The sequence below is a fragment of the Saccopteryx leptura genome, chromosome 3 (genome assembly GCF_036850995.1).
Source record: "Saccopteryx leptura isolate mSacLep1 chromosome 3, mSacLep1_pri_phased_curated, whole genome shotgun sequence".
Classification (NCBI taxonomy): Eukaryota; Metazoa; Chordata; class Mammalia; order Chiroptera; family Emballonuridae; genus Saccopteryx; species Saccopteryx leptura.
Window position 1 is genome coordinate 64,431,082 of NC_089505.1, and position 144,179 is coordinate 64,575,260.

At 43.3% G+C, this 144,179-nt stretch overlaps 3 protein-coding genes, 1 long non-coding RNA gene and 1 pseudogene across 4 annotated transcripts; all 5 read left to right on the top strand.

Annotated features, from left to right (window-relative positions):
• Nucleotides 1-46,009: 46,009 nt before the first annotated feature.
• Nucleotides 46,010-47,339, top strand: LOC136397351 (insulin growth factor-like family member 1). Its single transcript, XM_066371865.1, has 4 exons — nucleotides 46,010-46,034; nucleotides 46,586-46,639; nucleotides 46,751-47,012; nucleotides 47,295-47,339. Exons 1-4 carry the CDS (start codon nucleotides 46,010-46,012, stop codon nucleotides 47,302-47,304), a joined length of 351 nt encoding a protein of 116 aa, XP_066227962.1. The 3' UTR covers nucleotides 47,305-47,339.
• Nucleotides 47,340-54,133: 6,794 nt separating this feature from the next.
• LOC136397352 (thioredoxin pseudogene) lies at nucleotides 54,134-54,549 on the top strand (annotated as a pseudogene).
• A 5,275-nt stretch (nucleotides 54,550-59,824) lies between these two features.
• Nucleotides 59,825-117,828, top strand: LOC136397353 (uncharacterized). The gene is made up of 6 exons (XR_010749873.1): nucleotides 59,825-59,888; nucleotides 109,342-109,463; nucleotides 110,928-111,012; nucleotides 111,888-111,992; nucleotides 116,651-116,774; nucleotides 116,879-117,828. It is a non-coding gene; the product is annotated as an uncharacterized lncRNA (long non-coding RNA).
• LOC136397095 (uncharacterized) lies at nucleotides 79,263-101,381 on the top strand. The gene is made up of 6 exons (XM_066371696.1): nucleotides 79,263-79,287; nucleotides 79,844-79,897; nucleotides 80,009-80,270; nucleotides 93,753-93,921; nucleotides 98,896-98,986; nucleotides 101,308-101,381. Exons 1-6 carry the CDS (start codon nucleotides 79,263-79,265, stop codon nucleotides 101,379-101,381), a joined length of 675 nt encoding a protein of 224 aa, XP_066227793.1.
• Nucleotides 117,829-141,587: 23,759 nt separating the features above from the next.
• On the top strand, nucleotides 141,588-143,495 carry LOC136397354 (insulin growth factor-like family member 1). The gene is made up of 4 exons (XM_066371867.1): nucleotides 141,588-141,612; nucleotides 142,169-142,222; nucleotides 142,335-142,596; nucleotides 143,370-143,495. Exons 1-4 carry the CDS (start codon nucleotides 141,588-141,590, stop codon nucleotides 143,377-143,379), a joined length of 351 nt encoding a protein of 116 aa, XP_066227964.1. The 3' UTR covers nucleotides 143,380-143,495.
• Nucleotides 143,496-144,179: the final 684 nt, after the last annotated feature.

A 144,179-nucleotide genomic window follows, 5' to 3' on the forward strand; every position in this document is an offset into this window, starting at 1 on the left:
CTAAGAACTCTTTTAATCAGACTTTGGGAAAGGGAAACTAAGGGTGGCTCTTTCCTCCACCCTGACCATCTGGAGCTCAGAAACAGAGAAACAAAACCAACCCCTTGTCCTTCTATTTTCTATTCACCTCTCAACCTGCCTTACCCAATCAGGGGCTTTCTACTCGTGTGGGACCAAGACCTATATGTGTCCCCCTACTAATTAGACAGAAACTTGTACCCTAATCTATCTCACCCCAAATATCAACCTAATCCCACCCCATGAGCCTCTTTCAATTCTTACCACACTACCCATCAATCTAAGGACCAAATGAGTTATACAGGTAATTCCTCTCCTTGTTGCTTTAAAAATTTCTATAAAAATAGGTCTAGGGGAAGGGGGACTGGCCACTGCCCTGTCTTACTCTCTCTTTCTCTCTCTCTTTCTCTCTCTCTCTCTCTCTCTCTCTGAAGCCCAGAGAATTCATAAACATGGAATCAGTAGTTTCACAGAAACTGGGTGTCTTGATTATTGCCTTTCATTGGTCCACACACTCTCCTATTTATTTTTCTAACTTTTGAACCCTGCCTCTTACGTTTGTACACTAGTTTCTTACAGAACCGCATACAGACCTTCGCCAATCAGAAAATTGGAAAAATCTACCTAACCCTACATACCAACCCTGAAACCTGCCCTCGCAAAACAGAAAAATCTGGAACCCTATAAAAACACCCCTACTCTGAACAATGGTGGAAAAACCCTTTATTCTCGATGCTAGCACCAATTTTAGGACCAATCCTAATTTTGTGCCTAATTTTAATGATTGCCCCTTTCTTTATCAAGTTCCTGCAGGCTCAAATGACAGAAATCTCCAGGATTACCTACAATCAAATGCTTTTACAACCCCTACTCCAACTACCCCAGGGAGGGGTTCACAAAGGAGGCCCCCCCTAGGGATAACAGCAGGAAGTAGCTACAGAAGATAGTCGGTTCGAGACAAACCTCCTTCCTGAACCCCATACCCTCTCCTTCCCCCCCACCTCTTTTCCTTTTTATCATACCACAGAGTTGAGAAATGATAGAGATATGAAATTCCAACTGCCCTTTTGTTGTCCCACCTGGCTGCCTGACCTCACCCTTACTTACTGGACAATCGCTCCAGAGGCAGAAAAGTTCCAGAAAGCTGATCAACCACCCAAGTAGGAGCATTCCAGAAAGCTGAAACCATAAAACCGTAAAAGGGAACATACCAGAACTTTTAACTCAGTACCCCCCCAGGTTCTCTCAAACTGTATAAAATTCACCTCATAGTCTGTAACCGGTGCCCTTCTCCCATGGAGAAGTGCTTGGCAGGGTTCCTTTCTCCCTTTCAATAAAGCCTGTTACTCTGGTCTTTTCAGACTCCCATGGATTCCAACAGAGACTGACAGAGAGAGAGTTATTGATCTGTTGTTCCACTCATTTCACGCCATCATTGGTTGAATGTACCTGGTTTTGTATGTGCCAAGTCTTATGTGTTCTCTGATCCAGGATCAAACCCACAACTTTGGCATGTTGGCCCAATGCTCTAACCAACTGAGACACATGACCAAGACTGTTATTTTTTTTTGTTGATATTGTAAATGGGCTTTTCTCTATCATTATATTCTCTGACTGGGTATTATTTGTCAATAGGTAATCTAATAATTTCCATTTGTTCATCTCATGTCTTCATACCTTAGTGAATTTCAAAATTCTTTATTGAGATATAATTGACACTCATTATTGTATTAATTTTGGGTACACAGCATAAGGATTTGATACTTGTACATATTGTGAAATAATCACTACAATAAGTCCCATTAATATTCATGACCACACAGCCACAATGGGATGAGAACTTTTAAGATCAACTCTCTGAGCACCTCCAGAAATTTTTCATGTCACAAATTTCATTTTTGAATTTCTGGGGTTTTCCAGGTAGATGCCTATGTCCTCTGCAGATATCATTTTACATCTTTTCTCAGCATTGGTGTTTCTTATCTAATTGCTTCCTACTACAGCCGGTACACAATGTGGACAGGTAGTAGAGGTTATGTAGATCCCTCCTGTCTCACCTGTTCCCAATCTTAGCAGAAATCCCCTAGTACTTTCTCACCTTTTTATTAATTATTTTAAGTTGAATTAATTTCAGATACATTGGTTAATAAAATTATAAGATTTCAGCTGTACAATTCTATGAGATGTCTATATATTGCATTGTGTGCTCACCACACAAGTTAGGTCTCCATCTGTCACCATTTGTCCCCCCCCTTTATCCTCTTCTACCTGCACTAACCCCCATTCCTCCTGGTAATCACCACACTGCTGCCCGTGTCTATGACTGTTTCTTCTTTGCTTAATCCCTTCTCCCTTATCGCCCACTGTCCAACCCCTTTCCACACTGACCGCTGGCAGTCTGTCCTCTGAATCTGTGAGTCTGTTTCAATTTTGTTTGTTAGTTAATTCTGTTCATTAGATTTCTTTGCAGCATTATTTACAATAGCCAAGATTTGGGAGCAGTCCATGTGCTCATCAGTAGATAGATGGATAAAAACCTATGGTAACATCACACAGTGAAATATTATTCATCCATAAAAAACAAGATAATATTACCTTTAGTTTGTTCCTTTATTTAGAAACCTTGGCCACTGACCTCACTGTCACCCAACTCCTTCAGGCTTATGCCACCTGCAACACTCACCCTGAAACAGCTCCAGCTCAGCCTGGGTACCCAGTCGTGGGGACACCACTGACATACATCTCTCCCTGGGTGGGGGCCCTGGCCTGCCCTCATAATTTTCCATCACCCCACAACACCCAACACTAACCTTTTCTTCCTATATGCCAGGACAGGAGAGGCTTAACCTGGCCTAGATCCCATCTGCTTCTTGGGACACCGGAGTTGTGAGCTCATGTGAAGCTGTCCCCACACCCTCCCTTCTTGTTCACTCACACAACACCTCTTCCCACCTCCCCCACAACCGTCCCTTTAGAAACTAAATCTGGGGGATAAGGAAGGTGCTAGCCAGATGAGGACCCCTTTCCATGGCATTAGAAAAGGAGAGGCAGCTGCGTTCCCATTCCATGTCTCCAGCCATGGTCACACATCCACCTGCAGAAGGGACACTTCTGTCTTCCACCCTCACTCATACCATTGCCCTTCCCCCATTACTACAAATAGTCACACGCTTGCAAATGGCACACTTTCAATGGCCAACTTCACCACCCTGGCCGTCATCACCCCTTAGCTATGATGCAGCATGATCTGCTTACCAAGAAATGACCCTGTTGCCGGCCACCAGGCCAGCAAAACCCCCATGCTTGTTTGCATCCTTCTGGTCAACATTACAGATGACAGTGACCATATGTCTCTCCAGTTTACCTTCATCACTGCTGGAGAGATCCCTTAGCTCAGTGTTTTTCAACCAGCAGTCCGTGGACCAGTGCCAGTCTGCCACCTTTAGTACCAGTCCATGAAAGTTAAACGCTCAGATGTTGTATGGAGAGTATAGACCCAATGATGTTAGTTGATTTAGGTTATGTTTTGAGCCTGTGTCATTAATAAAAATACTGTTACAGGAAATGACACTCAGAAAGCTTAATAGAGAATGGAGAATTTATTAGTAGCTGGCGGGACACGTGAGATAGTAGCACCAAAGCACGAACTCCTTGAAGTTAGATTTCTTATATCTCATATACCTTTTACAGAGTCCATGCAAGGGGCACATGATTCCTTTGTCTGAGGTCCTAGTGCACCTCATGACTCAATGTGGGGGGGGTTTCAGCAGGGCAGCAAGGGGGGAAGGGGTTTCTGGACCCCTGGTTCTGTCTATTTACAGATCCTGTTTTTCTTGTGAGTATTGTAAGAGTCTCCAGGAGATCAGTTAGAGATCTATGGGGTCTGGATTATCTTTAACTGGCAGGTTCAGTCATTCCTGCGGGCTCCTTCTCCTGCATTCTTCTGGTTTCTCCCCTCTCAGTACTATTGAGGTTTTCTTAGACATCTTTGAAGCTTTAATTAAATACTGCTCTCTAGAAAGTTTTGCTGTATTTTATTATGTCTTTTTTTTCCCACTGTTCATCTGGTTATTTTAAAGAATTTTTATTTTACAATATTATAATTAAAAGATAATGCACAAATACTAAAATGATATGTATTTTTGCCTTAGCAGTCCATGAAATAATTCTATTTTCACCAACCTCCAAGTGTAAAAAGATAAAAACCACATCCCTAAATTATATATGACATTCTAGGAGAAAACAAGGTGACTACTTACATCACCCTGTACCTCCTTCACACGACCTCTTGGCCTCCCAGCATCTCTCCACTTCAAATTATCTTTCCCTCCTCATTGGTTTTCTACTGGCTAAGCACTGGCCCTTCTGTGCTCTGCCCTCCCCCTGCCGTGTCCTCTCTCCCATGTCATCCATCACTGCCTCTGACCCTCTGCCTGAGCCCAGGCTTTCTTCTCAATTCTAAAGAAGAAGCTAAATGCACAAGCTCTTTTGCACCCCACCCTGCCCTCCCGGTTTCTGCCACTTTCCCTGTGTGTCTGCCTCTCCTCTCTCAGCCTCTTTTTTCTTCCCACTCTCTCACTGAACACAAGCTTTCTATTGGTCTCTCTGAACTCCTGTTCTAAGTTTGACATCTCTTCTATTTTCTAACTTTCTACCATCTCTCATCATTTTGCTTTTCTCTTCCCACCCTGCCATCAACTTTTCAAGGTCACTTTTTTCTTTTCCGTTTTCGCTCCCTCCATCTTTAATCTGTGTCCTTATTTATCAAACATGCACTCCATGCCCAGGTCTGAGTCCCTCCCCTTTTCTTAGTCACATTATCTGAGTCTTAGCCCTGTTCCTTTCATTAGAGCCATTATCTTATCCTTCCTTCCACCCCATGACTTTGATCCTTCCTCTACCCATAGATAGCTTTGTGCCCTTTACTTTTCTAATGTATATTTACCCTGGAATTAGAATCAGTCTATTCTGGTGTTTATTGTCATGTTAAGTTTAGAAACATTTGCTTCATCAAAAGTATTAGGGTCACCCTGGCCGGTTGGCTTAGTGGTGGAGTGTCTGCGGAGCATGTGCATGTCCCGGGTTCAATTCCTGGTCAGAACACACAGGAGAAGTGCCCATCTGCCTCTCCACCCCTCCTCCTCTCACTTCTCTCTTTCTCCCTCTCTTCCCCTCCAGCAGCCATGGCTCAATTGGAGCAAGTTGGCCCCGGGCACTGAGGATGGCTTCATGGCCTCCACCTCAGGTGATAAAAGATGGTTCTTGTTGCAACCGACTGGAGCAAGGGCTGCAAATGGGCAGAGCATTGCTCCTTCGTGGGCTGCTGAGTGGATCCCTGTTGGGGTGTATTGGGAGTCTGTCTCTGCTTCCCTTCCTTTCACTAAATAATTTTTTTAAGTATAAGGGTCATAATGAATTCAGCATGTTTTTATGAGCAATTTGAACCCCAGCTTGTAAATCCACTTTAGGAGTCTTTTTCTCCTCGGGATAGCTGGGCACAGACAAGTATGTCCCCCAAAATGTCAGCCTATGGTCATGCCTGGAGTCTGGATCTGGGTAGCAGCAGGATGAACAGTGACTCTGTAAATTTGTGAAGTCCTGTGCCTCAGCTCCCACTTTTATTAGGGGCAGTGATCATCTCGGGTCACTCAGAGCTGAACCACATTAGGATTCAGGAACATAGGTAACAACCAGATCACCTCAGCAAGTGTCCCTCATCCTCACAGGTGTTCAGACAGACTCTCCTGTTGACCTCCACCAGACAACAAGTTTGAACATTTTATTTGACTTGGCTGACTCTCAGAATTCTTTCATCCTTTTCCAGTAGATTTTATAGTAAATCAAACAAAACTAGGGATTCAATAAAGGGCGGAGTTCATGTCACTGTCTGGATACCGGGGCCCTGTGTGCACATGCGCCCATTTTTAAGCGGAAAGCCCGCATTCAGATGCTGGGGATGAATGAATTACAGGGGCAGGTGTGGGGCGGCCCCAGGTTGGAAGAAGTCCTGAGGGTCTCCCGATGCTTGTCGCAGATGAAGTCATCCTCACATTTTGGTAGTGTTTGTGGGGTACGGAGGCAAAATGGACCCTTGGTCCAAGGACTCCTATCCTTTCAGGACAAAGTGCTGCTGAGATGGACGGAAACTTGCCCGCAATGACAGACCGCACACCAGCTGGGGACAGGGTGATGATGGGTGTACTCTTCCCGCCTTCCCCTGATGATACTATTCTGGTCTGGAAATGGAATGGGAACTTCTTCCCACCCTGCTGTGCACCTGCGCAATAGCTGGAAGCCCAAAGTTTGTGAGATTCATCTGCGTGGTGAAGATGTTAGGGCCCTGAGAGCCTCTGGGGTCCTGCACCTACTTCCAGTCCACGGCCCAACACTCCACCCAAGATGGTGGTTCTGGCCCCTCCTGGCTGTGAGGCATCTATTTCTCCTGGTTCCTGGGATCCGCGCAGCGTATCCTGGATGCCCTTTTCCCAGGTCCCCGGTCCATCTTTCGAATTTGGGTCTCTGACGTCACAGAGCCTGTCTCCTCTGACTTCAGTTTCTACCCTGTGTGTTGCGTTGGGAAAGTACAGGTCTTTGGGATTGAGTTTCCACCTACTGTTGAGGTAAAGACAGACAACTGAAGATGGTAAAGTGTCCTAGAGTAGACGAAATGCATCGGGGAGACAGGGCTGTGGCGGGACGGGACAGAAACATGAATTTGCTGATGCAGAGGGTGGGCACAGACCATGTCTTCAGCTAAGTCGGGTTTTCATAAGCACTGAGGTATCATCAGACTGAGGCTTTAGTTTTTATTTTTAAACCAGATCATATCTAAAGTTGTAAGTGTGCACTCAGGAAATACTTAGACCTCAAAAATATCCAAGCACTGTGCCTGACCTGTGGTAGTGCAGTGAACAAACTGTTGACCTGGGATGCTGAGGTCACCAGTTTGAAACTCTGAGCTTGCTTAGTCAAAGTACATATGGGAGTTGATGCTTCCTGCTCCTCCCCCTGTTCTACCTCTTTTCTCTAAAAAAATTTAAAATATCCAAGTACTTTTCAGTTTGGGAAACGTAGAGTTTTGCCCCAATTCACTTTCCTTCATGTGTGTAATTTTATGCAGTAAAATTTTTTTTCGTGAAAACACTTCAAAATTATTATTTTTTAAAGTGAGAGGTGGAAAGGCAGAAACAGACTCTTGCATATACCCTGATCAGTATCCATCTGGCAAACCTCAAACCAGCCGATGCTCTGACCATCTGGGGCTGCAGTTCCATTGTTCAGCAAGCAAGCTATTTTAGTACCTGAGGTGAGTCCATGGAGCCATTCTTAGCACACAAGGCCAACTTTCTCCAATAACTCGAGCCATGGCTGTGGGAGGGATAAAGAGAGAGAGAAAAAAAGAGAAGGCGGTGGGGTGGAGAGGTAGATGGTTGTTTCTCCTGTGTGCCCTGACCGGGAATCAAACTGAGAACTTCCACACTCCAGGCTGCTGCTCTACCACTGAGACAATAGGCTTAGTCCTCAAAATTATTGTAAAACCTTCTTACAAAATATTTGGCAAAAGTATTGAACCATAGAAATTTAAATTCACTTACTATCTGGACACTCTGTGAACAGAGTAACTCCCTCTCTATAGGTTTTTCTCCAACTGTCATTTCATTTTTTTCCCATTTCTTCATTGGTGATGGAAAAGACAATTATTTGATTTCAAGACCTGTTGACTTTTCTTTCTAATCTTATCTAATATTTGATTTGTAATCATTAAATATTTACATTTGTTCCATATTAGCATAGCTGATTTTTGTTATTTAATTTCTGATTGATATTGCCATTATTTATGCAAAATGCACATTGTAAATTTAAGAAGCACAGGAATAAATAAAATGTAAACCAAAATTTCTTTTCATCCTCAGCCTTCGTGTTCCACTCCTCAAAATACACACTATCATTTGTTCCAAAAGTGACCTTCCAGGAGGCTCTGTGCCTAGAAAAGCGTGTCCGCACGAACATGACAGACGCAGCCGGTGCTGGGGAAGCAGGAACTCTGCAGCTGGAGCTCGCAGGTCGGACCTGCCCCTGGTGTTCATGGTGTGATTCTGGGAATGACCACTGCCCCCTGTATCTCGATTTCATCCACTGGAAAATGGTGATGAAAATCAAATAAAATAAATCCGTAATTATAAAGTATTTTAATCTGTGCCTGGGATATATTAAATATTGTGCAATTCTTATTGAAATATAAACAGTTTTTGTTTTAAATTTACAGACATATAGGCCCTGGGTGGATGGGTCAGTTGGTTAGAGTGTTGTCCTGACCTGCTGAGATTTTGGGTTTGATCCCCAGTTGGGGCACATAGAAGAATCAACCAAATACGGCATGAGTGTGTGGAATGACAAATATCTCAACCCCCTTCCCTCTCTCTAAAAATTAATAAATAAAAAATTTACACTTATATTATCTTTCACCCTTTGGCCTTATAAACACTCCATTGGTTCTGTCCCCATAGGGACCCAATTTGTTCATCTGTCTCAACCCAATAAGGTCTTTCCCGTGCTCTGTGCTGTTTCTCCCAGTCCTCCCTGCTCAGACCCCATACTGACTCCACATCTGTACCACCACCCTTAGTGCTCCTTTTCCCTGCTTGTTTTCCACACGAAATACTTACCCTTCACCTCTCCTTTCTATTCATGCACCATTTTCTACCTGCCCAACTGAGCATGATCCTTGGGTCTTATCTGCCTCTCTCAGGGCATTGATGTCTCATGTATCTTTCTGCCCTGCCCTCTTTATTATTTCAATCTGTCTGTAATTTCTGCTATGCTTTTCCCACCCCCAAAACCACACAGAAATTTTGTGTCAGTACTAAAATTCCTGAGGATTAGAATTTCTATTTTCGACTCACTGAAGCAGACTGTCAATACCATGGAATAAACTTATGACAGAGGTTGTATATAAAATTCTATCAAATAATTTAATATTGATACACTATGGTGATGATGATTAGAAGTCAATTTTAACATTTGAGCTCATTAGGCAATTCTTTCCTATGCTGTCAGCTGCCAGAGGACTCCTTTCCCTGGGTCACCACACTGCCTGGAAGCTGGATCCCCTCAACAGATCACTCATTCTGGGTCCTGGGCAGTGAAATCCAGGACATAACAATAGTAATATATTCTCAAAAAGGAACTTTGACCCAGGATTTGTGATTTGGGTAAATTTTAAATATAGTTACTTTTGAAATACTAAAGTGCTTGCATTAATAGGAATAATTACAGCAGAATAAGTGTTGCTTGTATAAATTGTAATGTGAAGACACTATGCTGTACAGGAAGTATGAACCTAAAGCTTTCTCGTGACTCCTACTGTTCTCAAGTTCAGTATGTGACAATGAAGGACATTATGGATTTCTTGTTTTCTCTACACCTTCTTTTATATTCTAAATATTCCCTAATATTACTTTCCCTAATAGACTAGTGGCCAAATTGAAATTAAATAACATGAAAAAATAAAATTTTAAAGATCTATCCTTCGTTACCAATTTTATTTTTGTTATAAAAACTAGGTAAATGACCAAGGGTTCCACTGATTCCCAGACTCCACCCCATGCACAAAGGGAGGCACTAGTTTACTCAGTCTCCTTCTCAGACTTCCCTTTTCACTCTGTGATAGACCCTCCAAGCTGGGCCCAGCCATCTTCTAGGTCCTCTGATCCTCCTGGGTCTGGGTGACTACACAGCGTGTTCTCGACGCCATGACTGTTCTCTCCGAACCTGGATGTTGGTCAAATAAGTTTGTAAATATGATATGTATGTTTGCTCGCTTATAGTTTGCATTGGGTGTGGGGGACAGGCTGTAAGCAGGCAGGATTCTTATAGCCCAAGGCTTAGTTTTAAGACTAAGCTTTTCCCCACACCCTTGACTGTTGCATGATAGGGGGTGGTGCACTCTTATGAAGAATCCCATTATGCCTCAGATAAGTGACTTTGTATCAGAGATGTCCTTGTTTGTATATTAGATTAAAGGTTTTGATTTCTAGACTATAAAATGGGGCAGAGGAGCCCATGCTGGAGGAGAGCAGAGAAAGGCCACGTAGAGGAGAGGAGAAGCAGCCAAAATGGCGGAGTGCTGAAGGAGAAGCCAGTTTGTATAGAGTTTCGTGCAGAGAGAAGGAGATGGGGAACATAAGTAAATAAGGCTGGTGAGGTACAAACCTTTGATTCTAGGAAACTTGGATAAGTCAGTGGCTTTGGGAGCCCTGAATGGAAAGGGAAGTGTTTTTCCACTGTGCGTATTTCTTGCCCGCAGGGTGCAAGCTAAGATTAAAGCTAAATGGCCCACTAGTTCTTGGTTCCATTGTTTCATTACTGTCTGTCCGAATCAAATGCAAACCGGTACGGGCTAGGCGGCTGTGATGGTGGCCGCGGCCGGTCACCTGGAGTTCAGAAGCGGAACGTGCTGTGGGTGACAAGGGATACTTGGGAACTGTTAGGTCACAGGAGGGACGCACAAGGCCTGATGAGTTCTTAAGAAACTTTCTTCTGTCCGTGCACAGACGGGCTGAGAGCCCAGTGGTGACCGTCCGCAAAGAGGGAATGAAGAGCCTCGGCCTGCACAGGATTGAGTTGCGCTGTACTTTCCGCCGCAGAGGGAGAGCTGTGTTAGCTGTGGTGGCTGAACAATGGAAGGTTAAACAATGGAGGGGGTGGTGATTGAGGACCAAGCAGCAGGACGGTCTGTAAGTGACAGGGGTGACTGGCTGGCAGGATGTCCGAGGGTCAGGCAGAGGTGAGACATCAACCAGGACTGCTCAGGTGGAGAGCTCCGGGAACTGCCTGGCGCCGGGTCACCTGAAGTTCGACCCGGCTGGTTGAGGCTTTTGGTAAGGGGCCCTGGAGGTGGACAGAGCAGGCACGCGGCTGTGGTGGGAGCTGGGGGGGGGGGGAGGCGGCGGGACGTGGAGCGCAGATCTGAGGGTGCTAAAGTCATATGGGACGTGATAGTAGGTAACGCAGGGGACAAGGAGCATTCAGGAAACCAGAGTGGTTTCATTGCTGTTTCTTTTCAGTGTGGATGAAAAAAAAAATTAGTTTTTAATAAATCAAGATGTGGCCAGTAACAACCTGTCAAGCTCAGGGAAGGAAAACTTACTCAATGGCCTTGTCAACTCAGGGAATTGAGGTAAACACAGGATGGTCTAAATCAAACCTTTCTAACTAAAAGCAGTTCATGGGGGGTAGTCATGTCCTAAGGAAGAACTTTCTCTAAAAAAAGGTCAATGTTTGTTTTCACTCAAGCCTGTCTGCTGTCATTTGCATCTATGATAACGTACCTGATAACATGCCTTTGGAATGTAAGGGGGTTAGAACATCCCACCCGAGCAGAAGCCAATAGACCCCTCATTGCTATTGTTATGTGACCCAATAACTGTTACCTCTTGATTCCGCCTATGTAAAAACATTTCAGCATATACACTTTTACTTTTTATTCAATCCCAGAGATTTTCCCGCTTTCCTTTCTCCTGCCTCCTAAACTATCACCAATCAATTTCATGTAACCTCCTTACATCTTCCCCTTTGATTCCGGTGTATAGAATACATGGTGAAGCTGCCATTATTCCCGAGCACTTTCTCAGTTCATTGAAACTTTGCTTCCGATAATTGTCAACAATTTGGCTCAAATAAACAAAAAAAATTCTTACAGGTTTGAAAGTATTTTTACATTGACATTAGGAATATATGTATAGCTGTGTCTGCAAGTGTAGCAAATAATTTTGAACTATAGATCTCAAAAAGTTGAAGTACTTTGAGTTGAGGAACATGATTTCTTTCACATTTATTTATGTTCATATATATACTTTTGTATATTAGGTGAGTTTTACATTAAAACTTTATTTCAATAAACTTAAAATATTTTCCACAAAATATTTATTTAAAACATTTAGCATTAGAAATGTTATATTAAGTAGTGATTAGAGATTTCATCATCAGTGCAATTTTTTTTTCCTGTAATTTTCTGAAGCTGGAAACGGGGAGAGACAGTCAGACAGACTCCCGCATGGGCCCGACCGGGATCCACCCGGCACGCCCACCAGGGGGCGACGCTCTGCCCACCAGGGGGCGATGCTCTGCCCCTCCAGGGCGTCACTCTGTTGTGACCAGAGCCACTCTAGCGCCTGGGGCAGAGGCGGAGGAGCCATCCCCAGCGCCCGGGCCATCTTTGCTCCAATGGAGCCAGTGCAATTTTAAATATATGTTTTTGTTGGCTGTCATTTGATTACTCCCTTTTTTCATAAAATATAAGATCTATACACATTTTGTTATTGGGAAGATAAAATATATTATGCTCACTTTGTTAAAGATGGCACTGCCCATGTGGAAGCCTGTTACCCAGGTGATTGTTTGAAATGGGCGTGATTATGTTAATATGTGTTAGGGAAGGGCTTTCGTGCCAAAAGGTTTTAAAAGGAAGAGAGATCACGTTGTTCCAAGAGAAGAGGGATTACGTTCTAGGAGGAGAAAGCAGAGAAAGGAGAACAGAGAAAGGCCACATAGAGGAGAGGAGAGGCAGCCATGATTGTGGAGTGCTAAAAGAGAAGCCGGGTTGTGCAGAGTTTGTGCAGAGAGAAGGAGATAGGAAACAGGTGAATAAGGCTAGTGAGCTAGAAACCTTTGATTCTAGGAAACTTGGATAAGTCAGTAGCTTTGTGAGCACTGAATGTGAGTAGGTTTTGGAGCCCAGTGTGTGTTTTTACTTGCCCTCCGGGTGCAAGCTAGGATTAAAGGTGATGGCCAACCAGTTCTTGGCTCTGTTGTTTCATTACTGTCTATCCGAATCTAATGCAAACCTGCATGGGCCAGGCAGTTGTGATGGTGGCCTTGGTTACTGGCTTTACATTTGTTTAAAAGAATCTTTTTCTTTTCTAATTTTATTTAATATTTTATATTTAATGTTTGCATTTTAGAAAGCAAATTACATAATTTGAAGGAATGGTAGAAATGAAAGAACATAAGTGCATGATTTTGTACTGATAATTGTGTTTTTATATTCTTCCTTTTTTATCATGGCATAACTAGGAGTTTCATTATTTTACATACGTAAAAAGTGATCTTTATAAATCTTAGTAGCATGAAATAAAATGAAAAGCAACATTTCTTATTCTTAGACATTCTCATTCTACCCTCTGCAAACACATTGTAATTTCTTCTGTCACCTTCCAGAATTTTCTGTTTATAAGAGCTAAGGTGACCAATTGTCTTCCTTAAAGGAGGACAGTTCTTCTTTGTAAATTCCGTCCTCCCTTGAAAAGTGTCTTTCTACATGTCCTCCTTTTTGATATTAGACGACTAAACTGTAAATGTCCGTATTCGATAGATGCAGAGTTGATCCATTGCATGTGATGTGACCTATTTGTATTAAGGATCAGTACAGGACTGCGAGATGTGATTATGAGACGAATGTGCTCCGCACGGGAGACCTTGAGAGAGAGCACAATATACCAGGCATGCAAATTGCTTTGTGTACTTCTTACTGAAACACGACATGGCACATACGACATTGTAGACTCACGATTATTTCTTTCTCAGTGAATATTCAATCATAGACAGGTAAACACAATTCATGTTTTATTAATTCATTATCAATTTAATAATTTCCAAATACATATAATTTTATTTACAAGTATTTTCCCAAAATTTGAGTTTTAAAATGGAAATCTAACCTCAAATCATATCTATTAATAACACATTTTGATTAAATAGTTGCATAAAACAGACATTTTTTAATTAGAAAATGATAAATACACTCAAATATCACTCCAAATTAGTGGTTTTGTTTGATATTTAGTTTTGTTAATTTAGCTTCCAGAAAATTTGCCTACCATTATGTAACATTTTCAGTTCCTAATGTGTTTGCATCGTTCATGTATTTTATTTTTAATTTTAAATTTCATTTAAGGGATGAAAATATCAAAAAAGAGAAAATGCCATTTCAACAATAAATTGAAAAAGGAATTTCCATCCCTCATATCAAAATAAAATACCATTGTTTTCTGCAATATCTGCAGTGGAGAATTTTGTTTTGCAGTTCGAGGGGTCGAGGCAGAGCAGTGATAACAAAACGCCTGACCACCAACAAACATAAGCAATCATTAGATGCATCAGCTTCCAGTTGTAAAGTAACAAGTTTTTTTAAAACTTCAAATTATTCTGAAGATGAAAAACAGTTGGTTGCAATGAAGGGAACATTTGCATTTCATACTATAATTCACAATAAAAGTTTTCATAGTATGGATTGTACAACTAAATTATTGAAAAAGTTTCACAATGCAAAATTTTCATGTGCTAGGACAAAATTGCGAGGCTATTTGGAAATCAGTACTTAAAAATTACTGTGACAAAATATTTACAGAGGACTTGGAAACTGCAGCATTTGTAACAATTTTATCTGATGCATCAAATCATAATGAAATTAAATTTTATCCAAGAATAGTAAGATATTTTAATGTTACCAAAGGCATTCAGTAAAAATTTAAAATTTAGAATCCATTGAAGGTGAAACTTCTGAAATTTTGTCACACCATCTATACAGAGTAATAAATGAAAACAATTTGAAATCCAAAGTTGTTGCACTAACAGCTGATAATACAAATACAAATTTTGGTGGGCAAATATGCAAAGGGGTGAATAATGTGTATGTAAAATTACAAGAGATACTCCAAAAGAAAATACTAGGAATAGGTTGTAATGCACATATTTTGTCAAATGCCATCAACACAGCATCATGTGCCATGCCAATTGATATAGAAGTAATAATAACTACAATTTATTTGCAGTTTAGTCATTTTACTGTTTGTGTGGCTACTTTAAAACAATTTTGTGAAGAAGCAAATGTTGAATAGAAAAAACTTTTAGGATATTCAAAAATTAGATGGCTTGCTCTAACACCTGCTATGGAGCATGTTCTACAATTATTTGAGCCTCTTCATTCCTTTTTTTTTCTTTTTTTAAAATTAATTTTAATGGGGTGACATTGATAAATCAGGGTACATATGGTCAGAGAAAAGATCTCTAGGTTATTTTGACATTTGATTATGCTGCATTCCCGTCACCCAAAGTCCAATTGTCTTCCGTTACCTTCTAACTGGTTTTCTTTATGCCCCTCCCCACCCCAACCCCCTCCCTCTCCTCCCCCCCACCCCGTAACCCCCACACTCTTGTCCATATCTCTGATTCTCATTTTTATGTCTCACCTATGTATGAAATCATGTAGTTCTTAGTTTTTTCTGATTTGCTTATTTCGCTCAGTATAATGTTGTCAAGGTCCATCCATGTTGTTGTAAATGATCCGATGTCATCCTTTCTTATGGCTGAGCAGTATTCCATAGTATATATGTAACAAAGCTTTTTAATCCACTCATCCTCTGACGGACACTTGGGCTGTTTCCAGATCTTTGCTAGTGTGAACAATGCTGCCATAAACATGGGGGTGAATTTCTTCTTTTCAAACGGTGCTATGGTGTTCTTGGGGTATATTCCTAACAGTGGTATAGCTGGGTCAAAAGGCAGTTCAATTTTTAATTTTTTGAGGAATCTCCATACTGTTTTCCATAGTGGCTGCACCAGTCTGCATTCCCACCAGCAGTGCAGGAGGGTCCCCTTTTCTCCACATCCTCTCCAGCACTTATTCTGTGTTGTTTTGTTGATGAGCGCCATTCTGACTGGTGTGAGGTGATATCTCATTGTGGTTTTAATTTGCACTTCTCTAATGATTAGTGATGTTGAGCATTTTTTCATATGCCAATTGGCCATTTGTATGTCCTCTTTGGAGAAGTGTCTATTCATTTCATTTGCCCATTTTTTGATTGGATTGTTTGTCTTCCTGGTGTTGAGTTTTACAAGTTCTTTATAAGTTTTGGTTATTAACCCCTTATCAAACGTATTGTCAAATGTATTCTCCCAATGTGTAGTTTGTCTTTTTATTCTGTTCTTATTGTCTTTAGCTGTGCAGAAGCTTTTTAGTTTGATATAGTCCTATTTGTTTATCCTGTCTTTTATTTCACTAGCCCGTGGAGATAATCGGCAAATATATTGCTGTGAGAGATGTCAGAGAGCTTACTGCCTATGTTTTCTTCTAAGATGCTTATGGTTTTACGGCTTACATTTAAGTCTTTTATCCATTTTGAGTTGATTTTTGTGAATAGTGTAAGTTGGTGGTCTAGTTTCATTTTTTTGCAGGTAGCTGTCCAATTTTCCCAACACCATTTGTTGAAGAGGCTGTTTTTACTCCAATGTATGCTCTTACCTCCTTTGTCAAATATCAGTTGTTCATAAAAGTGTGGGTTTATTTCTGGTTCTTAGTTCTGTTCCATTGATCTATCTGCCTGTTCTTATGCCAGTACCAGGCTGTTTTGAGTACAATGGTATTATAGTATAACTTGATATCCGGAAGTGTGATACCTCCCACTTTATTCTTCCTTTTCAAGATTGCTGAGGCTATTCGTGTTCTCTTTTGATTCCATATAAATTTTTGGAATATGTGTTCTATATCTTTGAAGTATGTCATTGGTATTTTAATTGGTATTGCATTGAATTTATAAATTGCTTTGGGTAATATAGACATTTTAATGATGTTTATTCTTCCTAACCTAATGGTATATGCTTCCACTTGTTTGTATCTTCCTTGATTTTTTTTTATCAATGTTTTATAATTTTCCGAGTACAAGTCTTTAATCTCCCTGGTTAAATTGATCCCTAGGTACTTTATTTTTTTGGTTGCAGTGGTAAAGGGGATTGCTTCCTTAATTTCTCTTTCTGATAGTTCATTGTTAGTGTATAAAAATGCCTCTGATTTCTGAGTTTTTTCAATGCTAATGATTTTTGGACAAGTGAGAAATCAAGATTGAATGTTGATAATCTAACTGCAGCACTTGCCATAAAATTCAATATGAAGGATATTTCTTGTTTAGATATTTCCAATATATTGTTACAAGATGATACATTGACAAAAAAATATTCATTCATATATGTTAATAATAATTACAATTATTATTAAAAATAAATAAGCATGTAAGCATAATTACAATATAAAATATTACAAATGTTTATTTATGCATTTATCATATTATAGTTATTCTTGTTGCAATGAATAAAATGTTTCTTTTATTTACAATATTGTTTTCAATTTATTTTTATCCTTTTCATTGTAAAAAAAGTTAGTCACTTTATAAGAGTGCGCATGGACATGATGGAGGCAGGAATTACAAGAGAGCAGGTGCTCTGCAGCCAGAGCACCCAGGTCAGACCCTGACCTTGCCACTACCTGTGTGACCTTGGGTGAGTGATGTCCTCTGTGCTTCGATTTCCTCATTTGTAAAATGGTGATGGACACCAGACAGAATTAATTTTTGTTTTGAGAGAGAGACAGAGAGAAAGGAAGAATGAGAGAGAAGTAGGAGGAGAGAGAAGGTGGGAGAGGAAAAAAGGGGAAAAATGAATCTATTTTTAAAGGATTATAAACAGTGCCTGAAATATGCTGAACACTGTGTAAGTGCCTGTTGAAAATAAACATTTTGCTGTTTATTTTAACTTCCATATACAAATACTTCACTGTTTTTCTTTTTTAACAAAAAAGTTTTAAATATTTTATTATGAGAAATTATAAAGCTATCTCAGACTTGGTATTAATGGAGTATGATCACAAAATGATTCACAGTGTCTGAATGCACCAAGAATTATTTAGCCCAGTGGATTTTGGGCCATGGACTGGTTTAATGTCAGAAAATATTTTCACGGACCAGCCTTTAGGGTGAGATGGATAAATGTATCACCGTGACCAAGACAAGTGTCAAGAGTGAGTTTTAGACAAATGTAACAGAGGGAATCTGGTCATTTTTTAAAAATAAAACATTGTTCAGACTTAAATATAAATAAAACAGAAATAATGTAAGTTATTTATTCTTTCTCTGTGAACTGGTACCAAATGGCCCACGGATCGGTACCGGTCCATGGCCCAGGGGTTGGGGACCACTGATTTAACCAACATCCTTACCTTTTAACACAGTTCAAAAATATTTTAATGGTATGAAGTATGTTCACAATATAATGTTAAAGAAAACAAACTAGCGGACATGACTGAGGCCCATCATGAGCTCAGTTTCTCTCAGCAGGGGTGAAAGGGGCACACAAAAGTGGTCCAGCCAGCTGCAAGCCTGCCTGCAATCCCACCTGCAGCAGAAAAGCAAAAACCTGGAATCTGCAGAGTCCCGTGGCTAAGCAGGAGCATGCAGCCCTGCCTGGCCTGCAGAGCCAGGGCTTGCAGCCGCACATGTGAGCGCAACTCTGCCTGCTGGGGTGGGGTGAAAGCCCGGGAACAGGCAGAGAACCAAGGCTGAGCACAGGCACACAGCCCACCCAGCCCGCAGAGCCTGGGGCTTGCAGCCCCGGGCGTGGCACGCAGCCACACTCACTGTGGGGTGAAGACCGAGGCTTGTAGACTCGGGAATGTGAACACAGCCCCTCCCATGGAGGAGAGGTGGAAACCGCAGTGACAGCGCAGCAAGCCAGCACCAGCAACACCCATACTCAAATGCCCAAGGCAGCAGCAGAGGGGGTGGTGGGCCTGCAGACAGACCACACCTAGGAAACACAGAGGCCACAACCATTGGACTACAGTGGCTACACCCTTCTTATACACAGACAAAATGGGAGGGCAGAGAAATGCAACCCAAATGAATCAAGAGAAATCCTCAGAAAAGGACTTGAATGAGTCAGATATAGCCAAATTACCAGATTCAGAGTTTAAAATAATGATTGTTAGGATGCTCAAATATCTTAGAACAATAGATGACCATAACAAACAACTAAATAAAGAGATAGCAAGTATAAAAAAGGACATTGAAATAATAAAAAAAGAATCAGCCAGAAATAACAAATACAATATCAGAAATGAAGACCACAGTGGAAGGAATTAAAAGCAGGATGAATGAAGCTGAGGATCAAATCAGCAAGTTAGAGGACAAGATAAACGAAGGCATGGAAGCAGAGAAGAAAAAAAGAAAAGAGACTCAAAAAGTCTGAGGAAACTTTGAGAGAGCTCTGTGACAACATGAAGAGAAATAACATCCATATTATATGGGTTCCTGAAGAAGAAGAGAAAAAACAAGGGATAGAGACTTTGTTCAATCAAATCATAGCTGAAATTTTCCCTAAATTGATGCAGGAAAAAGTCACACAAGTTCAAGAAGTACAGAGAATTCCACTAAAGAGAAACCCAAAGAAATCTACACCAAGATACATCATAATTAAAATACCAAAGCTAAGTGATAAAGAGAAAATATTAAAAACTGCTAGAGAAAAAAAGGATATCACCTACAAAAGAGCCCCATAAGGATACATCTGGCTTCTCAACAGAAGCACTGAGGCCAGAAGGGAATGGAAAGAAATATTCAAAGTAATGCAGAACAAGAGCCTACAACCAAGACTACTTTATTCAGCAAGGCTATTGTTTAAAATTAAAGAAGAAATAAAAAGCTTCCCTGACAAAAACAAAACAAAACAAAAAACTCAAGAAATTTATTACAACCAAACCAATGCAGCAAGAAATGTTAAGGGGCCTGTTGTAAACAGATCAAAGGGAGAAAATAATATACCAAAAGAGGAATAGAGTTTTAAAGAATAAAATGGCAATAAACAACTACACATCAATAATAACCTTAAATGTAAATCAATTAAATGATCCGATCAAAAGACATAGGGTAGCTGCATATATAAGAAAACAGTAGCCATACATATGCAGTCTACAAGAAACACACCATAAAACAAAAGATGCACATAGACTGAAGGTAAAAGGATAGAAAAAACTATTTCATGCAAATGGAAATGAAAAAAAAAGCTGGGGTAGCAATACTTCTATCAGACAAAATGGACTTTAAAACAAAGACTATAGTAAGAGATAAAGAAGGTCACTACATAATGATGAAAGGAGCAATCCAACAGGAAGATATAACCATTATAAATATCTACACACCTAACATAGGAGCACCTAAATATATAAAGCAGACTTTGATGGATATAAAGGGCGAGATCAACAGCAATACTATAATAGTAGGGGATTTTAATACCACACTAACATCACTAGATAGATCCTCAAGAAAGAAAATTAACAAAGAAACAGCAGACTTAAAGGACACATTAGATCAACTTGATTTAGTAGATATCTTCAGAACCTTTCACCCTAAAACAGCAGAATATACATTCTTTTCAAGTGCACATGGTACATTCTCTAGAATAGACCAATGTTAGGGCACAAAAACGGTCTCAACAAATTTAAAAAGATTGAAATCATATCGAGCACTTTCTCTGATCACAATGGCATGAAACTAGAAATCAACCACAACAGAAAAAACTGCAAAATACTCAAATGCTTGGAAACTAAATAGCATGTTATTAAGTAATGAATGGGTTAACAATGAGATCAAAGAAGAAACTTAAAAATTCCTAGAAACAAACGATAATGAACATACAACGACTCAAAATTTATGAGACACAGCAAAAGCAGTCCTGTGAGGGAAATTCATAGTATTACAGGCATACCTTAAGAAGCTAGAAAAAGCTCAAATAAACAACTTGACCCTGCATCTAAAATAACTAAAAAAACAAAAGCAAGCAAAGCCCAGAGGTAGTAGAAGGAAGGAAATAATAAAGATCAGAGCAGAAATAAATGACATAGATGCTAAAGAAACAATACAGAGGATCAATGAAACCAGGAGCTGGTTCTTTGAAAAAGTAAACAAGATCGATGAACCTTTAACCACACTCACCAAGAAAAAAGAGAGAGGACTCAAATAAATAAAATTAGAAATGAGAGTGGAAAATAACAACTGACACAACAAAAATACAAAGGACTGTAAGAAAATACTATGAAGAACTGTATGCCAAAAAATTAGACAACCTAGATGAAATGAACAAATTTCTTGAAACATATAATATTTTTAAAATCAATTAGGAAGAATCATAAAACCTAAACAGACTGATTACAACAAATGAGATCAAAACAGTTATCAAAAAACTCCCAACAAACAAAATCCCAGGGCCTGGTGGCTTCACAAGTGAATTCTACCAAATATTCAAAGAAGAACTAACTCCTATCCTTCTCAAGCTATTTCAAAAAATTCAAGAGGAAGGAAGACTTCCAAGCTCCTTTCATAAGGCGAGCATAATTCTGATTCCAAAACCAGGCAAAGACAACACAAAGAAAAGAGAATAATAGGCCATCTGATGAATCTAGATGCTAAAATCCTCAACAAAATATTAGCGAACCGGATCCAACAATATATGAAAAAAATCATACACCATAATCAAGTGGGATTTATTCTGGGAAGGCAAGACTGGTACAGTATTCACAAATCAATCAATGTGATTCATCACATAAACAAAAGGAAGGGAAAAAAAACACATGATAATTTCAATAGATGCAGAAAAAGCATTTGATAAAATCCAGCACCCATTCATGAGCAAAACTCTCAACAAAATGGGAATACAGGGAACATACCTCAACATGATAAAGGCCATCTATGACAAACCTACAGCCAACATCATACTCAATGGTCAAAAATTAAAGGCAATATTCTTAAGATCAGGAACAAGGCAAGGGTGCCCCCTTTCACCACTCTTATTCAACATAGTCCTGGAAGTCCTAGCCACAGCAATCAGACAACAAGAAGAAATAAAAAGCATCCAAATTGGAAAAGAAGAAGTAAAACTATCATTATTTGCAGATGATATGATATTGTATATAGAAAACTCTAGTCTCAGTCAAAAAACTGCTGGACCTGATCAATGAATTCAACAAGGTGGCAGGATATAAAATTAATATTCAGAAATTAGAGAATTTTTATACACCAACAATGAACTATCAGAAAGAGAAAATAAGGAAACAATCCCCTTCACTATTGCAACCCAAAAAATAAAATCCCTCGGAGTAAATTTAACCAAAGAGGTTAAAGACTCGTACTTGGAAAATTAGAAAACATTGATAAAAGAAATCAAGGAAGATACAAACAAGTGGAAGCATATACTATGCTCATGGTTAGGAAGAATAAACATCATTAAAATGTCTATATTACCCAAAGCAATTTATAAATTCAATGCAATACCAATTAAAATACCAATGACATACTTCAAAGATATAGAACACATATTCCAAAAATTTATATGGAACCAAAAAAGAACATGAATAGCCTCAGCAATATTGAAAAGGAAGGATAAAGTGGGAGGTTATTACACTTCCTGATATCAAGTTATACTACAAGGCCATTGTGCTCAGAATAGCTTGGTTCTGGCATGAGAACAGGCACATAGATCAATGGAACAGAACAGAGAACCCAGAAATAAACTCACACCTTTATGGACAACTGATATTTGACAAAGGAGGTAAGAGCATACATTGGAGTAAAAACAGCCTCTTCAACAAATGGTGTTGGGAAAATTGGACAGCTACCTGCAAAAAAATGAAACTAGACCACCAACTTACACCATTCACAAAAATCAACTCAAAATGGATAAAAGACTTAAATGTAAGCCATGAAACCATTTGCATCTTAAAAGAAAATATAGGCAGTAAGCTCTCCGACATCTCTCACAGCAATATATTTGCCGATTTATCTCCATGGGCTAGTGAAATAAAAGACAGGAAAAACAAATGGGACTACATCAAACTAAAAAGCTTTTGCACAGCTAAAGACAATAAGAACAAAATAAAAGACAAATTACACAATGGGAGAACATATTTGATAATACATCTGATAAGGGGTTAATAGCCAAAACTTATAAAGAACTTGTAAAACTCAACACCAGGAAGATAAACAATCCAATCAAAAAATGGGCAAATGAAATGAATAGACACTTCTCCAAAAAGGACATACAGATGGCCAATTGGCATATGAAAAAATGCTCAACATCACTAATCATTAGAGAAGTGCAAATTAAAACCACAATGAGATATCACCTCACACCAGTCAGAATGGCGCTCATCAACAAAACAACACAGAATAAGTGCTGGAGAGGATGTGGAGGAAAGGGGACCCTCCTGCACTGCTGGTGAGAATGCAGACTAGTGCAGCCACTATGGAAAACAGTATGGAGATTCCTCAAAAAATTAAAAATTGAACTGCCTTTTGACCCAGCTATCCCACTTCTACAAATATACCCCAAGAATATCATAGCACTGTTTCAAAAAGAGAAATGCACCTTCATGTTTATGGCAGCATTGTTCACAATAGCGAAGATCTGGAAACAGCCCAAGTGTCCATCATTGGACAAGTGGATTAAAAAGCTGTGGTATATATATACAATGGAATACTATGGGGCCATGAAAGAGAAGGAAATCTTAACCCTTTGGGAAAACATGGATGGACATGGAAACTATTATGTTAAGTGAAATAATCCAGGCAGAAAAAGAAAAATATCATATGACCTCACTCATTTGAGGAATCCAATGAACATGTGAACTGAATAATGAAATTGAGACAGAGGAGAGATCAAAGGGGCCAGAGGAAAAGAGAACAGAGGGGATGATAGGATGAGATAAAGCTGAAGGAAAGGGGGTAGGGCGCTATGTGGAGGGGGCAAGGGAGATGTTGAGGGAAATACGGGGGTTGGGGAATGCATTCGGTGCAACACTAGAATCTATGTAAACACAATAAATTAAAATCAATAAAAATCAATAAAAAAAAAAAAAGAAAATAAACTAGGATACAAAAACGTATACACACCAGGAACTAGGTTTTTTTTTTTAATTGAATTTATTACAGTGACAGTGGTTAACATAATTTTACATGCATCAGGTGCCCAATCCTACAACACAGAACTGGGTTATTAAAAATGTGCACGTGTTCTCACATTGGTTGAATTTTCCTGCAGGGCCACTGAAGTGTTACAGTCTTGTCCCACTCAGATGATAGTGCCATTTACCTAATACTTCTGGGACTGGCTTTTTATTTTGTTTTGTTTCATTGCTCAGATTTTTTTTTACTGCTAAATCAGTCACAAAACATACAATGTCCCTTTAAACATTTTTTTTCTTTTGATATCTTTTTAAAATGTACTTTGTTAACAGGGTTTCAAGTGTCCCACTGGATATAACAACCTCTAACCCACATTGTACCCCCCACGCCTCATGAAAAGTCTCTTTCCATTCCCAGTTCATCCCCCTTTGCCCCCCTCCCCTCCCTCCATTCCCCTTGCCCTCTGGGAATTGCTACCCTATTGTCTGTATGTATGATTTATATATATATATATATATATATAATTTGGCTAATCCCTTCACCTTCTTTGATCCCATCCTCTTTCCCCTTCCCTCTGACAGTTGTCCATCTGTTCCCTGTGACCTTGCTTCTGTCTCTGTTTTGTCCTTATCTCTCTATTTTGTCTTTCCATTTATTGTGTTTATTAGATTCCACATATAAATGAGATTATATGGTATTTGTCATTTGTCTTTCTCTACCTGGCTTATTTCATATAGCAAAATAATCTCCAGGTCCACTCATGTAAAATGTAAGATTTTCTTCTTTTCCACGGCCGCATTGTATTCTACTGTATAAAAGTACCACAGCTTTTTTATCCGTCTATTGACAGACGTTTGTACTGTTTCCAGATCTTGGCTATTGTAAACAATTCAGCAGTGAACATGACGGTGCATATCTTATTTTGAATTAGTGTTTTGGGATTCTTAGGATATATTCTTAGAAGTGGGATAGCTGGGTTATAAGGTAGTAACATTTTTGTTTGAGGAAACGCCATACTGTTTTCCACAGTAGCTGCACAAGTCTGCATGCCCACCAGCAGTGCAGGAGGGTTCCCTTATCGCCACACCTGGCCGGTACTTGTCGTTTGTTGATTTGTTAATGAAAGCCATTCTGGCAGGTATGAGGTGATATCTTATTGTGGATTTAATTTCCATTTCTCTTATGGTTAATGACATTGAACATTTTTTCAAATTCCTATTGGCCAACTTTACGTCCTCTTTGGAGAAGTAACTATTCAGGTCCTTTGCCCATTTTTTAAATTGAATTATTTACCACCTGGTGTTGAGTTTCAGGCGTTCTTTATAAATTTTTGTTATTAACTCGTTATCATATGTATCAGCGAATATGTTCTCTATTGAGTGGGTTGTCTTTTCTTTTCTTTTCTTTTCTTTTTTTTGTGTGTGTTTTTCCAAAGTTAGGGAGGCAGTCAGACAGACAGACTCCCGCATGCACCTGACTGGGACCCACCCGGCATGCCCACCTGGGGTCAATGCTCTGCCCATCTGGGATGCTGCTTCATTGCGGCTGGAGCCATTCTAGGGCCTGAGTTGGAGGCCATGGAGCCATCCTCAGCCCCCGAGGCCAACTTTGCTCCAATGGAGCCTTGGCTGTGGAAGGGGAAGAGAAAGATAGAGAGGGGGAAGGATGGAGAAGCAGATGGGTGGTTCTCCTGTATACCCTGACTGGAAATTGAACCTGGGACTTCTACATGCCGGGCCAACGCTCTACTGCTGAGCCAACTGGCCAGGGCCTGTTTTCATTTTCTTAATGTTGTTTTTTGCTGTACAAAAGCTTTTATAATGCCCATTACTATATTTTTTCCTTTATTTTACTTGTCCACAGAGCAATAGCAGCAAAACTGGTGCTATGAGAGATGTCTGAGAGCATACTGCTTATGTTTTCTTCCGAGATTTTTATGATTTTGCATATACATTTCAATCTGTTATCCTTTCAACCATTTTTAATGACTACTACCCAATGTTTTGGGGTCTTTTAATGTATATTCGCAATGTTGTGCAACCATCACCGCCATATTATTCCAGAAAATTTCACCATCTTAAAAAGAAATCCCATGGCTGTTATCAGTCACTACAAATTCTCCCCTTCCACAGTCCTCAGCAACCATTAGTCTGCTTTCCGTCTGTATGTATTACTTTTCCTGAAGGAAACTGTGAGTAGAATCACACACTTTGGTCTTTTGTGCTATATTTTGGTTTATATTTAACTGTTACGGCAAAAAAGACACTCATATCTAATCATAACACATTTGGGGCATAAATTAGTAATGATGGTCCTGTCAAAGATAGTTGTATCATTTTATCATAGATTTTCAACAATCTCTTTTCACCTGAATATTCACTCTAAGGCTGTGAAGCTCTCCACAATGACCTCCTCTCTCTCCCAGCAGGCAATTCTAAAATCCAGCTGTCAGGTGGAGTTCCAGTCACTTAGCCATTCTTTGGTTCCTCTCCTTGCCCAATTTGCACTACAGTTGACCCCTGAACACTGTAAGGGTTAAGGATGCTGACCTCTGTGCAGTAAAAAATTCATACATAATTTTTCACTCCCTCAAAACTTCTGTCATCTGGCCTGACCAGGTGGTGACGCAGTGGATAGAGTGTCAGACTGGGATGCAGAGGACCCAGGTTCGAAACCCCAAGGTCGCCATTTTGAGCCCGGGCTCACCTGGTTTGAGCAAAAAGCTCACCATCTTGGATCCAAAGTCGCTGGCTTGAGCAAGGGGTTACTCGGTCTTCTGTAGCCCCCCGGTCAAGGCACATACGCGAAAGCAATCAATGAACAACTAAAGTGTCACAACAAAAAATTAATGATTGATGCTTTTCTTCTCTATCCCTTTCTGTCTGTCTGTCTCTATCTATCCCTCTCTGACTCTCTCTGTCTCTAAAAAAACAAACAAACAAAAAACTTCTGGTTCCAGGGTCCCGGGTGGGAACCAAAACTTGTGAGTGGTCAAGTCTATTATATAACATGGCATTAGACAATTCATACAGTTGGCCTCCATATCCTCAGATTCCCAAGCATGGATCAAAATTACTATTCTCGGACTCTGGCTTGGTTCTCAGTTGGTTAGTGTATTGTCTCACTAGGCCAAGGTTGTGGGTATGAATTCCCTATCAGGACACATATAAGAATCACACAATGAATGTGTAAATAAGTGGAATAACAAATACGTATTTCTCTCTCTAAAATCAATAAATAACAAATTTTAAAAGTTACTTGTTTAAATCCTTGGTTTGTTGAATGTGCAGATGGAAATCCCAGGATACTTGGACTGACTGTATACTTACTGAGAAAAATCTGCATATAAGTGGAAACCCACAGGTTGAACCTACTTTGTTCAAGGTTCTCTCTTAGGACCGGGATGGATTAGTCCTGTTTTACAAATAACCAGGCTGCCAAGTCAGCTGTGTCTCACTGAAATGTGACGCTTCTGATGATCAGTACTGGTCTTTGTTTCTCTTGCTCTATGTCTACTGCACCTACATTTCTCCCAGTGTCTCCCAGACTGTTCCTGCTAAATATTTTCATGTCAGGTTCAACTTTTATAGGTGTAACTTCTTGAATTTTATGTCCTTTAAAAATGACCAGCCACCAACCTATTATTAGTGGTATATGCTCTCACAAAATATACCATGTCCAGGGGGATGGTGTATCTATTTCCTTGGGTTAATAAAGAACCGAGTTAACCTAATGACTCTAAAGCATTCTTGAAGAAATCTCCAAGGTCATTATCTGCCTGTGTCCCTTATTATTATTGTTGACTGCTAATTGTGTTTCTATGAACCTCTTGGAGGAGGACTTAGAAGCTCTCTTTGCACAGACCAGGTGACGGGGAGAGTTCAGGTCACCTAGACCTGTCACAGCACGACCACTTCAGAGATGTTTCCCAGAGAAAAGGAACATTCAGTCATCTCAGCATCCACACGTGGTAGATATTCTACCTAAGCCTAGTATCTAATTAGAAATTCTCCATTCAAATTCGATAGCAGGATTACGTTTATATTTGGGATAATTCTGAATTTTGTATTATTGGCCCAGATGTCACAGCCACTGTTGCGGCCATTCAGGTGCAGGTTCACATTAGATTCGGACAGACGGTAAAGAAACTGCGGAGCCAAAAACTGGTGGGACGTTTTTATTCTAGTCTCGTACCCGGCAGGCGAGTAAAAACACACAGGGCTCCAAAACCCACTCATTCAGAGCTCACAAAGCTACTGACACATTCGGGTATTCCTCGAACCAAAGGCCCTCCCACCAGCTCAGTCACCTCTGGTTCCTCATGTGCACACCTTCTCCCTTCTCATCTCTGCACATACTGGCTTCTCTTTCAGCACCCTGCCATCTTGGCTTCTTTCTTCTTCCTCATTCTTCTTTCTTCTAAGAAAACTACTGGGGCCCTCAAAGACCCCTCCTCCAGCACACATTAGAGTAACAAAGCCCCTTCCCAAGCAGGAAAGTAATAAACAATTTCAGACCAGTGCCATTTTTAAACAATAAATGTGAGCAAACTTAGAAAATATAGATTATACTCATTTATTTGCCCAACATGTATGCTGAATAGTTTCAACTTACATTTATTTTACTAAAAAATTGTAAAATTCCCAGTTCAGAAGCATTAATACAAGTCATTTCTGGGGTCCTGGCATGGACCCAGCAATGCAGCTATTGCATGGAGTTGGTCAGGCCCAATTTCTGTACTAAAGCTTCTTCTATTTATACTAGCTTGAGTGCTTTCCTTTTTCTGAAATTCTCGTTACACTACAGACCACTTGAAGCCAGAAAGGACCTGCCTGATCATGGGTTTTGGCATGTAACACTTGGCCTTTGCTTGAAGCAGAGACCAGCCTTCAAAGTAGAAGTCCACAGGCGAGCAAGGGCACTATTTCAACCAGTCAGTCATTGGAAGATGGGCCCTCTGACAAGGAATCTAACCCCTCCTCCTCAGCCTCATCCCACATACCTGAGATTCTTTTTGAAAATAGAAAGTTCCACCAAATTTGGGCCAATTCACTGGAAGGAGCTCCCTGAGGCCAGATGGAAATAATACGCTATGCATCCAGGAGGAAGTTCAGCCTCTCTAGCACCTGGTGGTACAGGGAAGCCTGTGACACTACAAAATACAAGCACTTGTATGTATGTTTCACATTCCAGAGTCATGACCCTCCCAGCACCACCAGGGAGCTGTGGAAATGTCTTATCTGGGGTTTGTTCCAGGGTGCCTGAAATCAGCACCTACTTGCCCTTTCCAGAGGCGTTGGACATGGGATGGTGGGAAGTTCCCTGCTGGGATTTGGAGTGTCTCAGTCCAGTCCAGACTGTGTCTGTGACCTGCAGGGGGCCTCATGCTCAGGACTTCCTGGGAAAATTGGTGTAAATCCTGTAGTTGCAGCTGTCACAACCACCAAGCACTTGCAGGTTCCAATTGAATTCAGATAGATCGTAGAGAAACAACAGAGCCAAGAAATGCTGGGCCATTACCTTTATTCTAGACTCGTACTGGCCAATGAGTTAAAAACAAACACACGGGCACCAAAGCCCATTCACATGTTCCCCAGTTCCATAACCAGGAGAATCATTCTGATTTTTCCTAGAACCAAAGACCCCACTAGCCTGGGCCACCTCCTTTTCCCCACCTGCACGCCTCCATTTTGGCTGCTTTTCTCTCCGCAACCATGTGGCCTCTCTCCAAAATGGCCTCCTAGCTCCTCCTTTTAAAATTTTTCAGCGCAAAAGCCCTTCTCCAGCACACATTAGCATAACCAAGCCCCTACCCAAGCATGAAGGTAATTAACCATATCATCTGGGCGATGGCCACTCACATGGGCAGTGCCATTTTTAACAATAAAAATGAGCAAAACCAGAAAATACAGATTTTACAAACTAATTTCACCAAAAATTAGGCAGAGAGAACAGAACCAACTGGGCTTCCAGTAGACTTACTCATATGGGACCCTGAGCATCCTCTGCAGTGGGAACAACTGGGAGCACAGTGACAACCAGGCAGCCCTGGTTCCCTTTCCCATGGAGCTTTTGGTCCAGTAGAATCACTCTGCCAGACTCATCCCAGGATGACAATCAGAATGGGTAGCTCAGGGAGAGAGGATGTAGAGTCAGCTCATTGGGGACTGTTTATATGGGCTTTTAGACCTCTACTGTTTGGGTGCCTGCCAGGGATTTGTCCTACCAGGATGACAGAATAACACTCAGGCACCACTGAACGTGAAATAATGCTTATCTGTGATCCTGGAAGCAGCAGTGGGATGGCCCTGAGGGGAATGGTTCAGGTTCATTCTTGTATGAAACAAGTATGAAGTGGAAAAATTAACTTTGGCTTTTTGTTTTTAGTTTCGGTTTTCCCTAGGAACTGGAGCCAGAGTTAGTTTCTTGTATGTAGGCCGAGGTGGAGGGTTGGATCTTTGTTCTACCAACAAAGGAGGGAGCATGTGGTCAGTTGAGATGTGTGGTGGGCCCAAAACTGTCAAAGTCAAGCATAAAAATTCAAAAATTCCTTCTTATACACAAAGTTGAACACAGCTACATATAAATAACCTGTATGACCCTTTGAGAAAGTGTAAATACTCCAACCAAGGGCTGTCTCTCCCCAAATCCTCATGTCTGTTGAGTCAGGGGCTCGCAGTGTCCATGGACCCTCAGTGCCCATTACACCAGCTCAGACCCTGAGACCCTTGTTCTTTTTCAATGTTTCTCCATTTTTTCCACCTGAGTCCTGACTCAGCAACCTACACAGACAAGGATCTAAGCCCAGGGGGATAAGCTGGGTTCCTCACTCCTGAAATGCCAACCCCAACTCTGCCCCAGGGGACCTGTTTATTGCTGGGACTGGCTGGTACCTGGTTCATCATCACCCCTTCTTTTGGTAGATTCACTGAGTTGAGTGCAGAGCCTACCTTCAGTCTGGCGAGGAAACACCTGGAACTGAGAATGTGAGAGGTAAACCAATTTGTTTTAGAAGACATGATAGAGCAGTGAAGTCTGGAAAGAAAATGCAAGTTTGTGCCCAGAGCCTTTCCACTCCCATGTTTACTAACTGTCTGTCCATGAGCCAGTAGGAAAATAGATATTGTATCATTATGTAGGCTATACACAGTTCAAAAGCAAGTTGAATTACCCAGAGATGGTTAACATTTTCTGCAGTGTATACTATTCTATTTTCAATAAACTCTATTTTTATTTTTAAAGTGTCCATCTTGACTAACTCATTGGTTTTATAGCCTGAAAAAGCATCAGGATTGGCAGTTTGGAAACTATTGCCCTCGTCTGCAGCTGTAAGAAAGGAACGGCTCAAGCCCTGGCCAGTTGGCTCAGTGGTAGAGTGTCAGCCCGGCATGTGGAAGTCCTGGGTTTAATTCCTGACCTAGGCACACAAGAGAAATGTCCATCTGCTTCTCCACCCTTCTCCTTCTCCTTTCTCTCTGTCTCTCTCTTCCCTTCCTGGAGCCAAAGCTCCACTGGAGCAAAGTTGGCCCAGGCACTGAGGATGGCTCCATGGTCTCTGCCTCAGGCACTAGAATGGCTCTGGTTGCAATGGAGCAATGCCCCAGATGGGCAGGGCATCACCCCCTAGTGAGCTTGCCTGGTGGATCCTGGTCAGGCGCATGCAGGAGTCTGTCTCTCTGCCTCCCCAATTCTCACTTCAGAAGAATAAATATATAAAATAAAAAAAGAGAGGAATGGCTGAGGAACAGGCAGAAGGGCGTGCTGTCCCCATGCCTGAGAGACAGGGCAGGAATCTAGGACCATGGAGGTACACGATTACTTATCTTTTCAGAAGCCTCCTGCCTGGGCTCCTGCCTCCTGTCACAACACTCTTGTCCTCTCCCTCTCAGGAAACAGACACTGGGCTTTTCCACAGACTCAAGTCTCCCCACTTCCATCCCCTTCTTAGGACTCAACTGTGGCTCTCAATGCACCCAGATGAGTCCAGAACCCTAAATAAGGTTAGCAAGCCTCATCCTGCCCTCCTAGGGCTGAACCCCACTGAAATAGTCACTGTTCTTGCTCATTCTTAAAATCACAGCTCAGATACCCCCTCCTCCATGAAGTCACCCCTGATACCCTTGTCCCTCCTTCCCAGCCTTACACTCTCTGGGTCATTATTGTCAGGGGTGGTTTGTGTCCCCCACCGGATGTGAGAAGCAGAAGGACAGAGCCTGGGACCAAGTCACCACTGGAGCCCCACATCAACTAGCACAAGCTGATACCAAAAAAAGTGTTCAGGGAATATTGAATTACTTGATTAATTAGTAAATTTGATACATGAAGGTGTAAATGAATGAGTGAAAGCTCTGTGCTCAGGCTGTATCTAACTCAACATGTCTGTCCTGACACACTGACTTCCTAAGAATTGGTGCCTGGAGTTCACACCTCTCCCTGGCAGCCTTCCTGTCCTCCCTGTAACAGTTGTTCAGCTGGACCCTGGGTCTCACACGCTGGGAAGGCCTAAGTGTCCCCCTGTGCAGAAGAACCTCCCTCGCCGCCTCCTCTCCTGGCTCCCCCATCCAACACACACAGGACCAAACCCAGGCAGGAAACCCAGGTGCCACCATCCAGGTCCTGCCCAGAGCAAGCCACGTGAGCCAGGGCTCAGAGCCTTCTTTCTTACTGATTTCACTCATTTCTGATATTACTGACGTAACTGCATTTACTAGAAAACAAAACTGATATTGCATAATCTGCAGCTTGCACACAGTTTTGAAAGAAAGTGAAAAGAAAAATAGGCAATAAATGCACCATCACCACCCTCAGGGGAGCGGCTCCTTCACCTTCTGATCATGGGGCTTTGCTCCGAGGAAAGACATCTCTCCCACAAGCCAGCATATTCACGCACAAAAAAGATCATGCCCTATGCAGGAGACAATGGAAACCTCTCACTGGTCCTGGTGCCATAGCGCTGTGAGGGTCATGGTCTACTGGAGAGTCTTTGGACTTTCTGTCCAGAATCTCAGTGAAACAAACATGATAATGACATAAGTTACATCAATCACCCATAACATCATCAATTGCTTGGTACAACTTCTCCAGTTCTCTTTTTCCCCTCCTTCCCCTCCCCTCTCTTTTCCTCTCCATGAACCAAATGAAAAGTGACTTTGGCAGGGCAGCCTCAGCATGAATCTCAATACTTTCAACTGTGCCTGAGATGTACACACTGTGTGTCCTTGACGAAATGAAAAAAAACAAAAAACAAAACCAAAACCCAAATATTAACATAGTATCCTTTTGGCATTTAAGTTTCTATCTTGGTTTCATTCTTTGCATGGCCACAAAATCCTAGCAAATTTCTCATTTTAACTGCTTATTCAGTAGGAGAGTGTGGAGTGTGGGGTTAAGGGAAGGATATAAAGAAGGACAAATATAAGGTGATGGAAAATGATTTGGCATTAGATGATGGTTACACAATATAGTTGATTAAGCAAAGTGATGGAGTGATGTTTGCCTGAAATCTATGTACACTTATTGATTAATGTTAACCTGAAAAAATTCATATTCTAAGTAAATAAAAAAAGAAAAAAAGGCCCTGGCCGGTTGGCTCAGCGGTAGAGCGTCGGCCTGGCGTGTGGGGGACCCGGGTTCGATTCCCAGCCAGGGCACATAGGAGAAGCACCCATTTGCTTCTCTACCCCCCCCTCCTTCCTCTCTGTCTCTCTCTCTTCCCCTCCTGAAGCCAAGGCTCCATTGGAGCAAAGATGGCCCAGGCACTGGGGATGGCTCTTTGGCCTCTGCCCCAGACGCTAGAGTGGCTCTGGTCGCAGCAGAGCGACGCCCCGGAGGGGCAGAGCATCGTCCCCTGGTGGGCAGAGCGTCGCCCCTGGTGGGCGTGCCGGGTGGATCCCGGTCGGGCACATGCAGGAGTCTGTCTGACTGTCTCTCCCTGTTTCCAGCTTCAGAAAAATACAAAAAAAAAAATCCAAATCTATAAATAAAAAGGCACTGACTATCACAGTCTCTTTCACCTGAATAACATCAACCATGGTTTGGTGAGCAGTGACTACTCTGGGCCTCGGGCTGGGAGTGTGAGGTGGGTCAGATTGCTGACAAACTCCCTCAGGAGAGATTGACATTCACAAAAGAACATGGGGAAAGTAAAGAGTGTGAAGTCACGTGGATGAGGCATCATGGCTGTTTCAGTTTGGGAAAGGAGGGTGGCTGCAAGCGATACCCTCCTTTTTGTTAAACGGTTTTATTACTAAGGGGAGAGGTGTTAACTTCTTATGTATGTACTAAGTTTATTTTGTTCATTGCTTTCTAGATGTTTTGTGTTTCCTTTCTGTCTTTTTCTTCTTCTCTTGCTCTCTTTTCTTCTGGTTTGAGGATTTCTTTAGTGCTCTGTTTAGATTTCATTCTCATTACCTTTTGTGTATATGCTATTAGCTTTTGTTTTTTAGTTATCAGGAGGCTCACATATATCAGCCTATATGGACATCAGTCTATTTTAAGTAGATAGTAAATTAAGTTTGAACACATTCTACAGCTACATTCTTACTATCCGAACACTGCCAAGTGTTTTATGTTTTCAATGTTTCATTTGTGTGTGTGTGTGAGTGTGTGTATTTTTTTTATTTTCATTTACTTATTTTAGCAAGATAGGAAGGGTAAGAGAGAGAGACAGGAACATCAATCTGTTCCAAATGTGCCCTGACCTGGGGTTGAATCAGCAACCTCTGCGCTTCAGGATGATGCTCTAACCAACCAAGCTATCAGCCATGGTGGAGTGTGTGTATCTCTTAACTAAATGTTGTGTGGGTGGGAGGAGGTGAGTGTTAGACCCCTCCATGCCACCATCATTTTTAATTTTTAAAAATAGCATTTGAACTGTTGATTGCATTGTGTCCCCATCACCTAAAGTCAAATCATTTTCCATCACTGTATATTTGTCCCCCATTTTTCAAAAAAAATCCATTGATTTGAGAGGATTGAGAAGGAGAGAAAGAGAGACAGATAGAGAGAGACCCACACAGAGAGAAAGAGAGCATCAACTCATCGTTCCACTTAGTTGTTCTCTTTAGTTGTGCTCTTGTTGGTTGCATCTCATATATGCCCTGACCAGAAGTGGAATGGACAACCCAGGTGTGCCCAGATGACATGATCCATGGTGCTAGAATGCTGGAGACTATGCACCACTTTCAACCTCTCTTCTCAAAGTCAGTTCTTAAAAGGAAATTCAAATAATGAATACTAAAACTTACAATTTCACATTCACTAGAATGATGATAATTTATAAAATAGAAAAGAACAGTTCATAAGGGTGTGCAGAAATTGCAAACTTTATACTATGTTGTATGAATGCCAATAGTGCAACCTTTGGAGACCTGAAGATGGCAGCGGAGTAGGCAGATGCACAGACTCCCAGCTCACACCACCAAACTAGATTACAAATGAACTTAGGAACAATCAGCGTGAAAAACCAACTCTGGACTACAAGATCAGCTCTCAAAAACCAAGAAGCAAAGAAGAAGCCACACTGAGCCTGGTAGGGAGCGCCGAGGAGCGGTAAGTCTCCCCTGCTTACAGGAAAAAAGGGGGTGTAAGGCTGAGAGCTCAGAAGGGCTCTCATTCCAAGGAAAAGAGTAGTAAATATCTCTCACAGCCACTTGCCTGGGGACATGGGAACGAGGTGTGTTGAAAGGGCTGGCTTATCTTCCAAAAGGAAAAAGGGGAGAGAGAGACAGATGATGACTGGCAGATGAATGCTTGGGAGGACCTGAGAAGCTGACTCATCCAGTGCTGGAGGCAGCCATAGCTGGGGGAGGGGTTGATCCTTCCACATAACACAAGACTAAAGTGCTTCCAGATCATACCTCTCCAGACATCTCTCCAGCTCCAATCAGCGCAACAAGACACAGCTGAAAACAAAAAGTGGGCGGAGGGGCAGTAACTCAGGTCTCCATGGAGATCTGAGATACACCTCCCCCTACTGAAGCTGAGAAAGCACCCCGCCCCAGAGAGAGTAACTGGAAGATAAGGCCTTCAGAGTCTCAGGTTACACCTACCACATTCCTGATACAGTTTCAAATAAGCCCCCTGCTGAGATTAGTAAACAAGATTACAAGTGAGAAGAAAACAAACAAATCAAGACTTCAAAGCAGCCCAAATCCAAAAGTGGATTACAAATAACAGCTGATACCAATCTAAGAAGACCTAGAAATAACACAACTGAAAATTGGAGGCAGACATCACCAAACCTAGACTCAACCAGCCCTACAAACAACACACTCAAACACACAGACATAATGAGAAGACAGAGAAATGCAATCCAAATGAAACCACAAAAGAAATCTCCAGAAAAGAAACTGAGTGATATGGAAATAACCAAACTGCCAGATGCAAAGTTTAGAATAATGATTGTTAGAATGCTTAGGGATCTTAGAACAACAATGGATGGTCATTACAAACATAGCGTAATGAGATAGCAAGTATAAAAAAACATTGAAATATTAAAAAAGAATCAGTCAAGGTGACAAATACAATATCAGAAATGAAGACCACAATGGAAGGAATGAAAAGCAGGATGGATGAAGCTGAGGATAGAATCAGCGAGTTGGAGGACAAGATGAATGAAGGCATGAAAGCAGAGCAGAAAAAAGAAAAAAGACTCAAAAAGTCTGAGGAAACTCTGAGAGAGCTCTGTGACAACATGAAGAGAAATAACATCCGCATCATAGGGGTTCCTGAAGAAGAAGGGAGAGAACAAGGGATAGAAACTTTAGTCAATCAAATCATAGCTGAAAACTTCCCAAAATTGATGCAAGGAAGGGACTCACAAGTTCAAGAAGCACAGAGAACTCCATTAAAGAGAAACCCAAAAAGACCTACACCAAGACACATCATAATTAAAATACCAAAGCTAAGTAATAAAAAGAAAATATTAAAAGCTGCTAGAGAAAAGAAGGCTATCACCTAAAAAGGAGCCCCCATAAAGATAACATCCGACTTCTTAACAGAAACACTTGAGGCCAGAAGGGAATGGCAAGAAATATTCAAAGTAATGCAGAACAAGAGCCTACACAAGACTACTTTATCCAGCAATGCTATCGTTTAAAATTGAAGGAGAAATAAAAAGCTTCCCAGACAAAAAAAAAACAAACAAAACCAAAACAACTCAAGGAATTCATTACAACCAAACCAATGCAGCAAGAAATGTTAAGGGGCCTGTTGTAAACAGATCAAAGTGGGTAAAGAATATACCAAAAGAGGAATAGAGTTTTAAAGAATAAAATGGCAATAAACAACTACATATCAATAATAACCTTAAATGTAAATGGATTAAATGATCCAATCAAAAGATATAGGGTAGCTGCTTGGATAAGAAAACAGGACCTGTACATATGCTATCTACAAGAGACACACCTTAAAACAAAAGATGCACATAGACTGAAGGTAAAAGGATGAAAAAAATATTTCATGCAAATAGAAATGAAAAAAAAGCTGGGGTAGCAATACTTATATCAGACAAAATGGACTTTAAAACAAAGACTATAGTAAGAGATAAAGAAGGTCACTACATAATGATAAAGGGAGCAATCCAACAGGAAGATATAACCGTTATAAATATCTATGCACCTAATATAGGAGCACCTAAATATATAAAGCAGACTTTGATGGATATAAAGGGTGAGATCAACAGCAATACTATAATAGTAGAAGATTTCAATACCCCACTAACATCACTAATAGATCCTCAAGAAAGAAAATTAACAAAGAAACAGCAGACTTAAAGGACACACTAGATCAACTTGATTTAATAGATATCTTCAGAATCCTTCATCCTAAGGCAGCAGAATATACATTCTTTTCAAGTGCTTATGGTACATTCTCTAAGATAGACCACATGTTAGGACACAAAAGCAATCTCAACAAATTTAAGAAGATTGAAATCATATCAAGCATTTTCTCTGATCACAATGGCATGAAACTAGAAATTAACAACAGAAAAACTGAAAAATACTCAAACACATGGAAACTAAATAGCATGTTATTAAATAGCAAGTGGGTTAACAATGAAATCAAAGAAGAAATAAAAATATTCCTAGAAACAAATGATAATGAGCAAACAACAACTCAAAATTTATGAGACACAGCAAAAGCAGTCCTGAGAGGGAAGGTCATAGCACTACAGGCATTCCTTAAAAAGCTTGAAAAAGCTCAAATAAACAACCTAACCCTTCATCTAAAAGAACTAGAAAAAGAACAGCAAGTAAGGCCCAGAGGTAGTAGAAGGAAGAAAATAATAAAGATCAGAGCAGAAATAAATGACATAGAAGCTAAAGAAACAATACGGAGGGTCAATGAAACCAAGAGCTGGTTCTTTGAGAAGATAAACAAGATTGATGAATCTTTAATAAGACTCACCAAGAAAAGAAGAGAGAGGATTCAAATAAAATTAGAAATGAGAGTGGAGAAATAACAACCAACACAACAGAAATACAAAATATTGTAAGAAAATACTATGAAGAACTGTATGCCAAAAAATTAAACAACCTAGGTGAAATAGACAAATTCCTTGAAACATATCATCTTTCAAAAATCAATCTGGAAGAATCAGAAAACCTAAACAGACCGATTACAACAAAAGAGATCAAAACAGTTAGCAAAAAACTCCCCAAAAATAAAACTCCTGTTCCCGATGGCTTCACTGGTGAATTCTACTAAACATTCAAAGAAGAACTAACTCCTATCCTTCTCAAGCTATTTCAAAAAATTCAGGAGGAAGGAACACTTCAAGTTCCTTTTATGAGGTGAGCATAATTCTGATTCCAAAACCAGGCAAAGACAACACAAAGAAAGAAAATTATAGGCCAATATCCCTGATGAATTTAGATGCTAAAATCCTCAACAAAATATTAGCAAACCGGATCCAGCAATATATGAAAAAAATCATACACCATGATCAAGTGGGATTTATTCTGAGGAGGCAAGGATGGTACAACATTTGTAAATCAATTAATGTGATTCACCACATAAACAAAATGAAAGAGAAAAACCACATTATAATTTCAATAGATGCAGAAAAAGCATTTGATAAAATCCAGCACCCATTTATGATCAAAACTCTTAGCAAAGTGGGAATACAGGGAACATACCTCAACATGATAAAGGCCATCTATGACAAACCCACAGCCAACATTATAATTAATGGACAAAAATTAAAAGCAATTTCCCTAAAATCAGGAACAAGGCAGGGATGCCCCCTTTCACCAATCTTATTCAACATAGTACTGGAAGTCCTAGCCACAGCAATCAGACAAGAAGAAGAAATAAAAGGCATTCAAATTGGAAAAGAAGAAGTAAAACTATCTTTATTTGCAGATGATATGATACTGTATATAGAAAACCCTAAAGTCTCAGTCAAAAAACTACTGACCTAATAAACAAATTCAGCAAGGTGGCAGGATATAAAATTAATACACAGAAATCAGAGGCATTTTTATATACCAACAATGAACTGTCAGAAAGAGAAATTAAGGAAAAAATCCCCTTCACTATTGCAACAAAAAAAAAATAAAGTACGTAGGAGTAAATTTAATCAAGGAGGTTAAAGACTTGTACTCAGAAAATTATAAAACATTGATAAAAGAAATCAAGGAAGACACAAACAAGTGGAGGTATATACTGTGCTCATGGTTAGGAAGGATAAACATCATTAAAAAGTCTATATTACCCAAAGAAATTTATAAATTCAATGCAATACCAATTACAATACCAATGACATACTTCAAAGATATAGAACACATATTCCAAAAATTTATATGGAACCAAAAAAGAACACGAATAGCCTCAGCAATCTTGAAAAAGAAAAATAAATTGAGTGGTATCACACTTCCTGATATCAAGTTATACTACAAGGCCATTGTACTCAAAACAGCTTGGTACTGGCATAAGAACAGACATATAGATAAATGGAATAGAATGGAGAACCCAGAAATAATATTTGTCAAATATTTGTCAAATATCAGCTTTATGGACAACTGATACTTGACAAAGGAGGTAAGAACATACAGTGGAGTAAAGACAGCTTCTTTAGCAAATGGTTTTGGGAAAACTGGACAGCTACCTGCAAAAAAATTAAACTAGACCACCAACTTACACCATGCACAAGAATCAACTCAAAATGGATAAAAGACTTAAATGTAAGTCGTGAAACCATAAGTATCCTAGAAGAAAACATAGGCAGTAAGCTCACCAACATCTATCACAGCAATATCTTTGCTGAATTATCTCCACAGGCCAATGAAATAAAAGACAGGATAAACAAATGGAACTATATCAAACTAAAATGCTTTTGCACAGCTAAAGACAATATGAACAGAATAAAAAGACAAACCACACAATGGGAGAACATATGCGACAATACATCTGATAAGGGATTAATAACCAAAATTTATAAAGGACTTGTAAAACTCAACACCAGGAAGACAAACAATCCAATCAAAATATGGGCACAAGAAATGAATAGACACTTCTCCAAAGAGGACATACAGATGGCCAATAGACAAATGAAAAAATGTTCAACATCACTAATCATTAGAGAAATGCAAATTAAAACCACAATGAGATACCACCTCACACCAGTCAGAATGGCGCTCATTGACAAAACAACACATGATAGGTGCTGGCGAGGATGTGGAGAAAGGGTAACCCTCCTGCACTGCTGGTGGGAATGCAAACTGGTGCAGCCACTGTGGAAAACAGTATGGAGATTCCTCCAAAAATTAGAAATGGAACTTTCCTTTGACCCAGCCATCCCACTTATAGGAATATATTTCAAGGACACCATATCACCGACTGAAATAAAGAAATACACCCCCATGTTTTTGGCAGCATTATTCACTATAGCGAAGATCTGGAAACAGCCCAAGTGTCCGTCAGTGGACGAGTGGATTAAAAAGCTGTGTACATATACACAATGGAATACTATGGGGCTATAAAAAAGAAGGAAATATTACCTTTTGCAACAATATGGAGGGACCTGGAAACTATTATGTTGAGTAAAATAAGCCAGGCAGAGAAAGGAAAATACCATAAGACTTCGCTCGTTTGAGAAATCCAAGGAGGCCCTGGCCGGTTGGCTCAGCGGTACAGCGTCGGCCTGGCGTGCGGGGGACCCGGGTTCGATTCCTGGCCAGGGCACATAGGAGAAGCACCCATTTGCTTCTCCACCCACCCCCCTCCTTCCTCTCTGTCTCTCTCTTCCCCTCCCGCAGACAAGGCCCCATTGGAGCAAAGATGGCCCGGGCGCTGGGGATGGCTCCTTGGCCTCTGCCCTAGGCGCTAGAGTGGCTCTGGTCATGGCAGAGCGATGCCCTGGAGGGGCAGAGCATCACCCCCTAGTGGGCAGAGCGTCGCCCCTGGTGGGCATGCCGGGTGGATCCCGGTTGGGCGCATGGGGAGTCTGTCTGACTGTCTCTCCCCGTTTCCAGCTTCAGAAAAATACAAAAAAAAGAAAGAAAGAAAGAAAGAAAGAAAGAAAGAAAGAAAGAAAGAAAGAAAGAAAGAAAGAAAGAAAGAAAGAAAGAAAGAAAGAAAGAAAGAAATCCAAGGAATAATGAGAACTGAGGAACAGAATTGAGACAGAGGAGGGGTCAAAGGGACCAGAGGAAAAGAGGACAGAGGGGATGATAGGATGGGATAAACCTGAAGGGAAGGGGGGAGGGCGCTTTAGGGAGGGGGCAAGTGAGATGTTGAGGGGAATAGGGAGAGGGGGAGGCATTCGGGGTGACCCTAGAATCTATGTAAACACAATTAATTAAATTTTTTTTAAAGTATTAAAAAAAATAGTGCAACCTTTGTAGAAAACCGATTGCTCCTTAAAAAGTTAAACGTAAAATTACCATGTGAACAAGCAAATCTACTCCTGGGAATATAATGAAAATAACTGAAAGAGTTGTACAAGCAATTCCTTGTACATATATGTACATATTAGCATTAGTCTCAAGAGTTAAAAGGTTGAAACATCAAAAATGTCTATCAATTGATAAATGGCCACACTGCATGTGGTGTGTCTACATGGTGAAATAGCATTTCTCATAATAAATGAAGTAGTGATCCCTGTGCTACAGGGATGAATCTTGGGAATATTGTCATAAGTGAGAGAAGCCAGACACAAAGCATATGCTGTATCTATCGATGTGAACCATCCAAACTAGGCAAATACACTGAGACTGACAGTGGTTAGTGGTTTCTAGGGGCTGGGAAAAGGGTGGAATGGTCAGCAAGTGCTCAGTGAGGATGGGGTTTGCTTTTGGGGTGATAAAAATATTCTGGTGATAGTTATGCAGCATCTAGAGTGAACTAAATGCCACTGGACTTACATGGTTAAAATGGTAAGTTTTGTGGTATGCTTATTTTACCATACATATAGAAATGAAAACTGACAATATTTGAATGGGGTGTGTGTGTCTGGTGAGCAGAAGGAACTGTCCCTTCGGCTGATGCTGACCGCTGTCACTGTCTCATTATTTCCGTTGCTGGGATGGCACTTTCTCTGAGTATCCTCATTCAGAGTGTGATTCTGATTCCCACCTGCTTGTGCAGAGTAGAGGCTGCTCTGGTTTAACTAAATCTGAAACCTCTGATCTACCTGGTCCCTGAAACACCTTGTTCCCTTCTCACTAATGACCAAAACCCACAACTGCACCTGAGTCCCATGTCTTCCCTGATGCCAAAGCCACAAGGAGATGTGAGAAGTGCTCAGCAGGAGGCATCCAGGGGCCATCAGGAGGTAATGGGGTGACTCCCTACAGTTTCTGGGTTCAAGAATGTTTTTGGGTGACATTTCAGCTGAAAGCTGGAGGATGAGCACAAGCATGTGAAGAGTGTAGGGAGACCGACAAGAGCCATCAAGCATTAGCCATGGAACGTGTGGATGTGGAGAGTGGCACAGCGGCTGAAGTTGAGAAGGAGAAACAGGGGAGGGAGTGGGGAGGCCTGCAGCTATGGGAAAGGCGGGAGTCATGGAGACATCTGGGGTTGTAATAAGGAGCTGTAACAAGCTAAAGGAAATGTGGAGGCATTAAAAGTGTACAGGACACTTGGTACACTCTGACCCCCTCAGGGGCTCCCTACCTCCAGAGGCAGGGCAGCTTCAGACTGCCTCTCCCAGATGGCCTTGCAGCTGGAATACATTTCACGCTGTGGACACATACCAAACGAGCCACCACCAGCTGCTTCCTCGGCAGCAACAATGAGCCCAGGCAATAGATTTGAGTTGCCAAAGGCTATTGAGGTTGCAGAAGCAATATCCAGACCTCTGATTTATGTCACCAGTGTTATTCTGGGGATCACAGCTTACAGCCTACTCTTCCAGCCCCATTCATGACAAATAGGCTCTTAATTCAATGTTCTACTTGAAGGATCAAAGCAGGCTGGGCTAAGGCCAGACCATCCATTCTTCCATTCATTCCTTGGTCACTAGGAGTCTTTTTGCAGGAAGAGGGGTCAGTTACTAGAATCCTGCTGATGTCATTCGAGCAAAGGAGTGACACAGCTTCCTCATCAATCAGAAGAGGAGGACCTTCTGTCTTTGGGGAGCTCCAGCCCCACCTCCTGCATACCTGACATTCTTTCTCTACACCTGAAATAACCATATTCCTGCCTGTGCCATGGGAACGGAACTCCCTGAAGCCAGAAGAAATAGCACACAGATGCTCACAGGAGGGATATTGATTCAGATCCTAGAGCAAAGCTGATGCCAGGAGAGAAGAAGGAGAAAGCAGGAAATGCAAGATTCCTCCTGGTTTCACATCCAGGAGCCAAGCTCTGTCAGTCTCAACCAGGAGCCCGGAACACCCACCTGGGTTTCGTCCAGGGGTGTCTGTGAGCAGAGCCTGCTGTCCTTCACACAGGGGCTGGGCCAGGGGAGCTTGGAGGCTCCTGGACTAGGATTTGGGAGCCCTGGGTCCTGTTCCAGCCTGTGTCACTGACAGTAGGACCATGGCTGGGTGTCTTCAGTCCAGGAAGCAGGATGAGAGAATACATGAAATAGCTGTGTGAGGTCAGGACCTTCCACTTACCTACCAGGAGAGCCAGGGCCTTTCCTAGCCATTTAGAGAGGCAGAGTCCCAACACCTAATGACAGCTCCAAACAAGACAGGACCATCCTGCTTCACAGATGTCAGTTCTCATGCTGAAGGCAGAGCTATTTCCAGACTGTAAGGTCTCACGGTAGACACAACTGGAAGGGCTGTTGATGGGACACAACAGGACTGTGTGCACTTTTCTCTGGTACCTTGAGAAACGGCCAAGAAAGGATGCAAATCCCAGACTGTCTGACCTGGAGCTTCAGTGCTGTTGAGTTGGTGGCTCTCAGTGCCCGCAGGTCTTATTACCGCCTGTCTTTTCATCAACACAACCTCCCAGACCCCTGCCCTGTCCTGATCTCCCTCCCCTCTCCTGCCTTTGAGTGACTCCGCAGTGTGGCCCCGAGTGTGTGTTGGACTGTCTCTATTCAGACACAACTGGACCCATGCCCCAACTTTTGTTTCTCATGCACTCATAAACTAATTACTAAAGAAAAGGGGGCACTGACCTCTTCTTCTTTAGTAACTAATTTATTTATGCCATGAGATGAAAATGGTTGTATTTAGTCAGGGGCATTGACCTTAGTAATTAGTGTGTTTTTGTGCCATGAAAAAAAAAGGTTGAAAATCACTGTCCCAGGGAATGTGCTTTTGCCTGCACCCTGCTGGCAGCCAGATTTTGGCAGAGACAGTCAGGCCTGGGTCCCAGACTGCTGGGAGCCATCCCAGGAAATGGGATCCTCACTACGTCCTCATCCTGGTTTCTGTCTGAAATGGGTGCACTTTATAGAGGAGCCTCTGCCCAAGCCTGGGCTCCAGAAGGAGGGGTGTCTGGGAGAATGAGTGTTAGACGTCCCCTTGGGGAAACAGACACAGAAAGCAGGAACTTTCCAAATGCAGAGGGGAAGAGGTGAGGAGCATATCTGACTACAAGAGTGACAGGCCACCCTTCTGGGCCCTCAAGAGAATCTCTTCCCTGCTAGGATGTGGCTGGGTGTCCCTGAGAGATGAATTCCTGCAGGAGCTGGGGGGAGGGTTTCCCAGGCCTCACCGCCAGGTGACCTGAACTCCTAGAACTGACCTTTGAGTGTCCCTCAGGAGAGCCATCCCTTTACCTTCTGTCTTCACATCCTGACCCAAATGTGCTTTTCCCATTTCGGGGGAAATCCCACATCCCTCTCCCTCTGAACACGCATGCTAAGGACCACAGCCCTGGAGAGTCTACTGAGGGTGGTGGGATTTCTCTCACAGAACTTTTCAGACAACAAATGCTGATAATGGCATTGACCTCAACAATCAAATGAAGATTTATTCACCTTCTCTCTCTCTCACCCCCCTTCCTGTTTCCTTTTTATCTTACTACCCTCCCTGCATTAACTCCAGGAAAACTTACTTTGAATGGCCTACTCCTGCCTCCCTCTCCTGTGCCTGACACAAGCCTGGGCCATATTAGGTGCTAAGTGGACATGCGTTCCTGAAGAAATGACCACCAATGAGGAGACAGAGGGGGGACTAGGGGCGAGCACCCTGGGGGAGTGTGAGTCCCAGGGCCCCCCAGGCCTTTCCCACGGGTCTGCTTCACAAGCTGCCCCAGCATCCTCCCCACATATTTTCCCTTTCTCCAACTTGTTCATCCTAGGATTTCCAAGTGTGTGAAAACCAGCCTCCTTCACCCAGATACCATGAGCTGTGCTTTAGTGAGCAATCCTGGTCTGGGGCTGTGAGGTCAGCGATCTGACGACACTCCCACTCCAGAAAAATGTGAGAGGTTTGCAATGTACAAAGAACATGGGGATTCAGGAGACTCATAGAGTTCGGTGGAAAAGGTGTCTGGTGGATTCACTCTGGAAGAGTCGCAATGGCTCTGAGGCAACACATGTATCATCCTGCCTGTTGACGAGGCCATGGGTCTGGGCATGAGTGAGAGACGTTTGGAGAGGGGGGCATTTCTTTTTCCTGGCTCTCAAAAAATTCCACCATGCCAGAGAAAATGTCAGGATCTTCCTGTCAGAGGGCCCAGCGTGTCCCTGCAGGTCTGCTCAGAAAGCAGGAGATCCATGACGTCACCTCAACAGATAAAAGCACCTGCAGGAACTGCAGACCTTCCTCTGATTCCGCTGCAGCCAACCCAGAGCCATGACTCCTCGATGCTACGTCCTCGGTAAGGAGGCCCCAACCCCTAGTCCCTCGGAGCCCATCTCCAACCTCAGCCACCACCCCATCCCGACCTCAGCCAAATCCCCCTCCTTGGGGCCCGGCTGTAGCTAACCTCACCCCCAACATCATCCCATCCACTTCTCTGGTTCAGTCCTGAAACAAGCCCCACGCACGCATATCTCACTTTCACACTCCAAACCCAAACTTCTCATCTTTAATGCAGGTCATCTAAGTAACACCCCTGTCAGCTCAGCCCCCTTGAGAGTCAGACTCCACCTGAGCCTTCTGCTCTGAATTCCTGCTCAGGAATCACCCGAATTCCCCAGACCCCTAAGCCCATTTCTCCCGAGTCCCACCAGCACCCCTTACCTTCCACAGTCTTTAATCTCAAGACACTTAAACACAGGTGACTAGGTCCCACCCTGCACTGCTCTAAGCTCTCCTGACCTTCAGTCAGGACAGAGACCTTCCCCCTCCTGTCCCTGCCCCAGGTGGGCTCCCTGAGGAGGACCCAGGCTGTCCCTTCACCACGCCTCATCCACTGCTCTCCCACAGGTGTCTTGGCCGCTGTCTGTATTGTCACCCTCCTCTGCTCACACGGAGCCCCAGGTGAGCCCAGGAGGGACAACGACCCTTGGGGGTGGGTGGCAGCTCCCGGAGTGCCCTAGGCTACACACTGCTGCCCTGCCATCTCGGTCACACCAGCTCTGTTTTCTCCAGTGACTCCCACAGGTGCTCACCTGCTGCTGTGCCAGTCACACATGAGATGTGGGGACAAGTTCTATGACCCCGAGCAACACTGTTGCTATGACAATGCCGTGGTGCCCTTGAGCAGGGCCCGAAAGTGTGGAAACTGCACCTTCAGGGTCTGCTTTGAGCAGTGCTGTCCCTGGTCATTCAGACGCGAGCAGACCTTCGTGGTAAAAGTGAAAGGCCACAAGTGTTCCTTGGCCCCATCCTTGGACGACAGGTTCTGTGCCAGGTAAGGTCCTGTCCCCTCACAGGAGCAGGACATGCTGGGGACCAGGGAGACCAGGGTCTGTCCATGATGCCACCTCCCCACCCTGTTCTTGGTGTTCCCCTGTCCCTGCCCCTGCCCACCAGCTCTATTCAGCCTACCTCTCACTTTTTCTGTTTGTTCTCTCTCTTTTTGTCTTTATTTCTTTCTCATCCTCTCTGCTGTCCTTTTTGTATCTCTCTTTTCCACTCTACTTTTCATGTTCCATCCAACCCTCAGTTTCTGGCTCTCTCTCTCTCTCTGCAGTGTCCTCTGACAGAAGACAGGGGGACCGGATGGCTGCTCTATTCTACGTCCTGCACAAGCCTGAAGACAGGGCCCTGGTGTGGACTGAGCTCTGGGACATCGCGTTGATGTTTGTTGACAAGAGACACTCGGGTCAGGGAAAGAAGAAGAAAGTGGGACAAATATACGGTGACTGAAAATTATTTGACTTTGGGGGATGGGCACAAACATGACCAATAGTTCAAATGTTATAGAGCTATTTTCCTGGAACCTATGTACTCATATTGATCAATATCACCCCTTTTAATTTAATTTTCTAAATAAAATTTTTAAAAATAGAAGGGCACTCTGATTCAATCTGTGCTTCTTATTCTTTCTCCTTTAACTCTATATCTGTCCTAAGTTGGTAAAGGGTCCCCTTTACATGATCTGAACAATCGAGAGAGATTACTTTGTTATTGAAGGTCCCGAGGGCCTTGACCTCTCCGATGAATATCATGAAACAGAATTCCCAGGCACTGCGGACCTTCTCTGAGGTAGTTCATTACCTTAGAGCCTTGTTCTCCACCCAGAGCAAAACACAAAGCACTTCATAAATTTTGAAAGTTTACATATTTTATCATGGCTCAAAAACAGTTAGAGAGGGTCACAAATTGTGGGCACAAGGTCCTTTCTCTGGCTTCCATGATTCTCAAAGTATGTCAACTTTTGCCCTTAGGAACAATGGTCAAGGTATTCACCATGATCTGCTGTTGTCACTTAATACAAATTCCATCTCAATCACTGGGCTCCAGTTCTTGTTTCAACCTCACCAGGTCGTGGGACAGTGAGGTAGACACGACCCACAGGGAGAGAGGGAGCTTTGGCCCTGAATAGGAGTCCCCCCGCCTCGCGCCCCACCTGTCTCTCCCCTATGGAAGAAGGTCGCAGCCCGGGCGCCCCCTAGAGGGAAGCGAGCACAGGATGGAAAGGAGGCTCTGAGTAGGGAGCAACGAGGGTCCCCAGGTCTGGGGTTGAAATATATATTTTCCTCTCTTGCCACTCAAACCGAGGGCTAGACTCTCTACTTGTCCCCACCAGCAGGTAAGTTGTGGGGTGGAAGGCTGGGACTCTCACATAGGGAGAAATTACCTGCCTCCAAAAAAAATTGTCTTGGAATAAACTAATAGGTGTCATCATTTCCGATTGTCCACTTTCAACCCAAACTGGCGTGGAAACTCCTTCCCGAGGTCCTGGACTCTCCCAACTACAATACACAGGAGGGAACCTCGGTCACAGGCCTCGAACTCTGGGATGCCCCAGGCTGAACTTCCCGATGGAGGGACCTGGGATCAGGGAGGAGGGCGTCCAGGTCCGAGGGACCCGGGTCGGCCTGCCTGTAGGGTTCTGATTCGGCCTGGAAGAGGACCCTGCACAGAGGTTGCAACGTGTCTCCTGTTCTTCCCAGACACTTTTGAAATTGTGAAAGAATTTAAAACAATTTCTCATGTATTAATTTTGCTTTTAATCAATCCTATGAAATTGGACCAAAAAGGCAGGAACTTTTGGGTCACTGCAGCGGGGTCTTCCAACATGGGCTCAGACACACATGCCCCTCCCTCCCTCCATTCTATTCCATTCCTTTGGGAAGTGCTGGTGTCACACGTGTGGCTCAGACTGAGGGGCCTCAACTGAAATAACCTTTGATAGATGATTCAACCATCCCCTGTTGTTAGGTCCCCCAGACACCATCCCTGAGGAGGAGGGCCAGAGTGCAGGGATTGTCCACTCTGTCCTGCTCTACTTTGTGTTACTAAGTCCACACCGGTCACCTTCCACAGTCTCGTGTATGGAAATAAAGCAAATAAAAAGCAAAGCTCCTCTTTATTCTCAACCCTTGTCTTTCTCCCCAAAGAAACACAGTTCTCAGTGTCTGTGTGACCTTCCAGAGGTTCTGTGCATGTGTGCAGGGACATGACGGGAGGGAGCAGCAGCTGTGCAGCTGGAGTGCCCCGACCAGACCCTGTTTCTGTGTTAATTGTGTGACTCTGGGAGTGATGACTGCCTCTGCATCTCGGTTTCCTCATTTGTAAAATGATGATGAAAATGAGATCAAATGAATCAATATTTGTAAAAGATTTATTTCAAACAGTGCCTGCAATATATTAAATGTATAAATGCTTGCTGAAAATAAACTGTCTTCGCTGTTTGATCTTATATGTATAAATAACTTTCATTATTTTGCCGTTTTAACATAAAAAGATTTAGAAATATTTCTGTGTGAGGTCCCATAGGTTTATCTCAAACTTTCCAATGGCAAAAAAAAAATTGGCGTAGTGTCTAAATGTATCAAGATTGTTAATCCAGCCTTACCTGTGGTGGCGCAGCAGATGAAGTGTTGACCTGGAAAAGCTGAGGTTGCTGGTTGGAAACCCTGGACTTGCCTTGCCATGGCACATGTGGAAGTTGATGCTTCTTGCTCCTCCCCACCTCTTTCTCTCTCTCTCCTCTATCTCTCTCTAAAAATATATAATAAAAAAAATTTTTTTAAAGAGATTGTTAATCCAATATCTTTGGGTCTTAAAAAATATTTCAAAGACATTCCAATGGCACGGAAAATATTCACGACATAATGTTAAAGGGAAAAAAACTATGAAACCAAAAAAGAACACGAATAGCCTCAGCAATCTTGAAAAGGAAGAATAAAGTGAAGGGTATCAATAACTTTCTGATATCAAGTTATACTACAAGGCCATTGTACTCAAAACAGCCTGGTACTGGCATAAGAACAGGCATATAGATCAATGGAACAGAACAGGGAACCCAGAAATAAACCCACACCTTTATGGACAACTGATATTTGACAAAGGAGGTAAGAGCATACAATGGAGTAAAGACAGCCTCTTTTACAAATGGTGTTGGGAAAATTGGACAGCTACCTGCAAAAAAATGAAACTAGACCACCAACTTACACCATTCACAAAAATAAACTCAAAATAAATAATAAAACTTAAATGTAAGCCGTGAAACCATAAACATCTTAGAAGAAAACATAGGCAGTAAGCTCTCCGACATCTCTTGCAGCAATGTATTTGCTGATTTATCTCCACAGGCAAGTGAAATAAAAGACAGGATAAACAAATAGGACTATATCAAACTAAAAAGATTTGCACAGCTAAAGACAATAAGAACAGAATAAAAAGACAAACTACACAATGGGAGAACATATTTGACAATACATCTGATAAGGGGTTAATAACCAAAATTTATAAAGAACTTGTAAAACTCAATACCAGAAAGACAAACAATGCAATCAAAAAATGGGCAAAAGAAATGAATAGACACTTCTCCAAAGAGGACATACAGATGGCCAACAGGCATATGAGAAAATGCTCAACATCACTAATCATTAGAGAAATGCAAATTAAAACCACAATGAGATATCACCTCACACCAGTCAGAATGACACTCGTCAAAAAAACAACACATACCAAGTGCTGGCGAGGATGTGGAGAATAGAGAACCCTCCCACACTGCTGGTGGGAATGCAGACTGGTGCAGCCACTGTGGAAAACAGTATGGAGATTCCTCAAAAAATTAAAAATCGAACTGTCTTTTGACCCAGCTATACCACTTTGAAATAAGTAAATCAGAAAAAACTAAGAACTATATGATTCCATACATAGATGGGACATAAAAATGAGACTCAGAAACATGGGCAAGAATGTGATGGTAAGGGGGTGAGTGGGGGGAGCTAGGAGAGGGAGGGGGTGGGGGAGGGGAGGTGCACAAAGAAAACCAGATAGAAGGTGACAGAAGACAATTTGACTTTGGGTGAGGGGTATGCAACATAATCAAAGGTCAAAATAGTCAGGAGATGTTTTCTCTGAACATATGTACCCTGATTTATCAATGTCACCCCATTAAAATTAATTTTAAAAAGGAGAGAAAAACTCAAGGTACATAACTACATAGAGCACTAAGCAAGTTTTGAAAAGTACCTTCACATGTGCTCCTTGTGACTTGGTTTTTCTTTAGGGCCAGTGAAATGTAGAGACAGCCTGACTCCACAGCACTTGCATGACAGCGATGCAGCTAATCAATCTGTGGATAGTTTTATATTTTCATGATTAGTTTTAATTTTTTGTTATTAAGGTTTTCAAGTAAAATTCACATAACATTGAAATTTTGATCAAATTATTTTGATCAATGCATTTCAAATGTATATATATTTATAACTTTGTGCAAACATCACCACTAATTTCAAAACATTTCCATTCAGCCCAATAAGAAACCCCGTGCCTATTAGCAGTCACTCTAATCACCCTTCCCCAACCCCTTCACATCCACTGATCTGCTTTCGGTATCTGGGGGTTGGCCCATATTGTACATCTCTTATAAATGGAATCATACACTGTGGTCATTTGTGTCTTTTATTCAGTGGAAGGTTTTTAAGGTTCATCTGTGTTGTTATGTGTCAGTGTCCACTGCTGCTTAATGACAGTGATATTCCATTGTAGATACATGCAATTTGTTTCTTCATTGTGCTGTAAGTCCCTGACATTAAAGTGAGTCATCCAAATCAAAGACATTCATCTCCAAAAACAAATTGCCTGATGAATAACACAGCTACTCACAAAACAAGTAGATAAGGACCAGGCAGCTTGCACCATGACGTTCCTCTTTGAAAGCCCTGGGTAACATAAACAACAGACAGCTTGAGTGGCCTGTGCCTCTCAATTCTTGTGCTCTATTCCTGCTCTTAATGCTTCAATAAACAATGAACACTCCAAACTCTAGACACCCCACCACTGAACCCTAATAAAGGCAGAACGCCAAGTCCATGCCTTGTCCCCCTCCCTCAACTTGCTCTGTGGCCCTCTGGCATGTGTTGTACCCTCTATGATCAGAGAGTAATAAATATTTTTTTTCTTAAGTGACAGAAATGGTTATAGTACAACAGATTCCCGCATGCCCCCTGACGGTGATCCACCAAGCAACTCCTGTCCAGAGGCCGATGCTTGAACCAATCTAACCACTGACTGACTGTGAGAGGGGAAGAGAGAAAGAAGGGGGAGGGGGAGAGAAGCTGATGGTTACTTCTCATGTGTGCCCCAACCAGGGATTGAACCAGGGACGTCCACACCCCGGGCATTGCTCCATCTACTGAGACTACCAGTGCATCCTGCAATCATAAAAGAACTATGAGGGCTGATCCAACCACAACATGACTGCTGTCGAGGAAATGTCTCTGGCAGCTCACCACAAGTAAAAGTGGCCCAAGGAAGTGCCCCAGGCGTTCCTACCACAACATCACTATCAATAGGCAGAGACCCACACAGCACCATTCATCAGCTCATAGGCTTTTGGGTCCTTTCCCATTTTAGGCTACTGTGAATAGCTGTGCTCTGAATATACATGTATAAGTGGGTGTGAAGAAGTTTTGTGGTTTTGATTCACATTTCCCTAATGATGAAAAGCGTAGACAGTCTTTTCATGGGGTTGTTGGCTATTTGTATATCATCTTTGCCGTAATGTCTTTAAAGCCTTTGACCACTTGATAATAGGTTGTTTGGCTTTCTATTGCTGACTAATAAGAATTTCTATTATATTTTGGATACAACTCCCTTATCAGGCATATGATCTGCAAATATTTTCTTTCATACTAAGAGTTGTCTTTTACTTACTTGATGGTATGTTTTAAAGTCAAAGTTTTCCATTTGTATGAATTCTACATTATCTCTATTTGTGACTCCTCTTCCTTGTCTGCTCTCCAAGCTCATCTGTAGGCTTGAGAGGCAAGATCATTATCTACCTTGTCTTCTGCATCAGTGTTACCTCCTAGTTGTATTATATCCCTCTAGGAGGGGGGCATTAGAATCACTTTCTGTACAGACACAAGTCTGATTTCGGGATACAGTGATAATGAAGACCATCTGAATCTATGCATAATGTGGCCACTTTCAAGACACGTGCCCAAGGACAAACACCCAGTCACCCAGTGGGCCCACCTGGTGAATGCGCCACCAAACCTGGAATCTAATTGTGGTGGCCCAATGCACAAAGAAAGGTGCAATGATTCATGTCCTTGGATACTTCTCTATTGTTTTTCTGGATACACTGTAAAGCCAGTAGTCACAGCCACCAACATAGCCACCTGGCCCAGGCAGGTTCAAATTTGATTAAGACAGACAGTAATGAAACAACGGAGCCAAGAACTGGTAGAATATTAGCTTTAATCCTAGCTTGCACCCAGCAGGCAAGAAATACACACAGTGGGAAAACACTTCCCTTTCCATTCAGAGCTCCCAAAGCCACTGACGTATCCAAGTTTCCTAGAATCAACGGTTTGTACCTCACCAGCCTTATTCACCTCTGTCCCCCATCACCTTCTCTCTGCACAAACTCTGCAAAAAACGGCTTCTCCTTCAGCACTCTGCCATCTTGGCTGTTTTTCCTCTCCTCCATGTGGCCTTTCTCTGCTCTCCTTCCACCATGGGCTCCTCTGCCCCACTTTATAGTGTAGAAATCAAAACCTTTAATCCAATATACAAACAAGGAAGTCTCTGATACAAAGTCACTTATCTGAGGCATAATGGGATTCCTCATGAGAGTGCACTACCCCACATCATGCAACAGTCAAGGGTGTGGGGAAAAGCTTAGTTTTGAAAATATATTAGTATTAAAAGGGTAGGAAAGGCTTAGCCTTAAAACTAAGCCTTAGGCTATAAGGACTTTGCTGGCTTACAGCCTGTCCCCACACCCAATGTAAATTATAAGCGAGCAAACATATATATCATATTTACAAACTTATTTGACCAACATACACTCTAGTTTTTCAAATTTAAAAGTTTCCCAGTTCAGGAAGTTCAGTCCGCCACTTTGCATCCACTTCCATCGCTTCTTATGGTCATTCGTCAGACCTCAGTTGCCAAAATGGTGAAACAGATCGAGAACAAGTATGCTTCTCAGGAAGCCTTGAGCAGCGCAGGAGATAAAATGGTAATAGTCAACTTCTCCGCCACGTGGTGTGGGCCGTGCAAAATGATCAAGCCTTTCTTTCATTCCCTCTCTAAGAAATATTCCAATGTGGTGTTCCTGGAAGTGGATGTGGATGACTGTCAAGATGTTGCTGCACAGTGTAAAGTTAAATGCATGCCTACCTTCCAGTTTTTCAAAAAAGGACAAAATGTGGGTGAATTTTCTGGAGCTAATAAGGAGAAACTTGAAGCCACCATTAATGAATTAGTTTAATCATGTTTTCTGAAAACGTAACTAGCCATCAGCTCTTGTAACTTTTTTTTCTATTTACAAAGAAGCAGGATCAAGTATAGGATCAACTATATATTCAACTACCATCTGATTATAAATGACAATAAAATATTAATTAAATTTAAGAAAAGTTTCCCAGTTCAGACAAAAGAGATACAACCACAGAATGAAACCAGAAAATGCAGGCAGACAGAAAGAGGACATCAAAGAACAGTTGTGGGAACAAACATAATGAATACTGAAGGTACAAAATAATCATTTTAATGTTTTGTGGAATTTAAGTATATGTACAATTAAATATATAACAACTATAATAATGTAAGAGTAGAGGATGGTAAGTATAGTTGAAAGGTCTAGCAATATTTGGAAATTCTTTAAAGTAACAGTTAGCTCTTGACTAAAAAATAATGACCTCTGTGAAAAGATTAAAAATTATGTAATTCATAAATTAAATAGAATACAAAAATGAAGTATTGAAAAATCTACATATCCTAAAGAAGGAAAGAAAGGAGAAATAAAGGTACATATTACCTCAATAGAAAATATAAAATGAGGTTGTAGATATAAACCCAAACATATCGGCGAATATATTTATGTGAGTGGACTAAAAAGGTTATTGGATGTATTTAAAAACAACATCGAAACAAATTATGTAGCTTATAAGAATCACATTTATTGCCTTGGGCTAGTTGTTCAGTGGTAGAGCATTGGTCCAGCATGTGAATGTACTTGGTTTGATTCCTAGTCAGGATACACAGGAGAAGTAACCACTTCTCTACTACCCTCTCCCCCTTCTCTCTCTTTCTCACTCTTCCACTCCTGCAGCCATGGGTCATTTGGTTCAAACACACTGATCCCGGGCGCTGAAGATGACTCTGTTAATCCTCCACCTCAGGTGCTAAAAATAATTCAGTTGCAAACGTGACCCCAGAAAGACAGAGAATTTGATCCAGACGGGGGGGGGGGGGGGGGTTGCAGGGTGTATCCTGGAGGGGGTGCTGGCAGGAGTCTGTCTCTCTATCTCCCCTCCTCTCACTTGGGAAAAAAAGAAAAAAAAAGAAACAAAAAAAGAGAGAAGCATTTAAGACATTGCACAACCCCATCTTCCCCCAAACTACTTATAGCTCACTTTCTTGCCTCTGCCCCTTTAAAATGCTCCCGCCTTTGTTGAGGAAGCAGCCTTCTCCTTTCCCTTTGCAGTGTTGGCTTCCTTGTGCAGGAGCTGATATAAAACCTCTTTTGTCTGTATCATTTTCTTACAGTTTGAGTGATCTCCCTTGATTTCTATCCTCGGAGACTACAAAAACCCACAGGGCCTGTAGCCAAACAACAGCTTTATACAAACTGAGGCAGAGACTAGAACATGAGGGAATCCTTCAAACATATGTCATAAGGCCAGCATAAACCTGATGCTTCCCAAGACCCTCACTTGCTCCCTGCCAATCCCCCACATCTCTGACTCCATCCTGCCGCCCCTCAGACACCCGCCCCTCTTCACAGACCCACAGACACCATCACCCACCATGGCTCCCGTATGTCTGCTTCCCCAGGGGTCTCTCTTCCCCAACACACTGCCCCTTCACTGGGACCCAGACACTCTCCTTTCCCCTCCACAGCCACCCACATTAGCTGCCCTTTTATGCAGAATAGAAAGAGAACAAGGTTGGCTGGCTGTTGGCTGGAAACACAAAGATGACTTGGCCACCAAACTCTCATCACCCAGCAGGCTAGCACAGGCCTGCTCTGGGGCAGCTCCGTCTTCCAAGATTAGCAAGAAAGCAAGTCTCAGTGTGCAAATGATTTTCAAATCTTCGCTGAGTCATGTTTGCAAGTGGCTCATTGGCCAAAAAAAACAGTGAATGAAGATGCTGGAAACATTGGGCTTTCAAAAGTGAGCCAACTCCTCTGGGGAGGCTGAGGGCAGGCTTGGCACCCAGTCTGGCTGTCTCTGCTGGAAAGAGGGTGAGGACGAGGACGTGCCAGGGTGAGAAAGAGCAGCATGTTCCCAGAACCACAGCTGGGGCTGGAGTTGCTTAGATGGAACCCAGACCATCCTCTTGGGCCTGGAGCCTGGTCTCCCAGATCAGCTGAGTCAGACTCTGGGGCTATGAAGTGGAGGAAGCTCAGGACAGGGCAGGGGGTGGGGAGACTGTGATGGTTGGAGGACAGTAGTTGGTTCCAAGAACCTGTGACCCAACAGCTTGAGGCTTTGAGGTAACACAGCCCAGGTTTGAATTCTACCTCTCTCTCTCACCAGGTGTCAAAAACACGTGCCTGGCATTTTCACTATAGACATCTTGCTGCAATCAGTTTAATGGCAAATATTTTTACCCCATAACTAATGGCCTTAAGGAAATTTTAAAGAGGGCCATTTAAAAGGACATACATTGAAAAAAAACTTTTATTGTATATACAAAATATTTAAATACCCTTAAAATGTGAGTGGATTCCCAGCAATACTGCAGAAATAACTGATTTTATTTTGTAAATTGTACCTAAAAACTAGTGTGGTCCTATGAGTAATGAGGATTCAACTCTGTAATCTCAAAGAAGATGTGAGCCTCTCTTTCCCTTCCCAGTGATGTGAGTTTCAGCATAAGAATTTAGGGAATATTTGAGATTTTGCTCTCTGGCACAAGTTGTCAGTTTGGCTCAAATAAGGTCAGGAAGGAAGGAAGGAAGGAAGGAAGGAAGGAAGGAAGGAAGGAAGGAAGGAAGGAAGGAAGGAAGGAAGGAAGGAAGGAAGGAAGGAAGGAAGGAAGGAAGGAAGGAAGGGAGGGAGAGAGAAAGAGAGAGAAAGAGAAAAGAGGAAGAAAGGAAGGAAGAAAGAAATAGAGAGAAAGAGAAAAGGAAGGAAGGAAGGAAAAAAAAGAAAGGAAGGAAGGAAGGGAGGGAGGGAGGGAGGGAGGGAGGGAGGGAGGGAAGGAGAGAGGAAGGAAGAAAAAGAAAGAGATCAACTCTTGAGGCCCTACCAGGGGTACCCAAACTTTTTACACAGGGGGCCAGTTCACTGTCCCTCAGACCATTGGAGGGCCACCACATACTGTGCTCACCAGGGGGCGATGCTCTGCCCCTCCAGGGCATCACTCTGCCGTGACCAGAGCCACTCTAGCACCTGGGGCAGAGGCCAAGGAGCCATCCCCAGCGCCCGGGCCATCTTTGCTCCAATGGAGCCTTGGCTGCGGGAGGGGAAGAGAGAGACAGAGAGGAAGGAAGGGAGGGTGGAGAAGCAAATAGGCGCTTCTCCTGTGTGCCCTGGCCGGTAATCGAACCCGGGTCCCCCGCACACCAGGCCAACGCTTTAGCGCTTAGCCAACCGGCCACAGCTAAATGCTAACTATTTTGAGCTCACCGTCACCTATACTATAACTATATAGAGCATTATGCAGGCGAAGATTCATATATAAACTCTTTACAGAGCCTTATTCAACTTCGTGTAATCATAAGAAAGACTCCCTATTGCTGTTTGATTGACAGCTTTCAAGCCTAATGTCCCCATCTTCACCCACATCTGTGCCAAACCTTAAGTTCTGGGATGCACACCCTTCACCCCTAAGGGAATTTCAAACCACGATAAAGCAAGACTGCCCCAACTCCTAGCCAAAATAAAAGCCATGGCTAACAACCTGCCTTCCCCCTTATTTCATTAGGATGAAAACTGAGCCTAGAACTTGGGGAATCCTAATGTTTTCTCCTGTGTGCATAATAAACTGTATTTCATATAAATTAGTGCTGTGTGACATTCCTCCTGATATCCACATTAATTCCTGCCTCATAGGATTATTGAGTGTCCAGTCAGTCACAAGGCACCCAAAACAACCACCACCACCAACAGAAATCCTATCCCAGCTCCCTCCGCACTTCCCAGTCTCAGTGGTCACTGTCTGAGCCAGTCTGCCACCCCTACTGGGCTTACAGCTCCGTGGTGTCAGGGACCAGCACTGCTATAACCACAGGCAAGTGCCCAGTTGTTGGGAACACTGTATCTTCCAAACGCCAGAAGACACTCGGGTTCTCATGGGAAATAAGAAATATTGAAACTGCTTTGAATTTATTCTCTCTGCCCAGTCTTCTCTATATAAGACCCCTCTGCAGGCTGTACACACGGTCTGGACTGGACTCATCTACGCAGCACCCAGCCAGGGGCCTCCATCAGGCCCAGGACCAGCCCCTCCTGGGAGGCGAGTAGGCCATGGTGTCAGGCACTGCAGGACACACCCTAGGTGAGCCGCTGCCCAATTCCCAGGTGGTGCCGGCAGATCTGTGCTTCTGTAATGTGACACAGAGAAAGGAAACCGGAGTTTCCTCTTGTCGCAGGCTTCCCCACTGGCTTCCCCTGTGGCTCAGCAGCTAAATAGGTGGAATCTCCCTCTTGGCAACATTGGGGAGTTATTTCCACTTGGTGTCAGAAGCCCTTTCCTGGGGACAGGAAAGAATGTGAAGAATTTCATCTATGCCCCAAGAATGCCAGGCATGCAGCATGGGGCATCCCCAGTGCCACAGGCCCTGTCCTGTGCTGACTGGATGGGGAGGTTGCTCTTTGCTCCACCTGTATTCTTCAAGGTTTTGGGCCTGGTTCCAGTTACAGGGATTTAAGGGATCACTGCCTAGATCTTAATGAGGAAATGGGGTGGTTCAGATGCAAGATGACCTCATCCCCAAGTTTGTTCACACACGACTCACTGCTCCACCAGCCGCAACCAATATATCCGATATTCCATTTAACGTGGCTGAGTTAAGTAACTCTTTCGTCCTTTTCGGATTGATTTGACACATTTAAAAGCAGAATGAGTGGTCTGTGAAAGAGGGGTTCCTGTCCTTGAGGGAATGCCCCCCAGATGCTGTGTGGGCATCCACAGGTATTAGGTGGGAACCCAAGGGTCTGACTCTGGTGATCGGTTCCAGGTCCAGATGTGGAGACTGTACCAGGTTTGTAAAGGAGCTTTTCGTGTATTCCAGATTCTTGTCCCAAACAAGGTTCTTTCTTGAGGTTCTGGAGGCAAGGACTAAGTTTTGAGAAAATGGGAATTTGGAAGATCAGTTCCTACTCACAAGAAGCTGACTGGGCGTGGTTAGTGTTATAGATAGGCGGGGCTTGTCAAGAAGATCAGTGCACAGTGCGCAGTCCATTGTTGCGTTCCCCTGGGCGGGGTCTGTCTCTTAGGGAGCTGGACTTCACCCAAGCTCCTGTGCAGGCGCAGTCTTGATGGAAAGGGCTGCTCAGGGTCCCGTTGATTCCTTGGCTGTCCTCTCCAAACGTGGGTCTCTATTGGGGGAAGTTCCCCCTCGAGTCACAGAGTCCAAGATTGTAACTGAGGTTCCTCCCCGAGTTCGGTCACCTGGAGTTCAGAAGCAGGAGGTGCTGTGGGTGACAAGGGATACTGTTAGGTCATAGGAGGAACGCACAAGGCCTGATGAGTTCTTAAGAAATTCACTTACGTCCACTCACAGACGGGCTGAGAGCCCAGTGGCGTCCGCAGAGGGAGGATGAAGAGCCTTGGCCTGCACAGGACTGAGTTGGGCTGTACTTCCCGCCGCAGAGGGAGAGCTGTGTTAGCTATGGCGGCTGAACAATGGAAGGTTAAATAATGGAGGGGGTGGTGATTAATGGCCAAGCAACAGAACGTTCAGTAAGTGACAGGGATGAGAAGTTGGCAGGATGTCCGAGGGTCCGGCGGAGGTAAGACATCAACTAGAACTGCTCAGGTGGAGAGCTACAGGTACTGCCTGGAGCAGGGTCACCTGAAGTTCAACCTGGCTGGTTGAGGCTTTTGGTAAGGGGCCCTTTTAAAGCCAGTAGCCGCTGCTGCCATCACAGTAGCCTGGCTTTTGCAGGTTCGCATTTAATTCAGGTTGATGGTAATGAAACTGTGGAACCAAGAACTGGTGGGCCATTATCTTTATTTCTAGATCGCACTTGGCAAGCAAACAAACATAGACACACTGGGCTCCAAAACCCACTCTTTGGGCTCTCACAAATCTACTGACACATCCGAGTTTCCCTAGAATCAAAGGCCCCCACCAGTCTTATCCCCTCTGTTTCCCCATCTCCCTTCTCTCTGCACAAACTGGCTTCTCCTTCAGCACCTGGCCTTCTTGACTGCCTCCTCACCTCCAACCACGTGTCCTCTCCCCTTGGAACAGCTGTGGTCTCCTCCTCCCTTGTGGTCTCTTTTCAAAATGGCCTTCTAGCTCCACCTTTTAAAATTTTCAGTGGGATAAGCCCCTCCTCCAGCACACATTAGCATAACCAAGCCCCTTCCCAAGCATGAAAGGCAATTAGCTGTATCATGTGATAGCATCATCAGGTGAGCAGTGGCCATTTTCAACAATAAGAGTGAGCAAAACCAGAAAATACAGATCACAAACTCATTTGCCCAACAATCCACCCCTTTTTGCTCACTCTGCAACCCACAATCTACACCACCAGCATTCCTGTGCAAGGAAATTAGGCACATTACAGAAATTATAACAACAGCAAAAATCGTACAGTTTCAACAATTACAAAGATACCCTTCACCAGTCTTTGAGCACTTTGCCCAAAGCTCAAAATGTCTTTGGAGCATCTCTTCAACCAGATGAAAAGCTTCCCAGTGCAGGGGGCCTCCAGCAGAGCTGCCCTCTCCCCTATCAGGGTATTTCACATTGTCCAAAATCTGTAAGTCCATCCAACAAAGGAGCCATTCTGGTCATAATCCAGGAATCAGTCCACGTACATGGGGCCTCAGGCTCCTCTCTTCATCCCTGAAGTCCTGGCAGCTCTTAAGCTGTCCCAAGGAGGAGCACGTGGCAATGGGGGTAAGCATTTCCACCTCCACTCCAGAGCCATCCACCCCTTTGTCCCAGAATCACAGACCTACCAGGGGCATAGTAGGTACTTCTTGCTGCTGGGCTCTCGCCTTCTGGAGACTGCGGACAGCATCTTCAGCCTTCTCGTCCTCAGAAGAGGAGCTGGAAATGCCAGCTCCCACCTCTGGGCTCAAGTCCTGGGCCGCTGCTGCCTGCCACCCCAGAGACCTTGCAGCCCCGGGTCCTACCTCAGCCCCAGCTGCCTGCCACAGGTGGCTCTTGGCAATCTCCAGGGAAATCTGCAACTCACACACCTGTGATTCTCCAGTGAATGTTCCATTTCCAGGCACAACTGGTGAACCTGGTCATCTTCTTTCTCCAGCACTTCCTCCAGCTCCAGTGTTGGCAACTCTTTCTCCCACAACTGCTCCAGCTTCTTCCACTGCTCAGTTTGCAGGTCCTGAAAAGCCTCCTCCACAGAGCTCTCAGTTTCCTCATGCATGGTTGTAAAAGTCAGCCAGCCCACAATCCCCAAAAGGACAGCCATGTGGAACCATACCAGCAACCAGTCCTCTACCTGACTGCTCAAGGATGGTGGCAGCTCCATTCTGATCTGTTTTGAATCCTGCCAAAGACTATGCCAAATGTAAAGCCAGTAGCAGTGGCCACCATCACAGTCACCTGGCCCGTGCAGGTTCGCTTTTAATCTGGACAGTTCGCAATGAAGGAACAGAGCCAAGAATTGGTGGACCATTACCTTTATTCTAGAATCATACTGGCCAACAAGTAAAAAATAAACACAAAGAGCACTAAAACTCACTTACATGTCCTCTGGTTCCACAACCAGTAGAATCTTTCCAGTTTTTCTAGAATCAAAGGACCCACCAGCCTTATTCACAGGTCATTGCCAACAGTGACTACTCTCCACGCTGCAAAAACATGGCCACCCCCAGAAAGACATCCCTTTTTATTTACTGGATGATGTGGGCCATTGGCAGATCAATCACGTTTCCAAGGCAACACAAGAAAACCACCAGGTGCAGAAAAACCCCCACCATCTTAACTTTAAACAAAAAAGTAACTAGCTTCCAATCCTTCAGGGGAACATGGGCAGGCAGAATGAGCAGAGAAGCACAGCCTTTTGTTAACTTAATTAGGCAGGTGAGGTGGGGGGTTGGGCCCACACCTCTGTCCTCAAAATCCAGACAGCAAAATACCCTGTTTATTTTTTTGGTCCCCAACAGCTTCCCCCTCCCCCTTTTTTTTTTTTTTTTTTTTGTATTTTTCTGAAGCTGGAAACAGGGAGAGACAGTCAGACAGACTCCCGCATGCGCCCGACCGGGATCCACCCGGCACGCCCACCAGGGGCGACACTCTGCCCACCAGGGGGCGATGCTCTGCCACGACCAGAGCCACTCTAGTGCCTGGGGCAGAGGCCAAGGAGCCATCCCCAGTGCCCAGGCCATCTTTGCTTCAATGGAGCCTTGGCTGCGGGAGGGGAAGAGAGAGACAGAGAGGAAGGGGGGGTGGAGAAGCAAATGGATGCTTCTCCTGTGTGCCCTGGCTGGGAATCGAACCCGGGTCCCCCGCACGCCAGGCCGACACTCTACTGCTGAGCCAACCGGCCAGGGCCCAGCTTCCCCTTTTAAAATTTTTAAACTTCAATTCATGTGCTGTGATTCATGCTCATCTGAATGCTCATGTTCCAATTTGGAGGCAGACTGGAAAAATATAAAATAAACAACAAAATTAAAATAACCAATGCTAACAGATACTATAATAAGTGTCCTAATACAATGAAGTGATTAAAGCCTATTAGATTATCAAGCAAAGTCTTAACTAATACAACAGGATATAAAATAAAATTTTTACAGTCTTAAATGTCCTTAACATGTTAATGTAATTTCACCAAGTCCATGTTGATACCATTACCACTTTATATTATTTGTAAATGCAACCCAATCCCATTTCAGTCTGAGAACTGTCCCAAGGAACTGGAGTCACACACATTCAGAAAAAGTCCACAAGGCACTGGAGTTGTGGTCACATTTTCATATTTTGCAGCTAGAGCCAAGTCTCAATGACCACTGCTTCTAGCTGGCAGCGATTCAGGTAGACTGGAAGAGCCATCTGCAGCATGTAGGGAGACAGAGCTTCCGTTTTCTTTAAACTGGAGAGATGAACCCAGGGGGCCTTTCCCTGGAGCTTTGCAGCCGGGGGTGGTGAAGAGAATATTGGCATACACTATGCTGGGTTGGCAGAAGTGAATTTGTAACAGAAGTTGACAAAAAGGTGAGAGAGAGCTCTAAATTAAGAGTAGTTCCCAGCCTTAAATAAGCATGGGGCACTGAGGCAGGAGGAATAAAGGAGACACTATATATATATATATATATATATATTAAATAAAGCAGTGGAAAATAAGACTATCAACACTTACAACAGAGATCTTCGAGGGATGAATAAAAACCCAAATATTCAGGCAAGGCATAGTAAGTGGCCCTCATATCTATAAGAAATGAAAGCAGCTTACCTGCTACTTGGAAGAAATACCCTAGGCTCGTCTACAGTGATGTGAGATTGCACTGATGGCCCTGGGAGCCTTTAGCCTTCAATGGCAAGTCCCAGCAGGCTGGGCAAGGTTAGGTCACAGGTAGCTGGAGTAAGGCTGGAAGAGACTGAACCCTCCCTTAGAGGAGCAAGGGGGCAGCCTACCTTCCAGTGTCACTTTTTCCTACAGCAAAGGCATGGCCCTGGCAGGGGCCAAGAAACCAGGCAGGCTTTAGCTCAATGACCTTCCTTTCCATTCTTGAAGCAGGGCCCTGATGGAGGCTTATGAGGCCCCTTAGGGGCATTGGAGCCTTTAAGGGCATATGCCAAGAGCTGGTATTTTGCCTGATCTCTTTTTGGGCTCTGTCTGCATTTTCTCTGTTCCTTTCTTGGTCATTATAGACTTAAAATTCATGCTCAGAAGATCTCACTGGGGGGTTTGAGGGTCCTGCTCTGCCTATATAAACTTTTTCCATATATCTGGAGCTGATTGGAAAAAGACAAAACAGTGTTATTAGCTGGATCAAGTAAAAGAGGGTAGAAGTTTGCAGGAGAAAGAGGTTTGGCTTCTCTTGTAGGATTCCAGAGTCTCTCAGCTGCTGAATAATCCTGTACATCAGCATTCAAAAGAAAAATTTTTTTAAAGTAAAAAGCATGGTAAAGAAGATTTACAGGAGTTTCAGATATAACTCCTCCTTTTTTTATATTATTTACAACTGACCTTTAAACATTTGGTGGGTACACTTTATAATACCTTGACTTTAAAGATTGTAAGAAATAACCTTGCCCAGCCTTCTGGGACTTGCCATTGAAGGCTAAAGGCTCCCAGGGCCATTGGTGCAATCTCACATCACTGTGGACGAGCCTAGGGTATTTCTTCCCAGTAGCAGGTAAGCTTCTTTCATTTCTTACAGACACGAGAGCCACTTACTATGCCTTGCCTGAATATTTCTTTATGTTAACTTCTAACAAAATATAGTAAATGCTTTTTCAAGTAACATTCCCATGCTATTAAAACATTTCTACCCCATTAATTACCGGGCAATTTAAAGAGTACATTAAGGCTGGAAAAATTTAGTATGACTTTTGTTATCTTCCTATAGTAAAAAAAATTTACACTTTTGTTAAGCAAATCCACCCTGCCCCAAGCTTTGCAGCAGTTAGCAGCCTGAAGCAGCTTGGCCAAATTAGCAAGTCTTTAGGGTCCACATTTCATTATATTTAAATTTAAATAAGCATTCTGTACAAGTTTCAATTAAAATTAAAAATTTTTAAGGGATAAAACCATTTTAATTTTTCAGTATTAGAGCCAATATTTTCAATTTTTGCATGCAAGAACTTAAATCAGGCCTCAAAAAATCACATTTAGACATTAAGCAAAGACCAAACACAAAGAAGAATCAAACAAAGTAGAGTGAAACCCAGGATTTCAGAGTACAATTATATTAGAAAGTTGCCTGCTTGATTTTACTTAGGGCTATTTTTTTATAGCGACATAAGAAAGATAAGACCAAACAGAATTCTCTCTCGAAAAATCTCAAGGTTTCAGCATTAGATTCTGTTCAGCTATACCCAAATAGGCATTTCCTGCCTTCTCTTTCCAGGCATAGAATAGGAAAAAACAAAGTGATATTGTAGCTAAAACATTAAAGAAAATCAGACAATAATAAGAAAAAGCTGCAACTTTAAAAAGTATCTGAGTCTTCCATTCACTCCAAGCGGCAGACTTAGTTTACCGGGGCAGGGAAGGTTCCGGCATCCGCCTCCCCGCCTCTGCTCCTTGGCAGTAGGGGGACCCTGTGGGGACCCACTCATAATTGGAGGTTGGGTGCCGAGCAGCAGGCCTTTGTTGCACAAGTACAAGCTGCCCATTGAAAGGCACAGGCTGCTATGGCCCGACGAGTCCAGCATGCTCTGCCATGAGCTTGGTATCTGGAGCAGCCTGGGCACCATCTGCTGCTCTGCCCACTTCCCCACACCCAGGCATCATGGTGCCGAGCCACATCATGCCCACTCTTATCTCCACCATGTTGGAAATAAGATTCACTGGCAGAAGCATTTCCCTGACCTTCCTCCCTTGGTTTGTCCTGCCTTTTATCAAAAAATCCTGGAAGCTTCTCCCTAAGCACTGTGGAAAAAGGCTCAATATCAGCACTTATTCTAATATAGTCTTCTGTATCTCAAGCCTGATCCAAAGCTTGTTGGAGCAGGGATTTCCAAGGGCCTGAAACAAAGACTTTGGGAGCAAAGAGCTGCAAAACCACAAAGATTACAATGGCCACAGCCCTGATATTCCCATCTCCCAAGTTATTCTCAGACTCCAAGTTCTTCTCATATTTACATTCCTCTATTTCTATCTCATTCTGATCAAACAACTTCTTCTCCTCAAATAAAAACCCTCGTAAAAAAAGGAAAAGGTCCCTCACTTTTTACTCTAACTGTCCTATAGTTTACTCCCGAATTACTTTCCCCTCTAAACTCTATTTTCAAGATTTACTTTTCAAAAGCTTTACTTACTTTGTGTGCACACCTCTGGGGAGAGTTTTGTTACCTTCTTTTTTCCCTTTCTCAGCCCCACGTTGGGCGCCACCTGCCGCGACCCACGTGACGAGTCTATTCTAGGGTCTCAAGCAGGAAATGGTATGAAATTGAATGAAAGATAGACAGAGACTTAAAGATATATACAGGATGGGTTTGGGAAGATGGAACAGCTCCTTGCCAATAGTCTCTCCTGTCCAAGCTGCAAAACTATGGCTGTCCCCAGAAAGACATCCATCTCTATTTACTGGACAATGTGAGCCATTAGCAAATCAATCATATTTCCAAGGCAACACAAGAAAACCACCAGGAGCAGAAGAAAACACCACCATTTTAACTTTAAACAAAGAAGTAACTAGCTTCCAATCCTTCCGAGGAACATGGGAGGGCAAAATGAGCAGAGAAGCATAGCCCTTTGTTAACTTAATTAAGCAGGTGAGGTGGGGGGGTTAAGCCCAACACCTCTGTCTCCAAAATCCAGACTGCAAAATACCCTGTTTATTTTTTGTCCCCAATACATTAGTCTACTTTCTGTTTGTATGGATTACTTTTCCAGAAGGAAAATGTAAATAGAATCACACACTTTGGTCTTCTGTGCTATATTTTGGTTTATATTTAACTGTTATGGCCAAAAAAGGCACTGATAGCTCACCATTATGCATTGGGACATTAATTAGTAATGATGATCCTGTCAAAGACAGTTGTGTCATTCTTTCATAGGTGTTCAACAGTCTCTTTTCACCTGACTATTCACTCTAAGGATGTGAAGTTCTCCATGATGACCTTCTCTCTCTCCCAGCAGGCAATCCTGAAATCCAGCTGTCAGGTGGAGTTCCAGTCACTTAGCCATTCTTTGGCTCCTCTCCTTGCTCAATTTGTACTACAGTTGACTCGTGAACACAGCAGGAGTTAAGGACACTGACCCTGTGCCATAAAAATTAACACATAATTTTTCACTTCCCACAAAACTTTAGTCTACCAAAGGTATCTAGAAGTAATTGGTTCTAGGATCCCGGGTGGGAACCAATACTCACGGATGGTCAAGTCTATTATATAACATGGCATTTGACAATCCATACAGTTGGCTCCCATATCCTCAGATTCCCAACGGTGGATCGAAATTACTACTCTCAGGCCCTGGCTTGATTCTCAGTTGGTTAGTGTATTGTCCCACTAAGCTAAGGTTGTGAGTATGATTTCCCTATCAGGACATATACAAGAATCAATGAATGTGTAAATAAGTGGAACAACAAATATATATTTCTGTCTCTCACTAAAATCAATAAATAACAAATTTTAAAAGTTACAATTTTCAATCCTTGGTTTGTTGAATGTGCAGACGGGAATCCCAGGGATACTTGAACTGACTGTATACATATTGAAAAAAATCTGTGTATAAATGGTCCCCCACGGGTCGAACCCACTTTGTTCAAAGCTCAACTGTACTTCTCTCTCAGAAACGGGATGGATTAGTTTTGGTTTACTGATATCCAGGCTGCCAGGTCAGGTGTGTTTCACTGGGATGTGACTCTTCTGACCAGCAGTACCTACATTTCTCCCAGTGCCTCCCACACTGTTTCTGCTAATTATTTTGCCTCCAGGTGCAACTTTTATAGGTGTACCTTCCCAAATTTTCTGTCCTTTAAAAATGACTGGCCAACAGCCTGGTATTAGTAGTGTATTCTCTCACAAAATATATCATGTCCGGGGGGGGGGTGGTATATCTATTTCCTTAGGTTAATAAAGAACCAAATTAACCTAATGACTCAGAAGAATTTTTGAAGAAATCTCCAAAGTCATCACCTGCCTGTGTCTCTTATTATTACTGTTAACTGCTAACTGTATTTCTATGACCCTCTTGGAGGAGGACTTCAAACCTCTCTTTGCACAGACCAGGTGCCGGGGAGAGCGCAGGTCACCTAGACCCATTACAACGTGACCACTTCAGAGATGTGTCCCCAAGAAAGGGAACTCAGTCATCTCAGCATCCCCATGAGGTAGATGTTCTACCCAAGTCTAATATTTAATTAGAAATTCTCTATTCAAATTTGATAGCAGGATTACCTTTATATTTGGGGTAATTCTGAATTGTCTATGCTCAATAGTTTTCACTTACATTTTTTTTTACTAAAAAATATAAAATTTCTAGTTCGGAAGTTTTGGAAGTAGTCATTTCTGGGGTTCCGGTATGGACCCAGCAATGTAGCCATTGCATGGAGTTGGTCAGGCCCCATTTCTGTACTAAAGCTTCTTCTATTTATAGTAGTTTGAGTGCTTTCTTTTTTCTGAAGTTCTTGCTACACTACAGAGCACTTGAAACCGGAAAGGACCTGCCTGACCATGAGTTTTGGCATGTAACAATTGGCCTTTGCAGGAAGCAGAGACTAGCCTTCAAAGTAGAAGTCCATAGGTGGAGCAAGGGCACTATTTCACCCAGTCAGTCATTGGAGGATGGTCCCTCTGGCAGTAAGGGATCTAGCTCTTCCTCCTCAGCCACGTCCCATATACCTGACATTCTTTTTGAAAATAGAAAGTTCCACCAAATTTGTGCCAATTCACTGGAAGGAGCTCCCTAAGGCCAGATGGAAATAACACCCTATGCATCCAGGAGGAAGTTCAGCCTCTTTAGCACCTGGTGGTGCAGGGAAGCCTGTGACACTACAAAATACAAGCATTTGTCTGTTTCATATTCCAGTGTCCTGACCCTCCCAGCACCACCAGGGAGCTGTGGGAATGTCTTATCTGGGATTTGTTCCAAGGTGCCTGAAATCAACACCTACTTTTCCTTTCTGTTGTATCTGGACAGCAAGGTAACAAACTCTTTGCCACACGAACGAGAAATCAAATTTAGGAGTCATTTCAAAGCTGGAAACGATGAGTGGACTCACAGCTAGAAAGAAATCATGGCCCTGAATGAGCTCAAGGGTAAGCTTTTGAAGGCAAAAACCACATCCTGGTGGCTTTAGGTGGGAAATGAGCACCTAGTCAATGCAGTTTCACAGAAGGGAAACAGGCTTTCATAAGCTACGGTTATCTTTAGAACAATCTAAGGAGTGACCACTCAGAGAAGCATTCTAGAAAAAGTAGGATGTGCTCTTATCTGACTGACCTTTTACCAAGTCTGTTGAGGTAGCATCTTGCAAAATGCCATCTGAGGGCTTCACTAAGCCCAGATACATCTGGGAACATTTATGGCCAAACATTATGGTTTTACACAACTCTTTCATTACACATCTGCAAATCTTGTAAAATTCATTTTGTTCTCAAAGTTATGGTGTCACTACAATCATTTCCAGAAGGGTTGGGCCTGGGATGGTAGGAGGTTGGAGTGTCTCGGTACAGTCCAGACTATGTCTGTAACCTGCAGGGGACCTCATGCCCAGGTCTTCGGGGGAAAATTGGGCAGAGAGAATACAGCCAATGGGGCATCCAGTAGACTTACTCAAATGGGACCCTGAGCATCCTCTGCAGTGGGAACAACTGGGAGCACAGTGACAACCAGGCAGCCCTGGTCCTCTTCCCCATGGAGCTCTCAGTCCAGTAGTCTCTCTGCCAGACTCATCCCAGAATGACAATCAGGGAGAGGGGATGTAGAGTCAGCTCATTGGGGACTGTTTATATGGGCTTTTAGATCTCTACTATTTGGGTGTCCGCCAGGGATTCCTCCTACCAGGATGACAGAATAACACTCAGGCACCACTGAATGTGAAATAATGCTTATCTGTGATCCGGGAAGCAGCAGTGGGATGGCCCTGAGGAGAATGGTTCAGGTTCATTCTTGTATGAAACAGGTGTGAAATGGAAATATTGACTTTGGCTTTTTGTTTTTAGTTTCGGTTTTGCCTAGGACCTGGGACCAGAGTTAGGTTCTTGTATGTAGGCTGAGGTGGAGGGGTGGACCTGTGTTCTATGAATAAAGGAGGGAGCACGTGGTCAGCTCCGATGTGCGGTGGGCTCAAAGCTGTCAGAGGGAAACACAAAAAATCAAACCTTCCTTTTATAGAGGGAGATGAACAGAGCTACTTGTAAATAGCCTGAATGACCCTTTGAAAAAGTGTAAATATTTAGGACTCATGGCTGTGTGACTCCAAATCCTCATCTCTGTTGAGTCAGGGCTCGCAGTGTCCATGGACTGACCCTCAGTGCCCATTACACCTGCACAAACCCCAAGACCCTTGCTCTTTTTCAATGTCTCTCCATTTTTTCCACCCAAGTCCTGACTCAGCCACCTACACAGACAAGGATCTAAGCCCAGGGGGACGGGCTGGGTTCCTCACTTCTGAGATGCCAACCCCAACTCTGCCCTAGGGGACCTGTTTATTGCTGGAACTGGCTGGTACCTGGTTCATCATCACCCCTTCTTTTGGTAGATTCACTGAGTTGAGTGCAGAGCCTACCTTCAGTCTTTCTGGGAAACACCTGGAACTGAGGACGTGAGAGCTGAACCAGTTTTTTATTTAGAAGACGTGAGAAAGCAGCGAAGTCTGGAAAAACAATGCAAGTTTGTGCCCAGAGCCTTTCCGCTCCCATGTTTACTAACTTTCTGTCCATGAGCCAGTAGGAAAATACATACTGCATCATCATATATGCTATATACAGTTCAAAAGCAAGTTGAATTACTCAGAAATGGTTAACATTCTATGCAACATGTACTATTCTATTTTCAATAAACTCAATTATAATTTTTAAAGTGTTCATCTTGACTAACTCATTGGTTTTACAACCTGAGAGAGTGTCAGGATTGGCAGATTGGAAACTACTGCCCTCCCCCACAGCTATGAGAGAGGGATGACTCAAGCCTTGGACTGCTGGCTCAGTGGTAGAGCATTGGCCCAGCATGTGGAAGTTCCCGGTTCGATTCCCAGCCAGGGCACACAGGAGAAGCACTCATCTGCTTCTCCACTCTTCCCCCTTTCCTTCTCTCTGTCTCTCTCTTCCCCTTCCATACCCAAGACTCCATTGGAGCAAAGTTGACCCAGACACTGAGAATGGCTCCATGGCCTCCTTCTCAGATGCTAGAATGGCTTTGGTTGCAATGGAGCAACACCCCAGATGGGCAGAGCATCGCCCTCTAGTGGGCATGTCTAGTGGATCCCAGTCAGGTGCATGAGGGAGTCTGTCTTTCTGCCTCCCCATTTGTCACTTCAGAAAAATTACAAAATAAAAAATAAATAAATAAAGAGAGGGACAACTCAGGAGATGCAGAAGAGTGTGCTGTCCCCAACCCCTAAGAAGGTAGCCATCTAGGACCATGGGGATGCACGATTACTTCTCTTTTTAGAAGGCTCATGCCTGGTCTCCTGCCTCCTTCACAGCCCTCTTGTCCTCTCCCTCTCAGGAGACAGACACTGGACTCTTCCACAGATTCAAGAGTCACCACTTTCACCCCCACTTAGAACCCACTGTGGCTCCCGATGCACCCAGGTGAAGTCCAGGACCCTCAATAAGGGTGACAAGCCTCACCCTGCCCTCCCAGGGCTGAACCCCACTGTGACTACACAGTTCTTGCTCATTCTTAAAACCACAGCTCATATACCCCCACTTCCAGGAAGCCACCTTTGATGCCCTTGGCCCTCCTTCCCAGCCTTACTCTCTCTGGGTCATTATTGTCAGGGGTGGTTTGTGTCCCCCACTGGTTGTGAGAAGCAGAAAGACAGAGCCTGGGACCAAGTCACCACTGGAGCCTCACATCAACTAGCTCAGGGCTGATGCCAGAACAGGTGTTCACAAATACTGAATTACTTAATTAGTAAATTAGATAAACAAAAGTGTAGATGAATGAGTGAGAGCCCTGGATTCAGGTGGTACCTAACTCAACATGTCTGTCCTGACACACTGACTTGCTGAGAATTGGTGCCTGGAGTTCACACCTCTCCCTGGTGCCTCCCTGTCCTCCCTGTAACACAGTTGTTCAGCTGGACCCTGGGTCTCACATGCTGGGAAGGCCTAAGTGTCCCCCTGCGCAGAAGAACCTCCCTCGCTGCCTCCTCTCCTGGCTCCCCCATCCCACACACACAGGACCAAACCCAGGCTGGAACCCCAGGTGCCACCGTCCACCATCCAGGTACTGCCCAGAGCAAGTCAGGTGAGCCAGGGCTCAGAGCTTTCTTTCTTACTGATTTTACTAATATTTTATATTACTGATGTAGCTGCATTTACTAGGGGAAAAAAAGCCGATATTGCATCATTGTGCAGCTTATATACAGTTTCCAAAGGTAGTGAAAAGAAAAATAGGCAATAAATGCACCATCACCACCCTCAGGGGAGCGGCTCCTTCACCTTCTGATCATGAGGCTTCGCTCAGAGGAAAGACATTTCTCCCACAAGCCAGCATATTCATGCACAAAGAAGATTATGCCCTATGCAGGAGACAGTGGAAACCTCTCACTGGTCCTGGTGTCATAGCGCTGTGAGGGTCATGGTCTACTGGAGAGTCTTTGGACTTTCTGTCCAGAATCTCAGTGAAACAAACATGATAATGACATGGGTTACATCAGTCACCTCTAAAGTCATCAATTGCTGGGCACAACCTCTCCAGTTCTCTTCTTCATATTCTCCTCTCCTCTTCCTGCCCCTCCCTTCCTCTCTCTTTACCTCTCCATGAACCAAATGAAAAGTGACTTTTGCGGGACAGCTTCAGCATGAATCTCAGTACTTGCAAACGTGCCTGAGCTGTACAAGCTGTGTGTCCTTGACGAAATGATGAAAAAATAATACAGAAGTGGGCATACTGTCCTTTTGGCATTTGAGTGCCTCTCTTAGTTTCAGTAATGACCACAAAAAACTAGCAAATTTCTCATTTAACCACTTATTCATATTAGAATTTCCAGATCTATAAATAAGAGGTCACTAACATTGGCTGTGGTTCGGTGAGCAGTGACTACACTCTGGACCTCGGGCCTGGTGGGTGAGGTGGGTCAGACTGCTGACAAGCTCCCCCGGAAGAGTTAGGAATTTACAAGAGAACATGGGGAAGTAGAAGACTGTGGGGTCTCGGGGATGAGGAGGCATCATGGCTGTTTCAGTTCGGGAAAGTGGGGGTGGCTGCAAGGGATGCCCTCCTTTTTGTTAAACAGTTTATTACTAAGAGACGAGGTGTAACCTCTTATGTGTGTACTAAGTGCCATTTTGTTCATTGCTTTCTGGTTGTTTTGTAGTTTCTTTCTGTCTTTCTCTTGCTCTCTTCTTCTGGTTTGATGATTTTCTTACTGTTATGTTTAGATTTCATTTTTATTAGCTTCTGTGTATCTGCTACAGGCTTTTGTTTTGTATCATGAGGCTCACCTATATCAGCCTCTATGGACACAGTTATATTTTAAGTAGATAGTAAATAAAGATCAAACACATTCTATAGCTACATTTTACTATCCTGATAATGCCAAGTGTTTTGTGTTTTCCTTGTATCATTTTTGTGTGTGAGAGTGTGTGTATTTTTTATAATTTTTACTTATTCATTTTAGCAAGATAAGAAGGGAAGGAGAGAAACATAGAAATGTCAATCTGTTCCAAATGTGCCCCGACCTGAGACTGAACCTGCAACCTCTGTGCTTCAGGATGATGCTCTAACAACCAAGGTATCTGACCATGCGGAGTGTGTGTATTTTTTAACTAAATGTGTGGAGATGGGAGGAGGTGAGTGTTAGACCCCTCCATGCCACCATCATTTTTCTTTTTTAAAAATAGCATTTGAACTGTTGACTGCATTGTGTGCCCATTACACAAAGTCAAATCGTTTTCTGTCATTGTATATTTACCCCCTTTTTTCTAAAAGAAAGTTCCATTGATTGAGAGGGAAAAGAAGGAGAGGGACAGATAGAGACCCACAAGGAGAGAAAGAGAGCATGAAGTTGTTGTACCACTTAGTTGTGCTCTTTAGTTGTGCACTTGGTTGCATCCCGTATGTGTGCTGACCAGAGGTGGAATGGACGACCCGGGCGCACCGAGATGACATCTCCATGGAGCTGGGATGCCAGGGCCTACGCACCGTTTTAAACCTGTCTCCTCAAAGTCATTTTGTAAAAGGAAATTCAAACTAGCAGTATTGAAAGTTACAATTTCACATTCACTGGAATGATGATAATTTATAAAATAGAATAAAACTGTGTGTAAGGGTGTAGAGAAGTTGAACACATCATACTTTGCTAGTACGAATGTCAAATGGTACAATCATTGTGGAAAACGGTTTGCTTTTTGCCCTGGCCGGTTGGCTCAGCAGTAGAGCATCGGCCTGGCATGTGGGGGACCGGGTTCGATTCCCAGCCAGGGTACATAGGAGAAGCACCCATTTGCTTCTCCACTCCCCCCCCCTCCTTCCTCTCTGTCTCTCTCTTCCCCTCCCGCGGCCAAGGCTCCATTGGAGCAAAGATGGCCCAGGCGCTGGGGATGGCTCCTTGGCCTCTACCCCAGGTGCTAGAGTGGCTCTGGTCACGGCAGAGCGATGCCCCTGAGGGGCAGAGCATCGCCCCCTGGTGGGCAGAGCGTCGCCCCTGGTGGGCGTGCCGGGTGGATCCCGGTCGGGCGCATGCGGGAGTCTGTCTGACTGTCTCTTCCCGTTTCCAGCTTCAGAGAAATACAAAGGGAAAAAAAAAAAAAAAGGGTGTGGAGAAGTTGAACACATCATACTTTGCTAGTATGAATGCCAAATGGTACAATCATTGTGGAAAACAGTTTGCTTCTCAAAGAGTTAAACTTAAAATTACCATGTGAACAAGCAATTTTACTCCGGGAAAAATAACTGAAATAACTGAAAGAGTTATTCAAATAATCACTTGTACACATATGCCTATATTAGCATTATTCTCAAGAGTCAATAGGTGAAAACATCACCATTGTCCATCAATTGATAAATGGCCACACTGCTTGTCCACATGGTGAAATAGTATTTCTCCTAAGAAATGAAGTAGTGATCCCTGTGCTACAGGGATGAATCTTGGGAACATTGTTGTAAGTGAAAGAAGTCAGACACAAAGCACATACTGTATCTATCAATGTGAGAAATCCAAACTAAGTAAACACACTGAGACTGACAACAGGTTATTCGTTTCTAGGGGCTGGGAGGAGGGTGAAATGGGCAGTGAGTGCTCAGTGAGTACGGGGTTTCCTTTTGGCGTGATGGAAATATTCTAGTCATGGTTACACACCGTATTGAATGGACTAAATGCCACTGACCTTACATGGTTAAATGGTAAGTTTTGTGGTATGTGTATTTTACCACACATAAAGAAATGAAAAGTGAAAATATTTGAATCAGATATGTGTGTCTGGTGAGCAGATGGAACTGTCCCTTCGGCTGATGCTGACCGCTGTCACTGTCTCATTATTTCCGTTGCTGGGATGGCACTTTCTCTGAGTATCTTCATTCAGAGTGTGATTCTGATTCCCACCTGCTTGTGCAGAGTGGAGGCTGCTCTGGTTTAACTAAACCTAAAAGCTCTGATTGGCCTGGTCCCTGAAACAACTTGTTCCCTTCTCACTAATGACCAAAACCCACAACTGCACCTGAGTCCCATGTCTTCCCTGATGCCAAAGCCACAAGGAGATGTGAGAAGTGCTCAGCAGGAGGCACCCAGGGGCCATCAGGAGGTAATGGGGTGACTCCCTACAGTTTCTGGGTTCAAGAATGTTTTTGGGGTGACATTTCAGCTGAAAGCTGGAGGATGAGCACAAGCATGTGAAGAGTGTAGGGAGACCGACAAGAGCCATCAAGCATGAGCCGTGGAACGTGTGGATGTAAAGGGTGGCACAGCGGCTGAAGTTGAGAAGTAGAAACAAGGTAAAGAGAGCGGAGGCCTGCATGTAGGACGGGGGGTGGGGGGAGTCATGGAGACATTTGGGGTTGTAATAAGGAGCAGTAACAAGCTGAAGGCAATGCGGAGGCATTAAAAGTGTACAGGACACTTGGTACACTCTGACCCCCTCAGGGGATCCCTATCTCCAGAGGCGGGGCAGCTTCAGACTGCCTCTCCCAGATGGCCTTGCAGCTGGAAAACATTTCAAGCTGTGGACACACACCGAACGAGCCACCACCAGCTGTTTCCTCGGCAGCAACAATGAGCCCAGGCAATAGCTTTCAGTTGCCAAAGGCTGTTGAGGTTGCAGAAGCAATATCCAGACCTCTAATTTATCTCACCAGTGTTATTCTGAGGTCATAATTTACAGCCCATTCCTCCATCCTCACTTATGGCAAGTAGGCTCTTAATTTACTGTTCTACTTAGACAATCAAAACAGGGCTGGGCTAAGGCCAGACCATCCATTCTTCCATTCATTCTTTGGTCACTAGGAGTAATTCTCAAGAAGGGTCAGTTACTGAAATGCTGGTGATGTCATTCGAGCAAAGGAGTGACTCAGCTTCCTCATCAATCAGAAGAGGAGGACCTTCTGTCTTTGGGGAGCTCCAGCCTCACCTCCTGCATACCTGACATTCTTTCTCTACACCTGAAATAACCACATTCCTGCCTGTGCCATGGGAACGGAACTCCCTGAAGCCAGAAGAAATAGCACACAGATGCTCACAGGAGGGATATTCAATCAATTTCTGCAGCAAAGCTGATGCCAGGAGGGAAGCAAAGAAAGCAGGAAATGCAAGATTCCTCCTGGATTCACATCCAGGAGCCAAGCTCTGTCAGTCTCAACCAGGAGCCCAGAAACATCCACCTGGGTCTCGTCCAGGGGTGTCTGAGAGCAGAGCCTGCCTGTCCTTTCCAAAGAGGCTGGGCCAGGGGAGCTTGGAGGCTCCTGAACTGGGATTTGGGAGCCCTGGGTCCTGTTCCAGCCTGTGTCACTGACAGTAGGACCGTGGTTGGATGTCTTCAGTCCAGGAAGCAGGATGAGAGAATACATGAAATAGCTGTGTGAGGTCAGGACCTTCCACTTACCTACCAGGAGAGCCAGGACCTTTCCTAGCCATTTAGAGAGGCAGAGTCCCAACACCTAATGACAGCTCCAAACAAGACAGGACCATCCTGCTTCACAGATGTCAGTTCTCATGCTGAAGGCAGAGCTATCTCCAGACTGTAAGGTCTCACGGTAGACACAACTGGAAGGGAGCTTCTAGGAGAGCTGTTGGTGGGACACGACAGGACTGTGTGCACTTTTCTCTGGTACCTTGAGAAACAGCCAAGAAAGGATGCAAATCCCAGACTGTCTGACCCGGAGCCTCAATGCTGTGGAGTTGGTGGCTCTCAGTGTCCACAGATCTAAGTACCATCTGTCTTTTCATCAACACAGCCTCCCAGACCCCTACCCTGTCCTGATCGACCTCCCTTCTCCTGCCTTTGAGTGACTCCGCAGTGTGGCCCCGAGTGTGTGCTGGGCTGTTTCTATTCAGACACAACTCTAACCGTGCCCTGGGAATGTGTTTTCACCCTCACCCTGCTGGCAACCAGATTTTGGCAGAGACAGTCAGGCCCAGGTCCCAGACTGCCGGGAGCAATCCCAGGAAATGGGATCCTCACTGCGTCTTCATCCTGATTTCTGTCTGAAATGGGTGCACTTCATGGAGGAGCCTAAGTCCAGGCCTGGGCTCCAGAAGGAGGGGTGTCTGGGAGAATGAGTGTTAGACGTCCCCTTGGGGAAACAGACACAGAAAGCAAGAACTTTCCAAATGCAGAAGAGAAGAGGTGAGGAGCATGTCTGACTACAAGAGTGACAGGCCACCCTTCTGGGCCCTCAAGAGAATCTCTTCCCTGCTAGGATGTGGCTGGGTGTCCCTGAGAGATGAATTCCTGCAGGAGCTGGGGGGGGGGGGGTCCCAGGCCTCACCACCAGGTGACCTGAACTCCTAGAACTGACCTTTGAGTGTCCCTCAGGAGAGCCATCCCTTTACCTCTGTCTTCACATCCTGACCCAAATGTGTTTCTCCCATTTCAGGGGAAATCCCACATCCCTCTCCCTCTGAACACGCATGCTAAGGACCACAGCCCTGGAGAGTCTGCTGACGGTGGTGGGATTTCTCTCACAGAACTTTTCAGACAACAAATGCTGATAATGGCATTGACCTCAACAATCAAAGGAAGATTTATTCACCTTCGGTTGCTTTCTTTCCCACCCCGCTACACCCACGCTCTTTTCTTCCTTTTTCCCTTACTACACTCCCTGCATTAGCTCCAGGAAAACTTACTTTGAATGGCCTACTCCTGCCTCCCTCTCCCATGTCTGACACAAGCCTGGGCCATATTAGGTGCTAAGTGGACATGCGTTCCTGAAGAAATGACCACCAATGAGGAGACAGAGGAGGGGACGTGGGGAAGCACCCTGGGGGAGTGTGAGTCCCAGGGCCCCCCAGGCCTTACCCATGGTTCTGCTTCATGAGCTGCCCCAGCATCCTCCCCACATATCTTCCCTTTCTCCAAACTTGTTCATCCTAGGATTTCCAAGTGTGTGAAAACCAGCCTCCTTCACCCAGATACCATGATCTGTGCTTTAGTGAGCAATCCTGGTCTGGGGCTGTGAGGTCAGCGATCTGACGACACCCCCACCAAGAAAAATGTGAGAGGTTTGCAATGTTCAAAGGACGTGGGGAATCAGGAGACTCATAGAGTTCGGTGGAAAAGGTGTCTGGTGGATTCACTCTGGAAGAGTCGCAATGGCTCTGAGACAACACATGTGTCATCCTGCCTATTGACGAGGCCATGGGTCTGGGCATGAGTGAGAGAAGTTTGGAGAGGGGGGCATTTCTTTTTCCTGGCTCTCAAAAAATTCCACCATGCCAGAGAAAATGTCAGGATCCTCCTGTCAGAGGGCCCAGCGTGTCCCTGCAGGTCTGCTCAGAAAGCAGGAGATCCATGACGTCACCTCATAACAGATAAAAGCACCTGCGGGAACTGCAGACCTTCCTCTGATTCCGCTGCAGCCAACCCAGAGCCATGACTCCTCGATGCTACGTCCTCGGTAAGGAGGCCCCAACCCCTAGTCCCTCAGAGCCCATCTCCAACCTCAGCCACCACCCCATCCCGACCTCAGCCAAATCCCCCTCCTTGGGGCCCGGCTGTAGCTAACCTCACCCCCAACATCATCCCATCCACTTCTCTGGTTCAGTCCTGAAACTTAAGCCCAACAGCACGCATATCTCACTTTCACACTCCAAACCCAAACTTCTCATCTTTAATGCAGGTCATCTAAGTAACACCCCTGTCAGCTCGGCCCCCTTGAGAGTCAGACTCCACCTGAGCCTTCTGCTCTGAATTCTTACTCAGGAATCACCCATATTCTCCAGACCCCTAAACCCATTTCTCCTGAGTCCTGCCAATAACCCTCATCTCCCACAGTCTTTAATCCCAAGACATTTGAACACAGGTGACTAGGTCCCACCCTGCACTGCTCTAAGCTCTCCTGACCTTCAGTCAGGACAGAGACCTTCCTCCCTCCTGTCCCTGCCCCAGGTGGGCTCCCTGAGGAGGACCCAGGCTGTCCCTTCACCACGCCTCATCCATCTGCTCTCCCACAGGTGTCTTGGCCGCTGTCTGTATTGTCACCCTCCTCTGCTCACATGGAGCCCCAGGTGAGCCCAGGAGGGACAAGGACACTTGGGGGTGGGTGGCAGCTCCCAGAGCGCCCCAGTCTACACACTGCTGCCCTGCCATCTGGGTCACACCAGCTCTGTTTTCTCCAGTGACTCCCACAGGTGCTCACCTGCTGCTGTGCCAGTCACACACAAGATGTGGTGACAAGTTCTATGACCCCGAGCAACACTGTTGCTATGACGATGCCGTGGTGCCCTTGAGCAGGGCCCGAAAGTGTGGAAACTGCACCTTCAGGGTCTGCTTTGAGCAGTGCTGTCCCTGGTCATTCAGACGTGAGCAGACCTTCGTGGTAAAAGTGAAAGGCCACAAGTGTTCCTTGGCCCCATCCTTGGACGACAGGTTCTGTGCCAGGTAAGGTCCTGTCCCCTCACAGGAGCAGGACATGCCGGGGACCAGGGAGACCAGGGTCTGTCCATGATGCCACCTCCCCACCCTGTTCTTGGTGTCCCCCTGTCCCTGCCCCTGCCCACCAGCTCTATTCAGCCTACCTCTCACTTTTTCTGTTTGTTCTCTCTCTTTTTGTCTTTATTTCTTTCTCATCCTCTCTGCTGTCCTTTTTGTATCTCTCTTTTCCACTCTACTTTTCATGTTCCATCCAACCCTCAGTTTCTGGCTCTCTCTCTCTCTGCAGTGTCCTCTGACAGAAGACAGGGGGACCGGATGGCTGCTCTATTCTACGTCCTGCACAAGCCTGAAGACAGGGCCCTGGTGTGGACTGAGCTCTGGGGCATCGCGTTGATGTTTGCTGACAAGAGACACTCGGGTCAGGGAAAGAAGAACAAAGTGGGACAAATATACGGTGACTGAAAATGATTTAACTTTGACTGATGGGCACAAACATGACCAATAGTTCAAATGCTATAGAGCTATTTCTCCTGGAACCTATGTACTCATATTGATCAATATCACCCCTTTAATTTTCTAAACAAAATTTTTAAAAATAGAGAGGCACTCTGATTCAATCTGTGCTTCTTATTCTTTCTCCTTTAACTCTAAATCTGTCCTAAGTTGGTAAAGGGTCCCCTTTACATGATCTGAACAATCGAGAGAGATTACTTTGTTATTGAAGGTCCCGAGGGCCTTGACCTCTCCGATGAATATCATGAAACAGAATTCACAGGCACTGCAGACCTTCTCTGAGGTAGTTCATTACCTTAGAGCCCTGTTCTCCACCCAGAGCAAAACACAAAGCACTTCATAAATTTTGAAAGTTTACATATTTATCATGGCTCATGAACAGTTGGAGAGAGTCACAAATTGTGGACATCGGGGCCTTTCTCTGGCTTCCATGATTCTCAAAGTATGTCAACTTTTGCCCTTAGGAACAATGGTCAAGGTATTCACCATGATCTGCTCCTGTCACTTAATACAAATTTCATCTCAATCACTGGGCTGCAGTTCTTGTTTCAATCTCACCAGGTCGTGGGACAGTGAGGTAGACACGACCCACAGGGAGAGAGGGAGCTTTGGCCCTGAACAGGAGTCCCCCCGCCCCGCGCCCCACCTGTCTCTCCACAGTGGAAGGAGGTCTTGGCTGGGGCGCCCCCTAGAGGGAAGCAAGAGCAGGATGGGAAGGAGGCTCTGAGTAGGGAGCAACGAGGGTCCCCAAGGCAGGGGTTGGAATATTTGCCTCTCCTGCCACTTAAACCGAGGGCTGGACTCGCCCCTTATCCCCACCAGCAGGTAAGTTGTGGGGTGGGAGGCTGGGACTCTCACATAGGAAGAATTTACCTGCCTCTAAAAAAAATTGTCTTGGAATAAACTAATAGGTGTCATCATTTTCGATTGTCCACTTGCACCCCAAACCTATGTGGAAAATCCTTCCCAAGGTCCTGGACTCTCCCAACTACAAAACACAGGAGGGAATCTTGGTCACAGGCCTTGAACTCTGAGATGCCTGAGGCTGAACTTCCCAATAGAGGGACCCAGGATCAGGGAGGAGGGCATCCAGGTCCCAGGGACCCGGGTCGGCCTGCGGGTAGGGTCTTGATTCGGCCTGCACGAGGCACATCCAGGACCCAGCACAGAGGTTGCAACGTGTCTCCTGTTCTTCCCAGACACTTTTGAAATTGTGAAAGGAGTTAAAACGACTTCCCATGTATTGATTTTGCTTTTAATCAATCCTATGAAATTGGACCAAAAAGTCAGAAACTTCTGGGTCAATACAGTGGGGTCTCCAAACACCGGCTCAGACACACATGCCCCTCCCCCTATTCTATTCCACTCCTTTGGGAAGTGCTGGTGTCACACGTGTGGCCCAGTCTGAGGGGCCTCAAGTGAAATGACCTTTGGTTGACAGTTCAACCATCCCATTGTTAGGTCCCCCAGACACCACCCCTGACTGCAGGGGGCGTTGAAGAATCAATCCCTGCCCTGAGGAGGAGGGCCAGATTGCGGTGATTGTCCACTCTGTCCTGCTCTACTTTGTGTTACTAAGTCTACACCTGTCACCTTCCATAGTCTTATGTATGGAAATAAAGCAAATAAAAAGCAAAGGTCCTTCGTATCCTTATCTCTTGTCTTCCTCCCCAAAGAAACACAGTCCCAGTGTCTGTGACCTTCCAGAAGGTTCTGTGCATGTCTGAGAAGGATCACAGATGAACATGATGGGAGGGAGCAGGAGCTACGCAGCTGGAGACCCTGTTTCTGTATTAATTGTGTGACTCTGGGAGTGACGACTGCCTCTGTGTCTCGGTTTCCTCATTTGTAAAATGATGATGAAAATGAGATAAAATGAATCTGTTGGAAATCATGGGAGTCCAAAAAGACCAGACTAACAGGCTTTTATTGATAGGAAGAAAGGAACCCTGCCGGGCACTTCTCTGGGGGAGAAGGGCACTGGTTACCGAATTTTATAGAGCTTGGGAGAGCCTGAGGGGGTACTGAGTCAAAAGTTCTGGTATGTGTTCCCTTTTACAGTTTTAGGATTTCAGCTTTCTGAAATGCTCCTCCTTGGGTGGTTGATCAGCTTTCTGGAACTTTTCTGCCTCAGGGGTGATTATCCAGTAAGTAAGGGTGAGGTCAGGCAGCCAGGTGGGACAACAAAAGGGCAGTTGGAAGTTCTGGTAAATTCATATATCTATCATTTCTCAACTCTGTGGTATGATAAAAAGGAAAAGAGGTGGGGAGAAGGAGAGGATATGGGGTTCAGTAAGGAGGTTTGTCTCAGACTGGCCATCTTCTGGAGGTACTTTCTGCTGTTATCCCTAGTGGGGGCCTCCTTTGTGAACCCCTCCCTGGGGCAGTTGGAGTAGGGGTTGTAAGAGCATTTGATTGTAGGTAATCCTGGAGATTTCTGTCATTTGAGCCTGCAGGAACTTGATAAAGAAAGGGGTAAACATTAATATTAGGCACAAAATTAGGACTGGTCCTATAATTGGTGCTAGCATTGAGAACAAGGGGTTTTTCCACCATTATTCGGAGTAGGAGTGTATTTATAGGGTTCTAGATTTTTCTGTTTTGCAAAGGCAGGTTTCAGGGTTGGTGTGTAGGGTTAGGAAGATTTTTCCAATGTTTTGATTGGCAAAGGTATGCATGCAGTTCTGTAAGAAACTAGTGAACAAACATCAAAGGCAGAGTCCTAAAGTTAGAAAAATAAGTAGGAGAGTGAGTGGACCAATGAAAGGCAATAGTCAAGACACACAGTTTGTGCAAAACCACTGATTCTATGACTTGGTTTGTTTCTTACGAATTCACTGGGCTTCAGAGAGAGAGAGAGTGGGAATAAGACAAGGCAGTGGCCAGTCCCACTGCCCCAGACCTATTTTTATAGAATCTCCTTAAGCAACAAGAAGAGGGATTATCTGTGCAGCTTGTTTGGTCCTTAGATTGACGGGTAGTATACTAGGAATTAAAAGAGGCTCATGGGGTGGGATTAGATTGATATTTGGGGTGAGATAGATTAGGGTACAGGTTTCTGTCTAATTAGTAGGGAGACACATATAAGTGTTATGCCATTTTCTATTTTAGTAGCAGTGGGAGTTGTCAGGATCACGGTGTGTGGACCTGTCCATGTGAAAGTCAGTCTTTAGGTAATGTAATGCTGGAAGTGCCTCTTGGACAGTCTTTGAACAGTTTGCTGAGTAATCTGTAAACCCTGCAAGTACTTAAGGAAAGCGTGGTTGCATTTCTACATTTTGCAGTTAAAGTTTAAGTCTTAGTGACCACTGCTTCTAGCTGGAATCAGCAGCAGATCCCAGCCTACAATAGGCATAGGGCATTGAGACAAGAGGAATAGAGGAGATAGTATACATTAAATAAAGCAACAAAATTAGACTCTCAATACCTGCAGTAGAGATCTATGAGAGATAAATAAAATTCAAATATTCAGGCAAGGCATAGTAGATGGCCCTTGTGTTTCCAAGAAATGAGATCAGTTTATCTACTACTTGGAAGAAATACCTTAGGCTCATGAACAATGTCCTTGGGCCTTTAGTGGCAATTCCCAGCAGGCTGGACAAGGTCAGGTCACAGGTAGCTGGAGCAGGTCTAGAAGAGACTGAACCCTCCTTCCATGGAGCAAGGGGACAGTTTACCTTCTCATGTCCCTCTTTCCACAGCAGTGATGTGTTCCTTGATGGGGCCGGGAAGCCTGGCAGGTTTCAGTTCAATGACCTTTTTTTCCACTCTCACTCTGGATCAGGGCCCTGATGAAATTCTATGAAGCCCTTTAGGGCACTGCAGCCTTTAAAAGCATATATCACAAGCTAGTATTTCCTGACTTATTTTGGGCCTTATTTGCCTTTTCTGTGACTCCCTTGCCCATTATAGACCTTAAAAGCCATGCTCAGAAGATCTCACTGAGGAGCTTGACTAAGAGAGTAAAATTGGAAATCCAGTGTCTAAAGAAGCCTATTAGACTAAGGAAAGAAAGGATTTGATCTGCGGTGGTAGGTGGTTGGAGACTGCGGAGAGTCTGAGTTCGATCTAGGGTGAGACCTCAGGTGGTGGGGGTTAAGGCGATGCCTAGATAGACTATGGACAGAGATGAAGTTGAGCCTTAGCAGAGAAGACACGATATCCCTTCATGGTGAGGAAGTTAAAAAGGGTGGCGGTGTGTCTCCTTGAGGCAGGCAGGGAGGGACTGCAGAGGAGTAGGTTATTTACATATTGTAAGAGAGTACCAGTTTTGAGATTGCATGCTGCTAAATCCTGAGCTAGTGCCTGCCAAAACAGGTGTGGGCTGTTTTTGAACCCCTGGGGTAAGACAGTCCACGTAAGTTGCTGGGCTGCATTAGTGTCTGGGTCAATCCAGGTGAATGCAAACAGAAAGAGTGAGGGTGTAGAGGAATGGTAAAGAAGGCATTCTTGAGGTCTAGGACCCTGAAGTGAGTGGTGTTTGAGGGAATTTGTGACAGTAACCTGTAGAGATTAGGGACTACTGGATGGAGGGGAACTACCACCTCATTGATTAGGTGTAAGGCTTGTACGAGGTGATAAGTCCCTGAAGGTTTTTGAATAGGAAGGATGAGGGTATTGCAGGGAGAGTCCATGGGGATGAGTAAGCCTTGACTTAAGTGGCAGGTAATTTTGGTTTAAGGCCTTAGAAACAGACACAGTTACACATTAAACAAATACTTCACATATAAATTGAAAATTAAGAAATTTAAATGAGTATGATTTACTTGTTTCAATTCAAATTATACTAGAGATATTTTCTGACAAACAAAGAGACAAAACAGATTACTCACTCACACAGCTCAATATAGACAACTCTGCTTTTTTAAGCTTTTCGAGATGGCAGGGAGTTGTCAGTATAGAGGGGAGAAAGAGAGAAAGAAGACAGATGGACAATGTGAGCAGCTAGATGGAAAGAAGGAGGGTCAGAATCCTCAGGAGGAGGAGGAGGAGAAGGTTAAAGTGCTGGTGGTGGTGCCACGTGGTCAGAGGAGTTAAAAGATTTAGAGCTCTGAAGAAAGGGAAGAGGACGAGGGGTAGTGGAAGGCACAGTCAGTCTCTGAGGAAGGGAAAGGATAGGTCAAAGAAGAAAAAGAGACAGAGCCACCTGTCTGTAAGGAGGGAGGAGGGGTCTAAGAACAGAGTGGAGAAGGGAGGGGCCCCTGGCCAGTAGGGGAGGAGAAAGAGAGAAGAGTATTTGCAGGTGAATAAAAAAGAGGATTCAGTGAAGACAGGGGAAGGTGCTTTCTGGAAGGAAGAGATTCGAGTGGAAGAGATTTTCAGAGAGACCAGAGAGGGGTCCCAAAAGAGGGGTGCCCCCAGGTGTTAGGCAGGAGGGGAAGAGAGTTGGGAGTCCATGGAGAAGGAAAGATTAGGAGCAGAGGTTTAGGTGAGGTTTCTTTGGCTAAAAATGGCCTGTGTGTAGAACAGAAGGCACAGAATTTAAGGACAGGAGCAAAGGGAGAAGAGAGCCTGTACATAAAGAATCTCTGAGACCTTCCCAGTCCAATCGCAGAAATTATCTAGGTCCCTCAGAATATTGTAATCGAATGTCCCATTTTCAAGCCACTGGGAGTCATTGTCTAATTTGTATTGAGGCCATGCCATGTTACAGAAGAAAATGAGGTTTTTTGGCTTAAGGTCAGAGAGGCCCAACTTAGTGAGGTTTTTTTTATGAGACATCCTAGAGGGGTCTGGTCAGAAGGCTTAGACTCTGATGAGCCGTGGAGACAGGTGAGCAAGATGGGGCATCTCTGCCTTTTGTCACTGTCCCAAAAGGAGAAAAATCTCCATGTGGGGGAGTCGTCCCTGATAGAGGTCATTACAACCTGTCAGGGAGCTCCGAGAGAGAGAGAGAGAGAGAGAGAGATAGAGAGAGAGAGAGGAGAGGTTTGGCTAGGCACCTAGTCTTCCATGCAGTCTACTCGACTGAAAGTCAAACCCCTCAAAAGCTGAGGCGTGTCAGAGAAAACCGTCCGATCAGAGAAAATTTTGTGGAAAAGAGAAGCCAACCGGGAAAGAGGAAGGGAGAAAACTCCTTACCTTTCTGGTCCAGCAGGGGTTCAGGACAGGGACAGATCGCTGGCCAATCAACCTACAATTACACGTCCAAACAGAATCAGGGAGTAAACCCCGGACGAGATGCCGCTGCCCATTGCTTCCCTGGTTGTAAGTTTGAACGGCAAAGAGGGATCGTACAGGCAGTTAGTACCCTGTCCCGGGTTTCGGCACCAAATGTTGAAATTCATAGGAGTCCGAAAAGACCAGAGTAACTGGTCTTTTATTGAAAGAAAGAAAGGAACCCTGCCAGGCACTTCTCCGGGGAAGAAGGGCACCGCTTACAGACTAGGGATGAATTTTATAGAGCTTGGGAGAGCCTGAGGGGGTACTGAGTCAAAAGTTCTGTTAGGTTCCATTTTACAGTTTTAGGATTTCAACTTTCTTTCTTTTTTTTTTTTTTTTCCGAAGCTGGAAACGGGGAGAGACAGTCAGACAGACTCCCGCATGCGCCCGACCCGGATCCACCTGGCACGTCCACCAGGGGGCGACGCTCTGCCCCTCCAGGGCATCGCTCTGTCGCGACCAGAGCCACTCTAGCACCTGGGGCAGAGGCCAAGGAGCCATCCCTAGCGCCCGGGCCATCTTTGCTCCAATGGAGCCTCGCTGCGGGAGGGGAAGAGAGAGACAGAGAGGAAGGAGAGGGGGCGGGGTGGAGAAGCAGATGGGCGCTTCTCCTGTGTGCCCTGGCCGGGAATCAAACCCGGGACCCCCGCACGCCAGGCCGACGCTCTACCACTGAGCCAACCGGCCAGGGCTAGGATTTCAACTTTCTGAAATGCTCCTCCTTGAGCAGTTGACCAGCTTTCTGGAACTCTTCTACCTCAGGAGCAATTATTCAGTAAGTAAGGGTGAGGTCAGGCAGCCAGGTGGAACAACCAAAGGGCAGTTGGAAGTTCTGGTAAATTCATATATCTATCAGAATCAATATTTGTAAAAGATTTATTTCAAACAGTGCCTGCAATATATTAAATGTGTAAGTAAGTACTTGCTGAAAATAAACATTTTTTTCTGTTTGACCTTACACATATTACTAACTTTTATTATTTTGCCATTTTAACATAAAAACATTTAGAAATATTTCTGTGTGAGGTTCTGTAGATTTATCTCAAACTTTCCAATGGCAAAAAATTAGTGCAATTTCTGAATGTATCAAGATTGTTAATCCAATGTCTTTGGTTTTAAAAATATATTTCAAAGACCTTTCAAAGACATGGAAAATATTCATGACATAATGTTAAAGGGGAAAAAACTTAAGGTATATGACTGCGTACAGCACTAGCTGAGGTTTGAAAAGTACCTTCACATGTGCTTCCAGAGACGCGGTTTTTCTTTAGGGCCAGTGAAACGTAGACACAGCCTGTCTCCATGTCACTTGGATGACAGCCATGCAGCTAATCAATCTGGATAGTTTTATATTTTTGTTAGTTTTCATTTCTTATTATTAAGATTTTTGAGTAAAATTCACATAATGTAGAAATTTTGATTATATTATTTTGATCGATGCATTTTAAATGTATATATATTTATAATTTTGTGCAAACATCACTACTAATTTCAAAATGTTTCCATTAGCCCAACAAGAAACCCCATGCCTATTAGCAGTCACCCTAATTACCCTTCCCAACCCCTTCACATCCACTGATCTGCTTTCTGTATCTGGGGGTTGGCCCATATTGTACATCTCTTATAAATGGAACCATACACTGTGGTCATTTGTGTCTTTTATTCTGTGGAAGGTTTTCAAGGTTCATCTGTGTTGTAATGTGTCAGTGTCCATGTGCTGCTTAATGACAGTGATATTCCACTGTAGACACACCACATTTTGTTTCTTCATTATGGTGTAAGTGTCTGACATTAAAGTGAGTCATCCAAATCAAAGACATTCATCTCCAAAAACAAATTGCCTAATGAATGACACAGTTACTATCAAAACAAGTAGATAAGGACCGGGCAGCTTGCACCATGACATTCTCCTTAAAGCCTTGGGTAACATAAACAACAGACAGTTTGAGTGGCCCGTGCCTCTCAGTTCTTGTGCTCTATTCCTGCTCTTAATGCTTTAAATCCTTCAATAAACAATGAACCCTCCAAACTCTAGACACCCACCCCTGGACCCTAGTTAAGGCTCCATGCTCCTCCGCCAGGTCCATGCTCCTCCTCCTTTCTCACCTTGCTCTGTGGCCCTCTAGCATGTGCTGTACCCTCTATGATCACAGAATAATAAATCTTCTTTTTTCTTTTTAAGTGAGAAGAAAGGTGATAGTGAAACAGACTCCCGCATGCACCCTGAGAGTGACCTACCCAGCAGCTGCTGTCCAGAAGCTGATGCTTGAACCAGTCTATCCAGTGACTGTGAGAACGGAAGAGAAACAGAAGGAGGAGAGGGAGGGGGGACAATCTGATGGCCGATTCTCATGTGTGCCCCGACCAGGAATTAAACCAGAGACATTTGCGCCCCGGGCAACACTCCATCTACTAAGCCTACCAGTGCATCCTGCAGTCATACAGGTACTATGAGGGCTGATCCAACCACAACATGACTGTAGTGGAGGAAATGTCTCTGGCAGATCACCACGAGTAAAAGTGGCCCAAGGAAGTGCCCCAGGCGTTCCTACGACAGCATCATTATCAATAGGCAAAGACCCACACAACACCATTCATCAGCTCATAGGCATTTGGGTCCTTTCCCATTTTAGGCTACTGTGAATAACTACGCTCTAAATATACATGTACAAGTGGGTGTGAAGAAGTTTTGTGGTTTTGATTCACATTTCCCTAAGGAAGAAATGTGTAGATAGTCTTTTCATGGGTTTGTTGGCTATTTGTAAATCATATTTGTAGAAATGTCTTTAAATCCTTTGATCATTTTCTAATAGGTTGTTTGGCTTTCTGTTGCTGACTAATAAGGGTTTCTATTATATTCTGGGTACAATTCCCTTATCAGGCATATGATCTGCAAATATTTTCTTTCATACTGGCAGTTGTCTTTTACTTACTTAATGGTATGTTTTGAAGTGAAAGTTTTCCATTTGCATAAATTCTATATTATCTCTATTTGTGGTTCCTCTTCCTTGTCCACTCCCCAAGCTTATCTACAGGCTTGAGAGGCAAGATCATCATCTGCCTGTCTTCTGTATCACTGTCACCTCTCAGTTGTATTAGATTCCTCTAGGGGAGGGAGTTGGAATCTCTCTCTGTATGGACACAGGGCTGATTTCAGGATACAGTGATAATAAAGACCATCTGAATCTGTGCGTAATGTGACCACTTTCAAGACACGTGCCCAAGGAGAAACACCCAGTCACCCAGTGGGCCCACCTGGTGAATGTGCATAAACCCGATGCCTCCCAAGACCCTCACTTGCTCCCTGCCAATCCCCCACATCCCCGCCCCCATCCTGCTGCCCCTCAGACACCCGCCCCTCTTCACAGACACCATCACCCACCATAGCTCCCGTATGTCTGCTTCCCCACGGGTCTCTCTTCCTCAACACTCTGCCCCTTCACTGGGACCCAGACACTCTCCTTCCCCCTCCACAGCCGCCCACATTTGCTGCCAGTTTATGCAGAATAGAAAGAGAACAAGGTTGGCTGGCTGTTGGCTGGAAACACAAAGATGACTTGGCCACCAAACTCTCATCACCCAGCAGGCTAGCACAGGCCTGCTCTGGGGCAGCTCCGTCTTCCAAGATTAGCAAGAAAGCAAGTCTCAGTGTGCAAATGATTTTCAAATCTTCGCTGAGTCATGTTTGCAAGTGGCTCATTGGCCAAAAAAAAACAGTGAATGAAGATGCTGGAAACATTGGGCTTTCAAAAGTGAGCCAACTCCTCTGGGGAGGCTGAGGGCAGGCTTGGCACCCAGTCTGGCTGTCTCTGCTGGAAAGAGGGTGAGGACGAGGACGTGCCAGGGTGAGAAAGAGCAGCATGTTCCCAGAACCACAGTTGGGGCTGGAGTTGCTTAGACGGAACCCAGACCATCCTCCTGGGCCTGGAGCCTGGTCTCCCAGATCAGCTGAGTCAGACTCTAGGGTAGGGAAGTGGAGGGAGCTCAGAACAAGGCAGGGGGTGGGGAGACTGTGATGGTTGGAGGGCAGTAGTTGGTTCCAAGAACCTGTAACCCAATAGCTTGAGACTTTGAGGTAACACAACCCAGGTTTGAATTCTGCGTCTCTCTCTCACCAGGTGTCAAAAACACGTGCCTGGTATTTTCACCATAGACATCTTGCTGCAATCAGTCTAACCGCAAATATTTCTGCCCCATAACTAATGGCCTTACGGCGATTTTTAAAAGGGCTGTAAAGCCAGTAGCCAGGGCCACCATCACAGCAGCCTGGCCTATGGAGGTTCGCATTAGATTCGGACAGACGGTAATGAAACAACAGAGCCAAAAACTGGTGGGCCATCAGCTTTAATCCTAGCTTGCACCTAGTGCAAGTAAAAACACACACTGGGTTCCAAAACCCACTCATTCAGCGCTCACAAAGCTACAGACTTATCCGATTTTCCTAGAATCAAAGGTTTCTAACTCACCAGACTTATTCACCTCTGTTCCCCATCTCCTCTCTACACAAACTCTGCACAAACTGGCTTTTCCCTCAGCACTCCACCATCTTGTCAGCTTCTTCTGGCCTCCTCCACGTGGCCTTTCTCTCCTATCTTCTCTAATACTAATCTCAGGAATCAAGAGAGCGAGCTCCTGGTCTGCCCTGCTTTATAGTGTAGAAATTTAAATCTTTAATCCAATATACAAACAAGGAAGTCTCTGACACAAAGTCACTTAGCTGAGGCATAATGGGATTCCTCATGAGAGTGCACCACCGCATATAACAATCAGTCAAGGGTGTGGGGAAAAGCTTAGTCTTAAAACTAAACCCAGCCTGTCCCCCACACCCAATACAAAATATAAGCCAGCAAACATATATATCATATTTACAAATATATTTGACCAACAAGGGCCATTTAAAAGGTCATACATCGAAAAAAAATTATTGTGAAATATAAAATATTTGAATGCCCTTAAAATGTGGGTAGATTCCCAGCAATACTGCAGAAATAACTGATCTTATTTTGGAAGTTGTACCTAAAAACTAGTGTGGTCCTATGAGTAATGAGGGTTCAACTCTGTAATCTCAAAGAAGATGTGAGCCTCTCTTTCCCTTCCCAGTGACGTGAGATTCAACGTAAGAAACTAGGGAATATTTGAGATTTGGTCCCTGGCACAGGTTATCAGTTTGGCTCAAATAAAGTCCTATAAGAAAGAAAGAAAGAAAGAAAGAAAGAAAGAAAGAAAGAAAGAAAGAAAGAAAGAAAGAAAGAAAGAAAGAAAGAAAGAAAGAAAGAAAGAAGAGAGGAAGAAAGGGAGGAAGAGAAAGAAAGAAAGAAATGAAGAAAGAAGGAAAGAGAGGAAGAAAGATAAAAGAAAGAAGAAAAGAAAAAGAAAAAAGGAAGGAAGGAAGGAAGGAAGGAAGGAAGGAAGGAAGGAAGGAAGGAAGGAAGGAAGGAAGGAAGGAAGGAAAGGAAGAAGGAAAGAGAAATAAAGAAAGAGATCAATTCTTGAGGCCCTGGGCGGTTATCTAAGTTGGTTGTAGTGTCTTGATACACCAAGTTTGCAGGTTTGATCCTCAGTCAGGGCACACACAGGAATCATCCAATAAATGCATAAATAAGTGGAACAACAAATTGATCTCTCTCTCTCTCTCTCTCTCTCTCTCTCTCTCTCTGTCTCAAATCAATAAATAAAAATAATTTTTTAAAAAAGAAATCAAGCCTGACCAGGCAGTGGCACAATGAATAGAGTGTTGAACTGGGATGCTGAGGACCCAGGTTCGAGACCCCGAGGTCGCCAGCTTGAGTGCGGGCTCATCTGGCTTGAGCAAAAGCTCATCAGCTTAAACCCAAGGTTACTGGCTCCAGCAAGGGGTTACTTGTCTGCTGAAGGCCCGCGGTCAAGGCACATATCAGAAAACAAGCAATGAACAACTAAGGTGTTGCAACGAAAAACTGATGATTGATGCTTCTCATCTCTCTCCGTTCCTGTCTGTCTGTCCCTGTCTATCCCTCTCTCTGACTTACTCTCTGTCTCGGTAATAAAAAAAAAAAATCAACACTAGGGAGACAAATCATTGTCATTTTAAAGAAATGCTAACTATTTTAAGCTCACCACCACCTGTACTATAACTATATAGAGCATTATGCAGACGAAGATTTACATATATACCTTTTACAGAGCCTTATTCAACTCTGTGTAGTAATAAGAAAGACTCCCTACTGATGTTTAATTGACAACTTTCAAGCCTCATGTCCCCACCTTCACCCACATTTGTGCCAAAACTTAAGTTCCGAGATGCCTACCCCTCATCCCTAAGGGAAGCTCAAACCATGAATAGCAAGACTGCCCCAACTCATAGCCAAAATAAAAGCCATGGCTAACCATCTGCCTGCCCCCTTATTTCACTCAGGATGGAAATTGAGCCTTTCTCCTTGGGGAATCCTAATGTTGTTTCCTGTGTGCATAATAAACTGTATTTCATATAAATTAGTGCTGTGTGGCATTCCTCCTGATCTCCACATTAATTCCTGCTTGATAGGATTATCGAGTATCCAGTCAGAGTCACTAGACACCTAAAACAACCACTACCAACAACAGAAATCCTATCCCAGCTCCCTCTGCACTGCCCAATCTCAGTGGTCACTGTCTGAGCCAGTCTGCTACCCCTACTGGGCTTACAGCTCCATGGTGTCAGGGACCAGCACTGCTATAACCACAGCCAACTGCCCAGTTGTTGGGAACACTGTATCTTCCAAACACCAGAAGACACTGGTTCTCATGGGAAATAAGAGATATTGAAATCACTTTGGTTTTATTCTCTTTGTCCAGTTTCATCTATGTAAGGACCCATGCAGGTTACACACACGGTCTGGACTGGACTCAGACAGCCTCCATAAGGCCCAGGACCAGTGCCTCCTGGGCGGTCACTGCTATGCACACCCCAGGTGAGCTGCTCCCCAGTTCCCAGGTGGTGCCGACAGATCTGGGCTTCTCGAATGTGAGACAGAGAAGGAAACTGGAGTTTCCTCTTGTCGCAGGCTTCCCCACTGGCTTCCCCTGTGGCTCAGCATCTAAATAGATGGAATCTCCCTCTTGGCAACACTGGGGAGTTATTTCCACTTGGTGTCAGAAGCTTCTTCTTGGGGACAGGCAAGAATGAAAAGAATTTCATGTGTGCTCCAAGAATGTCAGGCATGCAACATGGGGCGTCCCCAGTGCCACAGGCCCTGTCCTGTGCTTGCTGACTGAATTGGAAGGTTGCTCTGTGCTCCACCTGTATTCTTCAAGGTTTTGGGTCTGGTTCCAGTTACAGGGATTTAAGGGATCACCGCCTAGATGAGCCCAGCAGATCCTTTTCGGCTTAAAATGCTCAGCAGCAGCAAATGGACACACTCAACCCAATATAAGTAAAAGGGGCTTTAAAGGTACAGGGGAGAAGGGGCTGATAAATTCTCTGGCAGGGCTGCACATGCTCCATGCTGAGACCCCAGACATGCCCGAGTATGACACTGTCAAATGAGGAAGATTTAACATTTTTTATTTAAGAAAAATAGACTCTCTCCAACAAAATCATTGAGAAGTACCCAAGAATATGAGTAATCCCACCGTCCCATGTGAATCAAAAACCACAATAAGGTACTAAGGGTAATGGAGGATGTCCCAGTGGGGCCACTGGGGTAACTGGGTGTCCATCCTTGGACATGTGTCTTGGAAGTGACCACATTATGCACAAATTCACCATAACCTGAGCCAACGGCAGGTATGTCTGCGCAAAGAGAAATCTCAACTCCCTCTTCCTAGAGGGAATAAGGGAGGTGACAGTGATGCAAAAGAGCACAGACAGACGATGACCTTGAACATTTCCCCCCGAGTCCTCCCAAGCCTGCAGGGAAGCCTGGAGAGTGGAGTAGTGCTACCTGGACAAGGAAGAGGAGCCCAGAACAGCCACGGACCTAGAACTCGGCCTCACAGCTGGATCCCAGGATTATCACTAGGGGAGGGGTCATCACAAGGACCTCCTGACCTTAGAGAGCATAGAGTATACTGAAGATACAAGAACAGACAATGCAACCATCTTGGACAAGTTAATTTATGTTCCCAATTAAGTTACAAATCGATACCTTCTTGACTATAGCTGAAAAATAGAAGAGAAGATAGTTTATTTTATTCTTACAGCACAAAAGACTACTTGAATAATGTCATGTGACATATTTTGTGAAATAAAACTATTTTTATGTTTGTTTATTAGATGATTTAATATTGTTGAAATGAAAATAACTGCAAATGGACCTACAGTGTCAACACAATCCCTATCAAAAGCCAGCTATTCATTGTGCAGAAACTGGTAGCCTGATACCAGTTCACAAGGAAATGTAGCGGACACAGAATAGCCAACACAAGTGTAAAAAAGAAAATAAGGTTGGAGAACTTCAGTATCCCAAAGTCAAAATCACTGGAAAGCTACCATAGATGGGAAGTGTGGGCTGGCATAATGATTGACAGCAATTGAATAAAATTGAGATTCCCAAATATATTCTCACATGAACAGTCAATTGAATTTTGACAAAAGTGCCAGGATAATTCAATGAAAAAAAGATCATATTTCCAACAAGTGCTGATGGGACAACTGACATGTGCATGCAACAATCAAGTCAAACTTGGTTCTCTCACCTTCCAAACAATAAATAACCTCAAAATGGACCAAGAAGTAAATGTAAAGGATAAAACTATAAAATTCTTAAAGAAAAATAGTAGTACATCTTCATGACCTAGAATAAGGCAATGGCTTCTTAGATGACACTGAAAGTGGAAGAGAGAAAAGTAAAAATAGATAAATTAGATTTCATCAAAATGAAACACTTCTAAGGAAATTGTCAAGAGAGTGAAAAGAGAACTCACACTATGGGAGAAGATATTTGCAAATCAGATGCCTAGTAAAGAATTTTATCCAGAACATAAAGAATTTTTACAAGTCAACAATCAAAGGTAAACTAAGAAATGGTGAAGGATGCAAACACATTTTTCTAAACAAAGATAGACATGACTGATAAGAGCATGAGACGCTCAGCATTTTTGTCACTAGGGAAACTGTAATGAAAAACACCAGCTACCACTTCACATCGCTTCAAAACTGACATCCATGCTAACATTACTCTTCTTTTTTTCTTCATTTACACTTTATCAGTATTTTTAATTAGTTTCAGGTGTATTGCACAGTGGTTAGACAATCATATACTTTACTAAGTGTTCCCCCTGTTATTTCAAGTACTAATATGCCATCACTGACAACAAAGAGAAATAATGGTCTGACCCACAATACAACATTCATGAACCTCAACTCCTGTATGCAAAGTGAAGGAGGTCAGTCCCCAAAGACCACATAGGATTTCATTTCTATGAAGTGTCCAGAAGCGTCAAGTCCATCGAGACAAGAAATAGATTAGTGGTTGCCAGAGGATGAGAGAAGGGGCTATCAGGAATTCGTGGTGGTGGTTTCCCAACGAGGTAAATACACTTTCAGCCTGACTGGTCATGGAGCATGAATAAAGCGTCAACCTGCCAAGCTTCCTGGTTGGAAACCCAAAGGTTACTGGCTTAAGCATGGCATAATGGACATGATATTTTATGGTCACTATCTTATATTCAAAGTTCGCCGGCCTGAGCCCAGAGGTCACTGGCTTAAGGCCCAAGGTTGCTGGTTTGAACAAGGCGTCACTGGCTCAGCTGGAGCCCCCTGCTCAAGGTATGTATGAGAAGCAATGAATGAACAACTAAAGTGCTGCAACTACAAGTTGATGCTTACCTCTCTCCTGTCCCTTCCTCTGTCTCTCTTGGAAAAAAATTTTTAAAAAGAAAGAAAAATGCAATATTTCAGTTGTTTTTCAAAAATTTTATTGGGATATTAATTAATAAGATTATAAGGGCCCTGTGCAGTTGCCTCAGTAGATAGAGTATTGGCCCTGCAAATGGACATTCCAGGTTCAATTCTCAGTGAGGGCACACAGGAGAAGAGACCGTCTGCTTCCTTTCCCCTCTTTCTCCCCCCTTCTCTCTCTTCCCCTCCTTCTCCCTACTGCTTTCTCTCTTCCCCTCCAGCAGCAGTGGCTAGATGGGTTTGACCATTGGCCTCGGACACTGAGGATAGTTCGTTGGTCTGAACATCAACCTCAGGCACTAAAAATCTCTTGATTGATTTGAACATTGGCCCAAGACACGAGCTGCTGGATAGGTATCTGCGCGATAGCTGGAAGCCCAGTTTGTGGGACTCATCAGCCTGGTGAAGATGTTAGCGCCCTGAGGACCTCTGTCCAGGGTCCTGCACCTACTTCCAGCCCACGGCCTAACCCTCTACCCAGGATTGTGGTTCAGGCCCCTCCTGGCTGTGAGGCATCTATTTCTCCTGGTTCCAGGGATCTGCGCAGCGTGTCCTGGATGCCTTTTTCCCCCCGGTCCCCGGTCCATCTTTCGAATTTGGGTCTCTGACGTCACAGAGTCTGTCTCCTCTGACTTCAGTTTCTACCCTGTGTGTTGCGTTGGGAAAGTACAGGACGTTGGGATTGAGTTTCCACCTACCATTGAGGTAAAGATGGACAACTGAAGATGGTAAAGTGTCCTAGAGTAGACGAAATGCATGAGGGAGACAGGGCTGTGGCGGGACGGGACAGGAACATGAATTTGCTGATGCAGAGGGTGGGCACAGACCATGTCTTTAGCTAAGTCGGGTTTTGACAAGCACTGAGGCATCATCAGACCGAGGATTCAGTTTTTTCTTTTTTGTTTTTTTCTTTTTGTTTATTCATTTTAGGGGAGGGAGGAGCCGGAAGCATCAACTCTCATATATGCCTTGACCAGACAAGTGCAGGGTTTTAAATCGGTGACCTCAGCGTTCCAGATCGATACTTGATCCACTGCGCCACCACAGGTCAGGCAGTTTTTTTCTTTTTAAACCAAATTATATCTAAAGTTGTAAGTGTGCACTCAGGAAATACTTAAAACTTTAGCCCTCAAAAATATCCAAGTACTTTTTAGATTGGGAAACATTGAGTTTTGCCCCCAATTCACTTCCCTTCAAGGGCATAGTTTTACACAGCAGAAAAATTTTCCAATGAGAACACTTCAAAATTATTATTATTTATTTAAGTGAGAGGTGAGAAGGCAGAGACAGACTCTTGTATACGCCCTGATCAGCATCCACTGGGCAAGCCCCAAACAGGGCGATACTCTGCCCATCTGGTGCGGCAGCTCCCTTGCTCAGCAACCGAGTTATTTTAGTGCCTGAGGTGAGTCCATGGAACCATTCTTAGCGCCCGACACCAACTTGCTCCAATAACTCAAGCCATGGCTGCGGAAGGGAGAGAGAGAGAGAAAGAGAGAGAGAGAGAGAGAGAGAGAGAGAGAGAAGGGAGTGGAGTGGAGTGGAGTGGAGAAGCAGATAGTTGCTTCTCCTGTGTGCCCTGACCAGGAATTGGATCCAAGACTTCCACATACCAGGCTGATGCTCTATGGCTGAGACAACAGGCTAGGTCCTCAAAATTATTTAAAAACCTTCTTACAAAATATTTGGCAAAAGCATTTCAACATAGAAATTTAAATCACTTACTATCTGAACACTGTGAGCAGAGTAACTTACTCTATATGTTTTTCTCCAGCTGTCATTTCATTTTTTTTCCATTTATTCATTGGTGATAGAAAACACAAATATTTGATTTCAAGATCTGTTTATTTTTCTTTCCAATCCCATCTAACATTTTATTTGTAATCATCGAATATTTGCATTAGTTCCATATTGGCATAGCTGAGTTTTTAATTTAATTTCTGATTGATATTGATGTTATTCATGCAAAATGCACCTTGTAAATTTATGATGCACAGGAATAAATAAAATGTAAACCAAACTTTCTCCCCATCCTCAGTCTTCGTGTTCCTCTCCTCAAAATACACACTTTCAATTTTTCCAAAAGTGACCTTCCAGGAGGCTCTGTGCCTAGAAAAGCATGTCCGCACGGACATGATAGACACAGCCGGTGCTGGGGAAGCAGGAACTCTGCAGCTGGAGCTCGCAGGTCGGACCTGCCCCTGGTGTTCATGGTGTGATTCTGGGAATGATCACTGCCCCCTGTATCTCGATTTCATCCATTGGAAAATGGTGATGAAAACCAGATAAAATGAATCCATAAGTGTAAAGAATTTTAATCTATGTCTGAGATATATTAAATATTATGCAATTCTTATCAAAATATAAAGTTTTTGTTTTAAATTTACACACATATAGGCCCTGGGTGAGTAGGTCATTTGGTTAGAGCATCGTCCTGAACTGCTAAGATTGTGGGTTCAATACCCAGTCAAGGCACATAACAAAAATCAACCAATTACACCTTAAATGTATGGAACAACAAACATCTCTCTCCTTCTTCTCTCTCTAAAAATGAATAAATAAAAATTTTTTAATTAAGTTACACTTATATCATCTTTCACTTCACTCTTTGGCCTTATAAACACTCCATTGGTTCTGTCCCCCTCGTGACACAATTTGTTCATCTGTCTCAACCCAATGTCTTTCCCGTGCTCTGTTGCTGTTTCTTCCAGTCTTCCCTGCTCAGACTCCAAACTGACTTTACATCTGTACCACCACCCTTAGTGCTCTTTCTCCCTGCTTGTTTTCCACATTAAATACTTACCCCTCACCTCTCCTTTCTATTCATGCACCATTTTTTACCTGCACAAGGGAGCGTCATCCCTAAGTCCCCTCTTTCTTTCCCGGAGCATCGATGTTTCACCTACCATTCTGCCCTGCTTCCTTTATTATTTCAGTCTCTGTGGACTTTCTGCCACACTTTTCCCACCCTCCAACACCACACAGAAATTTTGTATCACTACTAAAATTCTTGAGGATTAGAATTTCTATTTTCGGCTCACTGAAGCAGACTGTCAATACCACAGAATGAATTTATGACAGAGGTTGTATATAAAATTTTATCAGATAATTTAATATTGATACATTATGGTAATGATGATTAGTAGTCAATTTTAAAGTTTGAGCTCACTGGGAAATGTTTTCCTATGCTGTCAGCTCCCAGAGGACTCCTTTCCCTGGGTCACCACACTACCTGGGTGGTGGCTTTCCTCTGCAGACTCATTGAATGAGATCACTTACTCTGGTCCTGGGCAGTGAAATCCTGGACATAACACTAGTAACATAATCTCAGAAAGGAATTTTGACCCAGGATTTGTGATTTGGGTAAATTTTAAATATAATTACTTTTGAAATACTGAAGTGCTTGCATTAATAGCAATAATTAGAGCAGAATAAGTGTTGCTTGTATAAACTGTAATGTGATGACACTATGCTGTACAGGAACTATGAACCTAAAGCTTTCTCATGACTTCCACTGTTCTCAAGTTCAGTATGTAACGGTGAAGGATATTATGGATTTCTCATTTTTTCTACACCTTCTTTCTTATTCTAAATATTCTCTAATATTTATTTCTTAATAGACTAGGCGGCAAAATTGAAATTAAATAATGGGAGAAAATAAAAATTTAAAGATATATCTTTCATTATGAATTATATTTTTGTTACGAAAGCTAGGTAAAGGACCAAGAGACTCTTGGTTTGTAGGACTTACAGAGGGCTTTGAAAGATTTTATGTGCGAATGCATGATACAGATATTTCTTAAAATAACACCATCTATCTTTACTACACCAGGTGGGTATACATCTAGCTCTTTTTTTATTTTACTTTAGTTATTTTAAACAATGCAGAAAATGACTTAACCTTGTTTATTGATCCAAACTCCATACCTACTCTCACTAATGTTTCCTGTTTCACGGTATCACACACCGTTTAACCCGAGATGCTGTGGAGGAGACATAATCTTTCTTTCCCCAGCTCCACAGGATGGCTGGGGGGGGGGGGGTCGTAGATAAGTGTGGTGAATGCATGAAGGACCCCAGACTTCAGCTTCCTCCTCTGTCAGATGTGATTTGCTCCGATCACTCATAGCTGCTGTGAGAATTAAGGTGATGTTTGTGAGGGCATGGGGTGACTCGGTTGAATGACCTCATCCTGATATTTGTTCACACACAGACTCACTGTTCCACCAACCGCAAACAATAAGATATCCGATATTCCATTTAACGTGGCTGAGTTTAGTAGCTCTTTCATCTTTTTCTGATTGATTTCACACATTTAAAAGCAGAATGAGTGGTTCTGTAAAGGAGGGATTCCTGCCCTTGAAGGAATGTCCCCCCCCCCCCCCCAGATGCTGTGTGAGCATCCACAGGTATTAGGTGGGAACCCAAGGGTCTGACGCTGGTGATCGGTTCCAGGTCCAGATGTGGAAACTGTAGCAGGTTTGTAAAGGAGCTTTTCGTGTATTCCAGAGGCTTGTCCCAGACGAGGTTATGCCCTGGACACAGAACTACGTTTTAAGAAAGTGAGTTTGGAAGATCAGTAACCACTCACAGGAAGCTGACTGGGCATCGTTAGTATTACAGATAGGCGGGGTTTCTCGAGAATCTCACTGCGCATGTGCGCCGCCCCTCGTTGCGTTCCCCTGGGCGGGGTCTTTCTCCTTGAGAGCTGGACTTCGTCCTAGCTTCTGCTCTTGCGCAGTATTGACTAAAAGGGCTGTGCTTTTGGCGCTCGGGGTTCCTCTGATTCCCAGGCTTGACCCAAAGCACTCAGGAAGGCACGTGTGTCCTCAGTCCCCTTCCCGGACTCTCCCCTGTCTGCCCTGTGATCGACTCTCCAAGCTGGGCTGTGCCTTCGACCCTGCCGTCTTCTGGGTCCTCCGATTCTCCTGGCCCTCAGTGACGACACGACGCCCCGACTGTCCTCCCCGAACCGGGGTTCCTCTTTCGGGAAGTTCTCCGTCCGGCGTCACAAAGCCCGACATCGTGACCTGGAGTTCAGAAGCGGGAGGTGCTGTGGGTGACAAGGGATACTTGGGAACTGTTAGGTCACAGGAGGGACGCACAAGGCCTGATGAGTTCTTTTCTCTTTTTTTTATTAATTTTAATGGAGTGACATTGATAAATCAGGGTACATATGTTCAGAGAAAACATCTCCAGGTTATTTTGACATTTGATTATGCTGCATTCCCATCACCCAAAGTCCAATTGTCTGGTTTTCTTTGTGCCCCTCCCTTCCTCCAACCCCCTCCTCTCCTCCCCCCACCCCGAAACTCCCACACTCTAGTCCATGTCTCTGAGTCTCATTTTTATGTCCCACCTATGTATGGGATCATACAGTTCTTAGTTTTTTCTGATTTACTTATTTCGCTCAATATAATGTTACCAACGTCCATCCATGTTTTTGTAAATGATCCGATGTCATCATTTCTTACCGCTGAGTAGTATTCCATAGTACATATGTACCAAAGCTTTTTAATCCACTCATCCACTGACGGACACTTGGGCTGTTTCCAGATCTTCGCTATTGTGAACAATGCTGCCATAAACATGGGGGTGCATTTCTTCTTTTGAAACAGTGCTATGGTGTTCTTGGGATATATTCCTAAAGTGGGATAGCTGGGTCAAAGGCAGTTCAATTTTTAATTTTTTGAGGACTCTCCATACTGTTTTCCACAGTGGCTACACCAGTATGCATTCCCACCAGCAGTGCAAAAGGGTTCCCTTTTCTCCACATGCTTGCCAGCACTTATTCTGTGTTGTTTTGTTGATGAGAGCCATTCTGACTGGTGTGAGGTGATATCTCATTGTGATTTTAATTTGCATTTCTTTAATGATTAGTGATGTTGAGCATTTTTTCATATGCCTATTGGCCATCTGTATGTCCTCTTTGGAGAAGTGTCTATTCATATCTTTCGCCCATTTTTTGATTGGATTGTTTGTCTTTTTGGTATTGAGTTTTACAGGTTCTTTATAAATTTTGGTTATTAACCCCTTATCAGATGTATTGTTGAATATGTTCTCCCATTGTGTAGTTTGTCTTTTTATTCTGTATTTATTGTCTTTAGCTGCGCAAAAGCTTTTTAGCTTGATATAGTCCCACTTGTTTATCCTGTCTTTTATTTCACTTGCCCGTGGAGATAAATCGGCAAATATATTTCTGCGAGAGATGTTAGAGAGCTTACTGCCTATGTTTTCTTCTAAGATGCTTATGGTTTTACAGCTTACATTTAAGTCTTTCATCTATTTTGAGTTTATTTTTGTGAATGGTGTAAGTTGGTAGTCTGGTTTCATTTTTTTGCAGATAGCTGTCCAATTTTCCCAACACCATTTGTTGAAGAGGCTGTCTTTACTCCATTGTATGCTCTTACCTCCTTTGTCAAATATCAGTTGTCCATAAAGGTGTGGGTTTATTTCTGGGTTCTCTGTTCTGTTCCATTGATCTATATGCCTGTTCTCATGCCAGCACCAGGCTGTTTTGAGTACAATGGCCTTGTAGTATAATTTGATATCCGGAAGTGTGATAGCTTTCACTTTATTCTTCCTTTTCAAGATTACTGAGGCTATCCGTGTTCTCTTTTGGTTCCATATAAAATTTTGGAATATATGTTCTATATCTTTGAAATATGTCATTGGTATTTTAATTGGTATTGCATTGAATTTATAAATTGCTTTGGGTAATATAGACATTTTAATTTGGATACCTTCTTTTCCAATTTGGATGCCTTTTATTTCTTTTTTGTGTCTGATTGCTGTGGCTAGGAATTCCAGGACTATGATGAATAAGAGTGGTGAAAGGGGGCACCCCTGCCTTGTTCCTGATCTTAAGGGGACTGCTTTTAAGTTTTGCCCATTGAGTATGATGTTGGCTATGGGTTTGTCATAGATGGCCTTTATCATGTTGAAGTATGTTCCCTGTATTCCCACTTTGCTGAGAGTTTTGATCATGAATGGGTGCTGGATTTTATCAAATGCTTTTTCTGCATCTATTGAAATTATCATGTGGTTTTTCTCCTTTCTTTTGTTTATGGGATGAATCACATTGATTGATTTGTGAATATTGTACCAGCCTTGCCTCCTAAGAATAAATCCCACTTGATCATGGTGTATGATTTTTTTTCATATATTGCTGGACCCGGTTTGCTAATATTTTGTTGAGGATTTTAGCATCTGAATTCATCAGGGATATTGACCTATAATTTTCTTCCTTTGTGTTGTCTTTGCCTGGTTTTGGAATCAGAATTATGCTCGCCTCATAAAAGGAACTTGAAGTGTTCCTTCCTCCTGAATATTTTGAAATAGCTTGAGAAGGATAGGAGTTAGTTCTTATTTGAATGTTTGGTAGAATTCACCAGTGAAGCCATCGGGACCAGGAGTTTTATTTTGGGGGAGTTTTTTGATAACTGTTTCTATCTCTTTTGTTGTAATCGGTCTGTTTAAGTTTTCTGATTCTTCCAGATTGATTTTTGGAAGATGATATGTTTCAAGGAATTTGTCCATTTCACCTGGGATGTTTAATTTTTTGGCATACAGTTCTTCATAGTATTTTCTTACAATATTTTGTATTTCTGTTGTGTTGGTTGTTATTTCTCCACTCTCATTTCTAATTTTATTTATTTGAGTCCTCTTTTTTTCTTTGTGAGTCTGGTTAAAGGTTCACCGATCTTGTTTACCTTTTCAAAGAACCAGCTCATGCTTTCATTGATCCTCTGTATTGTTTCTATAGCCTCTATGTCAATAAAGCTCTGATCTTTATTATTTTCTTCCTTCTACTACTTCTGGGCTTTACTTGCTGTTCTTTTTCTAGTTCTTTCAGATGCAGGGTCAAGATGTTTATTTTATCTTTTTCCAGCTTCTTAAGGTATGACTTGTAATGCTATAAACTTCCCTCTCAGGACTGCTTTTGCTGTGTCCCATAAATTTTTAGTTGATGTATGCTCATTATCGTTTGTTTCTAGCAATTTTTTTATTTCTTCTTTGATTTCATTGTTAACCCATTCATTATTCAATAACATGCTATTTAGTTTCCAAGTGTTTGAGTATTTTGCCGTTTTTCTATTGTGGTTGATTTCTAGTTTCATGCCATTGTGATCAGAGAAAGTGCTTGGTATGATTTTAATCTTCTTAAATTTGTTGAGACCGCTTTTGTGCCCTAACATGTGGTCTATCCTAGAGAATATACCGTGGGCACTTGAAAAGAATGTATATTCTGCTGCTTTAGGGTGAAAGGTTCTGAAGATATCTGTTAAATCAAGTTGATCTAATGTGTTCTTTAAGTCTGCTGTTCTTTGTTAATTTTCTTTCTTGAGTATCTCTCTAGTGATGTTAGTGGGGTATTGAAATCCCCTACTATTATAGTATTGTTGTTGATCTTCTCCCTTTAAATCCATCAAATTCTGCTTTATATATTTAGGTGCTCCTATATTAGGTGCATAGATATTTATAATGGTTATATCTTCTTGTTGGATTGCTCCCTTTATCATTATGTAGTGAACTTCTTTATCTCTTACCATAGCCTTTGTTTTAAAGTCCATTTTGTCTGATATAAGTATTGCTACCCCAGCTTATTTTCATTTCCATTTGCGTGAAGTATTTTTTCCATCCTTTAATCTTCAGTCTATATGCATCTTTTGTTTTAAGGTGTGTCTCTTGTAGAGAGCATATGTATGGGTCCTGTTTTCTTATCCACACAGCTACCCTATGTTTTTTTATTGGATCATTTAATCCATTTACATTTAAGGTTATTATTGATATGTAGTTGTTTATTGCCATTTTATTCTTTAAAACTGTATTCCTCTTTTGCTATATTCTTTTCCCCCTTTGATCTGTTTACAACAGGCCCCTTAGCGTTTCTTGCAGCATTGGTTTGGTTGTACTGAATTCCTTGAGGTTTGTTTGTTTGTTTTTGTCTGAAAAGCTTTTTATTTCTCCTTCAATTTTAAATGATAGCCTTGCTGGATAAAGTAGTCTTGGTTGTAGGCTCTTGTTCTGCATTACTTTGAATATATCTTGCCATTCCCTTAAGGCCTCAAGTGTTTCTGTTGATAAGTCAGAAGTCATCTTTATGGAGGCTCCTTTGTAGGTGATAGCCTTTTTTTCTCTAGCAGCTTTTAATGTTTTCTCTTTATCACTTAGCTTTGGTATTTTAATTATGATGTGTCTTGGTGTAGATTTCTTTGGGTTTCTCTTTAATGGAGTTTTCTGTGCTTCTTGAACTTGAGAGACATTTTCTTGCCTTAATTTAGGGAAGTTTTCAGCTATGATATGTTTGAACAAAGTCTCTATCCCTCGTTATTTCTCTTCTTCAGGAACCCCTATGATGCAGATGTTATCTCTCTTCATGTTGTCACAGAGCTCTCCTAGAGTTTCCACAGACTTTTTGAGTCTCTTTTTTCTGCTCTGCTTCCATGCCTTCATTTACCTTGTCCTCTAACTCACTGATTTGATTCTCTGCTTCATCCATCCTGCTTTTAATTCCTTCCATTGTGTTCTTCATTTCTGATATTGTATTTGTCATTTCTGACTGATTCTTTTTTATTATTTCAATGTCCTTTTTTATATTTGCTATCTCTTTACTTAGGTGTTTGTAATGACCATCTATTGTTGTTCTAAGATCTTTGATCTAACAATCATTATTTTAAACTCTGCATCTGGTAATTTGGTTATATCTGACTCATTCAGGTCCTTTTCTGGGGATTTCTCTTGATTCATTTGTGTTGTATTTCTCTGCCTTTTCATTTTGTCTGTGTAAAAGAAAGTTTTGGCCACTGGGGTCCAGTGGGTGTGGCCTCTGTGTTCCCTAGGTGTGGTCTGTCTGCAGGCTCGCCACCCCCTCTGCTGCTGTTAGGTTATGGGCATTGCCCGGTGCCAGCCCACTGGGGCTGTTGCTGTGGCTTCTGCCATTCCTTCATGGGAGAGGCTGTGATCATGTGCTTGGGTGTACAAGCCTCAGTGGCCTCGGCCTTCGCCCCACCCCCGCGGGTGGGGTTATGTGCTGCGACCAGGCCAGAGCCTCAGCCCTGAGGGCAGGGGTGAGCACCTTTGCTCAGCTGCGGTCTCCACTTGATTCCGGGCTTTCACCCCACCCCTGCAGGAGGAGCCCACTCACGGGATGGCTGCAAGCCTTGGCTTCACAGGCCAGGCAGGGCTGCGTGCCCACGCTTCATCGCGGGACTCCGCCTGTTCTGGGATTTCGCTCCACCCCCACAGAAGGAACTGGCTCCCTTGTCAGGCCGCAAGCCTCGGTTCTGCAGGCCAGGCAACGCTGCGCTCTTTTGCCCTTGCTCAAGGGCAGATCTCCACCCCTTCTGTGGCTCCTTCCCTTCCCCCGCAGGCTGGATTGCAGGCGACCTGCAGCTGGGCTTGACCACTTTCACGCATCCCCTCAACCCCAGCCGGGCAAGACCGAGTTCACACCTGGGCCTCAGTTGTGACCAGCCAGCTTCTGTCCTTGCCGACAGAACCATGTTTCTGCTTCCTGCTGCTGCCCGCCCTCCAATGAGCCCTCAGCCTGTGGGTGGAGGTGCTGCAGCTCAGACCCTAAGACTCACGACTGTAGTCCTGGAAGCTCCCTCCTTCTAAGCAACTCTGCTCTAAGTACCAGGGGAGAGCTTGTTTGGCTGGTGTCCTGCTTCCCTTTGCTGGTATTGTTGTTTCCAGGGCAAGTATTCACTTCAGATTTGGGGAGTGATTCAGCCCAGGGGTTAGCATGGCTGTCCCTCAAAATGTTTCTCTCTGTGCCTCCTAGATTACACTCTCTCCCCGCAGCTCCAGTCCTCTCCTCTCTCCCCGTCCCCCAGAGCCCCGGGTGAGTGGTTGTGAGAGAGGTTTTCTGCACAGTCCCTTTAAGAAGAATCCTGGGTCTGAGAAATCAGTCTTTTTCTCACAAACAGTATCCTGACTTGTTTCCAGCTAAATACTGTTCATACGCCTCTTCTAGGCTCTGGGGCTGCAGGCTGGGGCTTTGTTCTTGGGGCTCAGGACCCTCCCCTCTCTGCTAAACTCACTTTCCGCCACGGGGGTCTCTCTCAGCTGCTATTAGCTCCCGGGAGCTGGGCAGCCCCCTCCGCGTTTCCACTTTTCCTACCAGTCTCAGTGTGGCTTCTTCAGTGTTTCTTGGTTGAAGAGTCCTCTTAGTTTAGTCCAAAGTTGGTTTTTCCAGATGATGGTTCTTAAAATTAAGTTGTAATCCACTTTGGTTCTGGGAGATGGAAGTTGGTATGTCTGCCTACTCCATCGCCATCTTGTCCTCTCTCAGGCCTGATGAGTTCTTAAGAAACTTTCTTATGTCAGCACACAGACGGGCTGAGAGCCCAGTGGTGTCCGTAGCAAGAGGATGAAGAGCCTCAGCCTGCACAGGACTTAGTTGAGCTGTACTTCTCGCAGCAGGGGGAGAGCTGTGGTAGCTGTGGTAGCTGAACAATGGAAGGTTAAACAGTGGAGAGGCTGGTGATTGGTGACCAAGCAGCAGGATGGTCTGTAAGTGACAGGGGTGACTGGCTGGCAGGATGTCCGAGGGTCAGGCGGAGGTGAGACATCAACCAGGACTGCTCAGGTGGAGAGCTCTGGGAACTGCCTGGCGCCGGGTCACCTGAAATTCAACCCAGCTGGTTGAGGCTTTTGGTAAGGGGCCCTGGACCAGAACCTCACAGGAACGTCCTCCAGGAGGCGGACAGAGGCAGGCACGAGGCTATGGTGGGAGCCGGTGGGAGGAGGCAGGATGCGGAGCGCAGATCTGCAGTGCTAAAGTCAGATGGGATGCAATCAGAGATAATGCGGGGGACAACGAATCTGAGTGGTTTCATTGCTGTTTCTTTTTAGGAATATATGTATAGCTGTGTGTGTGGGTGTAGCAAATAATTTTAAACTGTAGATCTCAAAAAGTTGAAGTGCTTTCAGGTTGAGGAACATGATTTCTTTCACATTTACTTATGTTTATATACAGACTTTTGTACATTAGATGAGTTTTACATTAAAACTTTATTTCAATAAACAAAATATTTTCCACAAAATATTTATTTAAAACATTTAGCATTAGAAATCCTATGTCAAATAGTGAATTGAGATTTCTTGACCAGTGCAATTTTGAATATATCTGTTTTTGTCATTTGTCATTTGATTTCTCCTTTTTCTAAAAAAAATATGAGATTTTATATATTCGGGTCAAAAAATCATTTTCTTTTCTAATTTTATTTAGTGTTTATATTTAATGTTTGTATTTTAGGGAGTGCCAACTTAATTTGAAAGAATGGTAGAAATGAAAGAACATAAAAGTACATGATTTCTTACTCATGTCTCTGTTTTTATATTCTTATATATTTTTCATATTGGCATAGCTGAGGGTTTCCATTATTTTACATATGTAAAAAGTGCTCTTTGTAAACCTTAGTAGCATGAAATGAAATGAAAAGCAATGCTTCTGTCTCATTCTTAGTCCTTCTTACTCTACCCTTAGCAAACACTTAATAATCTGTTTGACCTTCCCAAATTTTCTGTGTATATAAGTACACAAGCATGGACATGACGGAGGAGGGAAGTACAAAACAGCAGGTGCTCTGTGGCCAGAGCACCTCAGTCAGACCCTGATATTGCCACTACCTGTGTGACCTTGGAAGAGGATGCCTTGTGTGAGTCAGTTTCCTGATTTGTAAAATGGTGATGGAGACCAGACAAAATGATTTTTTTTAGAGAGAGAGAAAAAGAATGAGAGGGAAGGAGGGAGGGAGAGAAGGGGAGATAGAGAAAGAAGGAGAGAATGAATCTTTATTTTTAAAGAATTATAAACAATGCCTGACATATGTTGAATATCATGTAAGTGCTTGTTGGAAAAGAAACATTTTGCTGTTTGTTTTGACTTACATATATAAATACCACACTAGGTTTTTTATATAATAATTTGAAAGATTTTATTATGAGATACCATAAAGCCATCTCAGACTTTCTAATGGCATAGTACTATCACAGTATCTGACTGTAACAAGAATCATTTAGCCAACTTCCTTTGAAGAAAGTTCAAAGATATTTTAATGGTATGAGGAAATGCTAACAATATAATGTTAAAGAAAAGAAACTAGAATATAAAAATGTACACACACCATGAAACAGGTCTTTTTTTAAATTGAATTTATTACAGTGACAGTGTTTAATTTCTACATGTTTCCCTGTCCAGTCCTACAACGCAGGACCAGGTTGTTAAGAATGTGTGTGTGCGCTCACATTGGCTGAGTTTTCCTGCAAGGCCACTAAAGTGTTATAGGCTTGTCCCACTCCAAGAGACTTGGATGACAGTGCCATTTACCTAATACTTCTGGGACTGGGTTTTTGTTTTGTTTCATTGCTCAGATTTTTAAATTTTTATTTCTTTGTTGCTAAAACAGTTGCAAAACATACAATCACCCTTTCAACATTGTTTTTTGCTTTTAAAGTCTTTTTTAATGCATTTTGTTAACAAGGTTTCAAGTGTCCCAATAAATATAACAACCTCTAACTCCATATTGTGCCCCCCACGCCTCATGAAAAGTCTCTTTCCATTCCCATTTCACCCCCTTTGCCCCCTTCCCTCCCTCCATCCCCCATTGCCCTCTGGGAATTGCTACCCTGTTGTCTGTATCTATGAGATATGTATGTATAATTTGGCTAATTCTTCTTTGATCTCATCCCTTCTGCCCCCTTCCCTCTGACAGCTGTCCATCTGTTCCCTGTGACCCTGCCTCTGTCTCTATTTTGTTCCTCAGTTTATTGTGTTCATTAGATTCCACATATAAATAAGACCATTTGATATTTGTCTTTCTCTGCCTGGCTTATTTCACTTAGCATAATAATGTCCAGTTCTACCCATGCCATTGCAAAAGGCAAGATATCCTTTTTACGGCTGTGTAGTGTTCCGTTGTGTAAATGTACCACAGCCTTTTTATTCACTCGTCCTCTGACAAACACGTAGGCTGTTTCCAGATCTTGTCTATTGTAAACAATGCTGCAGTGAACATAGGGTGCATATCTTCTTTTGAATTAGTGTTCTGGGATTCTTGGGATATATTCCTAGTAGTTGGATAGCTGAGTATTAAGGCATTTCCATTTTTAATTTTTTTCAGGAAATGCCATACTGTGGTATTTCAGTGACTGCAGAAGTAGCCATTCCCATGCAGCACCACAATAGTTTCCTTTCCTCCACACCTGGTCAGCATTTGTTCTTTGTTGATTTGTTAATGAGAACCATTCTGGCATGTGTGAAGTGATAAGTCATTGTGGATTTAATTTGCATTTCTCTAATGATGAGTGATGTTGTACATTTTGTCATAAGACTATTGGCCATCTGTATATCCTCTTTGAAGAAGTGTCTATTATCTATTTTAATTGGATTATTTGCCTTCCTGGTGTTGAGTTTTAAAAGTTCTTTATAAATATTGGTTATAAGCTCCTTATCAGATGTGCCAACGAATATGTTCTCCCAGTGAATTGGTTATGTTTTATTTTGTTAATGGTGTTGTTTGCTGTGCAAAAACTTTTAAATTTGATAGTGCCAATTTGTTTATACTGTCCTTTATTTCATTTGCCCACAGTGCTATATAGGCAAAAATGTTGCAATGAGAGATGTCTGAGAGTATACCGCTTATGTTTTCTTCCAAGATTTTTATGGTTTTGCATATTAAGGCTTTTATCCTTTCAACCTTTATAATGTTTATAACCCAGTGGTTTGGGGTCTTTTAAAATATATTTGCAATGTTGTACAACCATCACCACCATATAAGTCCGGAAATTTTCATTATCTCCAAAAAAAATCCCATGGTTGTTATCAGTCATTATAAATTCTCCTCTTCCACAATCCTTAGCAACCATTTGTCTACTTTCCGTCCAGACAGATTACGTTGCCAGAAGAAAACTGTGAGTAGAATCACACATTTTGGTTTTTGTGCTACAAGATTAAAATAAAATATTTGGTTTTATATTTAACTGTTATGGCTAGAAAGGCATTGATGTCTAACCATTATGCATTGGGGGCATAAATTAGTAACAATGGTTCTGTCAAAGATAGTTGTATCATTCTTTCATAGGTGTTCAAAAGTCTTTTTTCACCTGAATATTCACTCTAAGACTGTGAAGTTCTTCATGATGACCTCTCTCTCTGCCAGCAGGAACTCCTGAAATCCAGCTGTCAGGTAGAGTTCTAGTCACTTAGCCATTCTTTGGCTCCTATGCTTGCCCATTTGCACTACAGTTGATCCCTGAACACCCCAGGGTTTAAGGACACTGATGCATGTGCAGTAAACATTCACACATAATTTTTGACTCCCCCAAAACTTCAGTCGTCTGTTGCTATCTAGAAGGAATTGTTTCTAGGACTCAGGGTGAGAATCAAAACTCACAGATGATCAAGTCTGTTATATAACATGGCATTGGACAACCCATGCAGTTGGCCCCCATATCCTCAGATTCCCAAGGGTAGATCAAAATTCCTACTCTCAGGCCCTGACTTAATTCTCGGTTGGGTTATTGTACCACTAGGCCAAGGTTGTGGGTATGGTTTCCCTTTCAGGATACATAAAGAATCAAACAGTGGCCTGACCAGGCAGTGGTGCAGTGGATAGAGAGTCAGACTGGGATGCTGAGGACCCAGGTTCAAGACCCTGAGGTCGCCAGCTTGAGCACAAACTCATCTGGCTTGAGCAAAGCTCACCACCTTGGACCCAAGGTCGCTGGCTTGAGCAAGGGGTTACTCAGTCTGCTGTAGCCCCACAGTCAAGGCACGTATGAGAAAGCAACCAATGAGAAAGTAAGTTGCAGCAACAAAGAATTGATGCCTCTCATCTCTCTCCCTTCCTGTCTGTCTGTCCCCATCTGTCCTTCTCTCTGACTCTCTATCTGTCTTTGTCAAAAAAAATTGTTATTTATTGATTTTAGAGAGATAGAATGTGAGAGAGAAATATCTATTTGTTGTTCTAATTATTTCTGCATTCATTGTTTGATTTTTTTATTTTTTTTTTGACAGAGAAAGAGAGAGAGTCAGAGAGAGGGCTAGATAGGGACAGACAGGAAGGGAGAGAGATGAGAAGCATTAATTTTTTGTTGTGGCACTTTAGTTGTTCATTGATTGCTTTCTCATATGTGCTTTGACTGTGGGGCTACAGTAGACTGAGTAACCCCTTGCACAAGCCAGTGACCTTGGGTCCAAGCTGGTGAGCTTTGCTCAAACCAGATGAACCCGCGCTCAAGCTGGCGACCTCGGGGTCTCGAACCTGAGTCCTCTGCATCCCAGTCCGACGCTCTATCCACTGCGCCACCTCCTGGTCAGTATAAATAACAAATTTTAATACTTACTATTTTAAACCTTTGGTTTGTTGAGTATGCAGATGGGAATCCCAGGGATACTAGGACTGACTGTATATAGAAAAAAATTCTGCATATAAGTGGACCCTCAAAGCTTGAACCCACTTTGTTCAAGGCTCAACTGTACTCTCTCGGAACCAGGATGGAGTAGTGCTGGTTTACTGATATCCAGGCTGCCAGGTCAGGTGTGTCTCACTGGGATGTGACTCTTCTGACCAGCAGTATTGGTCTCTGTTTCTCTTGCACTGTGTCTACTGCACCTACATTTCTCCCAGTGCCTCCCACACTGTTTCTGCTAATTATTTTGCCTCCAGGTGCAACTTTTATAGGTGTACCTTCCCAAATTTTCTTTCCTTTAAAAATGACTGGCCAACAGCCTGGTATTAGTAGTGTACTCTCTCACAAAATATACCATGTCCAGGAGGATGGTATATCTATTTCCTTAGGTTAATAAAGGACCAAGTTAACCTAATGACTCAGAAGAATTTTTGAAGAAATCTCCAAGGTCATCATCTGCCTGTGTCTCTTATTATTACTATTGACTCCTAATTGTATTTCTATAACCCTCTTGGAAGAGAACTTCGAACCTATCTTTGCACAGACCAGGTAATGGGGAGAGTTCAGATCACCTAGACCTGTCACAATCCGACCACTTCACAGACGGGCCCCTGAGAAACGGAAAAATCAGTCATCTCAGCATCCACACATGATAGATCTTCTAGCTAGGTCTAGTATCTAATTAGAAATCCTCCATTTAAATTTGAAAGCAGGATTACCTTTATATTGGGGTAATTCTGAATTGTGTATAGTTTTCATTTACATTTTTTTAGTAAAAAAATAATATTTCCTATTTGGAGGTGTTGATAGAAGTCATTTCTGAGGTGCGGCATGGACCCAGCAACATGTCCATTGCATGGAGTTAGTCAGATCCCATTTCTGTAGTAAAGCTCCTTCTCTTATAGTAGTTTGAGTATTTCCTTTTTCTGAAGTTCTTGCTATACTGCAGAGCATTTGAAGGAGGAAGGGACCTGTCTGACCATGCTGGTGTTGCTATGTAATGATTGGCCTTTGCATGAAGCAGAGACCAGCCTTCAAAGTAAAAGTCCGCAGGTGGAGCTAGGGCACTATTTCACCCAGTCAGTCGTTGGAGGATGGGCCCTCCTGCAGTAAGGGATCTAACCCCTCCTCCTCAGCCTCATCCCACATACCTGAGATTTTTTAGGAAAATAGGAAGTTCACCAAATTTGTGCCAATTCACTGAAAGGAGCTCCCTGAGGCCAGATGAGAATAACACCCTCTGCATCCAGGAGGAATTTCAGCCTCTTTAGCACCTGATGGCACAGGGAAGCCTGTGACACTACAAAATACAAGCACTTGTGTGTTTCACATTCCAGAGTCATGACCCTCCCAGCACCACCAGGGAGCTGTGAGAATGTCTTATCTGGGGTTTGTTCCAAGGTGCCTGAAATCAGCACCTACTTGCCCTTTCCAGAGGTGCTGAACCTGGGATGGTTAAAAGTTCTCTTGCTGGGATTTGGAGTATCTGGGTCCAGTCCAGTCTGTGTCTGTGACCTGCAGGGGGCCTCATGCCCAGGTGTTTCTGGGAAAATTGGGCAGAGAGAATACAGCCAATGGGGCGTCCAGTAGATTTACTCATATAGGACCCTGTTGGTCAAATAAGTTTGTAAATATGATATATATGTTTGCTTGCTTATAGTTTGTATTGGGTGTGGGGGACAGGCTGTAAGCAGGCAGGGTCATTTGTTATAGCCTAAGGCTTAGTTTTAAGACTAAGCTTTTCCCCACACGCTTGACTGTTGCATGATAGGGGGTGGTGCCTTTTTATGAGGAATCCCATTATGCCTCAAATAAGTGACTTTGTATCAGAGACTTCTCTATTTGTATATTGGATTAAAGGTTTTGATTCCTACACTATAATATGGGGCAGACCAGGAGCTTGCTTGCTCTCAGTTCCTGAGATTAAAGGGGAGAGCGGAGAAAGGCCATGTGGAGGAGAGGAGAAGCAGCCAAGATGGCGGAGTGCTGAAGGAGAAGCCAGTTTATGCAGAGTTTGTGCAGAGAGAAGGAGATGGGAAACAGAGGTGAATAAGGCTGGTGAGCTAGAAACCTTTGATTCTAGGAAACTCGGATGAGTTAGTGGCTTTGGGAGCCCTGAATGGAAAGGGAAGTGTTTTTTCACTTTGTGTATTTCTTGCCCACCAGCTGCAAGCTACAATTAAAGCTAATGGCCCACCAGTTCTTCGCTCCATTGTTTCATTACCATCTGTCTGAATCAAATGCAAACCTGCACCGGCCAGGCGGCTGTGATGGTGGCCATGGCTACTGGCTTTATAGACCCTGAGCATTCTCTGCAGTGGGAACAACTGGGAGCATAGTGATGACCAGGCAGCCCTGGTCCTCTTCCCCATGGAGCTCTCAGTCCAGTAGAGTCTCTCTGCCAGACTCATACCAAACAAAGTTTGGCAGAATAAATCTTTTTTTTTTTTTTTTTTTACAGAGAGAGAGTCAGAGAGAGGGATAGGTAGGGACAGACAGACAGGAACAAAGAGACATGAGAAGCATCAATCATCAGTTTTTCATTGCGACAACTTAGTTGTTCATTGATTGCTTTCTCATATGTGCCTTGACCGCAGGCCTTCAGCAGACCAAGTAACCCCTTGCTGGAGCCAGCGACCTTGGGTCCAAGCTGGTGAGCTTTGCTCAAACCAGATGAGCCCACGCTCAAGCTGGCGACCTCCGAGTCTCCAACCTGGGTCCTCTGCATCCCAGTTCGACGCTCTATCCACTGCGCCACCGCCTGGTCAGGCAGAATAAATCTTTATAAAACAACTTACTATAGTTAAATCTATCTTTTTATTTATACTTTGGTTGCTCCGTTAAAGCCCACCATGAAAGCTGGAATGCCCACTAGTGGGCAGTAGGGACCAGGTTGACTACCAGTGCTCTAGACAAAGGAGGAGAGATAGACACTAAAAGGTTTATGAATGTATTTTGATATGTAAAATGACATCACCATTGTGTTACCTTGACAGTTTTAACGTTTTTTAAAATCCTCTAGACAAATGTTATAAGCTTGTTAATGATTGTGTCATGCTGTCATGCCCCCCCCCAACCTGTATGTGGTCAAAGGGTATATAACCAGCCTCTGAGATACATTTGGTGCTGCACAATTTGGGTCAGATATGCCCTGTGTCAGTCATATGTAGCTGCATATTAATACATCTCCTTCTTTTAATAAAACCCTTCAAAATTCATCTGGACTTGGTGTCTCTACGTAAACCCGCGGAAGCAAGGTACGGTGCTTTACACAGGATGACAGAATGACACTCAGGCACCACTGAATGTGAAATGATGCTTATCTGTGATCCTGGAAACAGCAGTGGGACAGCCCTGAGGGCAATGGTTCAGGTTCATTCTTGTATGAAACAGGTATGAAGTGGAAATATTGACTTCGGCTTTTTGTTTTTAGGTTCGTTATTGCCTAGGACCTGGGACCAGAAGTAGGTTCTTGAATGTAGGCTGAGGTGGAGGGTTGGACCTTTGTTCTGCCAACAAAAGAGGGAGCACGTGGTCAGCTGAGATGTGCTCTGAAAGTGAGTGCAGTGGGGTGAGCAGGCAGGCGGGGCCTCTGCAAAGCTGATCCTTCTCCAGTCTGGACATCACTGTCTGGCTGCCCCCGCCCCCCATCTCCTTACAGGGATAGTGTGCTCTGCGTCCTGGTCCTGCCGGTGTTTCCAAATTTGAGCCTGCTGTCCTGTAGCTCCTGTGCGAGCCGCCTCCTGTCACTGTGGACCCGCTTTCCTCACGGGGGCGTGTGAGGAAGTGCAGCAGCTGTCTCCCAGCCCCTGGCTGACCCCTCCTTCTTTGTCCCTCCCCTCCAGGAGGATCAGCTGGGCCTGTCCCTGCTCAGCCTGTCAGAGTCAAACATAAAAATTCAAAAACTCCTTCTTATACACAAAGTTGAACACAGCTACATATAAATAGCCTGTATGACCCTTTGAGAAAGTGGAAATACTCCAACCAAGGGCTGTCTCTCCCCAAAGCCTCATTTCTGTTGAGTCAGGGGCTCGCAGTGTCCATGGACCCTCAGTGCCCATTACACCAGCACAGACCCCGAGACCCTCGCTCTTTTTTAATGTTCCTTCATTTTTTCCACTCGAGTTCTGACTCAGCCACCTACACAGACAAGGATCTAAGCCCAAGGGAATGGGCTGGGTTCCTCACTCCTGAGATGCCAACCCCAACTCTGCCCCAGGGGACCTGTTTATTGCTGGGATTGGCTGATACCTGGTTCATCCTCGCTTTTTTTTTTTTTTTTTTTTTTTTGGTAGATTCACTGAGTTGAGTGCACAGCCTACCTTTAGTCTCCCTGGGAAACACCTGGAACTGAGGACGTGAGAGCTGAACCAATTTTTTTTAGAAGACGTGAGAGAGCAGTGAAGTCTGGAAAAACAACATAAGTTTGTGCCCAGAGCCTTTCCACTCCCATGTTTACTAACTTTCTGTCCATGAGCCAGTAGGAAAATAGATATTGTATCATTATGTAGGCTATATGCAGTTCAAAAGCAAATTGAATAACCCAGAAATGGTTAACATTCTCTGCAGTGTGTACTATTCTATTTTCAATAAACTCTTTTAATTTTTAAAGTGTCCATTTTGATTAACTCATTGGTTATACAATCTGAGAGAGTGTCAGGACTGGCAGGTTGGAAACTACTGCCCTCCCCTGCAGCTATGAGAGAGGGATGACTCAAGCCCCAGCATGCTGGCCCAGTGGTAGAGCGTTGGCCCGGCGTGTGGAAGTACTGGGATTGATTCCCAGCCAAGGCACACAGGAGAAGTGCCCAACTGCTTCTCCACCCTTCCCCCTCTCCCTTCTCTCTATCTCTCTCCTCCCCTCCAGCAAGCAAGGCTTCATTGGAGCAAAGTTGACCCAGACACTGAGGATGGCTCCATGGCCTCCATCTCAGGCACTAGAATGACTCTGGGTGCAATGAAGCAATACCTCAAATGTACAGAGCATCGCCCCCTGGTGGGCATGCTGGGTAGATCCTGGTCATGTCCATGCAGGAGTCTGTCTCTCTGCCTCCCTGCTTGTCACTTCAGAAAAATAAAATAATTAAAATAAAATTAAAAAAAGAGAGGGATGGCTCAGGAGCAGGCAGAAGAGCGTGCTTTCCCCACCCCCTAGGGAGAGGGCAGGAATCTAGGACCATGGAGGTGCACAATTACTTCACTTTTCAGAAGCCTCCAGCCTGGTCTCCTGCCTCCTGTCACAACCCTCTTGTCCCCTCCCTCACTGGAGACAGACACTGAACTCTTCCACAGATTCAAGTCTCTCCACTTTCATCCCCTGCTAAGGACCCAACTGTGGCTCCCAGTGCACCCAGGTGAAGTCCAGGACCCTCAATAAGGGTGACAAGCCTCACCCTGCCCTCCCAGGGCTGAACCCCACTGTGACTACACAGTTCTTGCTTATTCTTAAAACCACAGCTCATATTCCCCCACCTCCAGGAAGCCAGCTTTGATGCCCTTGGCCCTCCTTCCCAGCCTTACTCTCTCTGGGTCATGATTGTCAGGGGTGGTTTGTGTCCCCCACTGGTTGTGAGAAGCAGAAGGTCAGAGCCTGGGACCAAATCACCACTGGAGCCCCACATCAACTAGCACAAGCTGATACCAAAACAGGTGTCCAGGTAATATTGAATTACTTGATTTATTAGTGAATTAGATAAATGAACGTGTAGATGAACGAGTGAAATCCCTGTGTTCAGGTTGTATCTAACTCAACATGTCTGTCCTGACACATTGACTTCCTGAGAATTGGTGCCTAGAGTTCACACTGAGGAGCCACTGAGCCATTTCACCCGCAGGTGTTGTAAAGTACCAAAGGCTACAGAATTAATATTAATATTTTAGGAGGCTTGGAGAACATTTTATTAATTTGGGTTAAGGTGTGCAGAGAAATTGTGAGAATAGTCTCTGTACTGTGTGATTGGCATAACCAGATGGCCCTTGGCATTGTATTGTAAATGCAAGGGGAGGAAAACATGGATTCCCAGACATTCCACCACACCTGTGGGGAAAGGGGTGAATGGCTAGCCAGGTGCAGGAAGAGAAAAGCCAAAATAAACCTTTTCTTATAGCAATGATCCATTTGCGGGCATTTGTCCCCACCGAAACTACCTCTCCTATGTAAATGCGTGTGTGACTCTGGACAGAGAGATAGCAGATAAACACTAGATAATATAGGAAAGCCTTTAATATGTAAAGAGACATCTTTCTACCATTGTGTTGACTTGTAAATTTTGTTTTCTCCAAAATGATGTATGGTTTGCAAATTGAATGTGGTCCTATCATGTTAAAGGACATATGACTATAACCAATAGCAGTAAGGGACTCCTAATTGCAATTTTTGCTTCTGTACTTCCCACTTACAAAACTATAAAAACTAAGTAGAACAAAGGGCCGGTGCGCTCTCTGTCAGATTTCTGTCGGAGTTCCCGCCGCTTGGCCAAGCTAGACAATAAAGCTTTGATGTGTAAACGATGGACCTTGTTCCTGTCTTCCATATTTCGGGTCCCTCCGAATTTGGATTAACACACACCTCTCCCCAGGCAGCCTCCCTGTCCTGCCTGTAACACAGTTGTTCAGCTGGACCCTGGGTCTCACATGCTGGGAAGGCCTAAGTGTTCCCCTGTGCAGAAGAACCTCCCTCGCTGCCTCCTCTCTTGGTTCCCCCACCCCCCACACACAGGACCAAACCCAGGCTGGAACCCCAGGTGCCACCATCCAGGTCCTTCCCAGAGCAAGCCAGGTGAGCCAGGGCTCAGAGCCTTCTTTCTTACTGATTTCACTAATTTCTGATATTACTGACATAGCTGCATGTACTAGAGAAAAAAAACAGATATTACATCGTTATGCAGCTTGCACAGTTTCAAAAGAAAGTGAAAAGAAAAATAGGCAATAAATGCACCATAGGCCACCCTCAGGGGAGCGGCTCCTTCACCTTCTGATCATGCGGCTTTGCTCAGAGGAAAGACGTCTCTCCCACAAGCCAGCATATTCACGCACAAAGAAGATCATGCCCTATGCAAGAGACAGTGGAAACCTCTCACTGGTCCTGGTGTCATAGCGCTGTGAGGGTCATGGTCTACTGAAGAGTGTTTGGACTTTCTGTCCAGAATCTCAGTGAAACAAACATGATAATGACATGGATTACATCAGTCCCCTCTAAAGTCATCAACTGCTGGGCACAACCTCTCCAGTTCTCTTCTTCATATTCTCCTCTCCTCTTCCTGCCCTGCCCCTTCCCTCTTCTCCCCTCTCTTTCCCTCTCCATGAACTAAGTGAAAAGTGACTTGCAGGGCAGCCTCAGCATGAATCTCAGTACTTGCAAATGTGCCTGAGATGTACAAGATGTGTCCTTAACAAAATGATGGGGGGGAAGATAACCCCAAACCAAGAAATCAATGCTGTATCCTTTTGACATGAGCTTCTTCTGTCTTGGTTTTGTTTCAGGAGTGACACCAAAAGCCTCACAAATTCCTCATTTTACCCACTTATTCTAATTAGAATTTCCAAAACTATAAATAAAAGGGCACTGACTATCACAGTCTCCTTCACCTGAATAACATCAGCTGTGGTTCTGTGAGCAGTGACTACTTACTCCCTCAGGAGAGTTTAGAATTTACAAAAAAAAAAAAAAACACAAGAAAAGTAGAAGACTGTGGGGTCTTGTGGATGAGGAGGCATCATGGCTGTTTCAGTTTGGGAAAGTGGGGGTGGCTACAAGGGATGCCCTCCTTTTTGTTAAACAGCTTGCTAAGGGGCAAGAAGGTGTTAACACAGTGGTTCTCAAAACTTTTGAAGTCAGGGTGCATTTAAAATCCTACAAATAATTGTAGGTGTACTATACATAAATTTCTGAAAACTATAATAATTGAGTCAAATATTAAAGAAAAAATATAAAGTTCAAGCGTGCTTTTATGGTAATTAAATGAAATAAATGAGACAAAATTAAATTTATTCTGACATTAAATAATCACTTTTGCCCTGGTCGGTTGGCTCAATGGTAGAGCATCAGCCTGGTGTGCAGGAGTCCCGGGTTCGATTCCTGGCCAGGGCACACAGGAGAAGCGCCCATCTGCTTCTCCACCCCTCCCCCTCTCCTTCCTCTCTGTCTCTCTCTTCCCTTCCCGCAGCCAAGGCTTCATTGGAGCCAAGATGGCCCGGGCACTGGGGATGGTTCCATGGCCTCTTCCTCAGGCGCTAGAGTGGCTCTGGTCACAACAGAGCAATGCCCCAGATGGGCAGAACATCGCCCCCTGGTGGGCGTGCCGGGTGGATCCCGGTCGGGCGCATGCGGGAGTCTGTCTGACTGCCTCCCCATTTCCAACTTCAGAAAAATACAAAAGAAAAAAAACCAGACCAAATTTAAACTGTGACAACAAAAGAAAAAAGGGGGGGGAGAGGACGGAGATTAACAGTAGCAAAGAACGATGAAGCGCAGAAACACTCATAAGATAGGGTACTACAATGAATATGGTAGGTACTCTTTTCAATACTTAATGGTAACCACACTTGAAAAAACCACCACAGAAGCACATGACTTTAAAAAAGACAGCAACAGAGGAAAGAAGTATGGAATACAACCAAACAAAAACAAAAGATAGAAAAATGAAAGAGAAGAATCAAACAAGACACAAAACTAACAGAAAGCAAGATATAAAATGGCAATAGGGAACTCACAAGTGTCAATAATTACACTAAATGTAAATGGATTAAACTCCCCAATAAAAAGGCACAGAGTAGCAGAATGGATAAAAAAAGAAAATCCAACTGTATGCTGCCTACAAGAAACACATCTAAGCAACAAGGATAAAAACAAATTCAAAGTGAAAGGCTGGAAAACAATACTCCAAGCAAATAACATCCAAAAAAAAAGCAGGTGTAGCAATACTCATATTTAATAATGCTAACTACAAGACAGAAAAAGTACTCAGAGACAAAAATGGTCATTTCATAATGATTAAGGGGACACTAGATCAAGAAGACATAACAATCCTTAATATATATGCACCAAACCAAGGAGAACCAAAATATATAAGACAGCTACTTATTGACCTTAAAACAAAAACTGACAAAAATACAATCATACTTGGAGACCTCAATATACCGCTGACGGCTCTAGATCGGTCATCCAAACAGAGAATAAATAAAGATATATTAGCCTTAAACAAAACACTAAAGCAGCTGGATATGATAGACATCTACATCCCAAAGCGACAGAGTATACATTTTTCTTTAGTGTACATGGAACATTCTCAAGAATTGACCATATGTTAGGCCACAAAGATAACATCAGCAAATTCAGAAAAATTGAAATTGTACCAAGAATATTTTCTGATCATAAAGCCTTGAAACTAGAATTCAACTGCAAAAAAGAGGGAAAAAACCCCACAAAAATGTGGAAACTAGCCCTGGCCGGTTGGCTCAGCGGTAGAGCGTCGGCCTAGCGTGCAGAGGACCCGGGTTCGATTCCCGGCCAGGGCACATAGGAGAAGCGCCCATTTGCTTCTCCACCCCTCCGCCGCGCTTTCCTCTCTGTCTCTCTCTTCCCCTCCCGCAGCCAAGGCTCCATTGAAGCAAAGATGGCCCGGGCGCTGGGCATGGCTCTGTGGCCTCTGCCTCAGGCGCTAGAGTGGCTCTGGTCACAATATGGCGACGCCCAGGATGGGCAGAGCATCGCCCCCTGGGGGGCAGAGCACCGCCCCTGGTGGGCGTGCCGGGTGGATCCCGGTCGGGCGCATGCAGGAGTCTGTCTGACTGTCTCTCCCTGTTTCCAGCTTCAGAAAAATGAAAAAAAAAAAAAAAATGTGGAAACTAAACAACATACTTTTAAAAAATGAATAGGTCAAAGAAGAAATAAGCACAAAGATCAAAAGATATATACAGACAAATGAAAATGACATTATGACATATCAGAATCTCTGGGATACAGCAAGAGCAGTAATAAGAGGAAAGTTCATATCACTTCAGGCCTATATGAACAAACAAGAGAGAGCCCAAGTGAACCACTTAACTTCCCACCTTAAGGAACTAGAAAAAGAAGAACAAAGACAACCCAAAACCAGCCGAAGAAAGGAGATAATAAAAATCAGAGCAGAAATAAGTGAAATAGAGAACAGAAAAACTAGAAAAAATTAATAGAACAAGAACCTGGTTCTTTGAAAAGATCAACAAAATTGACAAACCCTTGGCAAGACTTACCAAGGAAAAAAGAGAAAGGACTCATATAAATAAAATCCAAAATGAAAGAGGAGAAATCACCACATACATCATAGATATACAAAGAATTATTGTAGAATACTATGAAAAACTATATGCCACCAAATACAACAATCTAGAAGAAATGGATAAATTCCTAGAACAATACAACCTTCCTAGACTGAGTCAAGAAGAAGCAGAAAGCCTAAACAGACCAATTAGCAGGGAGGAAATAGAAAAAACTATTAAAAACCTCCCAAAAAATAAAAGTCCAGGACCACACAGTTATACTAGTGAATTCTATCGAACATTTAAAGACTTGGTTCCTATTCTACTCAAAGTCTTCCAAAAATTTGAAGAAGAAGTAATACTTCCAAATACATTTTATGAAGCCAACATAACCCTCATACCGAAACCTGGCAAGTATGGCACAAAAAAAGAAAATTACAGACCAATATCTCTAATGAATACAGATGCTAAAATACTAAACAAAATACTAGCAAATCAAATACAACATCATATTAAAAAAATAATACGTCATGATCAAGTGGGATTCATCCCAGAATCTCAAGGATTGTTCAACATACGTAAAATGGTTAACGTAATACACCATATCAACAAAACAAAGAACAAAAACCACATGATCTTATCAATAGATGCAGAAAAGGCATTTGATAAAATACAACACAACTTTATGTTTAAGACACTCAACAAAATGGGTATAGAAGGAAAATATCTCAACATGATAAAGTCCATATATGATAAACCATCAGCCAACATCATATTAAATGGCATAAAACTGAGGACTTTTCACCTTAAATTAGGAAGAAGACAGGGTTGTCCACTCTCTCCACTCTTATTTAATGTGGTGCTAGATGTTCTGGCCAGAGCAATCAGACAAGAGAAAGAAATAAAAGGCATCCATATCAGAAAAGAAGAAGTAAAGGTATCACTTTTTGCAAATGATATGATCCTATACATCAAAAACCTGAAGGACTCCACAAAAAGATTACTAGAAACAATAAACCAACACAGTAAGGTCACAGGATACAAAATTAACATACAAAAGTCCATTGCCTTTCTATATGCCAACAACGAAATATTAGAAAACGAACTAAAAAAAATAATCCCCTTCATGATTGCAGCAAAAAATAAAAATAAAATACCTAGGAATAAACATAACAAAGAATGTAAAGGACCTATATAACAAAAACTACAAAACATTGTTAAGAGAAATCGAAAAAGACACAATGAGTTGGAAAAATATTCCTTGTTCTTGGATAGGAAAAATAAATATAATCAAAATGGCCATATTAACCAAAGCAATTTATAAATTTAATGCAATTCCCATTAAAATTCCTATGACATTTTTAAAGAAATGGAACAAAAGATCATCGGATTTATATGGAACTATAAAAAAACCCAAATAGCCAAAGCAATCCTAAAGAAAAAGAATGAAGCTGGGGGCATTACAATACCTGACTTCAAACTATATTATAGGGCCATGACAATCAAAACAGCATGGTATTGGCAGAAAAATAGACACTCAGACCAATGGAACAGAACAGAAAGCCCAGAAATAAAACCACATATATATGGTCAAATAATTTTTTATAAAGGGGCCAACAATACACAATGGAGAAAAGAAAGCCTCTTCAACAAATGGTGCTGGGAAAACTAGAAAGCCACATGCAAAAGAATGAAACTCGAAGGATGACATCAGAGTAATGGCGGGGTAGGAAGCGATACCGATAAATCTCCCCCAAAACTCAACAAGATCTTCAACCAGAAACAGAAAAACCTATACTTGGAGCCTCCAGATGCTTCGCAATACACCCAAAGGTATGGTCGAGTGAAAAATTGGCTAAATATATAACCAAACCCCGAAGGAAATAGGGAGTAAGAAATGCTCCGCCTTCCTCACTAACCTAAACAGGGTGGCTTTCTCTGGTAACTGTGAATATAGAAACTGAGGCGGGCAAAGGGGGTGAATAGATCCAGGCCGCAGCACAAATGGCTGAACCAGGCTGTGGCACGGAGATCCAAGCCAAAGAAAAACTGATCCTGTGGCAACCCGGGAAATACAAGCTAACATTCGCGCCAAACCCAAACAAAGAAAGACAAGCGGGGCAGCCATTTTACCCTATCTCCTGGTCGGTGCGCAGTTAGTGGGCGAGAGATTTCTTCCTAAGCTCCGGGGGTGGGTGCCCATGTTACCCCACAGAGAGGCAGAGTCAGAGGCCTTTCTGTGGGCCGAAAGCAGAATCTCTGGGCAGCCCCAGCGCCCTGGGAAAGCCGCGCATGGGAGGGAGCGAGAACTAATTCCAACGGTGGAAATTTTCCGTGCTGGTGGGGGTTTCACTCAGAGGGAAACGTGGTCGGCCTCATATCCTGGTCTGCGCGTGCAGATAGTGAGTGATTCCTCCAAGTGCCTCGGCAGTGCGCGCCCGTGTTATCGCACAGAGGGGCAGAGTCAGGGGCCTTTGTGTGGGCCAAAGCGGAATCTCGGGCCGCCCCAGCGCCTTGCAAAAGCCGCGCACGGGGACGGAGCGAGAGCCAATTCCAACGCTGCAACTTTTCCATGCGGTTGGGGGTTTCACTCAGAGCGTAAGACTGCTGGGCGGATATCCTGGTCTGCGCGCGCAGATAGCAAGAGTTTCCTCCAAGCGCCCCGGAAGTGGGCGCCCGCCTGTGTTACCGGACAGAGTGGCAGAGCCAGAGGTCTTTGAGTGGGCGGAAAGCCCGCCTGATTATGCTAGCAGCTCTGACTGACTGAGCCTTACCCAGAGCCCTGTGCTGAGTGGAAATAGAGTGGGGAGTTGCCAGCTCTTTGAGCCTCTTTCTATCCAGGCAGAGGCAGCAGTAACCCCATAGCTGGATTATCAAGCTACTAATTGAGGAAGGAAAGACTGGGAGAAAGGCTCCAGGAACACGGACTCTCTCACTGTCAGAGCCTATAAATGCTAATGAGCCTCGACTGCCAACGAGACTAAAGCACAATACATGACATTGCCATAGAAACTTATCAACTGCAAACCTCTACCTGAGCGTGCCAAAGGGGCAGAACCCGGGGTACAGAGTCACCGACCAAGAAGAGGGAGAGAAAAGAAAAAGCAAGAAGATAACCTCTCAAAATCAAGAATAATCCACAGACTTTATAACCTATCCCATTTTATTATATTTGTTCATTTGTTTCTCTTATCTTCATTCTTGATACATTTTTTCCTCCTCCAATTTGGCCGATTAACTCTCTGCTGGTCTTACTCTCTCCTCTCCTTGAACTACACTACCCATAAGTGTTACATCTCCCATTATCTTTTGTCTCCTCTTCCTTTCTCTCTATGAGGGTTGCACTCCAAAACCCTTAACTCTCTCTCTCTCTCTCCTTTCTTTTTTCTTCTTTTAGTGGTTCCCTCTTTTTTTCTCTCTCTTTCTTTTCTCCCTCTATATTAGTTTCTTTCTTTCTCCTTTACATCTCCTCTCATTCAAACCTCAATAACAAACAAATTATCTTATCTGGGACTCAAACTTATGTTTGTGGCATTTTGCGGGGGTTTTACTTCACCTTTTTAACTCACTAGCAGTGCTCCCATCCCTGGCTCTCCATTTTATCTAGTTCTTCTTCCACTAAATACAATAGTAATTTTTTAATTTGTCCCCCCATTTTTCTGTTTTCCTCTTATTCCTCTCATCATAACTCTTAAACAACCAACACCTAAAAGCAAGTCATTTTATTCTTGACCCAAATTTTTTCCTTATTTGCTTTTTGTGGGTCCATACCCCCCTTTTTTTTTTCTTTTTTTTTTTCTTCTTTTTTTTTTTCTTTTTTTTTTTTGCCCCTTTATTACTTTTCCCCAATTCAGGCCCTCCATCACAGGCATTGTTTGTTATAATTCACACTTCACCATAAGATTTTCTCAAGAAAGAGGGGAGAGGAGAGGAGAGGAAAAAAGGAGGGGGGGAATAATTTCCTTTTTTTAAAATTTTTATTTTATTTTATTTTTCTTTATTTCATTATTAATTTAAAAAAAAAACAACTCTTTTCGATTTATTTATTTATTTTTAACTTTTTATTCTTTATTAAATCTCATTAATACTATCAACAAAACCACCCTCAGATGCCATTAAGGAAGAGAAAATCGAATATCATGGATACAAAAGAAAGAGAGGTAACACAGCTAGATGAGGAAAAATCTATGAAGAAAAAATTTAATATATTGGAAACTTGGAGCTAAATGACAGAGAATTCAAGATAGAAATCCTAAAAATACTCAGAGATATACAAGAAAACACAGAAAGGCAATTTAGGGAGCTCAGAAAACAACTCAATGAACACAAAGAATATATGTCCAAGGAAATTGAAACTATAAAAACAAATCAAACAGAGATGAAAAACTCAATTCACAAGCTGAAAAACGAAGTAACAAGCTTAGCTAATAGAACAGGTCAGATAGAAGAGAGGATTAGTGAAATAGAAGACAAGGAACTTGAGGCACAACAGAGAGAAGAAGAAAGAGACTCAAAAATTAAAAAAAATGAGATAGCCCTACAAGAATTATCTGACTCCATCAAAAAGAATAACATAAGAATAATAGGTATATCAGAGGGAGAAGAGAGAGAAAATGGAATGGAGAACATACTCAAACAAATAATAGATGAGAACTTCCCAAGCCTGTGGAAAGAACTAAAGCCTCAAGTTCAAGAAGCAAACAGAACTCCGAGTTTTCTTAACCCCAACAAACCTACTCCAAGGCATATCATAATGAAATTGACACAAACCAACAGTAAAGAAAAAATTCTCAAGGCAGCCAGGGAAAAGAAGAATACAACATATAAAGGAAGGCCCATTAGATTATCATCAGATTTCTCAGCAGAAACTCTACAAGCTAGAAGAGAGTGGACCTGAAAGAGAGGAACTTTCAGCCATGAATACTATACCCATCAAAGCTATCCTTCAAATATGAAGGAGAAATAAAAACATTCACAGATACAGAAAAGATGAGGGAATTTATCATCAGAAAACCCCCACTCCAGGAATTACTAAAGGGGGTTATCCAATCAGATACAAAGAACAAAAAAAAACAGAGCCACAAGTAAAAGCTCCAAGAAGAACACAATAAAACCAAATTTAAACTGTGAAAACAACAAAAAGAAAGAGGGGGAGAAGATGGAGATTAACAGTAGCAAAGGACGATGGAGTGCAAAAGTACTCACAAAATAGTTCGCTACAATGAACAGGGTAGGGACCCTTTTCATTACTCAAAGGTAACCACCATTGAAAAAAACACCACAGAAGCACATGAGATAAAAAAGATAGCAACAGAGGAAAGATGTATGGAATACAACCAAATAAAAACAAAAGATAGAAAAACGAAAGAGAAGGATCAAACAAGACACAAAACTAACAGAAAGCAAGATATAAAATGGCAATAGGGAACTCACAAGTATCAATAATTACACTAAATATAAACGGATTAAACTCACCAATAAAAAGGCACAGAGTAGCAGAATGGATTAAAAAAGAAAATCCAACTGTATGCTGCCTACAGGAAACTCATCTAAGTAACAAGGAATAACAACAAATTCAAAGTGAAAGGCTGGAAAACAATACTCCAAGCAAATAACATCCAAAAAAAAGCAGGTGTAGCAATACTCATATCGGATAATGCTGACTACAAGACAGCAAAAGTACTCAGAGACAAAAATGGCCATTTCATAATGGCTAAGGGGACACTGAATCAAGAAGACATAACAATTCTTAATATATATGCACCAAAACAAGGAGAACCAAAATATATAAGACAGCTACTTATTGATCTTAAAACAAAAACTGACAAAAACACAATCATACTTGGAGACCTCAATACACCGCTGACGGCTCTAGATCGGTCATCCCAACAGAGAATCAACAAAGACATAGTGGCCTTAAACAAAACACTAGAGCACCTGGATATGATAGACATCTACAGGACATTTCATCCCAAAGTGACTGAGTATACATTTTTCTCCAGTGTACATGGATCATTCTCAAGAATTGACCATATGTTGGGCCACAAAAACAACATCAGCAAATTCAGAAAAATTGAAGTTGTACCAAGCATATTTTCTGATCATAAAGCCTTGAAACTAGAATTCAACTGCAAAAAAGAGGAAAAAAATCCCACAAAAATGTGGAAACTAAACAACATACTTTAAAAAAATGAATGGGTCAAAGAAGAAATAAGTGCAGAGATCAAAAGATATATACAGACTAATGAAAGTGACAATACGACATATCAGAATCTATGGGATGCAGCAAAAGCAGTGATAAGAGGGAAGTTCATATCACTTCAGGCATATATGAACAAACAAGAAAGAGCCCAAGTGAACCACTTAACTTCCCACCTTAAGGAACTAGAAAAAGAAGAACAAAGACAACCCAAAACCAGCCGAAGAAAGGAGATAATAAAAATCAGAGCAGAAATAAATGAATTAGAGAACAGAAAAACTATAGAAAAAATTAATAGAACAAGGAGATGGTTCTTTGAAAAGATCAACAAAATTGACAAACCCTTGGCAAGACTTACCAAGGAAAAAAGAGAAAGAACTCATAAACAAAATCCAAAATGAAAGAGGAGAAATCACCACGGACACCGTAGATATACAAAGAATTATTGTAGAATACTATGAAAAACTTTATGCCACTAAATTCAACAACCTAGAAGAAATGGATAAATTCCTAGAACAATACAACCTTCCTAGACTGAGTCAAGAAGAAGCAGAAAGCCTAAACAGACCTATCAGTAGAGAAGAAATAGAAAAAACCATTAAAAACCTCCCCAAAAATAAAAGTCCAGGCCCTGACGGCTATACCAGCGAATTTTATCAAACATTCAAAGAAGACTTGGTTCCTATTCTACTCAAAGTCTTCCAAAAAATTGAAGAAGAAGCAATACTTCCAAACACATTTTATGAAGCCAACATAACCCTCATACCAAAACTAGGCAAGGATGGCACAAAAAAAGAAAACTACAGACCAATATCTCTAATGAATACAGATGCTAAAATACTAAACAAAATACTAGCAAATCGAATACAACAACATATTAAAAAAATAATACATCATGATCAAGTGGGATTCATCCCAGAATCTCAAGGATGGTTCAACATACGTAAAACGGTTAACGTAATACACCATATCAACAAAACAAAGAACAAAAACCACATGATCTTATCAATAGACGCAGAAAAGTCTTTCGATAAAATACAACATAATTTTATGTTTAAGACTCTCAACAAAATGGGTATAGAAGGAAAATATCTCAACATGATAAAGGCCATATATGATAAACCATCAGCTAACATCATATTAAATGGCACTAAACTGAAGGCTTTCCCCCTTAAATCAGGAACAAGACAGGGTTGTCCACTCTCTCCACTCTTATTTAATGTGGTACTAGAGGTTCTAGCCAGAGCAATCAGACAAGAGAAAGAAATAAAAGGCATCCATATCGGAAAAGAAGAAGTAAAGGTATCACTTTTTGCAGATGATATGATCCTATACATCGAAAACCCCAAAGAATCCACAAAAAGACTACTAGAAACAATAAGCCAATACAGTAAGGTCGCAGGATACAAAATTAACATACAGAAGTCAATAGCCTTTCTATATGCCAACAATGAAGCAATTGAGAATGAACTCAAAAGAATAATCCCCTTCACGATTGCAACAAAAATAAATAAAATACTTAGGAATAAACATAACAAAGAATGTAAAGGACTTATATAATGAAAACTATAAACCATTGTTAAGGGAAATCGAAAAAGATATAATGAGATGGAAGAATATACCTTGTTCTTGGCTAGGAAGAATAAATATAATCAAGATGGCTATATTACCCAAAGCAATATACAAATTTAATGCAATTCCCATCAAACTTCCAATGATGTTTTTTAAAGAAATAGAGCAAAAAATCATCAGATTTATATGGAACTATAAAAAACCCCGAATAGCCAAAGCAATCCTAAAGAAAAAGAATGAAGCTGGGGGCATTACAATACCTGACTTCAAACTATATTATAGGGCCACGACAATCAAAACAGCATTGTATTGGCAGAAAAATAGACACTCAGACCAATGGAACAGAATAGAAATTCCAGAAATAAGACCACATATATATAGTCAAATAATTTTTGATAAAGGGGCCAACAACACACAATGGAGAAAAGAAAGCCTCTTCAATAAATGGTGCTGGGAAAACTGGAAAGCCACATGCAGAAGAATGAAACTGGACTACAGTCTGTCCCCCCGTACTAAAATTAACTCAAAATGGATCAAAGATCTAAACATAAGACCTGAAACAATTAAGTACATAGAAGAAGACAAAGGTACTCAACTCATGGACCTGGGTTTTAAAGAGCATTTTATGAATTTGACTCCACAGGCAAGAGAAGTGAAGGCAAAAATTAATGAATGGGACTACATCAGACTAAGAAGTTTTTGCTCAGCAAGAGAAACTGATAACAAAATAAACAGACAGCCAACTAAATGGGAAACTGATATTTTCAAACAACAGCTCAGATAAGGGCCTAATATCCAAAATATACAAAGAACTCATAAAACTCAACAACAAACAAACAAACAATCCAATAAAAAAATGGGAAGAGGATATGAACAGACACTTCTCCCAGGAAGAAATACAAATGGCCAACAGATATATGAAAAGATGCTCATCTTCTTTAGCTATTAGAGAAATGCAAATCAAAACAGCAATGAGATACCACCTCACACCTGTTCGATTAGCTATTATTAGCAAGACAGGTAATAGCAAATGTTGGAGAGGCTGTGGAGAAAAAGGAACCCTCATCCACTGTTGGTGGGAATGTAAAGTAGTACAACCATTATGGAAGAAAGTATGGTGATTCCTCAAAAAACTGAAAATAGAACTACCTTATGACCCAGCAATCCCTCTACTGGGTATATACCCCAAAAACTCAGAAACATTGATACGGAAAAACACATGTGGCACATATACACTATGGAATACTACTCAGCCATAAGAAATGATGACATCGGAACATTTACAGCAAAATGGTGGGATCTTGATAACATGATACGAAGCGAAATAAGTAAATCAGAAAAAAACAGGAACTGCATTATTCCATACGTAGGTGGGACATAAAAGTGAAACTAAGAGACATTGATAAGAGTGTGGTGGTTACAGGGGGGAGGGGGGAATGGGAGAGGGAAAGGGGGAGGGGGAGGGGCACAAAGAAAACAAGATAGAAGGTGACAGAGGACAATCTGACTTTGGGTGATGGGTATGCAACATAATTGAACGACAAGATAACCTGGACTTGTTATCTTTGAATATATGTATCCTGATTTATTAATGTCACCCCATTAAAAAAATAAAATTATTATAAAAAAATAAAAAAAATAAAAACTTTAAAAGAAATACCGACCTTGATAGAGGTTAAGTAACTAACCCAAAGTCATTTAGCTAGTAAGCGGAAGAGCTATACTTCAGACTCAGACCATCTTACTCTGAATTGTTACACCTAACTGCCATACTATATACTAAATGGGAGATAATGTCAAATGTACATGAGTGGTTTTAACTCTGAAATCATTATGGTTATTTTCCTCTGAAATATGTGGTTGAAACCAGTCATTTCTCAAGAACAGAAACTGCATTCTCTGTAACTGTCAACTGGTATCAATGTTCTGATATACACAGTTATTTTATATTTTAAAGATCTATAAGCCAGTCAGAGAAAGACAAATACCATATGATTTTACTTAATATGTGGATTCTAATGAACAAAATAAACTAACTAACAAAATAGAAACAGATTCATAGACACCAAGAACAGGCTCACAGCTGTTGGAGGGAATGGAGTTGGGGGGCTGGGTGAAAAAGATGAAGAGATTAGGCAAAGAAAAGAAAATTACAGACACAGATGTGTGGGGAATTCAGGAGGGAAAAGGGAGTGGGGGAGGTGGGGGTGGAGGAGGGCAGAGGGAGGACAGCTGGTGAGGGAAGGAGACCTGACTGGGTGGTAAACAGACATGCAATATGCAGATGGTGTTGTATAGATTGTACACATGAAACCTCTACTATTTTATTAACCAATGTCTTCCCAATAAATTCAATAAAAGAATTTTTTAAAAGAAGTCAAAATTTAATAAAACCAATTTCTGGTAAAAAAAAAAAAAATGAAACTCTACTACAACTTGTTCCCGTGTACTAAAATTAATTCAAAATGGATCAAAGACCTAAATATAAGACCTGAAACAATAAAGTACATAGAAGAAGACATAGGTACTAAGCTCATGGACCTGGGTTTTAAAGAACATTTTATGAATTTGACTCCAAAGGCAAGAGAAGTGAAGGCAAAGATAAATGAATGGGACTACATCAGACTAAAAAGTTTTTGCTCAGCAAGAGAAACTGACAACAAAATAAACAGACAGCCAACTAAATGGGAAATGTTATTTTCAAACAACAGCTCAGATAAGGGTCTAATATCCAAAATTTACAAAGAACTCATAAAACTCAACAACAAACAAACAATCCAATAAAAAAATGGGAAGAGGACACGAACAGACACTTCTCCCAGGAAGAAATACAAATGGTCAACAGATACATGAGAAGATGCTCATCTTCATTAGTTATTAGAGAAATGCAAATCAAAACTACAATGAGATACCACCTCACACCTGTTAGATTAGCTATTATCAACAAGACAGGTAATAGCAAGTGTTGGAGAGGCTGTGGAGAAAAAGGAACCCTCATTCACTGTTGGTGGGACTGTAAAGTAGTACAACCATTATGGAAGAAAGTATGGTGGTTCCTCAAAAAACTGAAAATAGAACTACCTTATGACCCAGCAATCCCTCTACTGGGTATATACCCCAAAACTCAGAAACATTAATATGTAAAGACACATGTAGCCCCATGTTCATTGCAGCATTGTTCACAGTGGCCAAGACATGGAAACAACCAAAAAACCCTTCAATAGAAGACTGGATAAAGAAGATGTGGCACATATACACTATGGAATACTACTCAGCCATAGATATGATGACATCAGATCATTTACAACAAAATGGTGGGATCTTGATAACATTATATGGAGTGAAATAAGTAAATCAGAAAAAAACAAGAACTACATGATTCCATATATAGGTGGAACATAAAAACAAGACTAAGAGACATGGACAAGAGTGTGATGGTTACCAGGGGTGGGGGGAGGGAAGACGCAGGAGGGAAGGAGGGAGAGGGGAAGGGGGAGGAGAAGGGGCACAAAGAAAACTAGATAGAGGGTGATGGAGGACAATCTGACTCTGGGTGATGGGTATGCAACATAATTGAATGACAAGATAACCTGGACATGTTTTCTTTGAATATATGTACCCTGACTTATTAATGTTACCCCATTAACATTAATAAAAATTTATTTTAAAAAAAGAATAAAAAGTTAAAGAAATAAAAATAAAAAAGAATTAAAAAAATTATTATTCTCCCCCTTTTTTTTTTCCTCTCCTCTCCTCTCCCTTCCTTCTTGAGAAAATCTTGTGGTGAACTGTGAATTATATTGTGCTAAATAGAACAAAACTACCTATAATGGAGGGCCTGAGTTGGGGAGAAGTGATAAAGGGGCAAAAAGGGGGGTATGGACCCACAAATGCAAAAAAGGAAAAAATTTGGGTCAAGAATAAAATGATTTGCTTTTAGGTGATGGTTGGTTGACTAAGGGATATGATGAGAGGAATAAGAGGGAAACAGGAAAAAGGGGGAAATTTTTAAAAATTATTATTGTATTTAGTAGAGCAAGAACTAGATGAAATGGAGAGCCAGGGTTGTGAGCACTGCTAGTGAGTTAAAAAAGTAAAGTAAAAAAACTCCAAAGCGCCACAAAGAAAAGTTTGAGTCCCAGATAAAATAATTTGTTAGTGATTGAGGATTGAATGAGAGGAAAAGTAAAGGAGAAAAGAAGAAACTAATATAGAGAACGAAAAAAAAAAAGAAAGAGGAAAACACAAAAAGAAGAAAAAAGAATAAAAGGAGAGAGAGAGAGAGAGAGAGAGAGAGAGTTAAGGGTTTTGGAGTTCAACCCTCATAGAGAGAAAGGAAGAAGAAAGAAAAGATAATGGGAGATGTAACACTTATGGGTAGTGTAGTTCAAGGAGAGAAGAGAGTAAGACCGGCAGAGAATTAAACAACCAAATTGGAAGAGGAAGAAAATTATCAAGACAAGAAGATAAGAGAAACAAATGAACAAATATAATAAAATGGGATAGGTTATAAAGTCTGTGGATTATTCTTGATTTTGAGAGGTTATCTTCTTGCTTTTTCTTTTCTCTTCCTCTTCCTGGTCGGTGACTCTGTACCCTGGGTTCTGCCCCTGTGGCACGCTTAGGTAGAGGTTTGCAGTTGATAAGTCTCTATGGCGATGTCATATATTGGGCTTCAGTCTTGTTGGCAGTCGAGGCTCATTAGCATTTGCAGGCTCCACCAATGAGAGAGTCCGTGTTCCCAGAGCCTCTCTCCTAGCCTTTCCTTCCTGAATTAGCAGCCTGATGATCCAGCTATGGGGTTACTGCTGCCTCTGCCTGGAGAGTAAGAGGTTCAAAGAGCTGGCAAATCCCCACTCTATTCCCACTTAGCACAGGGCTCTGGGTAAGGCTCAATCAGTCAGAGCCCCTAGCATAATCAGGCGGGGCTTTGGTCCACACAAAGACCTCTGACTCTGCCCCTCTATCTGGGAACATGGGCGCCCAATCCCGGGGGAATCTCTTGCTGACTCTCTGCGCTCGCCAACCAGGATATCAGGCCAGCTGCCTCTCACTTCAAGTGAGGTGCCCCGCCTGCACGGAAAAGTTTGAGCATAGGGAATTTCACTCCTGCTCCCTCCCCGCAAACTGCTTTTCAGGGCACAGGGGCGACCCTGAGACTCTGGTTTCGGCCCACACAAGGGCCTCTGACTCTGCCCCTCTGTCCGGTAACACAGGCGCCCACTCCCAGGGGAATCTCACGCCCACTATCTGCGCTCACCGACCAGGGGATCAGGCCGGCTGCCTCTCACTCCAAGTGAGGCACCCCGCACGGAAAAGTTCTAGCATAGGGAATTTCGCTCCCGCTCCTTCCCCGTGCACTGCTTTTTGGGCACAAGGGCGACCCCGGGATTCCGGTTTCAGCCCACACAAGTGCCTCTGACTCTGCCCCTCTGTCCGGTAACACAGGCGCCCACTCCCGGAGCTCTAGGAGGAATCTCTCGCCCACTATCTGCAGGCGGACCAGGTGACCGGGGCAGATGGCTGTCCCAAGTGCCTTTCTTTGTCTGGATTTGGCGCGAGCCTTAGCTTGTGTTGACTGGGTTGCCACAAGCACAGTTTTTCCTCGGCTTGGATGTCCGTGCCACAGCTTGGTATGGACGTTTGTGCTGCAGTATGGTTCTATTCACACCCTATGCCCGCCTTAGTTCCTATACTCTCAGTTCCCAGTGAAAGCAGCCCTTATTTAGGTTAGTGAGGAAGGCAGAGTGTTTCTTCCTTCTTATTTCCTTCGGGGTTGATTATATATTCAGTCAACTTTTCGCTCTATCATACCTTCGCGTTTAGTGTGGAACCTCTGGAGGCTCCAAGGATAGATTTTTCTGTCTCTGGTTGAAGATCTTGTTGAATTTTTAGGGAGATTTATTGGTATCACTCCTTACGGCACCATTTCTCTGACATCACTCCCTCTCTGGTTGTTTTGTAGTTCCTTTTTGTCTTTTTCTTCTTCTCTTGCTCTCTTCTGGTTTGATGATTCTTTTAGTGTTATGCTTAGATTTCATTCTCTTTACCTTTTGTGTATCTGCTATAGGCTTGTGTTTTGTAGTTATCATGAGGCTCACATATCTCAGCCTATATGGATACCAGTCTATTTTAAGGAGATAGTAAATTAAGTTTGAACACATTCAACAGCTACATTTTTACTCCTTCTATACTCTTAAGTGTTTTATGTTTTTGATGTTTCATGTTTTAGTGTATGAATGTATTTAGTTTTTCTAAATTTTTATTTATTCATTTTAGCAAGATAGGATGGAAAGGAGAGAGAGACAGGAACGTCAATCAGTTCCAAATGTGCCCTGACCTGGGATTGAACCAGCAACCTCTGTCCTTCAGGATGGTGCTCTAACCAACCAAGCTATCGGGCCATGGATGAGGTTGCCTATTTCTTAACTAAATGTTGTGTGTTGCGAGGAGGTGAGTTTTAGACCCCTCTATGTCACCATCTTTTTTCTCTTTAAAAAATGGCATTTGAACTGTTGACTGTGCTGTGTGTCCATCACCCAAAGTCAAATCATTTTCTGTCGCCGTATATTTGTCCGCCTTATTTCAAAAAAAAAAAAAAATTCCATTGATTTAAGAGGAGGTATAAAGGAGAGAGAGAAAGAGAGAGAGAGATAGAAAAAGATCCACAAGAGAGAAAAAGAGCATCAACTTGTTGTTCCACTTAGTTCTATTTAGTTGTGCACTTCGTGGTTGTTTCTTATATGTGTGCTGACCAGAAAGGGAATGGATAACTGTGTGCACTGAGGATGCTTTATCCACGGAGCCAGGACGCCGGGGCCTAGGCCACCACTTTAAAGTGCTGGGATGGCACTTTCTCTTGAGTATCTTCATTTCAGAGTGTGATTCTGATTCCCACCTGCTTGTGCAGAATGGAGGCTGTTCTGGTTTAACTAAATCTGAAACCTCTGATCTACCTGATCCCTGAACCAACTTGTTCCCTTCTCACTAATGACCAAAACCCACAACTGCACCTGAGTCCCATGTCTTCCCTGATGCCAAAGCCACAAGGAGATGTGAGAAGTGCTCAGCAGGAGGCATCCAGGGGCCATCAGGAGGTAATGGGGTGACTCCTTACAGTTTCTGGGTTCAAGAATGTTTTTGGAGAGGCATTTCAGCTGAAAGCTGGAGGATGAGCACGAGCATGTGAAGAGTGTAGGGAGACCGACAAGAGCCATCAAGCATGAGCCGTGGAACGTGTGGATGTAAAGGGTGGCACAGCGGCTGAAGTTGAGAAGGAGAAACAAGGGAGGGAGTGGGGAGGCCTGCAGCTGTGGGAAAGGCGGGGAGTCATGGAGACATTTGGGGTTGTAAAAAGGAGCTGTAATAAGCTGAAGGCAATGTGGAGGCATTAAAAGTGTACAGGACACTTGGTACACTCTGACCCCCTCAGGGGCTTCCTACTGCCAGAGGCGGGGCAGCTTCAGACTGCCTCTCCCAGATGGCCTTGCAGCTGGAAAACATTTCAAGCTGTGGACACACACCAAAGGAGCCACCACCAGCTTCCTCGGCAGCAACAATGAGCCCAGGCAATAGCTTTGCGTTGCCAAATGCTGTTGAGGTTGCAGACGCAATATCCAGACCTCTGATTTATGTCATCAGTGTTATTCTGGAAGTCACAGCTTATAGCCTACTCCTCCATCCCTGCCTATGGTAAGTAGGCTCTTCATTCATTATTCTACTTGAAGGATCAAAGCAGGGCTGGGCTAAGGCCAGACCATCCATTCTTCCATTCATTCTTTGGTCACTAGAAGTCCTTTTGCAGCAGGAGGGGTCAGTTACTAGAATCCTGGTGATGTCATTCGAGCAAAGGAGTGGCACAGCTTCCTCATCAACCAGAAGAGGAGGAATCTTCTGTCTTTGGGAAACCCCAGCCCCACCTCCTGCATACCTGACATTCTTTCTCTACGCCTGAAATAACCACATTCCTGCCTTGCCATGAGAACGTAACTCCCTGAAGCCAGAGGAAATAGCACACAGATGCTGACAGGAGGGATATTCATTCAGATCCTGGAGCAAAGCTGATGCCAAAAGGGAAGAAGGAGAAAGCAGGAAGTGCCAGATTCCTCCTGGTTTCACATCCAGGAGCCCAGCTCTGTCAGTCTCAACCAGGAGCCTGGAATACACACCCGGGTTTCGTCCAGGGGTGTCTGTGAGCAGAGCCTGCCGTCCTTCCCACAGAGGCTGGGCCAGGGGAGCTTGGAGGCTCCTGCACTGGGATTTGGGAGCCCTGGGTCCTGTTCCATACTGTGTCACTGACAGTAGGACCGTGGCTGGGTGTCTTCAATCCAGGGAGCAGGATGAGAGAATACATGAAATAGCTGTGTGAGGTCAGGACCTTCCACTTACCTACCAGGAGAGCCAGGACCTTTCCTAGCCATTTAGAGAGGCAGAGTCCCAACACCTAATGACAGCTCCAAACAAGACAGGACCATCCTGCTTCACAGATGTTCTCATGCTAAAGGAAGAGCTGTCCCCAGACTATAGCCGTCCCTACGGTAGACACAACTAGAAGAGGGCTTCTAGGGGAGCTGTTGGTGGGACACGACAGAACTGTACGCAGTTTTCTCTGGACCCTTGAGGAGGGACTGAACAAGATTCAAATTAAAGACTGTCTGACCCGGAGCCTCAGTGCTGTGGAGTTGGTGGCTCTCAGTGTCCACAAATCTAAGGACCATCGGTCTTTTCATCAACACAGCCTCCCAGACCCCTGCCCTGTCCTGATCGACCTCCCCTCTTCTGCCTTTGAGTGACTCAGCAGAGTGTGTGTTGGGCTGTTTATATTCAGACACAACCCCAAACATGCCCTAGGGAATGTGTTTTCACCCTCACCCTGCTGGCAGCCAGATTTTGGCAGAGACAGTCAGGCCCAGGTCCCAGACTGCCGGGAGCAATCCCAGGAAATGGGATCCTCACTGCGTCCTCATCCCGGTTTCTGTCTGAAATGGGTGCACTTCATAAAGGAGCCTCTGTCCGGGCCTGGGCTCCAGATAGAAGGGGGTCTGGGTGAATGAGTGTTAGCCATTCCCTTGGGGAAACAGACACAGGAAGCAGGAACTTTCCAAATGCAGAGGGGAAGAGGTGAAGAGCATGTCTGACTACAAGAGTGACAGGCCACCCTTCTGGGCCCTCAAGAGAATCTCTTCCCTGCTAGGATGTGGCTGGGTGTCCCTGAGAGATGAATTCCTGCAGGAGCTGGGGGAGGGCTTCCCAGGCCTCACTGCCAGGTGACCTGAACTCCTAGAACTCACCTCTGAGTGTCCCTCAGGAGAGCCATCCCTTTACCTTCTGTCTTCACATCCTGACCCAAATGTGGTTCTCCCATTTCAGGGGAAATCTCACATCCGTCTCCCTCTGAACACGCATGCTAAGGACCACAGCCCTGGAGAGTCTACTGAGGGTGGTGGGATTTCTCTCACAGAACTTTTCAGACAACAAATGCTGATAATGGCATTGACCTCAACAATCAAATGAAGATTTATTCACCTTCTCTCTCTCTCACCCCCCACTTCCTGTTTTTTGTTGTTTTTTTTCTTTTTTTTTTTTTTTATATCTTACTATCCTCCCTGCATTAACTCTCGAAAAACTTACTTTGAATGGCCTACTCTCGCCTCCCTCTCCTGTGTCTGACACAAGCCTGGGCCATATTAGGTGGTAAGTGGACATGCGTTCCTGAAGAAATGATCACCAATGAGGAGACAGAGGAGGGGACGTGGGGGAGTTGAGTCCCAGGGCCCCCCAGGCCTTTCCCACAGGTCTGCTTCACGACCTGCCCCAGCATCCTCCCCACATATCTTCCCTTTCTCCGACTTGTTCATCCTAGGATTTCCAAGTGTGTGAAAACCAGCCTCCTTCACCCAGATACCATGAGCTGTGCTTTAGTGAGCAATCCTGGTCTGGGGCTGTGAGGTCAGCGATCTGACAACACCTCCACCCCAGAAAAATGTGAGAGGTTTGCAATGTACAAAGAACGTGGGGAATCAGGAGACTCATAGAGTTCGGTGGAAAAGGTGTCTGGTGGATTCACTCTGGAAGAGTCGCAGTGGCTCTGAGATAACACATATGTCATCTTGCCTGTTGATGAGGCCATGGGTCTGGGCATGAGTGAGAGAAGTTTGGGGAGGGGAGCATTTATTTTTTCCTGGCCCTCAAAAAATTCTACCGTGCCAGAGAAAATGTCAGGATCTTCCTGTCAGAGGGCCCAGCGTGTCCCTGCAGGTCTTCTCAGAAAGCAGGAGATCCATGACGTCACCTCAACAGATAAAAGCACCTGCGGGAACTGCAGACCTTCCTCTGATTCCGCTGCAGCCAACCCAGAGCCATGACTCCTCGATGCTACATCCTCGGTAAGGAGGCCCCAACCCCTAGTCCCTCAGAGCCCATCTCCAACCTCAGCCACCACCCCATCCCGACCTCAGCCAAATCCCCCTCCTTGGGGCCCAGCTGTAGCTAACCTCACCCCCAACATCATCCCATCCACTTCTCTGGTTCAGTCCTGAAACTTAAGCCCAATGGCACGCATATCTCACTTTCACACTCCAAACCCAAACTTCTCATCTTTAATGCAGGTCATCTAAGTAACACCCCTGTCAGCTCGGCCCCCTTGAGAGTCAGACTCCACCTGAGCCTTCTGCTCTGAATTCCTGCTCAGGAATCACCCATATTCTCCAGACCCCTAAACCCATTTCTCCTGAGTCCCACCAACAATCCTCACCTCCCGCAGTCTTTAATCCCAAACACTTGAACACAGGTGACTAGGTCCCACCCTGCACTGCTCTAAGCTCTCCTGACCTTCAGTCAGGACAGAGACCTTCCTCCCTCCTGTCCCTGCCCCAGGTGGGCTCCCTGAGGAGGACCCAGGCTGTCCTTTCAGCCGCGCCTCATCCATCTGCTCTCCCACAGGTGTCTCTGCTGCTCTCTGCATTGTCACCCTCCTCTGCTCACACGGAGCCCCAGGTGAGCCCAGAAGGGATAAGGACACTTGGGGGTGGGTGGCAGCTTCCAGAGAACCCTAGGTAAGACACTGCCTGCCCTGTCATCTGGGTCACACCAGCTCTGTTTTCTCCAGTGACTCCCACAGGTGCTCACCTGCTGCTGTGCCAGTCACACATGAGATGTGGGAACAAGTTATTTGACCCTGAGCAGCACTGTTGCTATGACGATGCCGTGGTGCCCTTGAGCAGGACCCGAAAGTGTGGAAACTGCACCTTCAGGGTCTGCTTTGAGCAGTGCTGTCCCTGGTCATTCAGACGTGAGCAGACCTTCGTGGTAAAAGTGAAAGGCCACAAGTGTTCCTTGGCCCCATCCTTGGACGACAGGTTCTGTGCCAGGTAAGGTCCTGTCCCCTCACAGGAGCAGAATGTACAAGGGACCGGGGAGACCGGGGTCTGTCCATGATGCCACCTCCCCACCCTGTTCTTGGTGTCCCTCTGTCCCTCTTTCTGTCCACCGGCTCTATTCAGTCTACCTCTCAGTTGTTCTGTCATTGTTTTCTCTCTTTTTGTTAGGATTAGCTAATGAGTAAAACTATGGTACAAAGAGAGTAAGTAACCTTTGAAGTTTACAGAGCTCGTTAGAGGTGGATTGGGAAAATTACTGACAGCAATGTAATCCCAAGATGTACAAGGAAAGTTCAAGAATATTTACTAAAATAACTGTGTCTTTAGTCAAAATCTTCTCTGATTTACTTTGTTGTCCTTTTTTTTTTTTACAGAGACACAGAGAGAAATAGACAGGGACAAACAGACAGGAACGGAGAGAGATGAGAAGCATCAATTATTAGTTTTTCGTTGCACATTGCGACACCTTAGTTGTTCATAGATTGCTTTCTCATATGTACCTTGAGCGTGGGGCTACAGCAGACCAAGTAACCCCTTGCTCAAGCCAGCGACCTTGGGTCCAAGCTGGTGAGCTTTGCTCAAACCAGATAAGCCCGTGCTCAAGCTGGCGACCTTGGGGTCTCAAACCTGGGTCCTCTACATCCCAGTCCGATGCTCTATCCACTGCGCCACCGCCTGGTCAGGCTGTTGTCCTTCTTATGTCTTTTCCAGTGTTCTTTCCATTTTCCATTCGTCCCTCCATTTCTGGCCCTCTCTCTCTGCAGTGTCATCTGACAGAAGACAAGGGGACCAGATGACTGCTCTATTCTACTTCCTGAATGGGCCTGAAGACAGGGCTCGGCTGTGGACTGAACTCTGGTGCATCGCATTGATGTTTGCTGACAAGAGACACTTGGGTGGGGGAAAGAGGAACAAAGAGGGACAAAAATATGGTGACAGAAAATGATTTGACTTTGAGTGATGGGCTCAAACATGACCAACAGTTCAAATGTTATAGAGATGTTTGCCTGGAATCTATGTACTCTTATTGATCAATGTCAACGCACTAAATTTAATTTTCAAAATAAAATTATTTTAAAAAGAGAGACATTCAGATTCAATCTGCCTTTCTTATTCTTTCTCCTTTGTCCCCTTCCTATGATTTTGGACAATTGTGAGAGATTATTTTGTCGAAGGTCCTGAGGGCCCTGATCTCTAGAGTCAATATCATGAAACTGAATTTCCAGGCACTGGGGCCCCTTCTCTGAGAGAGTTCATTACCTTATGTCAGGGGTCGGGAAACTTTTTGGCTGAGAGAGCCATGAACGCCACATATTTTAAAATGTAATTCCGTGAGAGCCATACAACGACCCATGTACGTTACACATTATCCAATAAAAAGTTGGTGTTGTCTCGGAGGACAGCTGTGATTGGCTTCAGCCACCCGCAACCATGAACATGAGCGGTAGGAAATGAATGGATTGTAATACATGAGAATGTTCTATATTTTTAACATTATTTTTTTTATTAAAGATTTGTCTGTGAGCCAGATGCAGCCATCAAAAGAGCCACATCTGGCTCGTGAGCCATAGGTT

Bases quoted from the DNA above. Each gene is read 5' to 3' on its own strand.
- LOC136397351 (XM_066371865.1), top strand. From the start codon at position 46,010: ATGACTCCTCGATGCTACGTCCTCG. The intron at 46,035-46,585 runs GTAAGGAGGCCC...GCTCTCCCACAG, and splicing joins TCCTCGATGCTACGTCCTCG to GTGTCTTGGCCGCTGTCTGT. The intron at 46,640-46,750 runs GTGAGCCCAGGA...TGTTTTCTCCAG, and splicing joins CTGCTCACACGGAGCCCCAG to TGACTCCCACAGGTGCTCAC.
- LOC136397095 (XM_066371696.1), top strand. From the start codon at position 79,263: ATGACTCCTCGATGCTACGTCCTCG. The intron at 93,922-98,895 runs GTGAGACAGAGA...GTGACCTTCCAG, and splicing joins CAGATCTGGGCTTCTCGAAT to GAGGCTCTGTGCCTAGAAAA. The intron at 98,987-101,307 runs GTCGGACCTGCC...CGTGTATTCCAG, and splicing joins TCTGCAGCTGGAGCTCGCAG to AGGCTTGTCCCAGACGAGGT.
- LOC136397354 (XM_066371867.1), top strand. From the start codon at position 141,588: ATGACTCCTCGATGCTACATCCTCG. The intron at 141,613-142,168 runs GTAAGGAGGCCC...GCTCTCCCACAG, and splicing joins TCCTCGATGCTACATCCTCG to GTGTCTCTGCTGCTCTCTGC. The intron at 142,223-142,334 runs GTGAGCCCAGAA...TGTTTTCTCCAG, and splicing joins CTGCTCACACGGAGCCCCAG to TGACTCCCACAGGTGCTCAC.